This window comes from Vanellus vanellus (genome assembly GCF_965231255.1).
Source record: "Vanellus vanellus genome assembly, chromosome: 1".
Taxonomy (NCBI): Eukaryota; Metazoa; Chordata; class Aves; order Charadriiformes; family Charadriidae; genus Vanellus; species Vanellus vanellus.
The window spans coordinates 195,125,560-195,243,566 of record NC_138905.1 but is presented as its reverse complement, the minus strand read 5'-3'; the positions used below and the strand labels follow the sequence as shown (position 1 = coordinate 195,243,566).

The window sequence follows — 118,007 nt, the reverse complement described above, 5'->3', positions numbered from 1 at the left end:
TTTGCTCTCTCCAACAATTAAAAGTCTTTTGGATGAAAATCACAGACTTTTGGACACAGTTTGTGCTGGATGGATCCCGAGTTATTTCTGCTAGGAGTTGCTACATCTGACAAAGTCCAACAGAAAGAGTTTAGTTGTTGCGGGTTTTTTTTCTTTTTTTCTTTTTTTTTTTTTTTAAACGTAGCTGGAGCCGGTCTAATTTTAGCTGAAAATGACATATTTCCACTGACTGGAACTCTAAGGAAACCATCCTTGTATGTCAAGCTATTTACTGCTTTAAATATACTTCATGGACCCCCTGTGCATACCAAGTCCAAAGGACTGAACTATACAGAGGGCACTTAAAACAGGAGATGAGGGCAGCTTTTAAATGGATGCCTCCAGAGAAACAGCTCCATGACTGCTCCACTCCACCCTTGTGGAAGGACTTAGGTCCTTCTTGCTCCCCACCAGTAAAGGCCTGGACATAGTCCTCAGCACTACTTATATGCAGCCACTGAGGAGACAGAGATATATTGCCCAGTGTTGGGAGCAGCAGGGCTTCACAAACCATTTTATTCTGCAGTTTCCTTAAATTGTAAGAGTTCAAAGGGCACTTGGGGACACTGAGTGCAGACAGGAGGCCAATCCCAAAGACAGGTTCCTCAGCATAGTCTCATATGCTCAGCACCACACAGCTTTGGAGCATGCTGCAGGGTAAGCACACATGGCCCAGGGCATCAAAGCCTCTTAGACAACATGCAGTGTTTGCTGAGGACCAATGACCGCCTAGGGCTGTTTTCCTCCTAGCCCTGCTGTTTTGTTCTCATGCCCATTCCTCTGCCCCACTGCGTTACCCTTTAAGACGCCCAGCACCCTGAGAAATGCAGCTACATGTATATATAAGACATTATATATAATAATTCCACAAGAGCAGCATATGATGAGGGCAGGGGCTCAAATTCCCAAAAGGCTTCCACAGAGCTAGGGAGATGGAAGCACTTGGCGCCCCAGAAAAGAAAGCACAAAAGCGACTCTTTGGTATGTCACAAGCCCCAGCAGCGGCTGCTGTTCCCCCAGGACATTCATATTTTGAGGACCAGCAGATAGGAGGCTGCATAAAAATATGAACAGAGGGACTACAAAACTGGAAGGAAGAGCAGGCACAACTTGCTTCAGGCCCCCACCACAGCATTGAGCTCTGCCTTATGCAATTTCTATGTTATTAATCTATGTGTATGTCCAGTTTTCCCCAGCTGTCGAGGGATTCTTGACAGAGCACGGGAGAAATCCCCTCACTCGCGCCATTCAGCAATCAATGATTGATTCCACGGAACAGTCCAAACTTGTCCCACCACGCAAAGAGAAACTTCAGATTCCAGGTTTTTTTCACCGCTCTGTATTAGCAAAAATCCAATGACCTGGAACATTTAACTGGATAGTTACTACTGCGTCTTAGTCAAAACCGAAGTCTACTCCAAACACTTAGAGGGTACATGTGAGAACGAAATAAGTTCAGAATGATTTATCACAGGAAAAAACCCTCAAGCTGCTTGTAAAACATAATGTGGATAACATCTAGGCAGGCGGTCTCCAGCCTTTGCAGGAGCAGGCTCAGCCTGCAGAGCCCAGAGCCAGCCCCATCTAGGCATGCCGTACGGTGGAGGTGTCTGTCCCTCACTGCCCTGGTGAGAACCTGGGGAGGATCCACCACCACGCTGCTGTCATTGCTTGGCAGCACCAAGCCCATCCTCACGCGAGAAAATGAAACAATGCTGGGATCTCTGTGGATCAGCCCTGAAAGCAGCAGCAGGAAGCGAGGAGAGCCTGGGATGAAAGCCCACAGGAGCAGTAGTGGTGTAGAAGTCTGCTCCAGGCTGAGAGGGGAAAAGGCTCACACTTCTTATCTGAGAGGGTCTCCCAGGCGTTAGCGTGTGTAAACAACTGCCTCTGATAAGTTAATGCAACATTACAATCATCAGATATGAAAACATACATGTTCACGTAAAAGTATTGTCCCGAGATTTTCTTTTCCATTTTGACCAAGGTTTTAAATAAACACATTAATCTCGTTCAGTCAAATTAAATAACTCAACAGTGACATCAGTATGAGTCTGAGCACTATTGTTGCTAGTGGGAGAGTCGCCAAGACTATGTGTATAAAAGCAAAAGCCGTGCTTTGCAGACCATGTGATGTAGTCTCAGATAAATACATAGCACAATTTCCTACCGCGCTCCCCCCAGTTTCTTCTAAAATCTTTTTTCCCCTGAATCCAACTGACATACAACATATAAATGGTATTCAATAAATGAAACAGCTTTCAAATAATATTATTATCACAACATCCTAGTTTTACGTTATTAAATTACATAATACTGCATATTATTCAGCATCCTAAGCCATGTGTTGCTAGGCTTAGATACTCCATTATGAAATACCTAGGCAGACACTCTGCTCCGGGGCTGTAATGATAAAGATGTCAATTCACAATTTAATTTTAACAGTTCTCCAGGACAGTGGTTGCTTAAGCTGTATGCCTTTTCTAACAGGCAACTTGCCTACCCAACTGGAAACTTCCAGCACTGAAACGTTTCAAAACCACATTTGATGTATTTTCTGTGCTGATGATCCATCATGTTTCTCAATGCTCATCGGTTGAGAGTGGCATGGGGGGAGGGAAGTGTTACAGTTTTGATCATAACCCCACCACATGTATGAAGCCCTCGGACATACCATGATGGAAGTCCGTGTCTGGTCACCTCTATCTCCCTCAGTGACAATATGATGTACTACCATCAGTATGAGTCAGGCATCATTCAGGGCACATCCCTAACACGATTCCCTCCTCTGGGACTACAAGGAAGGCTTTGTCTATCTGTCAGGTAAATGACTGGTCAAGACCAAACACAGTCAATCTTCCGTGCTGTAAATCTTCATTCCATTTCCGAGTTTAGCCTAAGACCTGAAGCTTGCTTTAGGGGAGAGATAGAAAACATATTGCATGTGAGGATGGACCCACCCTTTCCTTTCTATGGTCAGCAGGAGAAGGTGGGAATGGAAATGCTTCAGCCAAATTCACTTTCTCGATTCTCCCTAAACATGGGGTGCCTACCTTAGCTATGGCTACACTAGTGCTGGGGAACATTTCTGAGCATGGGAACTTGATTATCTATAGCATAAATTATTACCACAGTATCTGGAATGGCTTTGGTTCTGTGCCAGTAGCACTCTCCCAAGTAACTCTTGTGCATGGTTCAGGAGTTAGCAGGGACCAGGGGTCACTCCTAATAAGAAGTCTGCATAGAGCCACCCTGTTTTGGAGGGTGAGACAGCCGTTGCATGGAAGCAAGCTTCTCCATCCCAGTTGGCCTCAAGGCTAAGAACAGTATCAGGCACATTTCATTTATTAGTATGGAAACAGCCTTTCAGTAGAATTTACTCAGCCACATAAACATGTTCAAATTGTTGACACTCATATCTGACCCAGTCACCCCCAAGTCCCTAAATATGTACTTAACAAAAACATGCGTGTACATGGTATGAACCATTCCACCCTAAAGTAAACACCTAGAAAAAGATCAGCAAAACCAGGCACCACATACAGCTGATGCTGGGTGAGATGAGTCTCACCTCAAGTCTGAATGATTGCCAGGCTAAGATCCAGCAACGGGGACACAGAGTGAAGCAGACTGGCATACCTTCTCCTACTCCTAAGACCATTTTTCATCCTCCAGGGTAGAATGAGCCTGTAGGTCCTCAAGTTAGGAGGACAAACATGTTCCTCCAGAAATTCCACTACAGTAACTTATACTGTGCTACTGAAGAACCCAACACACCAAGAGCAAAGAAAACAGATGAAACACCATCATCATGGGCTTGTCGATTACTGACTTGAGCCAGGTCCTGCTGAAGTCAGTAAGAGGGGTTACAGAGCTCATGGAAATTAAGCTTGTCTTCATCTGTGTCTCATGTGGCAGCATGCTGAAACCTCCGCTATGGAAAGATTTTTGGAAATATAAATTTCACTCAGGGTAAAAAGGATCCACTGTGTTGGGGAAGATTCATATCACCCCTCAGCAGAATGTCTGTGCAGGCCAACACACTGATGAAGTTCCTCTTTAATTCAATTCCCCTGGGCGTAGCAGGGGAATTGTACCAGTCCTCATTACATTTCATTCTAAGTTTTATGCAGACTTCAAAAAGGAAAACTGCATGGATGCTAGTAGAAACAGGCTTAAAACACAACTGTGTAAAAGCACAGTGCCTAACCTCCCTCCAAAGCCTATCTGTGCACGTGTGTCTAAGTGTACGTGTATGCAGATGTGTCTATGCGCCTGGTCTTGGAAGCAAGCTCCAAGATGCTGCCTCTACTCGGAGCGCCTGCCTCGGCTAACCGAGCCGTGAGAGGCATGGCTATCAGTCTCGAAAATGGCTGACATCATCAGTCTCGGTGTCACTGCAACAGCTAAGTAAGGCCACAGAGGGAGATTTCTCAGAGGGTCGTCTAGACATAAGCTGTGCAGTTCTTGGAGATGCACGCGGCTGGAAAATGGAGTAGTGAGACAATTATAGCTGGAAGTCTGCCGCTCAGTGACTAAATCACAACAGAATTGGAAAGGGAGAAAATTATTTTGGTCAAACAACGTAAAGAGGAATGCTGTGAACATGCACTTGGTGAGTTATTTTTACCTGTCACTGATTCAGTTACTTCTATCTCCTACAAAAGAGAGAAGCATGTGAGTTTTCTCACTATAATCGAGTCTTGATTTGATTACAAACCTGCCCAGCTGGCAGCTGGGCACCCAGGGCTGGCAAAGAACTTCTCGGGTCACATCGTCCCTGCCACTCGCTATGGGGATCTTTCACACCAGGGGAAAGGGTTTTAAAATAAATAAATAAGAGCGTGTTTACAAATATCTGGGCCTCAGATGAGCAAGGAAACTCACCAGCCTTGCCCTGGGCCTGCTCCTGCACCCCGATCCTGAAGCACCAATCCTGGAACAAGGTTATTGCAGGCACAGCAGATCAGAGCTGGGCAGGAGAGGTTTCACACGTGCATTCACTCCAGAAGAGTGCCTGAGCTGCACGGCCACCATTGCTGCCACTCTGGTGATCGGCTCACGGCTTGGGAACGGTGGCCACATGTCACCCTTGATGCACGTAAATTACTTGAAAAGACTTGGAGCTCCTTGTTGTGCTTGGGATCAGGCAGACAAGGGTGCTGTTATGAACCTATCTGAAACCACTGTCTTTTGCACCCAACAAAATACAGTGAATGAATTATTCATTACAATGTTACCGAGTTCTTCCACAACCACAGAACCTGACACCCAGGGTTTTAATTAAATGGGATGTAAAGAAGGTTGTTCTTTTTTTTTTTTTTTTTAATTAAGAAACTAAATTTCTTCCTGGTTTGACCCTGGACTGTTCCAATTGAAAACAGCTGCAATGATAGGAGGTAAAGCACTTGAGACTCAAATTTATCCATGTTTCACACAGCCCTAGCAACATGTCATTGTTTATTCTTATAAGCTTAAATGAATAATGCAAACTTCTGAAACTCATTTTCTTGATTTTCTTCAAGTTTGTTCTGAAAGCCCTTCTACATTGAACTTTATGTGAAGCTATCAATATTAAAGAGCAAATCCCGCAGCACTTCATGACTCTCCGGCCACCTGTCCACTCTGTAGAATCCTCACTGAATTCACTACCTCAGGACAAAATAAGGACAAAATTTGATGCTAGTGTCTAAAAATCTATGACTTCCAAATAATTTCTCTGAGCTTGTGGAACCACTCAAATATTAACTCATCCGCTCAGCATTGTCCAGCTTCTTTTGACAGGATTAACACATTCTCATTCGATATAGAGAAGGAAAGATATAACCTGCATAACTTAACACAGCTACACAGTGCAAATTATACAGCTTTCTTCAAGAATAACTGTGCCGGCCTTGGGGAGGAAGAAGAGACTCGAAAATCCCTTGAGTTGAACCCTTCCGATCCTATGTCCCCTACTATGACCAAGAGCCCCCCTCTTCAGGTGCAGCACTAGGTTAACATGGCCACACTGGCTTTGGCCCCTGGGCTACCGGTATCCTGCTGCTCAGGGTAAACCCAAACCAGAGGGCTGGACATTCTCACCGATTTGTGTCTTTGGAAATCGCCCACAATATTTGAAGGTACCCCGCAAAATTACCACAACCAAAGTTTGTGCGAAAATATGAAACTGGACCGATTTATCACTATGATCTTTCTTTGACTGCACTTCCTTCCTCGGTATTAATTTTTAAAGGAAACCAGCGACCGCGATGTTTACACGGAGTGAACCGCGCTGTGTTCCTTGGCTGGGCCACACCGAAGTTTCTGAGATGCAATCCCACAGGGACACATCCTCTTCTCTGCCCCACACCCTGCTCCCCGCAGGCAGGAGGAAGACCCATTCACCCAGTCTCTGCCTTATCCCTTCCTGTGACTGCCTTGCTCGGCCTCAGACCAGCAGCTCTGAGGAAGAGCCCCTCTCTCAGCTGCCTTCCTCCTGCAGAGCCAGACACCAAGGAGCACACATGCCATGTGGGAGCCCCGAGGATGTATCTGTGGGAGATGGCAGGAGGCAATGGAGTATGATGGGGAGGTGCATCAACCTGCCCTGGGGAGCCAAAATGTCTTCTCATGGCTCTGTTTATCCCCATTTTATAGACAGTCGGTCCTGCATTCCTCACATACCCACCATTCCCAGAGAAACTGTAGCAAAGCCCATCGGTGCTTCTAAAAATGGAACAGTTGGAAATACGCAAAAAATAGAGTTCCTGCTTTTAAAATAAACGCTGACTGGTCTCTAATACAAAGCATGCAGCCAAGTGCCTCCAGAACAAACACTTCACAAGGGAAGAAGGGGACTAGAAAAGAATTTCAGCTTCAGTGCTGGCCTAAAGTTTATATCCACACTAATCGGATCCTGTAATCCTTGTTATCAATCACTGGCATTCTTGGAGCCATTCCCAAATACCCATTTTAGGAAAAGGATTTGCTTAGAGTTAGACATTAAGAATGCTGTGAATAAGGATACATCTAAAGAACAATTACTTCACCAGGGATATGGCGCTCAAGTCTGATGGGAACCTATCCTGAAAGTTTAGTGTCTTAAGTTGTTAGAAAGGAATGCACTTTCAGACCTCTGGTTGTACATTCACAGCGCACACAGGGGAAAATGGATAAAGCAAATGTTCTTGTCTTGTACAGTAGCAAATCCCATCTACCTAACAGGAGACCTGAGGGCCAGCTGGCTGAGGTCCAGCATGGTGCCAAATACCTTCATTTCTTGGGGGAATACGGAGAACTGACGAGAGGCTGGCTCCCGCTGGCAGATCCGCTAGCCCTGACCCTGGCGATGGAAACTCTGGCGCCTGGGTCTCCCCACGCAAGGGCCGCATCTCATGCTTCCAAGATCTGCTTCCTAGTTGTGCCAGGTATCTATGCCTAAGTCAGAGATAACCTGTGACACCAGGAGTTATCTGGGGATTCTGCTGCCTCTAAGCACCCCACGTTGGCAGGGCACCCCCAGCCATGGTCATGGCTGTAGCCTGGCAGAGCGGCTCCCTGCCCAACACCCAAGGTCCCAGAGAGAGAGAAACATCTGGGAGGTGTGCCTGAAGGATTACTTACTCAGTTACAGTGTTAACACAGCAGACACCTTTTACAGAAGATTCAGCATCACACAGTAATGCGAGTGAAATACAGATCAATAGATCATACAGATCATCAATACTCAAAAGGAAGAACTTCCAGAAGTGCTTCCTTTCTGGCTGACAGCAGCCCTGGAGAGGGAGCAGCAGGACTGCTGGCCACCTCTCCTTCCTCCCAGGTGAGAAAGCCTGGCCAAGTGCGTATGGGGGAATATGCTTCACACACAAAAGGCTTTCCATATACACCATGTTAGCAGTTTTCCATGGAATCACATTAGCATTTCATTGTGTTCAAACCATATCACATTCAAATCTGTTTTTCCTAAAAGGCTTTCATTGTGCATCACTGTGGGAAATTGCTAATGCAATAAGATTGACATATAGGTCCTCCTGCATGAACATCCGCAGTAATCTGTGCTAATTGATCCCTCAGTGGCTTGTGAAACCCTGCAGGGGGGAGGAAGGGTGGAGCATCCACAGGGCCTACATCTTGGAGAACTGCAAAAAGTAAGAGCGTGGAGGACAGGTAAACACTAATATTAGTGTGTTTTACCCATGTAAAGATCTGATTCAGTGGCACAGATTGCCTGGGACAAGTGGCCAATGCTCCCAAGCAACAGCACTGAGGCATTTTCTATGAAAAGTATCTGAATATGCTTGGACTCTCCATGGAAGTTAGTTCACAACAGGACTATGAACAAAAGGAGCAGGAACTGGTCTATCTAGTTCACTCCTGTGGGGGGAAGGAGGAGGCAGCTGGCCATTCCCAGTGACTTCAGCTGAAGATGTGGGTGCTCAGCTTCTCTGCAAACCAGAACACTTGCTTATGAGATTAAACAGGCTTTATATTCTACATTTGAGCCTGGGAGCACAAAATGAGGGCTAGGTTCTCTTTAGCATGTAAGATGACATGCCATGCTAACAACCACCTTCAGAAAACACAGAATATCGAGCAAAAGGCACAAATAGGGCCCTGGACCTTTAAAAGAAATGTATCTGTCTTCTGCAGGCCCACACCAAGAGTCTGAGGAATACCACGTCTCTCCAGGGCTGCTTGTCCCCTCCTAGGACTCAGCTCTGCCCCACGGAGCCCCTCCAGCCAAAGAGTCCCAAGCAGGTTCCCACCAAGAAGCCTTGGTCCCAGCATCAGTCCTGTAGGACATGCAGCAGGGCAGGCATGGGAGCCACTGGCTGCTGCCTCGCACAGGAATGAATTTTGGTTTCTCTACTCTAGATGTCCCTGTGGAGGCCTCATGCCCTGCATGAAGTAATTCAAGATCTGTTGATGAGAGAGAAATAAATTAGCTACCTCATATGTGCTGCAGGGTAAGAAACTGCACGTTGGCAGCTGGAACAGAGTAATTTGACAGAGACAAGTAGGTTTGGATAGGCCAGGCCAGCAAGTAACCATAAGGGAGTTTTGAAAAGCCACGTGAACTGCTTGTGCCTCCGGTCAGTTCTGCACCTACTGGGCAGCGTACGGGATCACATCCTGCCACAGGCCTTTGGGTAAATGGCTTTCCCTCAGGTGCCTCGATTTCTGCATCTGTCATACAGGTACCCTGATGGGGACAGCTTTGTAAAGCACTAAGAGCTCTCCTGATGAGGAACGCTGCACAGGAATGCTTAAAAAAAAAAAAAAAAAAAAAAAAAAAAGGGTGGGTTTTTTTTTGTTAAGAAAGGCATGGCAAGAAAACACACACACAAAAAGATTAAGCATTGTTGAAATGTACTGACCTCAGCAACAGGGTAATTTGCGTTAGCAAGGATTCTTCATTACATGGAGCTTTGCTATTAGCAGACACTACTTTCTGGAAAGGGTACCACCACCGCCAGCTCCCTGCCTGCTGTTCTTCACTGCACTGCTGCATGACCGAGTACACCAGCAGACCGAAAAACACAGAATAACTGTTATCAAGAAATGGCCAATCTGGCTCCTATTGAAGCCAGGTAATGAGGGTGAAAGGAAGCCTGAAGCAGAACAAACTGTAATGACCCAAGGGTCTGCTAATTTTCTTTCCTCCTCATTTCTCTCTTTCAGTGGACAGTGAGTTTGAGGCCAATAGTTCTGGGGAACTCTGGAAGCGGGGAACATTTTCAAAGCCTAAACAAAGACCAGGCGTATAGAGAGACTCCAAAACAGGAGTCTGCATGGAGATGTTTGAGAAAGAAAAGCAAAAGAGGCAGGATTTTGGCAGGGGTCATGCTGACTAGGAGCAGAACGTAGGTGGGAGAAAAGAGCTTGTTGGGAAACGGGAGGTTGCAGTATCAACCTGGAAGGTTGCCACAGTGTGGACTAATGCTTTGGCAGCTGCAAACAAAAGAAAGGAGGGACATAAGAAGTAACATGAAGAAAAAGTGTCAAGAGATATCTGGGAGCACCAAGACCTGTGAGGAAACAGAAGAGGCAAAGATGATGCTAAGTTTGGCAGAGGGGAGGTGATGCTTCTGACAAGGAAAGAGTGGGAAGGAAACAAGTTCTGGAGAGAAGGATGTGGGAAAGATAAGACATTTCTCCTCCCAGTCAGAAACACACCTCAATCTTAATGCTCAGAAAAACATATATCAATTATCAGATGCTGTTCTTCTGTTTTGGTTTGTGTTTTTATGTAGGGGCAAATGCGTAAGCTGGGAAACTGACTCTACTCCGCGCCCCCCTCCACCATGTCCTTGCTGTGCCCTTGTCCAGAGGAGCTGAACCTCAAAGCAAACTGCTCAACCTCACATCTGTCTAAGATGTTGCAACAGTTCTTGCAGAAACCTGCAAGTGGTCCTTTAGAACGATCTGTCTAAAAATCACAGGTATCTGCGCAAAACTTGGGCAGATAATGTTTCACCTGCTTTGATTTAAATGCATGCACGTATTAGTCAGGATCTCGATCTGGGCTCTGATCCTGCAGTCTATTAGATCCACTCATCTGCAAAAGCACAGCGAGGTTTTCAGCTGCTATAATAAATACACAGGGCCCTAGACTCTGTAATTCACCTCTTCATCTGTAAAATTCCCACCGTATTAACCATTCAAATATTATAGACAAAATATAAGATGTGCAATATAAGATGGGAAATAATTTGGGATATTTTAGAAAAATTAATATTATTATACTGTATTCAGAGTCTAATGCTTCCTTACAACAAATGTTCTCAAAGACAGTAATAGGACAGCAATGATTCTCTGAAATTGTCATTGTTATTACTATCTTTTGCTGTTAATATACAATAACACTAATGATTCTTTATACCTCGCTGCAGCAGGAAACCAGGCAGTCTACCAGAAAAGCTTTTCCTATGTATACTTTTGCTGTGCTGTTTTCAGTTAAAATATTTATGATTTTTTTTTTCTTTCTTTCCCATCCCTGTAATTATTATTTGTAGGGGGTGTAGTGCACAGCAAATGGAATCTCTGTACATTTTCACTATGTTTTTTTCAGCAGACAAATTACTTGGAGCATATATCTATTTTCCCTTTTGGCTCCCCTTATTCTGTTAAGTTTCTTTGAAAGCTTTGAAATGGAGCACCTAGTACTGCTGATGCTGGAATTACTGTTAGCGAGTATCAGCACCGATGATAAACTATAGCTAGTGTTTTGGTTAGAGGTCACTTGTAATTAGTAGTCATTGTCCTTTGAATTTCACAATGGAAAAATAAAACTTTATTGAGACAGATTAGCCTGGCCATCAAAATTACAGCACTTTAGCATTCAGGAGAGAGGATTACATGACACACTATCTCCCGGGCTGATAACAGCAGATAGCTAAGGATTCAAATGCGAGATGCAGAAAGTCTGTAAAAGAATAAAAGGAAAGAAATGAGGATTAACTGTCCAGATGTTATGTGATACATTATACTGACACTTTTACACCCCTGTGTTAGAGAGTTAGGCCTCATCTTGCACCCACTGAAGACAACACGGGGCACTACTACCAGTTTCCATGAGAGCAGCTTCCAAACCCGAGATGCTACCCAGTTTCCTCTACACACATCCCCACCTTCTGTAGATATCTGGCACGTGTGTGCGTGCCTCTTAGCCTTGGGCAAGTGTGTTAATAAAATATTGATACGCAACGTCTTCACAAAGTTGTGCAGTTGACAGCTCTGTACCTATTCATTTCAGTTGCTGGACACATATAAAAGCTTCTATCTCCAACTCGCATCAATTTACAAATCCTGATTATCATAAGGATTCATGATAAAATACACTTGACCCTTATTTTGGGAGAATTAGTTTATCATCTTATGTGCAAGTCAACAAAGTGAAGAAGAAAATATTTTTAACTCCAACACAAAGGACAGACAAGAATGGGAACTACTGTCAAACTCAGTGACTATAATACAAGACATCCTTCTTGATACAACTCACTTTAAATATATTTTTGGGCACGCTTATTTTAGCTACTATGTCAAATTAACTCAATATTTAAAAAAACAAAACAAAACAAAAATAACAACAACAAATAAGCCACATACATCCTCAGCCTCTGCTTTAAAATCTAACAGGAAGCAACCATGAACCAGCCAGACACTGGTACTTATCAAATCTGAAAGAAGGGAGTTGTCTGGCTGGATTAAAACGGATGAGGTTTGTTTGAGTGATGATATTTGTCCTACCATTGCTGAGGGGAAGAATCTTGCAGCACTTTCTTCAGCTTATACTCCTGAAGAAGATGAGAAGATTATTCCTACTCTACAAATACAAGCACGTATAAAGATGCACATTTCCACACATTGGAGATCCAAAGTACTGAAACTCGCCTTATCTGCAGTGTCCTTCCCAAACCACCGCAAACTTGAACACATTCCCAAGCCGTGCACATCATTTCCCACTTTTGCCAAGGGAGAGCTCATTCACTGAGAAGTTGACCATTCCGGGCTGAAAATTTTTTTCACTGATGTATACAAAGCAAGTAATTAACAGTGTGTGTGTGTGTGTGTGTGTGCGCGCGCGTCCATGAGTGTGTCATTTATTTTTGTTCCCATTAATGCCCCTTTTAAAGCAGAACTGGCTAGCATCAAATAGATTTACCCATAAAATCAAAGTAGGAAAACACATAGTTACCGCACAATATCCGAATCGTTACAAATAAGCCGAACTTAGAATTCCCTCCACTTAGAGCTGCCCCGGCACAGAGATAAAATTACAATAATTCATCATGTGCCGTATCGAGGGCTATTGTTTTTGGAAATGTTGGCCACTTGCTAACAAGTAACATTATAAGTTCGGAGTCAAAAAAAAAAAAAAAAGAGAGAGAAAGTTCCCTTTCCTAGCTGGAATACGAACCCAAATCCCTGCCATTCTGCTCCGTTTTGCTTGGGAGCGTGTCCAGGAGCGGGATTTCTTGAACAGAAAATAACCTCCGAAAAGGAAAAGTATTTCCAAACGTGTCCGGGGGGGGTGGGGGGGTTGGGGGTATTGGTTAGGGGCGGGGGTTGTTTGTTTGTTTGTTTGTTTTTTCTCCATCTTAAACGAGAAGGAAAGAAATCCTAACAGCGGGAAGACTTGTCAGCGTTTAGCCATCCATAAAAATGCTTTTTTTTTTTTTCCCTTCTCTCTCCCCCCCCCCCCCCCCCCCCTCCAACCCCCCCGCGCTCCTCCTTTTCGCTCCCAGTCCTGGCGTCGGTTTGTCTCATCCAGCCGCTGCCCCGGCCCCAGCCCCCGCCCGCAACACCGCCCCAGCACAGCAGCGGGGACGGGGACGATAGACTTGGGGGGGGGGGGGGGAGGAACACGACACACACGACACGACACACCACGACACCGGCCCGGGGCGCCGCCGGGGCTGCCCCGCGGGGCGCACGGAGCGGGGGGGGGGGGGTGTTTGGGGAAGCGGGGGGGGGGGATGCTGCGGCCCGCCGCCACCCCGGCAGACGGCACGGGGAAGGATGCGGAGCAGCCCCGGAGGGAAGTTCGGGGCGGCGGTGGGACCGTCCCCCCCCCCCCCGTCTGTGTCCCGTGTCCCCCCACCACCACCTCACCCTTCCCGGGAGGGAGCCCCGGCTCCTTACCTGCCACCGGCCGCGGGTTAGGGGGGGTGTCTCGGAGCGGGGCTGCAGCTGCGCGGCGGCGGTGGCGGTGTGGCGGGGCCAGGGCGCAGCGGCAGCGGCGGCAAAGGCAGAGGCAGAGGCAGCAGCGGCAGCAGCAGCAGCAGCAGCAGCCCCGGCCGGCGTCAGTCAGGCGGGAGCCGCCAGCCTGTATTAGTGCGCCGGGCTGGACCGCGGCCAGCAGCGCCGCTGCCGCTGGCCCGCCCCTGCGCCCCCCCCCCCCCCCCCGCCCCACACACCCCCGGGCCGCGCCGCCCCGCGCTCACACACACGGACAGACATACGGACAGGCACCCACGCATGCCGTGCACCCCACCACGCGCTTCACCCACCCCCGCCTCCCCGAGCTCACCCCCGCCACAGACGTTGAGTTCGCCCCCTCAGACCCACGGGCACTCCCCCCACCCCCTTCACGGAGTTCACCCCACGGCACAGGGACACGGACACACACACGCGAAGAATCCGCCCTTCGCGCACCCCCGTTACACGCACACACACACGCTCACACTCGCCCCCAGCCCGGCGCCCCGCGGGAGGGCAGCCGCCTCAGGCGCCGCCATTTCCCCGCCCCGCCGTTTCCCGCTGAGGGGGGCGACCCCGAGCCCGGCCCGGCCCGGCCCGGCCCGGGGCCCAACGCGGGGCTGGCGGCAGAGGCCGGGCCCGGGGCCGTGTGGGGTCGGCGAGGCTATTGTGTGTGACCGCCGGGACCCCCCGGGGCAGGATCTCAGCCCGGTGCCTCCACAGGCAGCCCTTCCCCTATGGCCCCTCACACAAGCCTCCGAGCACCCGAGGGTGGCCACAGTGGGGCAACTTCACCTCCCTTCTGCAGCACCCCGGGTGATGCTGACCCGGCTTTTTGACATGGGGTGCAAACTCCAGCTGCAGGGAGAGATTGGGAAGATGCTTCTCTGGGGAGGCCAGACAACAGCAGAGGCATTTAGGGGCCAGGCTGTGCCTTCGGGCTGCGTGGAGGCCACCAGCCATCCCCAGGCCTGCCCTCGGCTTCTCCCACCCAGACCCCACACCGGGGCTGTCACGGCCTGGGGTGTCCTACAGAAATCCCCTCCGGACGGTATTGGCACCGGTGTTTGGGGCCACGGCAGCCGGCTGCTGGGCTCCCACCCACCGCGGGGTCCAACCTCTTGAATTTGCCATCCTGAAAACCTTCCCAGTGATTTCGTGAGCCGGGCTCGTAGGACCACTATTTAGCCTTTAATGGCAATGCCAAAAAAAAAAAAAAAAAAGTTTTGAATGGCCCCATCAGTTCATGGGACTGGTCAGAGAACAGCAAACTGCAGCCATTACGGCTGGGCAGATGTATTTTCTGCTCTACATATTCCCTATTAAACCCTCATATTACCTGTGAGTAACCGTTTCTAACTGGGCAGAACATTGCATTAGCTGTAATAAGGAGGGGCTGAAAGAGATATATCAGGGAAGTCAAGCGGCTTCAGGAACACTAGAAATATAAGGTGCTTGTGAAACGGGGGCTGTAGGCAGTGCTAGGAATAGGTACCGGCTGAACCTGACCCTGGTCGCATTGAGGGGTTCCAGTTAAATTGCACTGAGCCTTTTGAGGTCAATCAATAAATATGATTAAAGATACCATCCTGCTGACATTTTCGCCAAAATTTTTTACATTGTAAAAGATGACAGAAAGGCTAATGTTGTTTGAGTAGACATCAGAAAGCCGCAATGGAATTACAGCTGCACAGCGCAAATTTATCCAGACGTGTGTGTGAGGGTTGTGGGGGAACAGGGAGATACAGAGTAACGCCCCAAATACCTTTGTTTCCCACTTCAGCCTGAAACATCTTAAAATACCATCAGCTTCCCCACTGCTGTCTCGCTTCTCCTACAGGAGACTTCTCGACAGACAGATGAGTGGCACAAGAGATGCTGTTATTTATAAATCACTGTAAACATTTATAAAGTGCCAATCACACATTCTAATTCAGCACGACTTGAGATGTTGTATCCATAACGCTGTTTATTTTTAACTTACGCGCTTCAGGCACTGCACTGCAAATGCTCTGCGGGCGGACAGTTAGGGTGGCTCGGCTGAGGTGTGGTGTGTAAGTCACGGAGGCACGGCTTTTCATTGGGAACCCAAGGACTCTCCTACCCAGGGTCTGCTGGGTCTTGCTGCATCTCTTTCAGGTGTTGAAACCTCCGGTTTCTCATGCCTCTGCTCCCAGTTGCTGCTCCCAGTGAAGAGGTGGCAGGACAAGGTGGGTCTATACTCTTGCCTCTCTGGTGCACAGCCTGCTGTGGTAGCTCCATCCCATCTGCCTTAGTAGGGCGAATAAAAACGCCAGTCCTGCTACTGGAGCGATCCCAACCAGTGGGGGATAGCAGCAGAGCCACTGCCTAGATTTATCAGTCAGATCCTAAATCTTTACTTTGATAGTAGCTTTGAGTTAAGCAGCCGTAAACTATTTGTGAAATGACTGAATGGGATTTGTGTTTGTGTCGTGCCAATTTTAACTGCACCAGTTTGAAGAATTCTAGCTAAAGGAGATCCCACGGATATACATATTGCTGGAGTTTGACATACTACAGATTGTACAGCAGGGAACACTTTTTTTTTGCACAGACCTGTGTTTCAGATCATGTGGCATGTGTGCGTAGCTGTTTTATTACAACGGCTGAATATGTGCTGGTGTTACCTGTGATCTGATAAACCCATTGAACCACGTACCTTCTCAGGACCAGGGCTCATATATCCCACCTCTCCTTTCCCTCTCTCCGCACACTTTCAGACCCATCTCTGAGTCCAAACCCTCGTCTGCCTGGCTTTCAAAGCCCTTGCCCTCCTTGTAAGGCTCCGCTCTCCCCTCCTCCTGCCTGCGTGACTCATCACCTGTCACTCCTCTGCACCGCCTGGGCTCTGCTAATTCCATTTCTCATTTGCCATTATCCCTCTCGAGTGCCTCATTTCCCATCCTGCCCCTTGGAAGTGCAAACGCCCTCCCCTGTGCCTGCACACGGTGTAACTTTCCTTCTCAAATCCCATCCTCTAAAACACAGACCAACCTTCTTTACTCATAAACCAAAACCTGATCTGAGGGTATTCTCCTTTTTTTGGTCTGTATTTTGTGTTTTTATGCTGGATAGCTCTGTAAAGAAAATCATCAGTAAAAGGATATGCAGAAAATAGTAAAGACTGGATGTAGCTATAGAAGGGAAGGAAGGGTTCTAATTTCTTTTAGCACCGAAACTGTGTAAAACACATAGAATAACATGAATTTTCCACTTGGAAAGGGACTGCAAGTTCCTAAGAGCTGTAAATATATCGACTCTGTATGTACTGCTCCAGGGCGCCAGTGAAGTACTGGCACTGTCCACCACTGAACAAGAAATAGCTGTTGCAACATCAGTGTCGTACGCTGCGCGATGGGAGATACCTCACACGGCTCCAAGTGTGCTGATGTGGGAACTAGAATACTTCCAGCCACAGTATCACAAATTTACTGTGTGAGTTACGTTTTCCTCGGGGGCTTTCTCTAGGCAAAGACACTGCAGGCACTTGCCTCTGGCAGCAGATTCTTGGGAACAGCAACATAACTGCAGTTCTGCTGCCCACTTCGCCTGTGCCAGACCCCTGGAAAGCGCGGGCTGTTCCTGTATCACAGGGTGGAGTCAGACGTGCAGGGCAGCGTCTCCGAGAAGGAGAAGCTGGCTATTCAAGCAGTGGCAATCACCAGCCCGTTCCCTCAGTGGGTGCATGAATAACGAGCCCAAACCCTGCCAGGATGGCTAGCTCCACACCCTTCCCAGGGTAGGACTGGGCCAGCCCCAGACCCTCACCTTCAGGTTTGGCTGTTTGATGTTTCTTGTGCTGTCTAGAAGCTTGGAGCTTGCTCAGTTCACCCTGCTTCTTATTCACAGGCAGTTTGGGTATCTCGGTATCCTACCTAAGGTCTGAACAGTTTGGACACATCTGTATCAGGTTTAAGAATAAACACTGGAACCATCCGGGAGTCTTCTGTCACACATCTTTTCCAGCACAAGCAGGATAAAACATTTGCTCCGTACAAACATGTTTCATGCTTCTCACATCAATTTTCTGCATGTTTGTGTCTTAAGATGCTAGTTCTCAGAAGAAAAACAGGTGGAAAAAATAGCTGCAGTCTTGTGCAACGTATTGGTGAATGCGGCATCGCAGAGACTGCTGGGCAGCTGGGTTCTCTGTTCCCTCATGGCAAAGGCATTAGAATTGCTCATCTCGCTACTCTTTGCTTCAGACTCTAAAAGTGAAGCTATAAATTCAGAGAGGCAGAAGAAGGAGGTAGGCAGGCAGGTCAGGAGATGCATGCCTAAAGGGAGAGAAGGAAAAATGGGAATGAGCAGTAGTGTGGTCACGTAACGAGCACCTGAGAAGACTGTAAAGCAATAGTTCAGAAATACTGGGAGATCCAGAGGTGTGGAGGCTGAGTGGCTTCATGTACTGCCACCAGAATGTGGATTCTGTCTCTTTTGGGTCAGATGACCAGTAAGATCTAAAATTTATCGTTCAGCTTCATGGCATTTTTCATCCAGAGTCGAAAGAGGTGTCAAGAAGTGAATGAGCACACTGTGATACATGGATAAATGAACTTGAAACGTTCTTGGTAACTTTCAATGACCAACCAAAAAAGACTCAGGAAAACATTTGAACTAACCAGTTTACCACAGTTTTTAGAATTGGAAAAGATAATTTTCTACCCAGCACTGTAATTGAGCTAAAGGTTTTTGTTATTGTGTGTATGTAAGTACCTGCTGAAGCAGCTGCACAAGAATGAAGTCATACTATTTGTGATTAAAGTTTTTGGGGGCAAATTCTGCTCTGAGCTACAAGAACATAAATTTTACATAATTCCACTGAAATTTATCATCATCTTATTATACCAAACATCCATAGGCTGCCTTGTGTTTTTTCCTTTAGTTTGATCCACATACAAAGACCTGACTTTAATCCACCGAAGTTTTTAATGTCTTGAGATCCAGCTACCTGTCCTGTTATTCGTGCTGAGTTTGTTCTCTGCTGCAGAGAATAAGACTCAGATGCGCAGAACACCATGACCATTGGGATGTCTTTTTCTTCCAAGAGATGTGGATTGAGCCCAGACTAGCTGAGATTAGTTTGAAGTACAAGATCTTGCCATTGACCAAGTCTATTGCTTTTTCCTCAAAATTAAGAGGGCAGAGACAACTTTTGCATTTGTTGTTCCTTTTGCATAACAATGTTGATGACCTAGTAAACCTTAGAAGGTAAACTCTAAAAGGATTCTGTTTCTGTTCTTTTTAGCCAGCACTGGCTGAAATGTGCAATAAGAAATCACTTCCTTGCTGTTTGCTTGACCCGGCTGAAATATTTATGTGCCTCAGTCTCAGCTGGCATTGGTTCAAGAACCGCTGTAATCCCCTGCCTTCACTTCACCTTCTGAACTTCACACCTAACGTTGGGAAGAATCAGATGAACTGTCAGCCATTTCATCTGAGTCCACTCTTTATCTTACTAGCCTGAACTGTTTCCTTGTTGTTGAGGATTTGCTTGGACAAAAAGAAACAGTATGGAAAAGAAACAGTATGTAAAGACTCACAAACAGTAAGAATGAACCACTGTCCTCTGACTTCACGTGTACCCAGAGGTCCCAGGATTTCCCTGAACTTTGGCATCAAAGCCAATATCTCTGGTTGAGCTAGAGCAAGTTTTCTGGAAAAACACAGATTTTGAAATCTTTAGTGACGGAAAATCCATTACAAGTCTTGGTAAGTTGTTCCGTGGTTAAGCTTATCCTTGCTGTAAAGAAAATGGCTTTCTCTGCTCTGAATATTTCTAGCTTCAGCTTCTAGCAATTTGATCTTGTATGTTTACACACAAGGCTAAAAGCTCATTATTACTACATATCTGTTCCTTTACAGCCTGTGCTTATGCTACCTTTTCCTTCATGCACTTACGAATGGCCCTTAAGTATCAGGTGATTAAATCATCTTCAGAGGTGCTGGGCTCTCCTTTAAGCCCTTTCCAAATTCTCAGCATCTTTTTGAATTGTGGACATCAAGAACCCAGGGTTTTCCAGCTCAACCAGACACCAGGGGACATACATGGGGCTCAGCCAACTTTGTTAGCGTTGTTTATTACGTCTGTATTTCAACCTATAAAGATCACATTTTAATAATTTTGGTTCTTGCTGAGATGGTGCCCAAGATCTTTTTCGGGTCCAGGTTCGACTCCCCATCTTCTCATACCTCTGCCTGCAAATGTTCTTCACTCCTGCATGTCACCTTATGCAGCACATGCAGAAACAGGCGCTTTCTTCTTGCCCCAGGCTCACAAGCAAGTACTGGAATAATTTCCCTATGGATGGGGGGCAATGTCTCCCCCTGAAGAGCAGATTAGGCAAAAATCTGTCAGAACAGTGGTCCTTCCTTGGAAATGGGGAGGGACGGAGTGACCTTGAGGTCCTCACCTGCCCGATTGACAATCTACCTTCATTACCCCCTTGATTTTTTTCTCTCCCCTTTTCAACAATGCCATAATTTGTGTTATTGGCAAAGGTCTCAGTCACAACTTCATAGTCTGTTCTGCATCATTGTTAAAAACATAGTTAAATGCTCTGAGGTCAAGAAATTATCTCTTTGAGCCCTCGTTAAAAACTCATCAAGTTGATAAAATTTTCCCCATTTATGGTGACATTTTCAGACCTAGGAACTAGTCAGTTTTTAATTGGTTTAGAATAATACAAATTCAATACAGCTTATATTAATTTCTTCATTAAAATGTCAGATAGCGTGAAGCTGAATACCTCTGAAAAGCCTGTAATATCAAACCCATTTCCTTTACCAGCTAAACTTTTAATTCAGTTTTAATTTCACCAGATATTTTTGGTGACTGGTGGTACTTACATTGTCCTCCTTGAATTCTTTAGTGACTATGACCCGTGTAAACTGTTCGACTGTTTTACCTTGAATTTGTTTTAGCTCTGAAAGACCTCTAATTACACCCCCTATTCCATGTATCTCTCAAAATGCTGGCATAATATTAGCTGTATTCCACTTTAATGTTTCTAGCCTTCCAAAATTTGTCAAAGCAGCGTGCATTGGTCAGAGCTTCTCAGCGCTCACATTTAAAATTCTTGAGAGAAAGGTGTCCAGACTTGGTGATTTCAAAATGTCTTAAGTTAGGATTTGCTTTCTAACATCATCTTCAGTTATTGTTAAAATAGAAAATACGTTATTACCTTGCAGTATAAGTAATGTGTCGTTTAAGATACATTTTGAAGTCTTTCCTTTATTATTCACAGTTCTATCACTTCCACCCAGTACTGCTACAAATAATTGTTTGAATTACTTTAATTTCTGGGATGCTTAACTCCTGGGATGCTTAACTCCTTTCTTACCATTAATTCTGCTAGCTGTGTATTTCTCCTCCTTTTTCTTTTCCATTATTATTTTTTTTTCTAAAATCTCTATTTCTTTTTTGTCTCCCATGTTCTATAGTATGTATTTGCATTCATACCCCTTCGGAGTCCGTCTGTTCTCTGTTAACCAGAATAGCCTCCGTTCTCAGTTGGATTGTGGTTTTTAAAGCATCTCCTAGAATGTTTTAAGCAGTTCCTAATTATTATTCCCTTTTCTATTTATTTTCTTTTTTTGCAGCTGATTTAGCTTTTAACTGTTTTCAGCTTTGTGAGACTCGGTTGCTTTGGTTTGTTTTTTTTTTTTTTCAAATTACCAAGAACATGTATAGCTGTCTTTTGGTCACCCATCACAAATGCAATTGAGTCATGATACCTTGCACTTAAGCAATCTCTTTGATTTAGTGATAGACTTATCTACCAGTAAAGACTGAGTCTAATACATATTCCTTTTGTATTAGATGCTGAATTTTTGGGGCTAGGGAAGCCATCCTTAGTGAGCAGAACTTTTCACAATATATTATTGACTTGATAGGATATCTTTCCCGACCCTTCCTGAAAGCACTTTTAAAAGCGAGTCTGTAGAGTTTTTTCACTTGGCCATGTTATCGACAAAGAAGAGTTATGAAGATCAGCATGTTTTGGAAATATTGACCGTGGGGTCACCTTAATATGCTAATTTCAGTTCTTGTGGGCCTTTTCCCATTTGAAACTCAGCTTAAACAGTTCCACCTACAAAATAGAAACCAAATACTTTTGTCTTTATAATGTTAAGGGATGGGCATATGGAACCATTACCTTAGTCACCTGTGAACTTCTTAATAGTTCTCACCATGTTTTATCTTCATAAACCAGCCATAGTGCAGCAGTGATCCCTAAAAAAGCCCTTGTGTGTTGTGTGTATTTAGAAGGTATGGTTATTTGGATCCTCACATGCTTATGTGGTTTCTTCATATTCTTGCTGTAGAAAGGGGGAAATAACAGTCACAACAACAGGCCAGTTAAAAGGTTTTGGGTTTTTTCCCCCCTTTTTTCATGGACTTACTACCTCATTAACAAATATCTCAAAACAGATACTGTAAAGATGTGTTTCACTTTCTAAGAAAGCTCATCTCGGAATGTCATTTGAAACTGTCTTCACTAAACAGTGTCCTCGGACTTCCCTCTCCAGATGAAAACATGAAAAGATGTTCACAATTAATGTTGATGGCAAACATCTTCTTAATAATGTTTTATTTTAAAACACTCCCGTGGTTTAAACAAAGACAGTATATATGTCTTCTGGGGGAAAAAAAAAAGACATCTTTATAAACTAGACTATTTAAAACTCAAAATATAATGAGAGAAAAAAACCCTCAGTGATATTTGACAGACAAGAACATTGTACTGATAAGCACAGCTTATTTGTTCGGTGTTGGCATTAAAGCAGGATGCAGCGAGTAGAAGGGAAAATGCCATTTGTATTAGAAAACCTACTGTATTTTAATTAAAAACTTGATTTATATAGATCAGATTTATCTGTATTTTCACTATCTGGCAGAAGTAAAAAGAGCCTCATAAACTTATAGTTGCTTCAAGCAATAGGGGTCAAGCAATGCATCATTTTACCATGTGTTTGCTTTAAAACAAGTTGGGGACTGACCGAATATTTTGCCTAGGGGTTCCAACAAGAAAACTGTTGCACTCCAATCCACTCCTTGCAAATACATTAATAGCAGTTGTCTTGGAGATCATGAAGTTATTACTACTCCGTAGGACCAGTAGCAATGGCCTCTTTGGAGGTCTGTGCCTTTTGAAAGGAGATGTGTTTTGTAATTTATGCTCTGATTTAAAGTTGACGGCAGTTCATGGGAAATACTACCATTTTCAATAAGTTATAGATCAAGCAGTTATTGAGTTAGAATTGCAAGACTAAGCATGTGATAAATTCACTCCCCTGGGAATCACCTGGCACCAACTACCAGGCCTCACATTTAATCAAGTTATCAGAGAAGCTGAGTTACATGAAAATCTCTTTTACTGAGTATCAGTTCAGTGACTATTTGTTAGACATCCAAAATGTACAAATCTTAAAGAATATTTTTATACCTACAAAGCTTTTTAACCCACTCAATGCCTAAGTTGAAATATTTTGAGATTGCACATCTTACAGCTGTCACAAATCTTACAGCTTCTAGTCTCACCAGAAAAAAACCAAAAAGAAATAGGGGAGAAGAAGCAACATTTACAGATGTGCCAGTAAAATATACCTCTAGGCACATCACTTTTGACAAAAAAGTATTTATTCCTTAAGTCATAAAGCAGCTACTTATTTTCTAGACTCTTACACATTTGCATTACAGGGATGTACATAAACTGTTGCCTTTTTACGATGTCTCTTCATCTTTTTCCACCTTCCAGTCTATAGTCCAGAAAAGTTTCCTCATTCCTTCCACAGCGACATCTGCCCAACTGAGTGTAAAATTAACCTTTTTATTTGTTGTTTTGTGGCTTCTGAAGTTTTACTTCCCTCCATCACAAGACTTAAAGGCACCATATTCTACAAACTAACACATTTAGATTCAGTGAAACCCTATGTTACTGCACACTAATGTAATAATGAGAAATGTAATTAAAGTCACTACTATAATAACATCTTATCGGAATGCACAATGAAGATAAACTTGCTTATTCCAGAGACAGAGGGCTTATTGCATAGGAAGCAGTTTGTTCTGATGGATTCTTTGATCTACAACCGGTATCTTTGTTAACTGGAGGGGTGGGGAAGGGCTTGGTACATATTGCCACATTTTCCTTCAGCTGCCAAGGGAAGAATAATTAAAAATAAGGGGGGCTTCAGGATCAAAGAAATGGAAAAACTATGCTGCCTAGTGAACAGGCTGAGGGAAAAAGTTTTTCGAAAGATCTTCATTAGTAAATATTTAGAAGGCACAGATGCTGAATAAACACCTCATTTAGCTACAGACTACAGCAGAACAATTACTGTATGAAAAAAATCAAAAGGCTCAAAAGAAAAATAAAACTAGGTTGGTGGCAAGTATGTAGACTGTGTATAGAAATACCACAACTATGCACAAGGTATCAGGTTTTCTTCATAAAGGGCAAGAAATGACTCTGACTCATCTCTCAGTATTTTGTACACAAATGAGACTGGATGGCAACTGAAAGCCTCAGAGACATTTCAGAAGTCAGTCCCTGGGAGCTGGCGAGATAGTTTCAGCGTACTGGCCCTTGGCACTGTGTATCTCAAACTGGGACGTTCAAGTAGCTCCAGTCTCTTCCAAAGGAGGCATTAACAAGCGCAGGGAAATAAAGAAGAAAAGGAGTGATTTCTTTTTTTTTTTTTTTTTTTTTCTGCTTAAGGCTTGCCAAAGCTAGAGTACAGCATTAATAGTTTATTCCAAATACTTAAACACTCAGTGCATGGGTCCATGTTTGCAGAGTCCAAGTGGAAATGACTCAGCATGCAAAAAAGAAAAAGAGCAGGCTGCCCTGTTGTAATTCACATAATTAAAATATTCTGCCTAAATGCATTACATCTCCCCACACACATCAAAGGCTTGTGTTTCCTCAAACTCTCCATTTACATTTAGGGAAGCCAGAGTTCTTAAGCTCTTACGAGAGAGAAAATATCATGTGGCCTGGGCATCTCTGCCTTGGTGTGGATAACAAATCACAGCACTGTGTAAAATACCAGGTCCCAGGCAAAGATGCCATACATTTAATATACGCTGTGGCAGTGCCACAGCTCAGTTCCCCTCTGCTGTACTAAAGGCTCAGTTTGCATGTTAGCCTGTATTGACATGTGCCTGCAATAGGGCATCTAGGTCCTTTAACAATCTGGACCACCGGCAGCCCACCTGTGTAAGACAACTGGGTTGCATGCATTAAGGAACTGGCAGGGGAGTTTATGTCCGAGCTGGTAAATTTTAAAGGCTTCCTAGGGGTGAGTGATTTTTGGTTTACTTGGTTCTTGAAGGTTGTGTAGGGCAGTCCTGGAAAATGGAGGGCTTCCTGGAAAGGTGGCGCTTCTGATGCGAATGGGGCAAGGGACTGCTGTGCTGCTTATTGGTATTTGGATAGGGCTACCCTCTTCTCCTGTGGGGTTAGATAAAATCGATGAAGAATCTCTTCACCAGCACGTGTCAGGTATTTGCTGTCTTGCCTAGCAGTCTCCAGGTGGTGGAGAATGCAGGTTGAGAGGTTGCAGTTTAGGGAAATGAGGACTCAGAAGTCCTGACGTGGGAAGAGCCGCGGCAACAGCAGCTGTGGGTTTTGATCCAGTAATGAGAGTTACAGTCATTGCAGAGGTCCACTGAAAGCAACGAGGAACCAGCAGTAATTCTTGTCTGGGATACTTGTACTACGACTAACAGGTAGTGGGGAGGGTGCAGCCTTGTGGGGCTTTGCTGGGAAGAGACAAGGGTGGGGAAGATGAGGGGCAGGCACTTAATGCTTGTTTTACCCTCTTGTATCAGGTCCAGGAGGCCAATTGATGTGAGCAAGGAGAATGATCAAAAGCCTTAGAAGAAAAGTTGGATGCTGCTTTCCCCTTTACAGCCCAGTTAGCTGGGCCTGGACTAGAGTGGTATCAGGTCAAGGATGCCAAGAACATGAAAACAGTGAGGGTAGGGGCCGGTGTGTGGTGGTGATGTGACCCATCTTTAGATGTCAGGTCACATCTTTGCCTGGGCTTAGGGGACTGTGTTCTGGCTGACTATGTGATGGACAGGGTCAGGAGTCTTTTGTTGCAGGCAGCCACTCCATGAGCTGGAGTCTGTCAGCTGGCCCATATTTGCCTCCGCTGAAGCAATTTCTCCCTTCAGGTTTCTTTAATTTATTTGGTACCTCCAGTGGGCTGGTGGCATTTACTGGGGTACTGTACCATGTATCTTGTGAAAACAAACTTATGACTGGCTACTATAAACAGCTACTACACAGTGGTTCTTCAGGAGAGAAGAAATGAGACCATGGACTGAGCAAAATTTTAGAAAATTTCCTTGCTCGGCTTGTTTTCCCATGATACTCCCAATCTAGTTTCCTCTAGCAGAAGTAACTGATCATTCTGTTGCTTTTAGTCTTACGCTACAAAACGATGGTTGCCCAATTAATTAAGCCTTTATGATGAGCTGGGGAACGGATCTCATTTCTACGACATGGCTGTATAATCTCCTTCTGGTAGAGTTCTGATGGCAGTTATAACAGCTCTCCCTGCCTGCCTCAGCCCCTCAGTTGAAAGCTGTTGAGCATAAGAGCAGGCGCTTGGTCGCAGCAGGTGATTCTTACGGTGTAAGGTCAGCAGCTGGGCTCTTCGTAATGGGCAAGACTGGGTGCTCCCACAGTGGGGTCAGTGCAGTGTGTGTGCAGCTCCATGATGGTCTTCAGCTGATAAAGATAGGGATGCTATCAGCAGGGACCATCCCACCTTCCCTGGCTGTGCCATCTTGTCACTTCCCTTGTCCAGGCATTTATAATTGGGGATCCATGTGGGGAGTCTGACGGGTAACAGGTCCAGCTGGGAATGAAGCACGCTTCAAATATGTTACCATTCAGCTGGACAACATGCTGGTGTAGATGTGGTTGTGCAGCAGTGACATGAAAGAAGAGATTGGGATGACAAGACACGAAGATCAAGACCACACCTTACAGCAGCAGCGGAACCTTATGTAGGCTCAGTGACGTGGTGCTCCCTCAATGGTGTGGGGGCTCCATATGCCTCTGCATGGCAATTTCTGGTTTTGTTCTTCTGTGTGTGGGAGCAAAGCTATTTGGAGTCAGCTGCTAGAAAGCACATGATACATTTGAAATGTGTGCTTCAAGAGGCACTTGACTCGGGGCTTCACGAGGGACTTGCACCTCTGTGTAGGAGAGTGAGCACCAGACCATCTTCTGAGGAAGGTAGGAAGTAGGGACTATGTTACCCCAGCAAGATAATGGTTACAGCAAAATGCACTGTGTCCTCCTTAGCTTAAAGGAATTTGATCCATGGTACCTCCTTTCTGAAATAGCCACCGAGCTATGGAAAGGTCTAGCGTGGGGTCACTGAACTCCTGTTGAAATTGGGCTGCTGTTCAGCATAGAGTGCAGGACTTCTGAGGACACAGACTAAGTGGAGAGGTACACAGCCTCCTTTCTTACAGAGGAATGTGTCTGTCCATGTGCCGGGAACGGCTTCACAACGCTTGCCTGACAAGCTATTGAATAAAATGCCTCCACAGCACTGGAAACAAGACTGAGGACTCCTTTCCCAAGGGGATATTTAAACTTTTCATTGGAAAAGATTTAAACTTTTCATTGGACATATTTTGTCAGCAATGATTTTATTACTCACTGGCTATTAATCATGTGCCTCACTGTGGCATTCATATTTCAAGTCATTAGCCTTTTATTTTCTGGCAAAAATGTAGTAGATCTGTAAGAGTGACTGTTCCCTGCTGTTGAGAAAGCCATGGCATCATAAAACTTGAGAAGCCTTGCACTAATGTAATCAATTTCCTAAATGACATCTATATTTGAAATACCGTGTGCGTGTATAATGCCTCACAATAGAAACCAAAATACTGGTAGCATTACCATGTTCGGGTTCTGTTCTGGCACCTCCTGAGTTTCTTGTGTGAAACTCCTCTGCTGCAAACCCTCCTTCTACGTGAAGGTCTGTTCCCTCTGACTTAGTGGCGCTTGTCAAACATAAACGGTGTGTCGCCACATAATGTTTTGCTGTCAGGTTTGCATCTTCTTTTTTTTTATTTTTTTTTAATTACATTATCTGTTTGATAAGAAAGATAATGTTTGCCACTGACTTTATATCCCGTGAATGTTTCCTATGAGCTTTTTTGCTGCAGTAAGCAAAGCCCTGGGAAATGGGAGCCAAGTTATTTTGAAGTTCTTTAGTGTCTTACTGCCTACAAAGGCAACAGCCATCTTAGGTGCATTGCTCACTTTGATCTGTCCTCTTCTTCAAGAAAGAAGAATTAATCTATACAGGACACAGTTCTGTGTAGAAGGACTGTATGGCATTCAACTGTGAGGGACTATAAATGCAGATTAAATTAGGGGCAAAATGTTGACAAGTCTGCAGAGGAAACACGGAAAGAATGAACCTTTTGCAGAGCTAGGAATGTACGTTTCCCAAGAAGCTTTTAAGGTCCTTGTAAATTATTATCTAGGCACAGATGAGAACAGCAGTCTACATGCTTGCTGATTTTTCCTAATTCTTAAATATCTGGCTGAGCGCAGTAGTGCTTTTATGAATGACCAGTCTGCAAATGTTTTCCCCCAAATTCTTGCTTGATGGAAAAATAAAAGCTCTTGCACATTGCTCAAACTTGTGCAACTACATTATGCACTAGATTTGCACTTAGTAGCAAAGATGGTATTCTCCCCAAAGTAATCACTGCGCATAATAAAACGTCTTTAAAGCGGGGAATGTAATTGCTTGGTGTTGACTGCACACCTACAGAGCCATATGCATAATGCTTATGGTAATAGAGAACACCTTAGGAGGAAAGGAGCTAAAACCCCGGGATTCTTAGTGCAGCCTGCAGGCAGGGTAATTGGGGTCCCAGATAATCAAGAAAATCACTTCATACCCCCCTGTGAATGTTTGCTGTTCTAACATATTAAAATCTTTTGCCCTATCACTGGAAAATTCAGTAGGGGTTTTTTGAGGCTAAATAAATTATCATGCCCATCTTTGAGATTAGGGCTAGACTGATGTACTGTATAATCTTAGGTAAATCAGAAGTAGCCAGGAATAGAAAGAATGCTTCATTATTTTACAACCCAGAGAAATCAGTACATGTAAAATTAGATTCCCTTAAACATGCAGGTCTGTTCAAGCCACTGCTGAAATTCCTTTGGGATGGGGGAGGGTGAATGCAGAAAGATCAACCTCCCCTCACTACTTTCTCCGAAACTGTTTCCGTATCAGAGGCAGAGTATCCATGATTTTAGGGAATGGAGTGGGCCTTGCATCGAATTTTTCTTCCTCCAGTTTTCTCGGTGTAAGATGTGACCGCATTCTCCCTCCTTTGAATGATTGCTCAGGTGCAATTAATTTCCAGGGAACCCGAGCAGTGACCCTGCATTTGGGATTTTACCACGATCCTCTTCTATTGTCTGGAGAAGGCAATGTCCAGGATATGAAGTTAGCTCTTCCTTGGTTAGCATGAGGCTTAGGAAGGCACTGCCAAGTATGTGAAAGACAAACATCACACACGTAGACAAAATGGTGAGTAACATCTCCGCTCTGCAGTATTTCTGCAGGGTCTGACAAAACACAGCATTCCTCACTCCCTGTTTACCACTTAAAGATGAATGGCTCTAGTAAGTTGTCTAGCTCTATTTATTCATTTTGGTAAACAGTTTTTCCCAATAATTAATTCATTTGATAAGTGAACTGAAAAAGGTCCAGATTTATTTTTTTTTTCCACAGGATCATTTGCACTCTATGCAGATATGGGTGTGGGTGTAAGAAGTATCATGGAACTTGAGGCCATACACGAAAGCATGAACAGTGCACACAGAAGTTGCTTAAATCTAATATATTCTTGTGCAGTCAACCATTCTTTTTTTTTTTTTTCTAGCTTTCTAGCAAATACTGGAAGGAAATTGCTTGCTGTCTCCTTTATGAGAATAATTGGTCCTTTTTGTAGTCCCACTGCAGTACTCCTGCAGAAAACTGGTTATTTTTTTTCTGTTCCTGTTCTTATGAAGCAATTTACTGAGAAAATAAATTGTCAAGAATAGTAAAATTAGACATAACATCAGAAAACATTTTTGTGTGAGACCAGAATTTTATTGTTCAATTAAAAAAAAGTCAAGGTTGTTCTAACCTCATCTGTGCTTAAGCTCTCATTATCACGAAACCTTCTACCAGGCAGAATCTAGTCAGACTTGTAAAACTACCAAAGAGCTGACACAGTTGACGGTTGAGCTGACACCATTTCCAAAACTTACGACTTGGCTTAAAGCCTGGAAGATGGCCATGGATATGGTTTTGGTTTTTTGCTTTTTTGGCAACGAGATGCGAAAGTTATCGGCAGTTCTGCTGCTGAGTCCTTAAATGGCATCAGGCCCAGTGAGCCAAAAAGAGTTAGAAATTCCTTGTGGTTTTGACCTAGTTCCTGGTTTGACAGCAGATGATTGAGAGCATGCAGCGGGGTAGTTTATGGCAGCCTGTGCAACTGAGGTTGTAATGTGGCTACAGGATGAAGCCTGTCCTTGACATAATTAGCTAAACCTTTCTCTACTTTACAAAGATAGGAAGATAAAGATTTGTCCCACATGTGGAAGGCTGCTTTCCAAAGACCATGCTAAGTGAATTTGCCAAAACTGTTTGCAGAATTCAATGAATCTTTATCATCCTGTGGTTCAAACAGCTCTTCTGATCTCCAGTCCAAAATGACACTCAATATTTCCCTTTGTTTTGTAATGGGATCTTTATACAGCTTCAGAATAACCCCAGATGAAACATTAGAACATGGCAAAAAACAGATGGGAATTCCAGAGTTAATGTCACCTCATTCTTAAAGAATATTGTATAGAACATGCCAGCAACAAAGGCTTGGATTCAGTCTAGATATTGAAGTTCACTCTGCTAAAACAACAAATTGTTGAAAGTTCAAAGGAGAAAAGTGGTCTTGACAGCAGAACACGAAGACGCAAGGAAGGCAGAGCCTGACTGATGCAAAGGCAGAGACCCAAGAAGGAGTTAAGATCATGTAGGTAAGAAGGATCACCTGTGGCTACGCCATTTGGGGAGGACGTTTGTCTGGTCTGCAGCTGTTCCTGGAATACTAAGTGGACATGTAGAAAGAGACTGTGAGTATGAGTAAGTTATTTATATAATTTGCTGCTTGCACAGGGGTGCCGGGAAGTGTGGTAGGGTAAATGTAGACACAGGCTAACCGCCCACAGCCTGCTAGAGAGCTTATGACTGAACACCGCTCACCCATGGTAGACTGTGTCCTTAGAAAAGGTATGAGAATTAGGAGGCCGTAATGCAATACCTGGGAGCTGCAGGAAGTTGGGAGAGGAGTCCTCCCTGCAAGCGTGGCTTTCCTTCAAGAGAAGTTGGAAGCATTTTCCCCCGGGGCCTGGAGAACTGCTGTAATAACGCTTACTTTGCAGCTGACCCACACCCTGCGCTGCTGCAGCTTGCTGCCTGCTGTTTGCCTCAAGTAAATCAGATTATTTCTAATAACTGCAGTCATGCATTTACAGTGCATTGGAGAGCTACTGCTGACCCGGCTGCTGGTCTGAAATGGGCTAGACAGTTTAATTTATTTCTTTTAAAACGAGTGTCCTACATTTGTCAGGTATGAAGTGCTATTACCAGTGGGTTCGCATCCAGCAAGAGTTCATCTCCTTCTACAGAAAAGGAGACATGGAGAACATTGCTTTAGCAAAAAAAAATATCTACCCTTTCCACCAACGTGCATTTATAAAGGCTCTGTGTGTGTGTATGTATGTAGTATAAGAATCTGGCAGACAAACAGACAACTTACAGACTGATACACTGTTACCTGCAAAAGTGTATTGCTACTTGAAAGACTGCACCCAGCAAGCAGGACTGGAAAAGTTTGGTGTTTTTTTTTTTTTTTTTTACACCAGGGAAATAGCCAATTATGTGGTTAGGGCAGTTGAACAGATCAATGTACAGTATAAAGAAAAATGGATTTAAAAATATCCAGGAAAATGGAGCTAGTTAGCTCTTCCTTTTCTGATGGATCTATTAAATTAAATCATATTCTAGCACACCCCTCTCAGCTATGATCTCACAACTATTACTTAAGCTAGGTCATATAAAAATACCATCTCTTCTTCCAGTAAGAAACAAAGGTTTGTCTGTAGCTTCTCCCCTGAGCCTAGATGACCCCTTGGGGTAGTGTGCTCGAGACTCCCTTATGTGCTGTTGGCTAACGCAATATGCACGACATAGCAGCATCCAATTCTTAACCTCTGAATCCCTATCCCAAAGAGGTAGATAACTTATGGTTCAGCTGCCAGGGTGCAGCCTTCAACAATGCTGGAACACTACTTTAATTCATGCCCCTTGAGCTATAACAGACATGCCACTGCATCCCCAAGAAACATACACAGATCATAAATAAGGTTAGATGTTATTTTAAGTAATAAACACTGAGATACAGAAACTTCATTGCAGCCTTCTGTCTTTGCCTGTCTCTTCATTTCGACTATTTTTAGTTTGCAGTCAGCATTATGACTGTGAACTCAAGGAACACTTGGACAATAGGTACATAAATAATTATGGATAGGTCTCCAGAGTCTTAAACGTTAGCAGAGGATTCAAGTTAAATACTGGCTGGGACTATTCAATGGCTTGGAGATATTGTTGTGCTTATATATATTAATACAATTTCATTTCCCATGGTGAAAAACTAACTTGGACTCTTCTGCATTGGTGGTGGTGGAAGGGTCTGCACAGAAGCTTTGAGTTGTAAATTGATGTATTACAGAACACAATTCTGCAGAATGAACTGGAACTGTCTTCTACGATTGGCTGCTTATACTTCATAGTAATGATCTCTGCGTACTTTGTATCGATTAAAACTGATTAAAGCTGTGTTATTACTCATTTCAGAGTTACCCTCCTTTCTGACTATGCTGCAGCGTCACTGAAACCAGTTAGGGATACTGAGTTAACTGCTAGAGTTGTCACAGAAAACACACCACGCATCAGCAAGACATGTCTGAGAGTAAAAAGAGAGAAAATTTACCATCTTTTCCTGTCCATATTTCAAACATGAGTAAAAAAACGGCTTGTAAGGGTAAAAGCTAAGTATATCAGGATTTTGCATTGCTATTGCTTCGGGTTGTGATAAAAAACGGTAAAGTGAAGAGAACTGGTGTAAACTACTAAACCTTTTTCAGTAACGTGTTTTTTTGCATGTGTTTTTCAAAGAGAACTCTTTGATATTAAGTAGCCTATTGAAAGAGTCTCTTCTGAAGTGTTAGTAAAGTGGTACCAAAAAGTAAGTTTTTTATGCAGTGATATCAAAATATTTTTTTTTAATCGAAATCTATGAAAGCACTAGCTACGCAGGCACTGGTGTTGGTAACAGTGATGCAGAATTACCATGCAGATTTTCTCTGCTTATTTCCTTTTCAAAGTCTGTGAAATTATTATTTTTTTTTAATATATATATGTCTTTGGAGGGCTGGGCCACGCAGGACAGTGAGTAACCTAGAAGACTTTTATCTGCAGGAGTCACCCCAGCAAATGCAAGGGTAGGAGGAAGTCGTAAAGGTTAAGATTCCACTGAAATACGAATGAGGAGACCTTTTGTATCTCTGCAAGTCGAGGAAGAGCAAGGACAGGTTAGGCAGAACACTAGGTGACCAGGGAAGTAGCCTACTTATGCCCAGAGAAACTTGGTTTCCTACACAGTCTCTGTAGTTAAGTAGGACTGCATCAAATGTGAATCAATCAGCCTTTCTCCTAGTAGGAACGACCGCAAAATGTTCCACCTGAGCTTCCCATTCCATGTTGTGGCACTCCATAAAATCAAGTGGTGGCTCTGGAATACATCAAGAGACAGAACCAGGATTTTCTTGCTGGAGCTCCATAACTAAAGGTCTCATTTTCAGAAGGTAACAACACCTCAGGTCTTGTCTGGGCTTAAAAAAGGAGGAATTTAAATTCCCATTTCCTACCTTAGAAAACTCCAAGTGACAAGTCATTCTTCAAGCTTGTGGAGAGTTCACAGCTGTCAAAAGGGGAAGTCCTGCTTTTGCTGCTGCACCCTGTGCCTGCTGGACCACTCAGTGAGTCATTTGCAATCACTGAAATGGCAGAAAACTATCTCAGAAGAAAAGAAAGGAAAAAACCCAAACAAATGGAAGATGACATTCTGCCATTCTAGTGAGCTGAACTGGCTTGAAGGAGACTCCGAGCAGCCCCAGAATGGGTGTAGAAGGAGCAGAAATGCTCCTTTTTATGGCTTTTTGCAATTAAACCAGCACGGCCGCTTCTGAAATGGTACCTGGAAGAATCTTCCACCGATTCCGGGATCGCTGTGCAGCAGTTGAGATGTTGGGCCTGAAGGCGCACAGAGGAGAGCAGTGCTCTCAAGAAATCTATCACCTGATATCTTAACTAAGTATAGTAAATATATAGTAAACAGACAGTAAATATCCCAAAGAGAAGGGCTGGAACCTAGGTCTTCCTTACCCTCAGATAAGTGTCATGATAAACGAGGTGGAGTTATGTTTCACTGTTGGGCTTTATACACGTCAGTGCACAGTGGAACAACTTAAACAGAAAGCAGTTAGAGAGAACACACCATGGGCCATATGGGTTTGATCTCCCTCCAGTGTGGGAATCTGCTCATGGTCTCCCATTTTGTAGATACAGATTTGAGTCAGTAGACTACTAAGCAGGCTCCTGCTCTGCTAAGGGAACGCTTAGACCTGTTTTCTAAAAGGCTTCTACTCCTTCCTACCCTAAGAAAAGGGTTTGGGGCTGTGCAATGAGCAGAGAGAAATCTCCCTGCAGATCCAGCAGGTTGGCCTGGGTTGTCTAGTATTTCACGCAGGTAAAAGGTGCCTCATTCAGGATTCTGGATTCCAATAACCTTTAACGTAGGCACCCAGGAACCTGATGCTTAACTTCTGAAGTCACATATTGGGTCTGATCCAAAACCTCTGTCACCTGATGTGATCTTCATGGGAAAATCAAGATACATGATTCCAAACTCCCCATTGGTTCAGACAGCTACACAAAAAAATAATGGTAATAAATTAAATAGACTTGGAAATAAACTAAACTGAGTAACTAGTAAGTATCAACGAATTTATGGATTTAACAAGAACAGCTAACTCTTCTTTTTAAGGTAAAGCTTGGGGCAGATCAGGACGTGAATGACAGGATAATAATTTCACACAAAGACAGGGCATCTCTGATCTCTGACAGCTACAGATTTCTATTAGATGCGTTCTTAACTTTTAAAGGATTTGATTTCTGGCAATTCTAAATGTTTCCCATCACTCTCCCTCTGACATTTCTATAAAACTTTTAGATTAGTTTAAAATGTTTTGGTGTCAGAGAATGCTGCTAGTGAAATTAATACTGTAATTTGGGGTCTCCCATACGGTCACCTCTTATTTAAGTATTTCATAGCCATTACATAGCTGCTTTTCAAAATATCTGATTATCCTTCATGTTTACTTAATAGTTTTCAGTGCATACTTGTCATTGTGCTTCCTTTTCTCTGCATTCAGTAAACATTTGGATTAAGTTAATGTTGACCTATGTGTTGATATAGGGCTCAAGACACAAGTGGACTTAAGACCTCTGACCCAAAACTGAAATTTGTCAGTGTTCAAAATCTTTGCTCTGCTGTGGCCTGACCTGAGGACACATAAAAGCCATGGACTTTAAAATCTTTTGAAGTTTCTGAAGCATACTAAATTTCATTCGGGACTGGCTCTTATGCATTTTAGTTTTGACAGTGAAAAGCCACTTTTTGATAATCTTTTATTTGTTCCTTGTTGGGATCCACATAGCAGGTGCACCTTTGCTTCAAGAGTGTGGTGTTTACAGGTACCTGTCCAACACACATTTAGAGGAGTGCTGATAACTGACTGTGAGTAAAAACCTAAAACCAAGCATGAGTCTAACCTTCTGTTAGAGTATGTGCCTGGTGGAGTCCTGGTCTCCTGTGACAGCCTGTGTGTCTTGCAGTTCATAACCTGCAAATACAAGGAGCTGAGTATGCTACCCAGAAGACTTCTGATCACTACATGAGTGACAAAAGGCAAAGCCAACCATCCTTCTCAGCTAAAGTAAATCTCCTTTGCTGCCTCTGCTTCAGAGAAAGCTTGAAGCAGTTGGTTCAACAAGTGCAGATAATTGTTCCAGACAGGAGATCATTCCACACAAAGAAAACCAGTTCTCAGAAAAGCAATCGATAACGCTTCAACCCCAGAACACACTATGGCAGACTTGGAACTCAATTTTTTTTAACTCTGATCTGCTGAGAGATAGGGATAGTGCCATATCTGCATCACTGAACTGTCCAAATGTCCCTCTGAAGTGATTTGCAGAAGGGTTTGGGAATTCTTTCACCATTTCTTAAGATGTGGGCTTGGATGTGGGCTTAAACAATAGAGCAACTGAATTTGTACCTCTAACAACCTCTTGGAGCGTGCTGATGATTTGGACAAAAGTCCAAGAACCATATGCCTATTTTATTTTAACTTTATCTGATAAAGTAGAATATACTGCCTCTCTTTAATCATTTGTCTCATTTACACACTATCCAAACTTCCATTTTCTAAATAGAAGGCCAATCAATCATGTTGCCTTTGCCATAAAACTCACTGATTCCTGAATCAGTCCCACACACTAAAAATAGGCCTTTTAGGTAAAGTAGTCCTTATGTAAGCAAATATCTCCTCTAATAGTACATACAAAAAATGTGCGAATGAGTCAGAAAGGCTACTTTTGTTTCATATGTTCTTATACTTGGCTTTCCAACTCTGAAAAGTGAGCTTTCATTGAAACTCGGTATGTATCATCTCCCACTTCTTTGTGAAAGATTCCATTGCTCCTTCACGCGGTTCAGAATTGGAGCTTGCAGATCTACTGCAGATTTCAGTGACCAGGGCTGGAAGAATATCTGATACCAGTACCCAGTTATTCTCTTTATGGACCGGAACAGAAAGAAGATGAGATATGATTTGCCAAAGGATTTTGTGGAGGTAATTAACAACTACGAAACACTGAAAAAGGGACCTGGGCTCCAGCCTAGACTCTGAATATCACTCTATGTCTATAACAGTCCCAACTTGTTTGAGACAATTTTTGTCCTAACCTTATTCTTGTGGAAGGCTTGGCTTAATGAGTGCCTTCAGCTTTCCCTTCCCTCATTAGCAGCACTTCCTTTTCTCCATCCTTAACTGATCTGTCTCCTTCCCCATTTCCTTGTTCCAGTCTCTTTGCTGAGTCCATTGCTGTTCCACCCCCATTCCTCATGCAGTCTCAGTACTCCCCATCTTCCATTTCATCCTCTGGCTCTCAATTTCAGCCCCATATCAGTCTCCTTTTCTGTTTCTCCCCATTCTCCATCTGTCCCAGCTTATTCCTTTAGGTTTTTTCATCCCAGTTCAGCTTTTATCCCCACTGCAACAGAATGTGTCAAGCTACACCTATACAAGTAAACTACACTGTGCTGGGTGCCCCACAGCTTTCTATCCTTGCTCTCAAAATATTTTTGGGCACAATGGGGCAGTCAGTGCAGGTCAAGGACTATCTCCACCAGACAGGTTGGATGTAGCAAGCCTGCTTTGAAAGGCAGCTGAGAAGGAAGACATAAGCATACAGATGTGACCAGTGCCATGTCTATCAACCTCAGAGCCAGAGAGCAGACTCTGGACTAAGAAGATGTGTATTGACCTTTATCCATGGCTCAAATCCTCTGAAAGCATAAGAGAATTCCCTGCCAAAAAGTTCTAGCATCCAACCCCACAAAGCTCAAAGATGGTAAATCTAGTCTTACTTCTGCATCTCCAAGGTGGAAGATATCAAGTATTTTGTTGGACTGACATATGCAAAGTTGCTAAAGGAGACTGCTCAATAAGGAGAGAGTTACTGGAGAGTTTATCTGCAAAGTTTGGAAAAAACTTTGTAGAAAATGCACAGATTAATTAAAAAAAAATTCATAAATTTAGCACGCCCCTTCCAAACTGGCATCCAATTCAAAAGTGGAATTTTTGTAAAGAAGACATCATCAGATGTTTACTCATCATGCAGAAAATAATGCATGACCTCATAATTTGAAAAAGGTGAACTGTTTTGGTTAAAATTTCAAATAAGCTCAACTTTAAGGTAGGACAGGAGGAAAATTTTAGGAATCTGCTTTTGAGAACTGGTTTAATTATAGGCAGAGCTATCATTGTCTAGGTTTGATCAGGGAAATTCACTTTACAAAAACTGAGACGCTGGTGTTTTATTGGAGCAATGGAAAGGAGGAGTCATGTGATTAATTCTGCCGAAGTGACAGAGGTGTACGTGGACTAGGCAAGAGAATAAAGCCTGAGAAATCAAACTGAAGATACTTTTTGAGAATTTATTGCAAAACTTCAATTTATAGAAAACCGAGGTAACCCTAACAGGAGCAAAACTCAACTCAATATTGCAGAAGGAATAAGAAAAATCACCAGTGAAATCATATGTGAAAGTACAACCATATACCATTCATTCTTTAAATCTGTTCAAATTTGTACATGTTTCCAAAAGAAAGACTGGCTTAGTTTGTTGGCAATCCACAACTGTTTTGAAAGCACTATTGAAACCTGTGTACTGTAACAGAGTATGGCATTCCTAAGAAAGACGCAAGACCCCTCCCTCCCTCTTTGATCTCATTTGAAGCGTGACAACGTCAAATTGCCATTGCTAATGCGCAGGCCCCCAGTGTACATTGAATCTCATTTTTGTAAGCTCTGAATTAGCTTTCCATACCATTTCACTACAGATTTGTCGATGCCAAGGACTCCTAGCCTTGAGCATGCAGTATTAAATAATACATATGAACAAAACAGTTATAAGACAACATTTTAAAATGAAATGTGCTTGCTCTTGGACCTTCTATAGCCTGGAGATGATCTGCAGTTTGATCTCAGACAAACTATTTCAGCTTCAGACAAAAACATTTGGAATGTCAAGAGACTACTGAAAGTTCTCAGAACAGCCTTATGAACATTAGTGTTATAACTCGGTAAAACCCATTAATAATTTCCATAACACTGAATATAAACATGCATCAGCGTGAACCATGATTCATAATTTCAAGTTGCGATATGGCCATGTATCTCCAGCTGCTACAGAAACAAATGGTTGTGATCATTCACAACACAATATTGCACAATGTAGAAGAGTGCCTCTTTTTAATATGCATAAGGAAATTCCAAATGTACGATGAGACAAAAGCAGATATATTTATTTGTTAAAGTTACTTTTTAATAAAATAAAAACCTGATTACCAGATAAGAAAATCTTTTGGAAATGCTTTCTCTTTTCAAAACATTGTACAAATTCCCTGCTGACAATCTTATAAAACACATACATGCTGCAAAAATGAAACATACAACAGGAGCAATGAAGGATTACCTCAGCTTTCACCACCACTTCACTTGATTGAAACTGTTCTCATGTTCCATTAAGTATAATAATATATTTGGAAAATGTAAATAACCTAATTACATTTTCTTGTTTCAAGCTGCCAGGCACCAGTCATATATCGCAGTCGTATAAAAAGAAGATCCCTGCCCATCTGCAGCCAGCTCCAAAAGGGAACTAACTTAGAACCTGTGATTAATGAAGAAGAAAATCAGAAGGATGCTGTTAGAAAAAATGAGCATTGGCAAGACACACATTTAAGCAGTCACGAACCTCTGCATTCTCAGCACATTCAGCCCCACAACCTACACCTTAACGTTAATAAAAATATTATATTGTGAAAGTTATTGCTTTATAGTAATTACATTATTAAGTGGGAGATGGTAGTCTGCAAGCAGCACAGTGATTCCATGTATGTCACAAGACGCGTAGTCTTCTCTGTGACAAGGCTTTGTTCAAGTAAATAGGAACCTGAACACCTCTAGTTAAGCAAATGATTTCTTAGCAGCTTTGGAGAAGAGGACCACCATGCTGTCTTACAGCAATAATAATCTGAATGTGCCAATCTTCAGGCAAGGTAAGAAACCCACACTATGAAATAGAGCCCTCTTCCATCTCTGCTAACGTTTGTGTTAAGTGCAATATACATGTGGAACTGCATTGAAAGAAAACATTTCCAGTAAAGTTGGCTTAGGATGTTCTCTACTTGCACCCTTCATCACCATTATAGCTCATTACACTTTCTGTTGTTCAGGGGTTGTGTTGAGGAGAAGAAATTCAGATTAAAAAAAGAATAGGTGGGCTGAGAATTTTGAAAGGCAAGACACAGTGAAATGGAGCTAAATCAATAAACAATGACGGTCAGACTTCCTGCACAGTGTTTTACAAGTGCGATATTTTTATTAACACATTACAGCAAGAGGACGTGCCAAAGTAGTGCTTTTTCCTAGCAATGTAACTACCTACTTTTGTCTCCAGTGGGAGTGCAGTATTTCTCTCCCTTGCTACCCCTTCACCCACTTTTCCTGCACCATGCCATGGCAGAAGGCTGGCAAGGACATGAAATTCAAAATTTGCATGGAAAGAAGGCAGTGTGTTATCAAAACTGGGTAAAATATGGGAAGACCCTTGGATATTTTATTCTGGATTGACATGTAAGGAATCTTGCAAGAATATAAACAATTTTCCTACCTTCAATTTCAGTCCAGTTGACAGCAACTTCTGCTATAGGTATTCTCAAGTGCTGAGCTATATAAAGAAGTTCCACATCAAACGCCCTGAAGAAGAACAGGAAATAGTAAATACAGTCACACTTATTTCCAGAAGAAAGATGGTGGCACTGTTAATTAAATTCCTAGCCTGATTTAAGGAGGTTAGTGTTCAGTTATGAAGTTGATACCAATGCTCTACAGGTCAGATGCACATGAAAGGGAAATTAATTTCCCTGACGAACAGCTCAGAACACAGCCAATATGCAGACAACAATACTTCACTGCGTCCTGGTTTTGAAGGTATAGGTCACTCTGTGTTCAGACCACTGCTCACTTTTCATTGTGCCATAATCATGATTTAAACATTTTTAAAGACCAAGCAAACAAACATGCAGTGTCAATCTACATCTCTAGTAGTTTCATCAAAGGGGACAGACAACTACCTGCTGTGGCTTTACGCTGATCTGATGGTTTCTCTTGTACTTTCTAAATCAAGAATAAAGGCAGCAGCACATTAGTGAGAAATGATTTACGTTACTGGGCATAACAGAGCCTGAACAACAGCTGTACTTTACCTGGTGACCATTTAATATATAACACAAAAACCCTCTTGAGAGACCCGTCTTTTTTGCTGACACAATTGTTTGCAGGTTGTGCAGCAAAATGAAGTGGGGAAGTGATCCTACTCTAAGTTAGCTGACCCCTCCTGCCCAGTTTGTCCAAAATACACTTTAATCCTCTCAGTTCTCTGCACAGAGAATTGTTTGCATGTTTCATTCTTGCAACTGCATGCTCAAGTGGGCCTTCGGATCTGAGACACTGAGGCTTTTGATATTAGAAAAGTGTTTTGGCAACTACAGCTTGTGATGCTCATATAGATATCAGTATATGAAGCTACCAGTAGCTACTCACTCACAAGAGTGAATGCAAATCAAAATTATGAAGACTCTGGTGATTTTGGTTAGATTTCTTAGATTTACTGATTGCTGGGTCTCCCCCCCCCCTTTAATCTTCAAATGCTCTTGCTCCTTAAATGAGTTCTAAAAATTGGAATTTAAGCTAAACAGCCCCCCACTCCTCCCAGTAAAAAGTTTTTTAAAAATACTAGTCTGTATGGGAAAAAACTGTCAATGGTCATCCACATCTGATTTCTACTAGATGCAATACATATTCAAACGCAGAGTTTTTTTTTTTCCACAGAACTAAACCTTGAAGTTTAAGGTTTAGCCAAGCTGTTGGTAAGGTTTCCAGTTTGAAGTCAATGGAACAGATGTTCCAAACCAGCTTACATAGGTCTTGCGAATGTGGCTGCAAGGCAGTTAAGTACAATTTAAGACTAGCCTACATTTTCTCTCAATAACTTCCTAAGTTCAGAATCTCCTTTAATTGTCATTGCTAAGTCCAAGACAATTTTTAATTTTAATGAAAGAAATCTTTTGTCACTGGAGAAAATGTATGCAATAAAAAAATAACATTATTCGTTAATGCTTCAAGGGTTGCTTGAGTTCAGGTCATTGATAATCCCATTTATCATTACAGAAAGTGTAGAAAAGGACAGACAGGTGATCAAGAGCAGGCAAAAAGACATAATTTAGCAGGTTGCTAGCCAAGTTCCTTCTACTTCAAGCCATCCTCTCCTTTTGCATTTCTGCAAAACTATTTATGAATGCAACAACAGAAGTCCACTTTGAAATGCGCACTTAGGTATGACACATACATGTAGGTTCCCACTGAAGTACAGACCACAGCGTGCTGGCTGGCTAGTGAAACCATTACCTAACATGCATCAACCTGAACTCGCACTGTACGCGTATGTTACAGCAGAGCTATTGATACCACTCTGGACAGAATTGAAACATGCAAAGGCAGCATGAACAGAGGTTATCTACAGAGACTACAGTTATTGTGTATAGAGAATTTAGAACCACTTTGTAAAAATTATTTCGATCAGGACACAGGCCTTTTAATTGTCACAAAAAAAGTTACAGGAACAAATGTTTGGGTTTTTTTACCTCAAAGAACTGAATCTGCTCCAAGCAGCCTTGCCATTTCACTGTTTTCTTTAAATGAGGGTTGAATATTATTTTATTAATTATGCCATGGTCTCTTCTACTGACATTGTGTTATGTAATTTTTTTGCTGACATTTTACATTTGTAAGCCAAAAAACCCATGTATTCACCTTTGAATGTTTATGAGTCATACGTATTAAGACTAAATCTAATTCTGTAATACTTACTACTTAACTGACTAAAAATCTTAAGAGACACAGAATAATTGTCTGATGAATTATACTATATGAGCTGCTCTAAAAATATTACTACATAAAGTATTAGCCTAGTGAACTAATAGTTATTTGCAACAATTCCTATGGACAAACGACTACTGGAATGTCAGCATATACATCACAGTACAACAATATTAAGTAGTCTGATGAGCTACAGTGCTCAAAGTAAAAGATTAAAAGCACAAGAATTAATCAGGTGGAACACTAATATTGTTACATGTAGTTGCCATTTGTGTAACAGTGAACATATCCTGAAATTAAAAAAAAACCCTATTCAAAGCTTCAAGGAGAATGACTTTTGTAGTATACTGCTGGGATACCATTTTTCCTCCCCTGTTCCCCACCACCTTTCACACCTCATACACATACTAGAATAGTTAATCAGGGAATACAGATCCCAGTGTATTCAATGCATTGATAGCACCCATACTACACATCACCAGACCCAGACGGTACAGAAGAATCATAGAATGGTTTAGGTTGGAAAGGACCTTGAAGATCATCGAGTTCCAACCCCCCTGCCATAGGCAGGGACACCTCCCACTAGACCAGGTTGCCCTTTTAGGCCACTTCTAGCCTGGCCTTGAACACCTCCAGGGATGGGGCCTCAACAACCTCTCTGGGCAACCTGTTCCAGTGCCTTACCACCCTCACAGTGAAAACCTTCATCCTAATGTTTAATCTGAACCTGCCCTCTTCTAGTTTGAAGCCATTCCCCCTCGTCCTATCACCACATGCCCTAGTAAAAAGTCCTTCCCCAGCTCTCCTGTAGGTCCCCTTTAGGTACTGGAAGGCTGCAATAAGATCTCCCCGGAGCCTTCTCTTCTCCAGGCTGAACAGCCCCAACTCTTTCAGCCTCTCCTCATAGGAAAGGTGCTCCAGCCCTCAGATCATCCTCGTGGCTCTGCTCTGGACAAGCTCCAGCAGGTCCATGTCCTTCTTATGTTGGGGACAGAACCGTACAGAAGTTTCCACAGTCAGGATTTAAGCGTGGCTACGTTAGCTGGAGCCTACCCTAGAGGAGATCAAAGCAACACCAAGGGATGAGTTGGTGAGTGCAGTACATGTGTTTTGACATGAAGCCATTTGTGACTAGTTAATGTCTGACAGAACTGCTCTTCGAAAAAGCACGGAATTATTCACACCATGTACTTCACTGGAACCTGCTGCAGAGAGTGAAAGTAGGTGCCTCTGGGGAGGGGGGACACAGCTCAGAATACCTAAGTTTGGCTCCAGCCTGGATGAATTTGGGCTCCAATCTAAGTACCCAAAGTTAGACACACAAAAATATATGGCGCAAACAATTTCCCCATCTATTTCTAACCGTGGGTCCATTATGCGTTAATTAACGCAAATATGAAGTGTAAAATACAGAAAAACTTCACCATGTGGCTGTGTTTACGCTAAGCAGCACGTTTGGTTAAGTTACAATTTAAGACATGCTGGCTAAAATTCAGTTGAACATCAAGTTGGTAGGTGTTTAATTGAACTCAACACTTTTAAACTGAACCCTTAAAATGCTTCAGCTTACAAAATATCTATCTTGAAAAATTATCCTGTATTTTAAAATTGCACAAGGACTCTTTTTTGCTGCTCCAATATTAAGTGTTTCAAATATCAAAATTAGGCCTTCAGTTGTACTGTTGTAATTGGAATTTAGGACTTTTATACACCCATGATATGTTGTTCCAGCAAACTCTTAATGGGCAGAGAAAACTTATAATGGCCAAAGAGGTCTAAGAATGAAATAGGATGTCAAGAGGGTCAGACTGCCAGTACTGCTCTAGCTGTACTGGGGCTTTTGAAAGCCCACCTATGTCTGCCAGAAGCAGGATTTTTTACTATACAAAACAGGCACAGTTACAACAGCAAAATATTTTTGTGTTGATTAGACGTTTGTAAACAATTCTACTTGTGCACAAAACCAGGAAAAAACAATTAATTCCACCGCTGGTGTTGGTTTACAATGCCAAAAGACTGGAAAAAAAAAATCCCTGTGGCAATATGAATGCTTATTTTTATGTGATTTTTATAGAGACTCACATTTAGAGATTAGTAACAAACTGGAGAAACAAACATTAATTTTTTATATTGAGCTTTCAAGTTTTAAATGTGAAACACTTGTTCAGTGCACAGGGCAATTTTTATAGACAAAAGTAATAGCAACAATTTGATCTAATCAGTGATCTGCTGAGTTGTGTAATATCATTATAAACTGCCACTTTACAAAAGTATGTCAATCAAACCAGGACTAGAATTATGTTTTGAATTTCCCCTCATTTTATCAATATTGCAGGTAGGACAGTAACCACTGCTATGCCTAGTTCTCCTAGGTAAGGAAAGACATTTTCTGGCTGGAAGAAAATTTATGATTTTTTTTTTGTAGTCAGAAGAAATCAATGACTAAATTTAGGATAGGTAAATTCTGCCAGTGGGACCGTTTAATTTTCTGGTTCTCCTCCTGTGCATTAAAATTTAGCAGAAACAGCTACATTTCCCAGGTCAAGACTGGAGATGCAAAACTAGAGCTTATTTTGGAGTCTGAAAGTGAGTAATTCCAACTGTCCTTATTATGTTTTTAAAATATCCCTTTTAATTTTCTTTTAAGTTTTAATTTAAAAAATGTGCTCCATCCATTTCTGAAAAATAGATTAGTGGTGTAATCAGATTCAGAACCTAAAACGCAAAGCATATGCTCTGTGTTCAAAACGTTGCTCTCATTTCAAACTGATGTCAAAACTTTGCTATTCAGAAAATAAATTTCAAGAATGTTTGGTTTGTACTCATACATACACAGCCAGATCTCCAAAGGACAGTTAAAAAAGTCAATGAGAATACTCACAAAAACCCCCTAGTTTAGGACATAAGCAGGTTTCTTAGTATCAAATATATAAACAGTTTCCAGTACCTACTAATTTCCAAATGCTTTCTAAACTTTAGTGTTAGATCAACAAAATATTCTAGTATATTTTACATTTGTTTTTGGTGTATCTGAAACACCACATGCATTTACTTTTGGTGTATCTGATAGTTATTTAAGTACGGAAACTTAGAAATCTTTCAACCTGTTCAACCTAGCGGCAGGATAGATATGTTGCTTACATTGACGTATCTATTACTAGAGTGTAAAATGTTCGGCTTTCAAGAAGAGACTGTGCTCCTAACACTTGCTCTGAGTGACACGTATTATCAGCCTGCCGAGAGACACATAAATAAAGCCTGTATTATTTCTTGAATACATATTGCTCCACCTTTTGGAGCAGTATTTACAATATTCGGCATTTCAGGGCTGTCTCCTACTGCCCAGTGCTAACTCAGCACTGGTGCTTTCTTGTATGCAAAGACATTACTGGATTGCTTTATCCAAAGGGAAGAACTCTTGGGGCTTTTTTCTACAGAAACAACGAGTGCTGCCTACACATCCCAGAAAGTGAGCTGCCTTTGGTGCAAAATTGCTTCAGTAGTTTTTCTTCTAACCCACTACTTTTAGGATTTACCAAACAGTTTACCTTTTTGATGCAGTTGAGGCACCAGCAACCTGACGCGTTTTTTCCTACACATTACTACTCCATGAGTGGACTTCACCCTGCTGAACTTCAGTCATCTACAGCAGAGATACCTTCTTCTGTACAAATTGTTTAGAAACCCTTTAGAGTCAAGGGCAGGAAACAGGCATGTCAGCTGCAATTCATCTGGCATATTTTAGAGGCCTATATTAAGATGAAATTAATTATACCCTAAAACTGTCCCTTCTATTGTCTAAGAAGGGAGGCTAGATGACAAGTAGATGCACTCTAGATGCGATGTAGCAAAACCTGTCCATTGTGTGTGCGTATTTATATTCCAACTGAGCAGTAAGCTTAACAGTTCAGGGCAGGAATTATTAGATAGCCAATTTAATAGTCATTTTATATTAACATAATGAATAAATAAGCTATGTATTGATGTTTAGTCTAAATATTTATTATGTCCTCACATAAGAATTCACTTCACACTCTAGTACCTCAAAAAACCTAAGCCTGAAAAAACTTCAGCAGACAGGACAGATGAGGCTTCTTCAAAAACCGAATCGTGTTCATTCTTTTCAACAGCTCACCATACGCTTTGGTTCAGCAGCGAGGGAGCCCTTGACAGACTCAATCACTAGGGTGCTGGCTCAGACAACTTTTATCCTATTAAATGCTGCTTGTTTGTCGAATATTCTCCAACGCTCTCCTCCATTATTACCGGAATTTCTGAGCACTGACCATACTGAACTGAATGGAATTCTTCTTTCAATACCTAACAGAGCTGCAATTCACTAGTGGGATTTTAAGATTCAAAAAGAATCAAATAATTTCTTCAGATGACAAATAGCCCTAATGCAGTGACACAGAGGTGGTAATAAACCCAGATCTCAGAGCCTCTTGTCCAATATCAAGATAGTGGTTTCTCTGCAACCCCTTGCTGATGGTCTCAGTATGCATGAATTGTTCTGTGATCCAGTTAGGGACTCCCCATTGTCCTAGCTCAGCACAAATGAGGAGACAGAGTGTATCCTCAGCAAGTTTGCTGATGATACCAAACTGGGTAGGGTGGCTTACACCCCAGAGGGCCGCACTGCCATCCAGCGTGACCTGGACAGGCTGGAGAGCTGGGCAGAGAACTTAATGAGGTTCAACAAGAGCAAGTGCAGGGCTCTGCACTGGGGAAGGAAGAGTGCTAGGCACCAGTATAGGTTAGGGGTGGAACTGCTGGGAAGTAGCTCTGAGGAGAAGGATCTGGGGGTTGTGGTAGACAGTAAATTATCCATGGCCCAGCAATGTGCCCTTGTTGCCAAAAAGGCCAATGGAATCCTGGGCTGCATAGGGAAGAGTGTGGTCAGTAGGTCAAAGGAGGTCATTCTCCCCCTCTACTCTGCACTGGTGAGGCCACAAGTGGAATACTGTGTCCAGTTTTGGGCTCCCCAGTTCAAGAGGGACAGGGAACTGCTGGAGCGAGTCCAGCGAAGGGCAACTAAGATGATTAAGGGCTTGGAGCATCTCCCTTATGAGGAAAGGCTGAGAGAGCTGGGACTCTTTAGCCTGGAGAAGAGAAGGCTGAGGGGAGACCTTATTATGGCGTACAAGTCTCTAAAGGGTGGGTTGAAGGAGGATGGAGCCAGACTCTTTTCAGTGGTTCCCAGTGGCAGGACAAGGGGCAACGGGCACAAGTTGGAACACAGGAAGTTCCGTTCAAATAAATGGAAAATCTTCTTTACGGTGAGGGTGACAGAGCACTGGCCCAGGCTGCCCAGGGAGGTTGTGGAGTCCCCTTCTCTGGAGATTTTCAAGACCCGCCTGGATGCAGTTCTGAGTAATGTGCTCTAGGCAATCCTGCTTTGGCAGGAGAGTTGGACTAGATGATCAACTAAGGCCAACACCATCCTGGCCTGCATCAGGAATAGTGTGGTGAGCCGGACTAGGGAAGTAATCATCCCCCTGTACTCAGCACTGGTGAGGCCTCACCTCAAGTACTGTGTTCAGTTTTGGGCCCCTCACTACAAGAAGGACATTGAGGTGTTGGAGCGTGTCCAGAGAAGGGCTACAAAGCTGGTGAAGGGTCTGGAGGACAAACCTTATGAGGAACGACTGAGGGATCTGGGGTTGTTTAGCCTGGAGAAGAGGAGGCTGAGGGGAGACCTTATCACCCTCTACAACTACCTGAAAGGAGGTTTTAAGAGAGATGGGAGCTGACCTCTTCTCCCTGGCGACAAGTGATAGGACAAGAGGAAATGGGTTCAAGTTATGTCAGGGCAGGTTTAGATTAGATATTAGGAAGCATTTTTTCACTGAAAGGGTTATTAAACATTGGAATAAGCTGCCCAGAGAGGTGGTGGATTCACCATCCCTGGAGGTGTTTAAGAAAAGGGTAGATGAGGTGCTTAGGGACATGGTTTAGGAGTGGTGGTGTTTTTATCAGGGTAGGTTAATGGTTGGACTTGATGATCTTAAAGGTCCCTTCCAACCTCACTGATTCTATGATTCTATGATTCTATCTCTAGAGGTCCCTTCCAACTCTGAAAATTCCGTGATTCTGTGAAATATAATACTAGCTACTATTTCTTCTTATGTCTTCATACTCATGATACGTACAGAACCTCCGTGGCACAAGATCTAACCAGTTTTTATATTCCTTTTTACACACATGCTATGCAATGGAAAGGTATCAGGGGCTCGTTTTGTTTCAAATAAGAAGTTTGCATTAGTGGGCTACTTCAGATTCTTACGTTGTTACAGACAAAGGAATCCAATGTATGTTTCTTTGGGATGAATGTTTGATATCCCTATATAATTTCCAACTGCAACTATCCCAATTGTCTGTACAACACAGACATTTCACTTATGACTAACATTTCCTTGAATATACTGACTTTGCCCACATACTTATACCTGCTCATCTCCCAGTTTATTTCCAAATCGTATAAATATTAACTTGGAAAGGGACAGTACTCTGTTTTGTGCACTGACATGTTATCTTCCAGTTACACATACTAAATGGCTAGCCGTGAAGCCGATAAGTAACTTTTGAGTCCTTATTGTAGTTTTTTCTTCAGCAGTGGCAATAATCTCAGTTTCTCTCCTCTACAAGGGTTTCAGTTCCCACAAAATTCACCAAAACTTTCCATCTTGAGATCTCTACTGTTCCGTCAGATTTGGTTTAAATTAGTCAGTAAGTATGAAAATGAAAGCAGGGAAACACAGAGACTGCTGAAGGACAGATGAGGATAAAAACAGACAATATATTGCCTGTTTTGGCAGAAAATTAAACCAAATAAAAAAAAACCCTTATTGTTGTTTTAGGCAAATTTGTGACTTGGAAGTATCTGAAGAGCTGTTTATTGGAAGAATTTGAGTTATTCTTTTCTTGACAAACAAAACAAACATTCTTCTTCACTAACCAGTACATTTCAGATAAATAAGAAAACACTCAGGGGATCAGTTTATGGATTACTGTAAATAAAAGAGCAAGAATAGAAGACTAATTTTATAGCAGCACACACAAGCACAATGAATTAACACACCAAGACATGAAGATCTGGTGTGTTCCACACCAGCAATATAATTACTAGAACATATTCATTGCCTCTATTCCTGGATAATGGGGTACAACACAATCATTTTTACTCTTTCATTCCTTTGTTGCTAGAGAATCTGAGTGGCAGAAGAAAACTTGTTAAGATATTTTAATAAAAAACTGAATACTTTATATGTCTGACCAATAAGTGCAATTATATTCCAAATCTTCAGTTTAAAACAGAATAAGATTGAAGATTGCATTTTTACAGATTAAACTGATTATCTTCATTCATTTCTTTCAGTACTCCTTCTTGAAGCACTTAACTTATACAGTGAAGTTAAACAGGGTAAGTTTGAGATGTGCACTTCTGTGCCTCACATATGTGTTTAACCATGTATTTAAAAAACTCCTGTATATGAAACTTACAGAATTTTATAGATCAAGTTTGGTTTTGGAGGCAGCAGCACAAATCATACTTCTGGCTCAGTTATAGTTTTCTTTGGGGCAATAAGCAAACCACTCAGCTAAGAAAGCGATTTTGCGAACACCGCCTATTCACAATTCCAGATTTAATTCAACAGAAGCTCTACGTTCCACAACACTGCCTTTGCAGCCTCATTCTGGAGGAGCAATATAGCTCAACTACCATTGCCAAAGCTCAACCTGAAACTAGATGAGCTGGAACTGACTGGGACTGTAGGATTACACACATTTTTGTATGGGAACATTGTTCAGTAATTCTGTTCCCTGTCAGCAAGCAGTAGCACATGAGATATTTTCTTGGATGAAGACAATAGTTTCAAAAGATTTGATTATACTTAATTAAGCCATCCTTTTCAGCAACAGTTGTGGTGTAGGAAATTTACAGAAATTACAGTATCTGTGTGGAAACAGTGTTTCAGTCCCACAGTCTTTTAGTCATGTCTGTATCACTCTCATGAGGGAACTGTTCTAGCTAAATTGTAACAAAAGAGAGCTCTAAAGTAATTCAAAGACTATGCATCATTTTCTCCTTTCTTAAATTAATGAGATCTATCAGTAGTCCTCTCATGAAATACTTGAGCAAGAAAGTAAGCAAAGAGTAGGCATTTCCTTTCACTTTGAGCCTTCAGCAATTACAAATATCAGACATGGATTTTAGGTAAAATGCTTTGGTTAAGCAGCACTGAATAGCGAGGTTGTAATGCATAAACATAGGTTGATAAAAATTTTGAATAGGATTAATAACTCTTAACTTTCCTTATCATAATAAAAGCTTCTCTCCATTCCTTACTCTGCTTGCACGGCTCATATCTGTGAAAGGAGAGAGGACTCTCAGAGATAGTGAGTGGATTACAACGCAATCAAAAAATGTTTGCTTGGAATTTCTTTTAGAGGTGAAGAGAGAAGAGCTATTGGGATTTTCTTTTTGTTTGCTCCCCTCTCCTAATCAATTACCAGATGCTCCGACAAGGCAAAACCAAAATGTCCTACTTAGCATTACGTAACTCTTTCTATACCACATGCTAAAGCAAATGGATTTGCAAGGAGTCAATTGTTGCCACCCAAAATCTCAGCAATATAGCCTTAAAATCCTTCTGGCAGTTTACACTGGATGCTATTTTAAAAGCAAAACTTAGTAAGCCCATTCTCCCTATCATCACAAGATGAATAAAATTAAATACCCAACTATTTTCTAAAATATATCTTAATAATAAAATACAATTCTTAGGAATTACCACGATATTTTAGCATAACAAGAAACCTAAATTGCCATGCAAGTAGTACTATAATTGGTTAAACTGAGCAGATAGGATTTATACACAGACATCACATGCTTCATAGTAGCTACAATACTGAAACTACTTTTTAAACCCATGTTCAATTAGGAAAAAAAACAACAACAAAAAAGAAAGAATTTACCAGCGTTCTATATGAAGAGTTGAGAAAGTCCGCAAGGCAGCTTCTCTGGTTAAAAGTTTAAATCCGCACTGCGTGTCCCTGATCTCTTTGACACAGAGAAACCATACAAGGAAGTGGAACCCATACATAAGAAGAGTTCGAAAGTAAGAGCGCTGTGAACAAAAGGCAAGAAGTTAGATGGTTTCATTTAAGTGATGAGTGAAGTGTTTGTACAGAGCTGGCTTACAGGACAATAATCCTGTTTCATGATAGCTTTCAAAGTTTGTAAACTGTTTTTGTTTTGTACTGGAATGAAACCAGAACTTTTCCACTGTCACAATGAAACAAAACTACAGCTGAAGAGGAAAGACTTGCTAGTCAAGTGCATGGTTACTACACTGGCCTAGGATATTAGAAGTCCAAGTTCTTTTTTCTGCTTTCCCTAATTCAGAGCAGCTTTTCATTCTAGATAATGCCTTATTAAGTGGAGCAGGAACCTGCACCTGGGTTTCAATTAAGGAGTGAGACAGCTATAGTATCTTCTGCGTGATTCTCTGGGAATCGCCCCAGGAAAAGAAGAGTGAATGAGGAAGGGGATGGCATGCCACATGCTTTACTCCACTGCACATTTACAAGCTATCTTTCCCTCTGTCTGGTCCTCTTGTTTTCCTAAAAATTAGTTGAACAGGTCCAAGAAATTCAAAAGTTACCAGGACAAACAATGGAGAATCAGCCAGAAGGACTGCATAAAGACTGCTACTTCTAACAATACACATTAAAAACTAAACAGATTCCAGCTTTTACTCTGACACATTTTTTTTTAAAAAAAAGTCTTATGTTATTAAGAAAAAACTCAAATGGGAGCATATCTTGTTGTTTGCCACTCACTTGCTTCATTCAAGACTGAATGGTCTCCAGAGCTTGCACGTACCATGTTAAGACACTCAAGGGAATGCAATTAGAGAATACACTTTTCTGCAGCATATGATGGATCAAGTGAAAACAAGACTAAAGCTGTGCAAGACAATATTTCATTTTATATTTCCAACAATGTTACACAGTCACCTCTCTTATTCTTTTGCTTTCATAAATATATTCTATGTTCCTGGTAAACGTTCTCCCAGCCTACTCTTTGGTTATGCTTTTGTTCTTGACATAATAATCATGCAGATAAGTCTGTTCATGGAATCCAGAGGCTGGGCTTTGGGTTTGCAGAAGTCCCTCTTAGTCTTTATTCAAGACAGCTCCTAAGCAACTAGAACTCTGATTCACAAATTGCTTCTGAACTCACTGCTAGTCTTAAGCTCAATTTAAGTGATTGTATCTAAGACTGCAAGCCAAACACCATGCAAAATGTTTAGGAGCCAACAATTTAACTGGTAAGCATCTCTGAGTGATAAGAGACTCCTTTAAAGCTAATAATTTCAAACCTCACTTGAAAAATGGAGAGAAACTCAGCTTATTATGGCATAGCCTTTGGCTTAAGGAAATTCAAATTCATAGAACCATAGAATGGTTTAGGTTGGAAGGGACCTTGATGATCTTCAAGTTTCAACCCCCATGCCATGGGCAGGGACACCTCCCACTAGACCAGGCTGCCCAAGGCCACATCCAACCTGGCCTTAAACACCTCCAGGGACGGGGCCTCAACAACTTCTCTGGGAAACCTGTTCCAGCACCTCACAGCCCTTAGAGTGAAAAATTTCTTCCTAATGTTTAATCTAAACCTGCCCTCTTCCAGTTTGAAGCCATTCCCCCTTGTCCTATCACTACATGACCTTGTAAAAAGTCCCTCCCCGGCTCTCCTGTAGGCCCCCATCAGGTACTGGAAGACTGCAATAAGGTCTCCCTGGAGCCTTCTCTTCTCCAGACTCTCTCAGCCTGTTCTCATAGGAGAGGTGCTCCAGCCCTTGGATCATCCTCCTGGCTCTCCTCTGGACCCATTCCAACAGGTCCATGTCCTTCTTATGCTGGGGGCTCCAGAGTTGGATGCAGTACTCCAGGTGAGGTCTCACGACAGTGGAGTAGAGGAGCAGAATCACCCCCCTTGATGTGCCGGCCACACTTCTGATGCAGCCAAAGATACGGTTAGCCTTCTGGGCAGCAGTCTCACAGTGTGCATAGCTTGTGCCTCTCAGAGAAGTGCTCTAGCCCTAGGTTAATGGTGGATCTGGTGCGGATCCTTTGGCTGTTTTGGTGAAGGTGAACCACTGTGTGACCAAGAACACAAGTCCCAAAAGGGAAGCTCTAAGAGGCTGCCTGACTGTCAGCCAGTGAAACTGTGCACTTACTTCACAAAGAGGAGTTCCTGAGTTATGTTCATCATTTTCAAGACTATTTATGCATGTCATACTATGGATTCATTAAAGTATATTAACAATTCTGGAGGCAGAACAGAATTTTTGATGTCTTGAGACTGAATTTAAAGGTGAAATTCTGGTCTTAATAAATCCCGTACAGCTGTTTATTACAGCTTTGTTCTACTGTTTTAGATGCCACTAAGCCCAGAGAGAAATCCCAACTTCTCAAAGATTATTCTGCTTTTTTTATACCTATTGCACTACACAACAGTCTCTTCCCAATGTGGTAAAGGCAATGTTTCCTTTCCAGTCTAGGGACAGCTGGGTGATGAAACGTGCTGCATATTTCAAAGAGCAGTACTACCTAACCAGTTGGCGATTCCTTTATCAAAAAGTCAGAAATATAGGAAGAAACAGGAAGCAAAGGATGGAGGCACCCTAAAAATTTTTCTTTTGCATTAAAAGATAAAGTCCTGCTCCTATTCCTCTACCTCATGTAGCAAGACCTTCAAAGATGAAAAGAAATATGAATGCACTGAAGAAAGTTTATCTGTATTCAGTACAGAACAAAGCATTTTTTCTGGGCTCAAATTTATCAGCTACATGGTCTCCCTGTAGTAGAAACATTTTTTCTGGGCTCAAATTTATCAGCTACATGGTCTCCCTGTAGTAGAAACATTTCCAGGATACACTGGCTGCACAGCTAACAAATAACTGCAAATGGTATATTCTGTGCCACAAGCATGCAAGTACCACGTCAAAGATTTATCCTAATTTATGATAATGATGAAAGCTGTGTAATTTTTTGTTTGTTTGGGTTTTTTTGGTTTTTGTGAGGATGCTAATACACAAGCAGCAGTATTTACAAGAACTCTTTCCAGTGAACCACTCCAATACTACCTGAAAAACCAGAAGAAAAAATTAAAGATCTACCAGGGGCTGAATATTACCAGTGTAACTTCTTTTGAACTTCCGTAACTATTTTAGTAGTTGTGTATACATTTTAGAATCATTTCAAGTATTAAACATCAGTATAAACAAAGCTTACTCTTGAGAACATTCAACATGATGAGCACATCCACTGATGCTGAAAAAATTAGTCCAGCAATGCGTCTGTTGCAATACAAGTTCCATGCCTGTGCTTTGTCAACTACCGTCTGCCAAGACATCAGAAAACCAGATGCAAGATAAGACTGTGAGCCTATGCATCACTGTTTATTCCACAAGAGCCACACACAGAACAGTACTGCGTGTTCAAAACTCAAAAATTTTACTATGAGTAATATAGAAAAATTACAGTACTTTCCCACGAATTGAGATAGTCTTCAAACAGTTTTCCTGCTAATTATCCCTAACTCATTTTAAACAGGTTTCAATATCTGCAGATCAAGCTCTTGCACCGGAAAGGAATCAATAACAATGAACTCATCAGTTGCCTTCCACTCCAGCCCCAGTACCAGGTACTAGCTACCAATTCTACTAAGGATCAAAAGCTCTGCTTGTAAGATGTTCTCAACTAGGAAAATTAAATCCATAAATTGGAACACTAACTGACATCCGTTCAAAGTGCCTGAAATCTAGAATACATTATTTGCATATGGTGGAGCATACGCTGCACTTCTGACAAGCTTTTCCTATTTTTCAGCTTCCATTCTTTTACAAATATTGATTATTTAATTGTAAAATCTGTAGAGCAGAATCAAATAGTGGAAGTATTTGAGCATCAGTAAACAGCAGGAAATGGAAACAAACCTTTGCTATTGAGTCCTTCTCCAGATGAGCTCTAGAACCACAGGAAATAGCCATCTGGTTCTGCACAGGAATACAAATTAAAGAGTTATTACTTAAACTAACATTTTTTGAATCAGTGGCATCTTGTGTTGAGAGCTGTATAATAAAAACCTTCAAAGCAGTATACTTTCTGCTTCCTGTAGCTGCACTTTTTCTACTGCTAGATTCTGAGGCTAAAATCAATCTTTTCTACAATTAACAGATCATCTAAAGTTTATCTATCTAAAGTTTATTACATTTTGCATAGAAATTGCTGCAGTTTATTCAGGTCTGGTTTAGCTTACAGTGTTCCTCTGAGGTATGCGTAAAGTAACTCTGTTAAACAGCACAGATAAGCATTCAGCAGTCCTACGCACTTAATGTTATAATGTATGTTTTCCCTAAATATTGCACTGTGGAAGCAATAACAGAATAAAGTACTTGTTGCACTGATGTACCTTCAAACAAATAAAATGCTGTGGTATCAGCCAAAAATACAATCTCAAATCAAAAGAAGTGATTAAAAAAAAAATTTTAAAATTATTCTCATGCTACTACTTCTCACACGAAATCTTTCACATCCCCTATATTTGAGAGTGTGAGACTGACGCTGGAGAACCAGCAGCTGCTGCTGCCTTGGTAGCGGAGAGCGTCAGGGAAACACCGCCGCCCGGTGGCTCCTGCTCTTGTGGTCCTGCACTCACAGACCAAGAAACTTCACACAGGCGCATCCCTCGCAGCTCCCGCTGGAAGGCCGCACACCCCTTCTGGCACTTCAGGAAACTAGTTACAAATACCTCGCTGTTCTGCATTTCAGCAGAAAATAAACCTCAGTTCTTTCAAGTCAAGCACGCAAAAGAGAATGACTATCCAGGGAGGAGCTCTTGTTCCACAGGTTTTTGAATTTGTATTTACAATAAAAGCTCTTGCAAATACTGTCATTAAACTAACAACTCTGAGAAAAGAGAACCTCTATAAAATAGGGTAAAATTAAGATGCATCCTTAAAGGTATACAGGATGACATCAGATAAAAAGAAAATACAAAGCAGTTAACAAAGAAAAAATTGTTTTTTAACTGAGTAGGCAACATACGGTATTTATACAGAGTAGAACAACTTCAAAGGAATAATGGTAAATAGAACATTATGTACTGCACTGAAATAGGCACAGTGAATGCAAAGGAGGCAAGAACTCAGTGGAAGCTACCTCCTGACAGCCCATTCTTGCAGCTTCTAAGCTTACACCCAGGTCTCCAGACTTTCACCTCGATCTTCAACTGGATCTTGAAGAACTCAAGTTGAAGAGAATTATAGAAATCAATCTGTATGCATGTGTATGAAACTAAAAACATGAGAATTTATACTCACAGGCCATGGCTGAAGACTTTTTAGACCTTCTTCTACTTTTTCAATGTCTGCAAATTTTGTAGCTCCATCGGCATCAGCCATAAGAATTTTTTTCCCCCGAGAACTAAATACACCCTGCAATCAAAATAGTCAATAAAAATCAAGACCTTTGAAATCAGTATTTGTCACAAGCTAGCTGCAAGACACTGCAAAAACCTAACGTAGTAACTAGAACAGTGACATCTCAAGATTCAACAACAGGTGAGTCTTAATGTTCTGCTACTAACAACAATTTATCAATTGATATTGTGTTAACATCTAGTGACTTCACACACTGAGCAGTGTACCATAGTGACAGACAATGCATGAATGCGAAAGGCTAACACACCTTCTCCAGAGAAGCTTGCAAACTAAAAGCTTTTCAAACCAAAATCGTGAGAGAGAAAAAGTTGCTACGGTCAGCTATACAGGGGAGCACAAAGAAGCAGTGATTAGCTGCTGCCACTGCACTGGATAGCTTTTCTTTCTCATTTGAGCTATGGAAAGGAGGATGCAGTACTATTTTTTCCTAACGCTGTTTCAAGAGAATTCAAGAGAAAATCTTAAATTAGTTTTGAGAAATAAGTCTTAAGTCACAGTATCATTGCAAAACATTTGTGATGCACCAGATGTCACAGCCTGTTTTGCCATATTCTTGGTCAGAGATGTTTGACAATTTTTGAAGGCGTGTAGACAGCAAAACAATTAGCAGTGGGTTTGACAAACATACTGTCATAACCAAGCACGTGTGACTTTGGAAAAACCTGTCAAGGAAGTAGTAGTATACACACCCACTCTACACTCTGCAGTGCACAACTATATTATACAAAGAATCATTCTCCTTCTCTTGGAATAACATAAAAATTATATCCCTCCACGCTTTCTAATTTCATGTTCTCTCCATTTGCTACAGTTATTTGTGTATCATACAAAAATTAAATTGACATATTAAAGATAGAGCTTAACATACAGACACAGACAGTCACTGATAACCCATAAATGATACCACTCTTCTACATAAAAGGTGTAAAAATCTTAGGAAAAAAATGTTCCTTCTGAATGTGCAACAGCTATTTTATTTTTAGAACATGATGATTTTATGGCAATATCTCTGTGCAAATTAATATTTGAAAGCATAAATTGTGCTAGTTTTACTATTGAACACGGGTGATAGCAGTGGGCTTCAGTAAACACAAATTTTCCTGGATGAGAGCGTTTGTTCATTAGCCATTTATAAAACCACAACTATGACCTGGAAAACAATGTTTGCAAATTTAGATGTATTTTGTCTACGAAAGCTTTACTTTCTGTAAATCCGTAAAGGTCTCTTTTTGTGTGGTTGTTTTTTTTAAATGCAAGCCTATTTCTAAGTGGAACTCACAGGAAATTGAAGTGCAAGTCTAACTTTTTCATTTTTCCTTTTAAATTCTCATATAAAAAAAATCTTTGTTATTGATCTTCCTGGCAAGAAAATACTGCTTCCAAGATCTAAAAGAAGCTTATTTTGAAAAGAGCTTTTGCCTTTATTTATAGAACCTGTACTCAGTTTTCTGTAATCATTTTGTTAATGTATTGAATTAAAAATGTCAGTCAGCACAGCTCTATCTTCTGCATATTTGGGCACAGGTAGTTCAGACAGAGAAGGAGATGAAAGTATCAATTACCATCCTGACTGCTCCTCCTTTCCCTCGATTTTTTACCAGAGAAAGCACTCGCACTTTGTCGCTTCCATATTTCTTGCAGTACTTCATTGCAACCTGATAGACATACAAAAAACCAGCAGAAAACAAAACAGGAATCAACATAGAAGTTTACATTTGCTCACCCTTTTTTAAAAAACATTTAATAGCACAGAGCTATAACCACTTCAGTCAGCACAAATACATTGCCAGTGTCTGCTGGAGTCTGTTTGGGAAAATAAAAACCAGTTCACAGTCAACACACAAAGACTGAAGAAGCTAGTCATGTTCAATAAGAACAGGATACTCCCCCGAGCAATTCTAAACCCCATTCACCCAAGTCAAAAAACTCATTCTAATGTAATATATATCATACTATTACAGATCTTTTATACCAACACCAATAGTTAATCAAAGAAAAATAATTTTCTACTACTGCTACCTATTTCTCACTTGTCTTGCTGGGATCTGTGGGTTTAAACCAAAAATCACAGTGATCTAAAAATCCCATTCACACTGCAGAGATGTGCACATTTTGTTCCACGTTGTGAGGAAAAGAAAGTATTAATTTTCTCCTCTAATTTTTTTCTAAATGTTGTCTCAAGTCCTTGTAAGTCCAGAGGCCCATGGCCGTAGTGTGCTCAGTTAGAAATGACACTGGAAGGAATGCAAAGCAGTCAAAAAAATATATACAAGCAATCCTTAACGGACTAACTTAAGGGAAGTAAATGAAAAAGCAGCATTCAATTTAGCAGTTGATTCAAACTGCTACTTCCAGGCAGTAGTAAAAAATCCCTCAAGTTGGCCAACCTTCCTTTCCTGTAACATACATCAAAGTTGAAGCAGAAGAATGCAGAATTATTTTGAAAATACTACGACCGGCATGGGAATTTTTAAATGAACAATGCTGTGAAAGGTATGGGAAAGAGCTATACTATGTATCTGTTGTTCTGTCAATCACAGTACGAATCAACTATTTGAAAAGGCTTTTTAGCTTCCTCAAGTTCATATTCACTACATGTGCACAGCACTATGCACATGTAGAGTATTTCATAAGAAATTTGTTGAAGTTAAGATCGGAATTTGTAGAATCTCAACTGCAGGAAAATGGCTGTCACAGCCTCTCATCAAGAATACTAGTATTTGCAAAAGAATCATATGTGTATGCATGTGCGTATGTGACATCCACAATGCATATAGGACAATGACAGAAAGTATTTAGAAACATGAATTTCAATTGTCAACTACTTCAAGTACAAAAATGTAATGGCAAACATTGTTATATTTCACAAATGCAGGACAAAAATCCATACCTCTGATTACCTGGTAAGACACCTCTTTTCCTTACCTTTGTGGTTTGATCTTTGCTACCATCATCAACCACTATTACTTCATAAGTGAAGGAAGGATCTCGTTTCTTGAAAATAAAACCAGAAATAATGGATTTCATCCAATTTCTTAAGTAGGCAGTAGGTCTTTCAAACATCAGCATTCTTTTCTCCCTAGTAGATTTTAACCCATTTGTGTTTGCTGACAGGCACCAATGTGATGTAGTAAATTTGTTAAAAGGGCAATTATAATTAAAGAATTTTGCCATATTTGATGCCTTGTCATAGTTTTCTTCAGCTACCATCTAGAACTGAAAAATCAAGTCAGTTGTAAAAGATGAAAGCTCAGAACAACATCACTGTTAAGAAAACCCAAACAAAACAAAACCCACAAACCTTCACAATGGGCTTCTTACCAAGTGAACAAATCTTAATGAAGAAGAAATGCTTAAAAAACTTGTTGGAACAAACCAGATTTAGTTTAGAGAGTTAAATGTATGGTTAATCCTTAATCTCTGTCTTGGAGAGATACCACGCATACAAAGATTTTTCATCATATAGTAGTCTATTAAATTTTTACTTAATTTGAAAATACCTCCTGGCATTCAAAATAACTGATAAAAGACAGAAGCATTACTTCTAGGTGGCTAAGGAATACTGTTTTAACACATGCTAAAACAACAAAGCGAATAGATCACTTACTTACTATACATAATACAAAGATAATGAATTTTGAACGCAAAATGAAAATACCTGTCTTTTTTCTAGATAATCCAAAGCTTCATCCATCATAAGAGGTACTAGAGAAAAAGTGGAGAAAGTCAGGTTAGTAGATTATAACAGGCAAAGCATCAATGTACTTATATATATATATGGCCAATTCAAAAGTCAAACAGAAACCAATGAGATCATCCTTTTTTTCTGCTTACCTGAAGCTGCTGCTATTGTTTACACAGTGGGAAGCCCTCAAATCAACTTTAAAAGTCCTTTTCTACTTCTTGCCTTACAGCGTTTACAGGGCCAATGATCAGCCATGCTGCTGGACTTCATTAAAATAAAGAGGATTCTTACAAGTGTCCCACGCTATTTTTAGCAGCAGAAATCAAGTTACCCAGTGTCTTAATTTTGAAATTCAATGTACTTGGACTGTATTCTGGAAACTGTGTCCAAAATCAGATACATAATCTGGCCTGCCAGAATCTACTGCTAACATAAACTGACCTCTGCATTTTTAGACTAACAACAGATAGATTTTCTTCTTTTACTCAAAACAAGAAAAATCTTACACCGTTCTTCCTCATTGTATGAAGGCACAACAACAGAGAGTTCCTTTGTAGGGGGATCATGTATACTTGGTACAGATTCTTTCCTGCCTTCAGCATTTATGAAGAATTTCTCTTCTTCATGCCTGTGAAGGGTTGGCATTTTTACGGCAGTTATATAAGCAATCATACAAATCTGTAATGATAAAGAAATGAGAAAAATCATTGAGCATTCTATAAAAGGTTTATGTAGCTGTTGAATGTGCTACAAGGGGCTACCAAGTATTTTTCAGTAACGAGGTGGGTCAGCGGTGCAGTACTTCATCCACTAACCAAATCACACAGGACCAAAACCATCTCATGCCGTTTGATTGCTCCATTCCACCTACTCTGACCACTGTCAGCATCATTGTCTTGTTGCTGTTTTCGACTGCAAAGCACGCAGATGCCTCCAAAGTTGTGGTCCAAGCCCCACTGCCCCCTCCCCAAGCAATCTCTACCATGCAAGCTGGCACTGCCTCTGATCCTGCAGAGCCACTGAAATCAATGGTACTGCTCATGACCAGTCAGCCATACATACTTGCAAAACCATGGCCCTGATCGTTTTTGTGCATGTCTAAAGTGAATCTATAGAACTGGACGTTTGGAGTACTTTTACTCAAGAATCATAGAATGGTTTCGGTTGGAAGGGACCTTAAAGATCATCTAGTTCCAACCCCCCTGACATGGGCAGGGACACCTCCCACTAGACCAGGCTGCCTCATCCAACCTGGCCTTGAACACTTCCAGGGATGGGGCATCCACAACTTCTCTGGGCACCCTGTTCCAGTGCCTCACAATCCTCAGAGTGAAAAATTTCTTCCTAATATCTATTCTAAATCTACTCTCTTCCAGTTTGAAGGCATTCCCCCTCGTCCTATCACTGCGTGCCCTTGTAAAAAGTCCCTCTCCAGCTTTCTTGTAGGCCCCCTTCAGGTACTGGACGGCCGCAATAAGGTCTCCTTGGAGCCTTCTCCAGGCTGAACAACCCCAACTCTCGCAGCCTCGAAAACCATATATATATGCGCCACTGCTGATGGGCAGCACAATATTCACTGTCCAGCTGCCAAACCTCTCCCACTCACACGGTATTCCGGTCGGTCAGAAACACACAGTGCCTCCCCCACACCCATCCCAAGCTGGTTACCGTACCCCACTCCTTGCGAAAACACATTCCCCACAGAAAACCACCTACAAGCACAGCCGGGAGGCGGGCGCGGGGGGCTCCGAGGGCCCGCTGCAGGCCGGAGGCCTGCAGCGGGCCCTCGGAGCCCCCCGCGCCCGCGGAGCTCGGCGTCCCCTCAGCAGGCCCGGGGCCGCTCAGCGCCCCCGCCCCACAGAGCAGCGACAGGGCCAGGGCGAGCCGGCGGTGACCGCGGCGCGGCTCTCACCAGGAGAAGGAGGAAGGCGGCCAGGGCGACCAGCAGCGCCGCGGCTTCGGGTATGGACAGCGGCAGCGCCATAGCCCGCCGTGGGCAGCGGTGCCCTATGGCGGAGCGACAGCGACGCGGAAGCGGCCACCTCAGCCGCCCTGCCCGCCAAGACGGGCTCCGGCTGAGCGGAGCTGGAAGCCGCCGGCGCCTCCCGGCGGTAGGGGCCCGTCAGCTCCGCCGCCACCGGCGGCAAAGGCTTCCGGGCCGGCCGGGTCACAAGGCGGCAGCACATCCGGGACCATCAGCGGCGCCGCCATGGCGACGGCTTTCAAGTAAGTAACGGGCCTGGCGGTTGTTGCTCCACGGTTTGCGCGGCGCTGGGGTGTCCCTCCCGTTCCTCGTCCCTTGTGGCGGGCGGGCGATCACCCCTCTCCCCGCTCCTGAGGGCCGCGGGGGCCCTTGGGGCCTTTACCCCGTTATCGCCGCGGCCCTGCGCCGTCCGCGGCAGCGTGGGCTTGGCGGGGGGGAGGCCTCCGGTGTGTTCTTTTTAACTGTTATCATTTTCCTTACGGTGCTGTTTCCCACTTCCTTGGGATCTGCTGTTTTGGTGCATCCCGGTGCGGGAAAGGTGTGGGTGCAGTCCAGGGGGCAGCTTCCAGGGTGCTGAGGGGGCCAGAGCCCCAGAAACCTGCGAGGAGGGGCCGAGTGACGTGGGTTTGTTCGGGCTTAAAAAGGCACAACCAAGCGCAGAGGTCAGGGAGGCCTTGGGGTACCTGATGAGCAGGACTGGGAGGTGATCGTCCCCCTGTACTCGGCACTGGTGAGGCCCCACTTCAAGTACTGTGTTCGGTTTTGGGCCCCTCACTACAAAAAAGACACTGAAGTGCTGGAGCATGTCCAGAGAAGGGCAACGAAGCTCGTGAAGGGTCTGGAGAACAAGTCTTACGAGGAGCAGCGGAGGGAATTGGGGTTGTTTAGCCTGGAGCAGGCTGAGGGGATACTTTATCGCTCTCTACAACTACCTGAAAAGAGGTTGCAGTGAGGTGGAGGTTGGTCTCTTCTCCACAGTAACAAGCAATAGGACAAGAAGAAATGGCCTCAAGTTACTCCAGGGTAGGTTTAGATTGGATATTAGGAAAAAGTTCTTCACAAAAAGGGTTGTTAAACATTGGAACAGGCTGCCCAGGCAAGTGGTGGAGTCGCCATCCCTGGAGGTATTTAAAAGACGTGTAGACATGGTGCTTAGGGACATGGTTTAGTGGTGGTTCTGGCAGCGTTAGGTTGATGGTTGGACTTGATGATCTTAAAGGTTCCTTCCAACATAGACAATTCTATGATTATATAATAGAGTGGGGTGTGGAGGAGACAGAAGAGATAGACTGTGGATGCAGGTTGAACCGTGATTCTGAATAAATACTGAAGGTGGGGAGTCACAGTGAAGGGTGGTCAGCCAGGGAGGCTGTGGTATCTCCATCCTCAGAGACAGTCAGTGCAGTTGGACAAGGCCCTGAGCAATCTGTCTGCTCTGTGTGGACCTGGTTTGGCTGAAGGGTTGGATCTAACACACTCCAGAGGCCCTGCAAGCCTGAAGTGTCCCATGGTTCCTGGGGCATTAGAAGTGGAGGAAAGCAGCCTTCTCTGCTGAAGGGAAGAGGTACAGGCACAATGAGTGTAGCGAAGCAATATAAGGAGCTTAAAACAATAGGGAATTCAGTGGCTTCCCATTTATATTTGCTCCTTTTAGAATAATAGAATGGTTTGGGTTGAAGGGGACCTTCAAAGATAGCCTAGTCCAACTCCCCCTGCCATGGGCAGGGACATCTTTTGCTCGATCAGGTTGCACAGAGCCCTGTCTAGCTTGACCTGCAACGCTTCCAATGGTGGGGTATCCATAGCTTCTCTGGGCAACCTGTTCCAATGTCCTTCCTTCCTCCAGATTTACAGCTTAAATCAAGGTTTAGCAAGTGCTCTTACATGAATTGGAAGAGAACAGGCCACATGTGGGGCATGTGGGGGACCAACAGGGGTTAATTCATGCTTGCCATCATGAATTGTGATACCTCTATATGTAAGTTTGCATTTGGGAAAAATTGCCTTTTGCGGTTATCCTTTCCCCCACCCCCCACCCAAGTGCTTATTGTAACAAAATTGAGAAGGCTTTGTTCAAATGCTAGTGACACTTTTATGAGTTTTTTTTTTTTTTACTTTAACTTTCTCTGCTTAAAATACTTATACACAAATGCTGTTATTAGTATATAATTAATAACAAGTATTAATTATTTCTCAACTGAAGCACTGCATGAAGCATATTTCTTAATTTTATATTCTTAAAGATTCTAAGAAAAACTAACATTTCAAGTCTATAAAACTGTTTTGAACCATTTTGTACATCTGAATGCAGTCCTTGAACTAATAGATATTTCAGACACTAATAAAATTAACCTTTCTATATTTCTTCAGAAACATTCTACACCCTTGTCTCAATAAACACTCCTTTTGAATTAAAACTAATAGTCAAGATTATTGAGGTGAAAGCTAGTAGTTTTTGTTAGGTGTGTGTTACAGCACGTTCCTTGTAAGGAAGAAGCATTTTGGAAGTGAACGAGAAAAACACCTTTTTCTTAGATCAGTTTAGAGTTTCCTCATAACCATATTGCTAAGCCACTTTGCTGGTCATCCTGATTCTCAAATTATTTCTTGTTGTAGGTTTGTGCTTGCTTATCTTTTTTGCTATCTTTTACCTGCTTGGGAGCCTGCATGTCAACTTCTATTTCTATTTGTTTTAGAACGGTGGAACCATTGGAATATTACAGAAGATTTTTGGTGAGCAAAACACGATACGCATATATAAATTGCTTGTAATAAATGTTTTTCTTGCTTGCCTCTGCTTTTCTAATTCATCTGTGTGGAAAGCTGAAACTATAAGGGAAAAACAAAATACTCACTGAGCAGGGGAAAAGTGGTCATGCTCTTCAGAACATGTTTTTCTATCTGTCTGTGGCATTGATGCTGCAGCAGGTTGTGTCCCTGTTCAACTTGATGGGTAAATAAAGGCTTCTGTTGGCTTTGAAAAGAATGCGAGTTAAATTTGACCAAGGTGGTGATGCAGGTTTGTGTCTAGTACAAAGTTATGTGAGAACAGGCTTTTAGATGCTACTAAATATAAATAATAGAGAATATTGCTGCTAACCATGCTCACTGTAACTGTGATGGAAAACTGCTGACTTTGTGGTATATTAAATTAGTCTATCCATTACTAAGGTACTGTCGACTTAGAAGTGGGTCCAGTCTTATTGCAGTCAGTTTTGGTTCTCATAATTGAATCAAAAGTATTTGCTTTTGAGAAGCTTGAAATTGTGATGAATACTAATTCACATTAGTATTGAATTGGTGCAATTTCTAACGTAAGGTTCAGGTGTTATACAGCTTCTGACTGACAGTATTTGAATGTTGAGGTTTTTTTTGGGGGGGGTGTTTTGTGGGTTTTTTTTTTTTTTTTCCCCTTGTTCTTTAGTTCACTCTAACATTAATTTTAAGAGCTCCATTAAGTGGGGATAGGGGAGGGGAGTTGCTTACAAGATCTAAACAATGTAAGCAGGTAGAAACTCTCATTTTAAGGTATCAGTGAGTACTCATTCTTGTATGATATTCTGAATCTAGCCTGTATTACTTACTCTTGAGACAATCAATCCGTTGTTATATTTATTTTCTAAATAAATGATCATAAATTAAAAAAATAGTTTTTTTTTTGTGGGCCTACAACTGCAAACTACATATCAGTTGATGGAAAACTGGCTAGAATGTGATTGAGTTTTCCCTAGCATTTTTTTAGCTGCATATTTCTGCTAAAAAGAAGAGAACACTATTTTATATGAACTCCTATGGCATAAATGTTGGTGTGTTATTTAATAAAATATGTTTTCTAATTGGAATTTTGTAATTTTTGTTTAGAAAGAGAACTGTCGACCCGATGGAAGGGAGTTAGGTGAATTCCGGGCAACCACTGTCAACATAGGCAAGTGCTTATTTGGAATAATAATAATAATGGGGGAGGTGTTATTAATCTCAGATTATAATAGTGACCTTAATGACTTGCTAATCTGTTTTCTTGGTTCTTACATTTTGAAACAAGAAAGAGGAAGGATTTTTATTTATAGTTTTCAACAAGCATTAAAAAGAATGAATGGTACAGTAATATATTTGAGCATTGTTATTCGGTTCTGTTTGTGGACTGGTATGCACAGCACAATTGAGGTGGTCATGGAAGCTTGTCGCTTTCTAAGATCAGCAGCGTGTGTTATAGATGCTGAAGGCAGTGTCTAGGCATATCCTATAGAGATGCCCTAGCATTGAAAGAGGCAGTGACTGCTGACTTCTGCTTTGTTCTAAGCTTGATGAGCAACTGTCTCGAGCAGAGGCAAAATACCTCTTCTGCAGTGAGAAGCAGCACCTTACCTGCTTTTCTTACACCTCGTAACTTCTAAAAGTAAAATACTGGTTAGCATACCAGCATGGAATCGTTGCTGATTATTGCTCAAACTTGACACTGCAGGCTTCTTCCATCAGGTCTTGCTTAAGTCAGCCAGAACGTGGGTTTACAGTAACCATCTATGATTTCTGGTTTAAAAAATTATGACAGGGATCAGTACTGGATCCAATTCTGTTCCACATCTTCATTAATGATCTGGATGATGGGGCAAAGTGTACTTTCACCAAGTTTGCAGACAACACCAAACTGGGAGGAGTTGGATGTGCCAGAGGGTTGTGCTGCCATACAGAGGGGCCAAAAAAAAATGGAAAAATGGGCCAACAGGAACCTCATCAAGTTCAACAAAGAGAAGCCGAAGTCTTGCATCTGGGGAGGAACAACTGCAGACACCAATATATGCTGTGAGCCACCCAGCTGGAAAACAGCTTGACAGAAAAGGACCAGGGAGTCCTGGTGGACACAAGGTTGAACATGAGCCAGTAATGTGCCCTTGTTGCAAAGAAGGCCAATGTTATCCTGGGCTGCATTAGGCAAAGTATTGCCAGCAGGTTGAGGGAGGTGGTCCTTCTCCTTTATTCAGTACTGGTGAGGCCACACCTGGAGTGCTGTGTCCAGTGCTGGGCTCCCCAGTACAAGAGAGACATGGACATACTGGAGAGAGTCCAACAAAGGGCTGTGAAGATGATGCAGGGACTGGAGCATCTCTCCTATGAGGAAAGGCTGAGATAGCTGGGACTGTTCAGTCTAGAGAAGAAAAGCCTGAGGGGCGATCTTATCAATGCATATAAATACCTCAAGAGAGAGTGTAAAGAAGACAGAACCAGGCTGTATTCAGTGGTGCCCAGTGACAGGACACGAGGCAGTGGGCACAAACTAAAGCACAGGAGGTTGCCTGTGGACATAAGGAAACACATTTTACAGTGAGGGTGACCAAGTACTGGCATAGGTTTCCCAGAGAAGTTGTGGAATCTCCATCCTGGGAGGTATTCAAAATCTGTCTGGAGATGGTCCTGGGCAACTGGCTCTAGGTGGCCCGGCTTGAGCAGGGTGTGGGACCAGATGACTTACTTCCAGTGGCCCCTTCCAGCCTCAACCATTCTGCGTGATTCTGTGTGATTGACTGTTTAATAGAGATATTTAATAGATTCTGTTCCCACCCTGGATTCATCGAGACTTTGCTTATCCTGTGTTTAGTATAAAATGATGGAAAGTAAACACTTTGTGAAGGTGGATGTTAAGTAAGACCCTTTGAATGGAAAAATAGATTTTATTGAACAGCACTTTCTCTCTTCAGGTTCAATTACAACTGCAGATGGTTCTGCCCTGGTGAAGTTAGGAAATACTACAGTGATTTGTGGAGTTAAAGCGGTATGGTTGGTTTTTATTTTAATTTAGCTGTTAGCTGAACTTGTACATTTGTATTTAGAATGAATGAATCCCTGGCAGAATTACAATAATATGCCAGTCAGACACAATAACAGTCTTTTACCTGAGTTACTTTCAGACATGGAAGTTAATGTATAATTTAATTTGTTTATCCTACCTGTATAGTCTGAGAACATGTATTTCTGTGGTGTGTATTGTGTATGGGAAAGGATATATACAAAAATAAAGTCTTTGTTATTTCTAGATAAAAGCTCTGTAATTGAAGAGTTCGGAATATTGATCAATAAGTGCATTGGTAATTAGTTGGCTGGATTATTAAGTGCCTTGTAGCCTCAACTTTACCGCTGGCCTGTCAAGAACTGTGAGACAAACCACTTCACATCCCTGTGTCGTTTTCCCATAGGAAAAAAACAGAGAAGGACTGATTAAAAATGGCTTTTGTAAATCTCATTGTAATGGTAACTGGCAAGAAAATGACCATTCATATGTGGAACAGCTGGAAAATCTTTTTGTACAAAAGTCAACTCTTCATTTTTGTCTTTTTGTTCTTTAGGAACTTGCTGCACCTGCAGTAGATTCTGCTAATAAGGGATATATTGGTAAGTTTTTCAGTGTGGATCTTGGTCAGATCTTTTATTGCTTCAGCTAAAAGGCTGTAATGATGGGACAGGTTGAGTGTGTTGTGAAGACTTCTTAAAAGAATGAATTTGGGTAAAATTGTATTACTTTCCTTAAAATCAGTTTCCAAATTGACATATAGGCAGTGGTGCTTCAGAAACTTCAGAATTCCTCCTGCTCTGCTTGTGACTTTTCCATGTAAAGCTACATTCTTATTGCTGATTCCAGGCCAGGCTGAAAGCAAACCTGCAGCAGGGGGAAGTATGTATGTTATGAGGGGAAAGGCAGTTCATCCATAAAAGCCTGTGGAATGCAAGTTTGTGTAAAGGCATGTAAACTTTTGTCTTGAAGTCCCAGTAGGCTAAAAGTTGAACTCTTAAAACCAGTGAAATAAACTGTTTATTTTTTGGAGAATTGTTGAAGGCCCAGGGGTACATCCTCACTCCTGTTTAGTTTCTTTTGAAACAAAATAATTCTGTGGAGCTGAGAGCTTAGACTAAATCCCCTTTTTATAAGGCATCTCCAAAGTACGTTGTTTTCAGTGAACTTGATTATGCTTATTTTTTAATTTTTTTTTTCACAAATGTTTTTGCATGTTTTTGCTTCAAGTCTAAAACATCAGATTTTAATGGCTGATGGAAAGCATACCTGTAAAGTCAGGCAGTGGGATGAAAATTCTGTTGTTTCTTGATCTATTTAAGAATGCTTAATGCTTAAAGAAGAGTTCATGTGGGGTCAGGATATTCATAGCAGGATAACAAACAGAAAATGGTAGTTAGGAGTATGTGTTTCTCCATGGAATATATAGTTTCTGAGTAGAGTACTACAAGTTCTTTGATACAAACTCATGCATAACTTTATTTTTGAGGGGAGAAGTAGTAAGGTTTGACTGAAAAAATTCTTCGCCTTGCCTTTCATTTGAAGAACATAAAATAGTATTAAGGGTGTGTATTGTGTTATCTCTATTTTTGATATCCCATTGCCTGCTTTCTTTAGTTTATGACTAATGATACTTGCTACTTAGTTCCAAATGTAGAATTGCCATCCCTCTGTTCAACGAAGTTTCGCTCTGGACCACCTGGTGAAGAGGCCCAAGCAGCCAGCCAGTTCATTGCAGATGTGATTGAAAAGTAAGAATCACCTTAATGAATTTAAAACACAAACAACTCTGCAAGGCAATTTTCTATTTCCTGCTTTACTCTCTTGTTTTATTTTTAGTTCACAGATAATAGCGAAAGAAGATCTATGTATTGCCGACGGCAAGGTAAGTTGTATCTCAAAATGAAGATGGACGTACTAACAAGGTCACAGTGTTGAGGTGTTAAAAAAGGTATTTGGGGTTATAAGTTGTTTCGTTGTTTTTGTTTTTTAGTCTTCATAGCTTGGTTTACATGGTTGTAAAAATCGTATGATAGAAGTAAATATCTTTGTTCATATGCCCAGCATTTTCTTAGGTATCGCACTTAGCTGCTGTAATATCTTATATGTGCAAACCTTTTTTTCATAGCTTGCTTGGGTGTTATACTGTGATATCATATGTCTGGACTATGATGGAAACATTTTGGATGCCAGTGCCTTTGCTTTGTTAGCAGCATTAAAAAACGGTGAGTCTTCCCTAGAGCAAGAGATGCACTCTGGTTAGTGGTGCTTGGAGAAATTTGTTAGTTTCGAATCATGATGAATAGGTGACTGGTTCCCAGTTCCTTAAGACTGGTTTTATCCTGTCATTTGAATGCTACGTTACTAAAATGAAAATACAAAGTGGAAATGATGGTATGGATGCCATAGATGTGTAACACCTAGGAGTAGCATCTTTTGTATGCATATTATTGCTCTCTTATAATACCCATATCTATTCTGCCATGTGTTCTGCTATGTCAGAGATCTGAATCTTTCAGCAGTGGTTATAAACAACTTCAATGTCTGGATCAGGATTTTACCTTGTTAATGTAGTTTTTGTAGGCAGAATAAGTTGTTGGGGGCTTTGCTTATTTGTCACAACAGAATATTCCTAACTTAATGCATTGTAGTTTGAAAAAAACCCGGTTTTAATGCATGCAACATATGGATTGATGATTCACAGGGTTATAAATGCATGTAGGAGGCAGTATAAAGGGAAGCTTAAAGGAAGGCCTCCTCTTCTGACTTGCTTGCCTTTGAATTCCTATAGCTCCCTTGCTCTTGATTTTCTTATCTCCAACATGGTATGGGTTGTCAGACCCAAGAGTTATCTGAAGATGAGATTGCACTGCTTTTTGTATGTCCAGTAGGCTTTTTGGGGAAAGAGTACTTTTTGTTAAATATGAATGATTTTAAAGGTATTGTAATTGTATGGCATTTTGGAAGCAGAAAATGCTTCTGTGTAAGGAAGAATGTTAGCTTGAGGAGAATACTTTCTCAAATGCATAGTTTTAAGCTGAATACTTTCCTCAAATTCAAGAATTTTTTTGTACAGCACACCAGTAGTGTAGCCAGAAAGCTATTCTGATCTGTTTTCAGTGGCTTATCAATATGGTAAAAGAACAGCTTAAATATTTCAGTAGTCTTGGACATGTCTGGGCCTACTTAAACCAGCAATGTTTAATATTATACCATTGTCATTTTTTTATCTCTTCAGTACAGTTGCCATCAGTTACTATAAATGAAGAAACTGGTTTACCAGATGTTAATTTAAAGCAGAAGAATCCTTTGATTATCAGAAAGCATCCGGTTGCCACATCCTTTGCTGTATTTGATGAGTAAGTTCGTAACTGTTTTGTACTTATGAAAATAACTGTGAATGTAAAAGAAGTGAACGACAGAGGATGCCACCAGTGATGTTCCTGCCCTTCTTATGCACTTGCGCTAGTTGAGAGTGTGTGGTCTCAAGCAGTGCTGTTTCACGGGATCTTAAGTCTGTGGCCTCTCTTGTTGAACAGAGCTGTAGTTCTGTGATATGAATGAGTGTGCAGAACAAAACAAAGTCTGTCCAACTTCTTCCTGTGACTTAAAGCAGAAATGGTTCCCAATCTAAAAGATATGCGTAAAATTACGGGAATAGGTATTGTTTTATGTTTTTCCAGGATCTTTGAGATGAAAGAATGTTACCAGTGTAATTGATGTTTTAGAAGCCTGTGTAAATAACTGATATGGAAGATAGTAGTTTTTGAACAGCTTATACCAAGGATTTAGTCAACAGGGGAAGTAAGAAGTAATGGTCCAGTTAGAACTATAGAACCTCTGGATAACTGAAAACATCATTACCCAAGATGAAGTATGACCAGCACTCTTACATCATTGTTCATGTAGGTAAAGAATCTTACTATGAGAACTCAAAGTAATCGCATCTGATAACTTCATTCCTCACCTGAAATTTTTTACTGGCTCTTCATTAGTCCAAGTATGTTAAGTACGTGTTCTGCTGCTGTTCATAGGAAATGCCATTATTTATGGTGGTATCCATTTGAAAAGTAGAAGATGACAACTGAGCTGATGCTCATTGTGCTATGAATCTGATGTAAGATTAGGTATATTTAGAGATGTCGGGGGTTTATGGCACATTAGTCTGTATTCGCAGAAATGATTAACAGGCTCTTTCATTCAAATATGAGATGGGGTGGGGGGAGCGCTAAACTCAAATGTTGACCAAGTGATTACCAAAATGAATCAAAGCAGAAAGTTATCAGTACTTGAGAGTGCTTCTTTTAATTGCTTTAGTACCAATTCTTGTGGGTCTGAAGTTTGATGTAGACTGAAGGTGAGAGAGTTTGGATAGCATGATAGGCAGACAGTTGTCAGTAGGGTATTATTTGCACACAAATCACACATACTTACCAATAGACAAAACAAGTTGCCTTTGGAAGAAAGCTTTCAGTGACAGTCTGTTGGTCTTTGTTCCCTTCACTGAAGCCAAATGTTTCAGCAAACAAGTTACTGATGTCTCTCTTTACCTCCTATAATTTAATATTTGAGGGAGTGTGAGCCTGTCTGTGCCTATGTTGGGTGATTTGGATTTTTTTTTAATTACGGTTTATTAGATTTTCCACAGCTGTTGACACAGCCCTCTAAATAATATCCTTTACCTGCTCTGGCTTCCAGAGACATTTTTCTTCTGTGTAAAAGCCCTCCTTGAATAAATGAAACTTCTGGGTTGCTGAATAGCATGACCATGGGTGAGGAACGCTGGTGCAGAGTGTTGTGCAGCTCCACAGCTGGCTCCTCTGGAGCCAAACTGTTCGTAAATGATAAGTTTGATGCGTCGAACTCTCGGTGCATGCCAGGTCCCTGTGTCATGCAAAGGGCTGATGCTGCACAGGGCACATGGGTAGAATTAATATAGCAGTTATTTTTGAGTAGTGTGGCTGTGGACTGATGTTTTGGTTATACTATTGCTGTTAAATGGCAATATGAAATTATTGGTGAAGTTTTAAATTACCAAGAAAACCGTTAATTATGCATTGCATATGAGTTGAAATTGAAAAATTCTGTTACCCTTCCATGTATGTTGTGTAATCAGCTCCTGTAGCCCTGCTACCACCTTCCCTGCTGCAAACTTGTCACAGACAGCAATTAGCATAGGTGTCCTGCAGCTGCTCAATTTAACTTGATTACATCAATATTAAATTTTAGTTTAACAATGTAAACTGAGACTTCATGAAAACTTCAGCTAAAGCCTTTCCTGTCATGATACGTACACTTCAGCCAAATGTTTGTAGTGGTAGTGATCTTTATTATTATTAGTGCAGGCCTACACCTAAAACCGATGCTGTTGTCATAACTATGAAATAAGTGACTGCATGTTGCAAATGGCAGTTCAGCGGCATTTTCCTGCAATACAGGGGCGTCGCAAATCTAGGAAACTTAGACATAATGATGTATTTTCAACAGCGCGTATTTTAACAGACATATGCACTTGAATATGTGGAATCTCCCTCTTCATTTTATGGTGTTTTTTTTTGTTTTAAATTGGTGCATTTTGGTAAGAAAACAGGTAAGCCTGAGCACTAAATCCACCTACAAGTATTTTGTAAGACTACAGTAAAAATGAATGTTAGGAGAACTTTGCAATAACATTATGGAGCAACAGATACTAACTTGTCTGCGTATGTTTTCTTTCACAAGCACATTACTCATTGTTGATCCAACTGCCGAAGAAGAAGACTTAGCAACTGGAACAGTAACTATTGTAACTGATGATGAAGGCAGACTGTGTTCTGTCCATAAACCAGGTACTTCCAAGTTTATGATACAGGAAACTATGGAGATGATAATCTTTTCTTGACGTAGATGTTACGTACCTGCTTTTCTTTGTAAAACGTGGGTGCTTTACGGTAACAGGCTGTCTGCTAGAGTGACTTGCTTTTGAAATTCATTTTGAAAAAGGTGGCACGACTGAGGTTGTAGGTCCCCATGATCGTTGTAGGTCCCTTCCAGCTGAAATAGTCTATTCTATTCCATGTTCAAAAAGAAGTCACAGCTTGACCTACATACAGCAAAGGACAGATCTTGAGCACCTCTCCTGTTACTCCTGTTTGTTTCTATTTTCTTTGCCTGAGGCTAGAGTTGGGGAAGCTGTATGCTCCCCAGGTGAAAGTTGTTGGTCATGAGAATTACTGTATTACTTAATACTCTCACTTGGAAAACACATTTAGAGATGTGTATACATAGAAAATCAAGTAGTTCCCTTTAATTTTTAGGTGGAAGTCCTCTTACAGGAGCCAAGCTTCAGGACTGTGTCACCAGAGCAATTACAAGACACAAAGAAGTAAAGAAGCTGATTGACAGAGTAATAAAAAGTATAAAGCCCAAGTGAACAAAAGGAGAGATCTTTTCAAAAATGGATTTGTAAAAATTGTATTTGTTACAGTGTTCACAAACCTTTTATACTAAATAAACAAATACCAATACTACATTTACAAAGTTCATTTTTTTTCTAAAATGTTTTTCATCCATATACTATGTACAATGCTGCCAAGTGGTAAAAAATACAAGATAAAATGTTCTGTTAAAAAATTAGGTGACTTAAGGAAATCAGACCCTAGCTCCTTTATAGATGAAATCTCTTAAGTTCTGTAGGGCTGGCTTCTAAAACCAGTTAATTTATTTCAGTGTAGCATCAAAAGTTCATTTTCCCACCAGTAATGTAAAACACTGATTTGTTTTTAAGCTTTCTCCTCTTTAATCTGAAAAAAAAAAAAAATCCCCTCTGAATCAGTTTTTTATTTGGGGTGGAGGGGGAGGGGGAAAGAGTCTCAGGATTTTGGAGGGGCCGGTGTGCCTCTTTTCCTTTTACTTTTTGAGTGGCTGCCTGAATGCTGTTGATGATGCAGGCGAGCTGCCTGTGCTGCTGCTGCTGCCGCTGCCGCCATAGCCATTTGATGCTGCAAGAATCGCAACTGAGAAGGGGGGAGAAAAAGCTTGTTAGTGTTGACTATAAAGCTAGGTTTTACGCCAGGAAGAATGAGGGGTTGGGGAGGGGGAATGAACATGAAAAAAGAAAAAAAAAAAACGAGGAAGCAACAGGTTGACAAAAGGAATACACCATGTACTGGCGCAATGAGTACAGTCAAGCAGCACCAGTGGCACAGAAGCCTGCTGAGGGCAGATCTAATGTTTTACACATGTACTTGGACAGCTTTGTTTCTTTGCCCCTTTCTCCATTGCAGTAACTGCAGTAACTCAGCAACTTCAGTGAATGTTTGGGTTACATAGTACATTTTTAATATGATACCTTTTCAGTGTATGTACTGGGTGTGTTTTCTATACGCAACACAAAGAGGAGACTGTGTGCTAAAAAAATATTAAAATATTTTCATAAAGTATCTGAATGACAGAATGCTAAAGGAGTGCTTTGCCAGAGCTGTTGCTTCCATGTACTGACTATAGCAGTGCTATGTTTGAACTTACAGGTGTTTACATTCACACTGTTTTGAAATCTACTGGCACCTGGCAGAGCTTATTTAGATATGTGCCACAAGCAGTCCTTGAATGTTAGCAAATCAGGAAGGTGAATGGCTTAAATGAATAAAAATAAATTCAGTGCTCCAAGCTGAAAGAACCACAGATTTCAAATCTTTCATGATAGTTTGCCAAAATTCGGTGGTTTTTTTTATTATTATTTGTGAGACCATAAAGACAATTTAAGAAAAAAAGAAAAGTCAAAGGGGCAAAATTTTTGTTTTCAGAGCTGAGAATTGTATTTTTTAAATCGTATTTATTTATTTATTTTTAAACAGTCAGAGTGAAGTTGCTGGATTACTTGTATCTGTTGCTGCTGCTGCTGCAAGGCTTGTTGCTGCTGTTGTTGTAAGGCAGAAGAGAGCTGGAGTCTCTGCTGAGGAAGGCTTTGCCCAGGTCTGTTCGCGGCAGAGCCAAGCTGAGACAACACTAAGAAAGGAGAAGGGGAAAGCAGGCAGGTCAAAGAGGGCAGGTGGAATTTGTCGGGGTCAGGCAAGGAAGACATAGGAATAGAGTGTAACAGAAAAGGGGGATCAATAGAATTAGTTTCAGAGTCAAATTGGAAACAGTGCAGAATAAAGTATACATGATATACATAATCTGTTAGTTAGAACATAATTAGATTATGAAGTGCTTGTGGAGACACAAAGAGGTTTCTCGTACTGGATGTTAAGCACACAGTTAAAGAAACATTCCTCAATGAAGTCTGGCATGGAAGTTCCTGTATTTTCTTTTTGCATCAAGTGTGACTTATTTTCATGTGATATTATCAATTTACTAAACTGCCAAACAAAGCAGTATTTCTTGTATAATTCACGTGCTGATAATAAATAGTAAATTGTTCTGAGCTAACATAAGACTTCTTTAAGACCAAACTTCATTTCAGTGTGACGTTATCAAGATACACACTTCACTACAAAAGGAGGCTCAGCAAGCACATACCTGTGGCTTGAGGTTGCATAAAATTCCCTACTCCAGTCAGGTTAATTACAGCAGCTTGTTGGGCAGATAATGCCTGATCTTGATTGGATGGACCTTGGTCAGACCCCTAGCAAAAATGAAAAGCTTGATCCTTATTACCAAACGTCGGCATCAATGAATAAGTAAATAAAGCCAGTATGAAGGCAAACTTTTGAAGTGCCATTAAAAACATTTGATTCTACGTCTTCCAGTGTGCGTAGGCCGAGGCTATAATGCAGTCACCATTAAAGTAGAACGAACAGATGTCAAATGCCCCAAAATAGGGCTGTTTATGGCAGAAATGGTATTGTGCCTGTTATCTAGCAGAAGTCCTATGTCATTGTCAACTTCCATGCAGTCAGCAGAGACTACAGTTTATGGTTGTAATCTTATGACATTTCCTGTCCCAACCCCAAAGTCTTCAGGTGACACCTGAAAGCATCCATGTGCAAAGGTCCTAATCAATCAAAGCGTGAAAAGTCTGAAACTTGCATTCACATGTTCATATTGTGCCCCACACTCCCTAATTTCATAAAAAAATACAAACCCTGCTTTTAAAATTTTATTTCCAGAACAGAGTAGTTCTCACAGTAATCACTCAAATGGAATTAGTGGAGTCTGATCTAGTGTCTACTGAAGTCAAAGGGTACTGAATTATGACCTTTTCCAGAACTTAAATTATGCACTGATTCATAAAGTGGGCAAATAAAATATTATGTATGCAATTCAAGCAAAATGTATGGCTTATCAGTCAGAAGAAAAAAAAAAAGCTTTTGAGCTGGTGCATTTCCAGGAGTTGCAATGCTTCTTTAGAACAACCATATGAAATAACGCCACTAAGATCTAGGTAAACATGACTAAAAAATTGCACATTAAGAAGACATCAGGATCTCAATGGAGACGACTAAGACAGACTTACAAAGTCATAGAACCAACACTTGGGGCAAACCCCCCAAGTATATTCTGTTGGCAGCACAGAAAATTGTTGGTCTTTTTGGGCTTAGTTTTTTTCCACCAAGCACTTGGATTACAGCACTGTGAACACATACGTTCCTGTCCTTACTGAAAGCTGAGGAATCTGCTTTTCACAATAGCTCATTTTAGCGAATGACCCTAGTCTTACTCCACAATGTGTGGTAAGAGAGAAGTTCCTTCAGGCAAGTTAGGCAATGCAGAGAGATTGATTTCCTCCAGAAGAACTTTCTGCTGCAAGAAGGGCTAGATTTAACATCAGCCTTTTTGTAAATGCCCTTAAAGGTCAATGTCTAGAAAAATAAAACCCAATAGCACAAGCTTGCTCAAATTATTTTAGTAATTCAACTAGTAACTGACATTTGGATTCTGAGAATAAATCTGCAAGTCTCCCACTAAACTGTCCCACATTCCAGAACAGGGTCTGTGACATGGGAGACTATACACCATAAAAACATTTTAAAGAGGCATCTTATTTATGAGCAGTCTACAGCAGCACAAGCAAAATTATTATGACAAACCTGAGTATCCAGTAGAGACTATTTGGTAAGCACAAGTCTTGGATGTCCAGGGAGACAAAAGATAAAGAATACAAAAGCAGAGCAGCTAGTTTTCCCAAATTGCTGCATTAGTGCTGGTAAGATTTTTAGGCACAGGCAGCACAAACCAACCATCAAAATTTGTCATTTTGAGAACACACAGATTGGGCTCTATCACGACTTCTTCAGTGATTAAAGCCTTTAACACTAATTACAGGCAGCAGCAGAGCTAGTGTCTTAAGATTACAGCTTTCAGGCCAACTGATACTTTCTCTGGTGCAAAGAGAACAATTCTGTCAGCCAACTCACAGCAGTGTAAGTAAGAAGTTTTAGTTACTCCAGTAATCGTGATTGTGTTTCTTCTCTGTTCATCTGATATATCTGCTAGTTATGATAAACAGGACAACACTGAACTGATTTTACACCACTTGTACATGGGCTGGCTCTCTTCATGCTACAGTGAGGCAATGCTTAAGCCAGTTGTTTTGCTACAGTTCTTCTACTCAGGACATAAATAAAAAGAGTATAACCCAGCTCCAGCCATGGCAACAAAGCCACTGCACTCTTCGCAGTTTGAGGAGGTTTTGGAGGAAGGCTTTCCTTCCCCTCTGCTTCAGATCTGTTGTGTAAAGGCTCATTTACTTGTGGAGGTGGGGAGAATAGGAGAAACTGGTTCATCCGTGCACCCCAGACTGAGGGCTGTTAGCACACGCCTGCTCTCCCTGTTGCTGAGGGCTACAGGTTGTAGGCTGCTGAGATTGCTGCTGTGGAGAAAACCATGACAGCTGCTGCTGCTGGAGTGGGTTAAAAATAAGTGAACCACCTGGAAACTGTTGAAGATTAAAAACAAAAGGCATAATTCGATCAAGCTCCTGAGTTTCCCACTGTCCTACGATGAACATGACATGGATAATGATGGATAATGATAAAACCTTGGAGGTTTCTTTTTGGGGTTGCTTTTCTTTTTTTAGAAAAAAACAAACCCTTTAAAATTAATCACTCTACAATTGATGTTGTTTGTGAAAAAGCTCGGAAAACAAACCTGCACTAAATTATAGCGAGATATTTCCACAGGAAAATACATTATTATTCTAACTAAAATAGTAGAGATTGTACTGATAGTGGAAATGAAAAGGCTAGTCTTCAAAAGCACTGTATACTATTTTCACTTTCAGAATATTCCACTGAATTTTAATAGATGCTTCCAATCAACAAGCTGCAAGGTCTAATGAAAAAAAAATAATGTTGAAGTGAAACAGTCTTGATTCCTCTCCCTTACCCTAGGTTTAATTGCACCGATTTCAGCCAAATTATTCTTGACTTACACAAGCGGCAGGGGTAGCTTGAAAGGATGTACTTCAACATGGAATCAGATAAATACAAGCATTAAATTTTATAGAAGAGCTCTACTCTGGCGTAACTGCCTCCTGTGTCTGCCCTTTTCCATGTTTCTGGAGTGGGATGAAGAAGTAGCAGAGCTACAGCTCATCTGTTACTGGTATTAATTTTTGAAGCATGCAAAATTCATGGAACACTGAAGCTGCACGTTTTCACCTGAAACTTGCAGCTCACTCACTTCAAGATCCAGAACTACATCCACTTCTGCATACACTCCCTGCTCTGCTTTTAAATGAAGCTCTGACATAATTAGCAACTTTTGCTCATGTGTATATTTGTATGTATACTTAGTGGAAAGAAAATATTTCCAGACCTTCTAAACTCCTTATCTTACATGAACTTCTATTCCCATTACCACAAGCTCTTTCAAGCTATTACTGCACCTACCTGTGCACGTTCAGCTCAGCTTTTAGGCCTTGTATGTGTAACCCCTGAGCGATACTACTGTACTGTTTTGTACTTTTAAAATAATCATAACTTCAGTTTAAAGAATGATGTGCAATAAAAGCTTAGGCAAATTCTGAAAGTAGAAGATTGTATTTTAGGATTAATCTCTTGAATTCAAACATCATCATTTTTAGATTGTTACTGAGAACTAGCTGCTTTGTTGTGAGCTAAGAATATAATTTCCACCTGGTATCTTTATGGAAGTAGCTTTTTCTCTTGTTCTAAGTGTTTTAAATAAGCAATTTAAGTTTGCAGTATATGTTTTGTCTAATCAACTGGCTTCAAAGATCTGTGGGGGGCAATGCAGTAAGCAGCACTAAACACGTCTCTAAAGATAATTAAGAAATTATCATTATTATTGTGTCCAAGTGTATCAATTACCTGTAGAAGATTTAAGGGCCGAAGATTTGATGCATTTTTCAAACCAAAGGGGCTGCCTGTTAAAGAAAACATCTTTTTATTAGTAGAAAGTCTTTACTTAATTATATATGTGTATTGCAATTAATACACCTTTCCACTGGGATCATTTCTAACCATTTGGTAGTTGGAAAACTGGCAAGTTTAAACTTAATACAATGCTGCATTTTCCATAATGTTGATAAATTCATAATTATCCAGATTCAAACTTAGAGAGAGCTGACTAAATGAAAGAAAACTGTATTGCTACTAAACATTGTACCCTGTAACCTATAACCTGATAATGCATTTACACAAAGGTGAATGCAGAGAATATCACAGCAGTTATTCTTCAGTGATTCTTCTTCTGGCTTTAAAAAGTTTTACTGTTTTACTGTTTGTACAGTAAACCCAGAAATGTCCAAGGACCCAATGAACTAACAGGCTCTTAATTTCTCAGTCATTAACAGAAAACAATCCCACCCAAAATCTTAGCAACCTTAGCACCCCTGAGGGCTTCTGCAAGACGTATCTGACTTGTAGAGCTTTTGGCATTATTACACATGGTAGTCTTTAAAGCTACGCTAAAAGAAAAAAAAAAGATGTATATGTAGTAAACTATGAGTTGGGTATAGAACTGATACAAATGCTCCAGTAAAACAGTGGCTGTCAAACAGAATCCACAGAGGTCTGCCACCAACCTAGCTCAGCCCGCTACTCCCATCTGTTACGTGGGAAACAGCGTAGCATGTAAAAATCCATGACACTACACTGGTAAAGGTTGCTAGTGCTCAACAGGACAGAATTAGAATTAAAAGTGATCGTAGGGAACTGAAGAAAGGATCCAAAAATCAGTAACATTGAATTAAAAAAAGACAAATGAACAAGTACAAAATTGTGAGTAACCAGCTTTGTGTCTATGCAGCAGGAAAAGACGTGAGAAGTTACAGCAAGTCACAAACATATCCAAATCACCCATATCACAAACTATAGAACACACAAAAAAAAGAACCTGTTCACACAGTTTACATTTATAAAACTCACTGTCACAAGATGCCGTAGGTGCCAAAAATACACATGGATTCAAAAACCAATTAGATAAATCCACAGACTAGAAGTCTAGCACAGGATATTAAGCACAAAGATCCACGTGGATAGTCTTCAGCTGAGAAAGTCTCAAAGCTGTAGATTGCCAGAAGAGGTACAGTTGTATACAGGGGATGTTTCACTTCATGCTTTTGCCTCATCTTAAAGTCTCTCCTAAGTATCCTCTAATGGCGACTGTCAGAGACAGAATACAAACTGGACAGATTTTTGGCCTAAACCAGTAAAGCCATTCTTATGTTAACGTAACGCTGTTGTGAAAAATACAAATAAAAAATAGGCAGACCTCATTTGAGGAAATGTTAACAGGAATGTTGTGAAAGAGATGAGATGCATTTATTCTGCTGTGCTCCACAGTGGTAAATCAGCCAAGCTCAGGCTTGTGTCCAGTTTTGGTTATCACATTTTAAGAAGGATGTAAGCAAATTGGACAGTCTAGAAGAGAGTGACAGGATTATGAAAGGTTTGAAAAATACGACCTATCAGAAAGAGAAGACAAATGTGGGACATGACAGCATGTTTGATACTTAGAAGGTAAAGAGAAAGGGTGAACAACTATTTTTCATGTCTGCAAGGAACAGGAGAAAAAAACAATTTAATTCACAATTTAGGAGATGCACTGCAACTAGAAGGAAACATTCTGTACGGATAATGAATTACTCTAAACAGCTACTTGAGGGAAGACTGGAATATTTTTTAGTGAAGGTATTTAAAGCCAGTTTAGATAACCGTTGGTTCAGTACAGTTTAGACACATTTGTCTCTGCTTCAGTGTAAGGGATGGCTATCTTGAAGTCTCTTCTATACTTCTGATTCCATAATCACACATTAGGGTTTCTTCAGTCTTTATTATTTTTTCAGAAAAAATAAATTAAGAATTTAAATGCTGCTCTAATGAATATTGAGGCATACAGATTTATACAGTCATATTTGAGATTTATATAGTCATGTTTAAAGCCAATAAGGAACTAATTAATTGTCCTACTAGAATAAAGCACTACCAGTGATAGAATAAAATGATTTAAAAAGTGACGCCTCTTTCTAAGTCCAGTAATGCCTTTTTTCTGGCAGTCATCATTATCAACGTTGCATTTGAATCTGGGATTTTCTCCCAAACTTCCTACTCAGTATACCAAATAATCCAGATTTAGAGTATGTTTCCCCAGTCTAGCTCCTCAAAATCATTTTCAAACAATCACAAACATAACCTACACTTTAAATGCCAAAATACTTATGTTGTTCCTGAGCTCCAGCCATTAAATACTCAATCTATTCTTGCTACTTTTGTCCACTGTTTTCACAGCATGTTCTCACACTGTCCCTATCTGAAGGGTGGCTTTTCAACTTATTCACACTAACCTGCTTGAGAGGCAGACTGCATTGCAGCGGGCAGCGCACTTGGTACCAGACCTCCTGATGGTAAAATGCCACTCAGATTTATACCTGCAGGGGCTATGGCACCAGTGTTGCACCCCAACATAGGGTTTGAACCACTCATCAGTGTCTGTGCTCCACTGTAGAAGAGGAAAGACAACACATCAAACCCAAGTGGTATAAGCAAATCTAAGTAACCAAATTTTTGCCCTGTGTCTCATGGCAAGGAAACCAATTGTTTGCTATAAATGGGATTATGGATAAAGCATACAGGCAGCATAAAAAAATCGTTACGCCTAGGGTACTACAAATATGAAAACCCATAGTCTCAGTATATACGATTCTTTTTTTCTTTGGTATAACCTATGGAAAATAAAACACAAGTGGTTCTTTTATTCTAGAAATACTGAAGGATCAACCGTTTTCAAAACGGACATACCATCATAACAAAAAGTTAAGGAACAGGTCTGTGTTTTCTTTTTGCACTATAAAAAAAAGATCTCTAATTAATCAACAGTGATCAACTGCTGAACTTGGATGGGTAATTTAAGTGTCCAATGCTTGTGTCTTACACTGACCATCTTATATTGATCACAGAATTTCATTTAATCTAAAAAGCAGTTTTTGTTATACCACACAACCTATTCTTGACAGCAGCATTTATTATTTTTTTAAACCACAAAATGAGTTTTAAGGATCAAAGAATGTTTAACCTCAATGTTTGATTAAGTTATTAGAAAACCAATTTGTTATTTTCTTGTATTTTAGATACAACCTTTCATTCATTGGCACTATAATATCAAATCTCTTTCCATTTTTCATTTAGAGTGGTCTGCATACAATATTCCACTTCCTCTCTGATTACTAAAAAAAGTTTTCAAACTTAAAGAGCAAAACCTTGGAAAACACTTAAATCGAGGTTAAACCTTATGAAATTCAACTGTACGCATCCAAAAAGCCAAAAGTACAATTTTCTTAATAGACCTTTTCAATATTCTGATAGTAGGTGCCTTAAATTTGAGAAATGCAAATAGTTTCTAGTAGCACTTCATTTTATAATTACTAAGTGAATGATCTTTTTGTATTGCAGATCCTGAAAAGTATCTATCCTAACAGATGCTGGACAGTCTTGTACCACCCCCACCCCCCACCCCACTGCCCCAACAACCAACCCACCCAGAGCAAATTAAGAAACCATCATAACAAAAGACTTACCACACAGAGCCCACTACATTGATGAAGTTAAGTCCTGCAGGGTTTGCCATGACCTGGGTGGAGGTTGTTCCTGTAGTAATGGATGTTACCATGGTGGAAAGAGGAATGGTCATTACAGGCAATGCCTGGCTCAGAGACATTTGCTGCTGAGCAAATGGGGTTAACAAAGTGGGTTGAGGGGTGAAGCCTGAATCTTGGGGAGTAGGGGTGGCAGAAGGGGTAATAGGAGTTGAGCTCTGAGCATCAGGAGGGTGTGGGGTCGATGAAGGGGTGTTGGTTGGAGTAGGAGTAGATGGTTTAGGAGTTCCAGACCCTGCTCATTGAGAAAAATAAAAAGTGCTAGTTTGTTATAAAAGGCCAGTCCTTTTTGTATAATAAGGTTAATGGAAACTTATTTAGCACTGATAATTTGTTCCGGTTTTTAGACTGCAAGTGTTAATTTCTACACGACACGAGTGTTGCAGCACGCACTCATTGTTAAGGATGCAGTATAATCACACAGAAAACCCATTCTCCATGCTTAATTCCTTAAGCCATACAGACTTGTATCCTTCATTAAGTCCTTCCATAATTTATCGTACATTAAGTTGTAACTCCATTCAGAAATACTTAAGCCAAAATAAAACCATTTCTTAGTGACCATTTTAACCTAATTGATGTTTTTGTCCTAAAATGTTAAACGTACAGTCTATATGCACTGGCCTGCACAATAGCCTTGTGTTAAAAACGTATCATGGAAAACAACAGATCCAACAAAGAACATACACTCTTTCAGTAATCATGGGGTTGATTTAAATTTCATCTGATAGCTAAACTCTCATTTGCCAAATTTGGATCAAATATATTTTTTTAATATTTAAGAACCAGAGGATAATACTGCATCTTTAAGAGTTACTGTGTAATTCCTTCTGCTTTAATGTAGCATGTATAGCTATATTTGTTGTGGATGCAGTAAGCACAGTTTATCAATAGAAAAACAAAACAAAAACCCCCAAAAGAAGCTTGAGGTCTTTTTTTGTTTTTCTTTTTTTTTTTTTTAGCTTTCATGTCCTGCAGAAAGAAAGGAAATAAATGTGAATGTCCAGCTGTTCTGACCAGAGCATTAAAGTAACAACTGCATGCAGCAGATTTACACAATTCATAGCACTAACATAAAGAAAGAGTAAATATGTTAGAAGAAAGCTTTTATAAGTTTTCTTTTTTTCTTTGTGCAAAACAAGAAGGCAGAAAAGTTACACCTCTTGAGCTATCCAGATTTTAAATTATTTAATGCAAAAAGAGTATTATAATACTGTGCAAGATACTGGAATGTGCAGTATACAATTCATAAAAAAATTGAAAAATTGAAGCTATGATTTCTCTTTGTACAAATCTGTTCATGAAATGGCTCAAGATGCATACATATTTTAAAAATGTTTGTGATCTATAGCTATGATTACAATGATCCTGTCAGTGTTAATGAAAATACTTAAACTAGGATGTCACTTATTACTGAAATTTATATTTTAACACCTGAGAATATGGTGCTATCATCATCAGCATCACCACCACACTTGCAATCAGCAATGATTTGTAAAACAGTGTAGAAGTGTTTTAAAAAATCATCTTATCGTTTATTGTATCACCACCTTGGGACTGATCAGATTATATACATACACAGAGATACAACTGCACCAGCTCCTATAACATTTAAAAAACGAGATGCTTAAATTATGTAAAGGCAAACTGATCTAACATACTGTTTTTACACTGGAGGAAAAAAATCTACACTTTGGAATTTTATCTCATCACATCATCTACCAGCCTTTCATAAATGAGGAGATCATACTAATTGCATAAAATGTATTAAAACGTATACACAGAGGGTGCATACATATATACAGAAAAAACGAACACAGTTACAATAAACATAAAATACATACAGTGAACAAGAGACCTGCCTAAAGCTGCACGACTTATACAATTTAGGGTACACTGTACACTTGTTTCATCATTCCACAGGTTAAGAAGTTTATCTCAGGAAGCATTTATGCAAAAGCCTAAGATTTAATGGAGAATTTAGGTCGTGACTCACTTTGTGAAGAGCTCGCAGGAGACATGGCAGCTGGAGAGAGCATGCTAACTTGATTAAGATCCATAGATTGTTTCCGAGAAAGACCAGGAGGCTTAGAAGGAGGAGGAGGAGGAGTTGGGGATTTTAGATGGCCACTTGACTGTTGTGGACTAAAAATATTACCTGAAAAAGCATAATTAAAATACATTATTGTTCTCTGAGTACATGTTAAGTCAAGTATTTGTTAGGATCCAATTTTGTGAACAGTTTAATTAGAAATCAACAAAATGATGTTCTATCCACAGATTTTTTTCTTTAAATTAAATCTTTACTAAAGATATCATGTCACTTTACAACAGGCAGAACACATAAAAAGGAGACGCCCAAGTCAATAAATAATTACCTGAAGAGCTACTTCCTGAACTTGAGGGTAATTTGATGGGAGGAGGTCGGTGTTTTACACCTTTCCCCAATACTGAAGACTGAACAGAGCCTGATATACTTTCTGGCTGCTAGGAGGAAAGAGAAATTAACACTACCACAGCAATAATGTGAGCTTCCACATATTTGACAGAAAAGACAATTCATTAATTTGTATTAGACTTCTCAAAACCATGACAAAATTCCCTTCAAACATATCAGATTTTTATTTGTTTTATAAACACAGCCTATGACCAACTCTCTTCAGATAAAATGCTTACCATCAAGAAGCAGCTTGAAAGTTCTGCTAAAATTTAAATCAAGCAAAAAAAAAAAGATTCTCTGTAATTCTGAAATCCTTCTTAGTAACTTTTTACAAATGCAAGAGTGACTGATGCATTTTAAATAAAAGGACAATTTGCTCTTACTTGAAAAAAGACATCATTGCATTCATTCACCATCTGTATACATCTGCCATTTCCAACCAATAAGGATTTAGAGAGCAGGATCAGATCTCCTGATTCTGGGAGTAGGAATTTAAATACATTCAGGAAAATCCCATTGACTTTAGTGGGATCAGAACCTCACTAATAATTTTAAAGGAAAGGTGCTCCCTTGCTGTTTGTTCTTACAGCCTGCTTATCAGGCTGTTTGAATATAAATTAACTTCAGCTAACCAAGTCTGTAGTTCTCAGTCACTCACAGCAGACCCTAAATCCATAATTCCAATAGCTGACACTGTCAAAAAACTCCACAGTGAAACACATTTACAGTTATAGTCTATATATTTTAACCTATAAAGCAGGTATCCTATAAGTGGAAGTAGTGTCTAAAAAACCACAGAGTTCAAAAACTGCTGAAACTAGCAAATGAGGCTCTCAATATACTGAATGGAATATTTCAGTGCTGGAGACTAAATGAGATGTGCTTAGGCTAACAAATTGGAGCATCCACCATTGTGCAGAATCAACCTTTTTGGATAGCTTAGCTTCCACTGATTCTCAGAAAGAAGAGACAGTCCGTCTACATATTTCTAAGTGCTTGCTTATAAAAAAGAATCTTTTGAGGAAAATTCTGAGGATTACCTTTCTCTTCTACTATTAAAAACTGTTTTATTAATTTTGAAAATAAAGACTACTACCCCATTCAAAAGAGGACTAGATCATTAACTAGAATGACCTGAGTAACTTCGGTCCAGCATTTGGTGAGGGCTTGGACAGCTGGAGAAGATGACTTCAAGAAGTATCCTCCCACCCTAATTTATACTATGATTTTAATATAGATATAAACAGACAGAAAATAGATATTAAATAGATATAAAATAGCTATAAACCAGATGATAGATGATAGAAAACAGATGGAAAACACATAAAGGAACTAGAGAAGAGACGATAGATGATAAAAAACAGATACAAAGGGACAATAGATGATATAAAATAAAGTAGATGAAAACTAGATATAAAGTCAATGATATAAAATAGATATAATAGAGTATATAAAGTTGATATAAAGTAGATGATGTGATATAAAGTTGATAGATAATATACAATAGACATAAAGTCGATATAAATTCGATATGAAACAGATGACAGATGATATAAAGTCAATATAAAGTAGACTATATATGATATGACTGTGGGAGGTGTCTGTGCCCATGGCAGGGCTGTTGGAATTAGATGATCTTTAAGGTCCTTTCCAACATAAATCATTCTCTGATTCTATGATATAAATTTGATATAAAGGACATATAAAGTAAACAATATGATATAAAGTAGACACAAAATACATAAAGTCAGTGGTAGATATCAAGTTCATATCAAATAGATGACATAAAAGATATGAAACAGATATAAAACAGACGATAGATGAGATAAAGTTGAGATAAAGTTGATATAAAATAGATAGATTATATAAAAAGATATGAAATAGATATAAAATTGATGATAGATGATATAAAGTCAATATAAATTAGTTGACAGATGAGACAAAGTTGATATAAGGTTGATGTAAGGTAGACGACAGGTCATATAAAGTCGATATAAAAGACAAAGTTGATATAAAAGATATAAAGTCGACAGTCAAATTGACATGAAATAGGTAAAGTCGATATAAAGTCAACAACAGCTGATATAAGGTCAATATGAAATAGATATAAAGTTGACATGACAAAGTGAACATGAAGTCGACGTATAGTTGACAACGAATGACTAAGTTGATATGAAATAGATATAAAGTCGATATGAAATAGTTATAAAGTCAACGTGAAGTTGAGATGAAATAGATATGAAGTCGATATAAAATAGATGACAGATGATATAAAGTTGGTATAAAGTAGAAATATAGTAGATGAGAGATTATATAGAATAGAAATAAATTCGACATATAGTCAACAATAGATTTGACATACACATGAAATAGATATAAAGTTGATATAAAATAGATGACAGACTATTTAGTTGATATGAAAAAAAGTTGATATAGATGACAGATGACATAAAGTTGACAAAGTCAATGACAGACAATATAAGGTCGACATATAGTCAATGACAGATGACAGAAAGTTGACACAGCCGAGGACACACGATAGAAAATTGACATATAGTTGAGGACATACGGTATGAAATAGATGTGAAGTGGATACAAAGTCAATACGAAATAGATGACAAGACATAAAAGTTGACATAAGGTAGATGATAGACGATATAAGAGGCACAGAGTCGCTGACAGACAACAGAGTTGATATAGAGTTGCTGATATAAAGGCAATATAGAGTCACTGACAGAGTCGACATATACAGACACATGCATGCATATGTCTGTATGTGTATACACACATACAGAAACACTCATACTCCTTTCTGCAATTGCTGGCCTCTACATGCCATTCTTCTGGCTGCCACCAAGAACTATGCTTTTCAGAACAATGCTGTTGCAGTTTTAAAGTAGGCATTTAGGGAAAAAATGCAGCAAAGAAATAGACCAACAGATAAACCATTAAGTTACTGGTTGGAGCCTAAATACAGTTCACCGCTAGAGTACTGAATCTGACCAAGAAAGCCCAAAACAGCAAGTAAAACACAAGGCAATGCTAACAGGCATGAGAATTTGGGAATACAGGAATTTCTACTGGATTTGTGCATACGAACATATGCACTTTAAAGGTTCTGGTGTTGGCTTTGGTTTTTTTTGTTGTTGTTGGTTTTGTCTGCTTAAGTTTTCATCTTCAAACTAAAGAGAAAATAATTTTAATCATTTCTAAAGGTAAAAGAAAAGTTCAGCTACTATATCTGCTTCTGTGTTTACTGACCTGTAAAATGCATAGCTGCATTTTACTATGCTACGCTGTGAAAGGTTCATCTGAACAGGGGAAAATGCTACAAAACCCTGGAGCTAACTATACTATATACAGCTGCTAAAAAATAAAAGACATGGCTAAAAGACACAACATTTGAACAGTGAAAACAAAAGTGCTTTCCTCTAACTATTTCAATATACCCACTCTGAATGGTTATGACAATAAAGCATTTAAAAATTCATTGAGAATGAAATTTTTCGGTTATTTTACTTTTAAATGTGGATAGCAAAAATTATTCTAATAATACAATAACCAAGTGCAAATAAAAACAATGTATGGCTCAATAAACTCACTTCCATTTCCTTCCCTGGAGAAAGATGACTAAGATTGACTGATCCACCTGAATTATGAAACATTTTCACAGGACATTTAGCTTCATTTTGTACTAACTCCTGATACTGGTTCACCACTCTGAAACAAACAATGAGGGCATAAAGAGATTAACAACTTTGTAGATCCATATATTTAAACACTTAATTGTTTATGTTACATAGGCATATATTGTTTATTTTGTATGTAAGTATATATCTATATAAAATAAGAGATGCAGATATATAAAACACATCTCTATATTACTTTATGTTCCTGGGCTCTTTTCTCAAATTTATTCCTTTTTAACTTTTCTTTTAATCCCTGTCTTTTTTCAAATGCAAAATACAGCTTAAGAAACATTCTTTTGGAGCGAGCACTCTTCTTCGAGCACCAGGACAGACAGGTCTTATGAGACTAACGAGCAGTGATGTATCCAGGATCTTAAAGCATCAATAGCATCAGGCAAACAAGTTTAAAATACTGTTGTACCAAAGCAAATACTACAACTCTACTAATTTGAGAGAACTAAGTGAAGGGAATACTGTTTCACAAACATGAGTGGAGTATACAAGTGACCTTGCAGACTTGAAAATGAAGCTGAAGACCTGTTGTTGCTGATACTCTGGCAGCCTGAACCTCAATGAAAAACTGCTGGAATATTTCCATTAGCTTACACCTAAATACAATAAACTACACTTTATTTTAGTATAGCACTGATTCAATATGATGCTACGTTACAAATGCAGACACAAGCAAGCCCCCCCAGACAAACGGCAGACAAAAGGGTGTAGTGTACTTTTTCTTCAGCAATTAGGTTTTAGACTGCCTTAAAATAACAGTGGCATCGGAGTAATAAAATGCTGAGTACTCAAAAAGGTGGTCCTTCATCCTCTACTGCTTCTTCTTGTCCTAGTTCCTGAAACCCAACTGCTTATTCTGATTGAAGGGTTTGTGCAATCCAGTGGCAAACATGATCAGGAAAGCAATCCCAGTTTAAACCAGCTCATATGCACAAAGAAACACAGGTATCTAATGTGACGCACACTACAAAATTATTGAAGAAATACTTATTTTGGTGCCTCAGTTATCCCAGAATTGCTACACATAATCATTCTACAACTAATATATACTGGAAAACTGCTTTTGTTACTTGCTTCTCTATGAAAGCTGAATCAAATAATGCACAATACACAAATATAAGTTGTATATACACAAGTCCTAGATTACACTTGAAGTTCAAATGAACAATTTTCATGACTGCTAAGTTTACTATACAAAATGTCAAGATTAAATTCCTGCTAAGGGCTCTCAGAATTTTATTATTGTCTGTATAATCAAGAATAATTGTGCAAGTAACTGTAACAACATGCTTGAAATTTAGGTAGTGGGACAAGCTGTATTCACATATTTACTTTCCTCTATTCTTCCCTGCTTGTTAAATATAGAAACCACAAACTGTATCCTACTTCTTGTTATGAAGATTAATTCCTGTTATTTTCCTCATCTGTTCTGCATCTGTTTCCATAACCACAACATTGGCAGTCATAATGGCTAAAAGGAACAAAATTCATTATTTGGCACCAAGCCAAATGGTTGTATGTACTGTATTCATTTACCTTTCAGCATCAGTCTTCGAACCAATAAGGAACCTGAAATGTAAAATGTGTAATACGCTTTCAGTCATGAATTGGACTAAAAGAACATGTTTTTATAATCACAAAACTTTCAACAAATGTCAATGCTGTTCTTTTTTCAGACCTGCTGAAAACACAAGAGATACTGTATCCATTTACCGGACTGGGTATTATTTGGTACTTGAAATACAAACTTGGCTTCATAACAGTATATACAATATAAACACATGGTATAATATGGTCTCTTTTAAGAGTAAATTGCCTACAAAGCAAAAGACAGAATATGGAAGTTTTATAATTTCAAAAATTAGAAGTGAATAACTGCTACAGAATCGCTACTGTAAAAAGTACCAGAGAAAAGTTATGTATAAATCAACATATCAATACGCTCACATTGAAATATAAACCTAAGTGTCCTGTGGGTATGTCAAAAGCAGCCCTACCTGTAATGTTTTAACAAACATTTTGTTTCCATTGTTTGATTTCACTTACGTAAATTCTGATTCCTCAAGATTTTCCAGAACTCCTAAAGAAGCATTTCTCTTTTGCGTAATACTTATGGCTTGCACACTTACTAATTCAGTGTTTTGTGTTTTTTTTTTTTTTTTTTAAAACACTACAGACCTTTTCTCTGTTTCTCTAGCTCAAAACCAACAAAAAAGAGCATGGTTTTATTTTACAGCAGAACAACAGAAACATCTTCTGCACCTTTACTTCACATGACATAGTTTCCTATTAAGGAAAAATCCAGGTTTTTATGAACTTCAACTGGTAATGTCTTAAAAATAATGGACTAGAGCAGTGATTTCCAAAAAAACCCCTCCTAACACCTATAGATCCTTTTAATTCCCAGCCTTACTACGCAACTGGCAACACAGCCAGGCACGCACAGTCCAGAAGGTTCCTGCAGAAGCTTGATGATAACTTTTTGACACAGGTGGTGGAGGAACCAATGAGGAGAGGTGCGCTGCTGGACCTTGTGCTGAGAAACAAGGAAGTTAGGGATGTGAAGGCTGGGGGTAGCCTTGGCTGCAGTGAACATGAGACAGTGGAGTTCAGGATCCCGTGTGGAAGAAGCGGGGCAAGAAGCAGAATTACAACCCTGGACATCAGGAGGGCTAACTTTGGCCTCTTCAAAGACCTACTTAGAGGAATCCCATGGGTTAAGGCTCTAGAATGAAGGGAAGTGCAAGAGAGTTGGTTAACATTCAAGCACCACTTCCTCCAAGCTCAAGATCTGTGCATCCCTAGGAGCAATAAATCAGGTAAAGGAGGCAGGAAACCTGCATGGATAAGCAAGGAGCTTCTGAAAAAACTCAGATGGAAGAACAAAGTTTACAGAATGTGGAAAAAGGGACTGGCCACTTGGGAGAAATATAGGAACGTTGTCAGATTATGTAGGGATGCAACGAGGAAGGCTAAAGCCCACTTGGAATTAAACCCAGCAAGGGATGTCAAGGACAATAAGAAGGAATTCTTCAAGTACATCAGTAGTAAAAGGAAGACTAGGGAAAATGTGAGCCCACTGCTGAACGAGGTGGGTGCCCTGGTGAAGGAGGATGCAGAGAAGGCAGAGTTACTTAATGCCTTCTTTGCTTCAGTCTTTACTGCTAAGGCTGGCCCCCAGGAATCTCAGACCCTGGAGGTAAGAGAGCAAGCCCGGAGAAAGGAAGACTCTCCCTTGATCGAGGAGGATTGGGTTACAGATCATTTAGGCAAACAAATCCATGGGCCCTGACAGGATGCACCCACAAGTGTTAAGGGAGCTGAGAGATGTTATTGTGAAGCTGCTCTCTGTCATCTTTGACAGGCCATGGAAAACAGGAGAGGTGCCTGAGGACTGGAAGAAAGCTAATGTTATCCCAGTCTTCAAAAAGGGCAAGAAGGAGGACCCGAGAAACTACAGGGCAGTCAGCCTCACCTCCATCCCTGAAAAGGTGATAGAACAGCTCATCCTGGATGTCATGTCTAAGCATGAAGAGGAAAAGAAGGTTATTGGGAGTAGTCAGCATGGATTCACCAAGGGAAAACAGTGCTTGACCAATCTGATAGCCTTCTATGATGGCATGACTGGCTGGGCAGATGAGGGGAGAGTAGTGGATGTTGTCTACCTCCACTTCAGCAAGGCTTCTGATACAGTCTCCTGTAACAACCTCATAGGTAAGCTTAGGAAGTGTGCGTTAGATGAGTGGACAGTGAGGTGGACTAAGAACTGGCCTAATGGCAGAGATCAGAGGGTTGTGATCAGTTGCACGGAGTCCAGTTGGAGGCCTGTAATTATTGTAGTTCCCCAAGGGTCAGTACTGGGTCCAGTCTTGTTCAACATAATCATCAACAACCTGGATAAGGGGACAGAGTGCACCCTCAGCAAGATTGCTGATGAAACAAAACTGGGAGGGGTGGCTGAAAGACAAGAAGGCTGTGCTGCCATTCAGCAAGACTTAGGGAGGCTAGAGAGTTGGGTGGAGAAGAACCTAATGGAGTTCAACAAGGGCAAGTCTAGGGTGCTGCACCTAGGGAGGAATAACCCCATGCATCAGTACAGTATATGGGCCAACCTGCTGGAAGGCAACTCTGCAGAGAGGGACCTGGTAGTCCTGGTGGACAAGCTGACCATGAGCCAGCAAAGTGCCCTTAGGGACATGAAGGCCAATGGTCTCCTGGGGTGCATTAAAAAAAGCATGGCCAGCAGGTTGAAGGAGGTTATCCTCCCCCTCTACTCTGCCCTGTTGAGGCCACATCTGGCATACTGTGTCCAGTTCTGGGCTCCCCAGTTCAAGAAAGATAAAGAACTACTGGAGAGAGTCCACCAGATCAAAGATGATCAGAGGAACAGAACACCTCTCTTATGAGGAAAGGCTGAGAAACCTGGGTCTGTTTAGCCTGAAGAAGGACAAGAGGCAACAGGCACAAACTGGAACACAGGAAATTTCATTTCAACATGAGGAAAAATTTCTTTACCTTGAAAGCAACAGAGCACTGCAACAGGCTGCCCAGAGAGGTTGTGGAGTCTCCTTCTCTAGAGATACTCAAAACCCACCTGGATGTGATCCTGCCCACCCTGTTCTAGCTGAACCTGCTTTGGCAGGGGGGGTTGGACTAGACGATGTCTCAAGGTCCCTTCCAACCCCTACCATTCTGCAATTCTGTGAACTGTAAGGTAGCACTGCTGTTCCAGGAAGATCAGCACTAAGTATGTGTGCTGGTTATGACTAGAATAAATTTCTTCATAGTAGCTAGTATGGGGCTATGTTTTGGATTTGTGATGAAAACAATGTTGGTAATACAGGGATGTTTTCATTACTGCTGAGCAGTGCTTACAGAGTCAAGGCCTTTTCTGCTTCTCACATCACCCCACCAATGAGCATGCTGGGGGTGCACAAGAAGTTATGAGGGGACACAGCTGGGACAGCTGACCCCAACTGACTAAAGGGATATTCCATACCATGTGATGTCATGCTGAGCCATAAAAAGCTGGGGGAAGAAGGAGGAAGGGGGATCTTCTGAGTTACGGCATTTGCCTTCTCAAGTAACCGTTACATGTGATGGAGCCCTGCTTTCCCGAAGATGGTTGAACTCCTGCCTGCTGATGGGAAGTAGCGAACGAATTTCTTGTTTTGCTTCCTATGCGTGCGCAGCTTTTGCTTTACCTATTAAACTGTTTTTATTTCAACCCATGATTTTTCTCCCTTTTACCCTTCCAATTCTCTTCCCCATCCCACTGGGGGTGGGAAAAGGGGGATGGGGAATGAGTGAGAGGCTGTGTGGTGCTTAGCTGCTGACTGGGGTTAAACCACGACAGTATGGAATCAAACAGTAAATAGCTCAGTCTAGGGATAAAACATCCTGAGTATTAGGAAGATTATAAGAAAAATAAGATAGGAGTTACATACTACACAATAAAAATAACTTTCATTAACAGAACTAAAGTTTGATCAGGCTCACTGCTTCTTGCCTTACTGAAATTTATAGTCTATTCTGTAGCACAGGTTCCTCCATACAAAGAATCTGATACACAACAAAAAGAGCCAAGAGGAGAGATTATTTGTAGAACCACAGCCAACAACAGCAGATTCAAAATGGCAAAGCCTTTTCTCACGTTTTTCTTCATTTATTTAGCCTAAATTTTTTTGAGTAAGAGTAAAGATAATATAATGAAGTCTCATTTTTCACAGCATCAGGCAAATTTTGACAACAATCAAAATTACACGTAACACTGAAAAAGAGTGCTAAAAATGTCTCCTGGTGTCTCCACAATTTGAGTTGTTGGTTTTTTTTTTTTGTTTGCTTGGGGTTTTTTGTTTGTTTTGGTTTTATACAATATATGTGTCTCCCAATGAAACCTAATGAAATTCAACAAGGGCAAGTGTAGGGTACTGCATCTGGGAAGGAATAACCTCATGCATCAGTACAGGTTGGGGGCTGACCTCCTGGAGAGCAGCTCTGTGGAAAGGGACCTGGGAGTCCTGGTGGACAACAGGATGACCATGAGCCAGCAATGTGCCCTGGTGGCCAACAAGGCCAATGGCATCCTGGGGTGCATCAAGAAAAGTGTGGCCAGCAGGTTGAGGGAAGTCATACTCTCATCCTCCCCCTCTACTCTGCCATGTTGAGGCCGCATCTGGCATACTGTGTCCAGTTCTGGGCTCCCCGGTTCAAGAAGGACAGGGAACTGCTGGAGAGGGTCCAGCAAAGGGCTAGAAAGATGATTAGGGGACTGGAGCATCTTTCTTATAAGGAAAGGCTGAGGGACTTGGGTCTTTTCAGTCTAGAAAAAAGACTGAGGGGGGATCTTATCAATACTTATAAATACTTGAAGGGAGGGTGCCAGGTAGATTGGACTGGCTTTTTTCAGCGGTGCCCAGTGATAGGACAAGAGGTAACAGGCACAAACTTGAACATAGGAAGTTCCATCTAAACATGAGGAGGGACTTCTTTCCTTTGAGGGTGGCAGAGCACTGGCACAGGCTGCCCAGAGACGTTGTGGAGTCTCCCACTCTGGAGACATTCAAAACCCGCCTGGATGCCATCCTGTACAACCTGCTGAGGGTGAACCTGCTCTGGCAGGGGGGTTGGACTAGGTGATCTCCAGAGGTCCCTTCCAACCCTGACCACTCTGTGATCCTTAATGTAAAAGAACATGCAAATTTAACATAAAAGTATATTTAATACATGATGGTTGCTTGAACATGTTTTGTTTTGGTTTTTTTTTGGTTAAAAAAATTTTAGGTACATTAGCTGAATTTTTCAAACAAAACTCAAGTCAGATTTATAGCTCTGGAGTACTTTTATAACTGAAAGTCATAAGCAGGGTTTGTCTTCCTTCATCTATCAGATCATAGCACAGTTTAAATGAACATGTAACTTACTGTGATGGAGTTAATAGGTTGTCATTTTCCTCATCACCTTTGAGTGTCTGAATTTTACCATAGTACAAGGGATTGCCAAGAGACTGAAAAATGGTCAGTTTTGTTTTTTGAAGCTGATTACCAACTTCACATTCAAACACATAATCATCTTTTATTTCCTAAAAACACAAAAGAAAATAACCAAATAAGTCTTAAACAAGTGATAACAGAAACAGCTAGTAAAATATGCCAGTTCTATACTATACAGCAAGAAACACTCTATAAGAACGGGTGCGTTATCTAAAATGAAAATTATTTGAGAAGAAATTATACAAAGGGATGAGAAGAAAAAGTTTACCATCTCTTAAAAATAGAGAAGTATTGCAAACCTTAAACAATCATGTTAGCTATGAAAAGGCAGACTGGGTAAACTTATAATTTATATAAAACTTTCTACATGACAATGAATAAAAATGTTCCGAGTAAAACACGAGATGAAAATTAATTTGTATGGGAAAAGTATTACCTTTTGCTAATGAAACTACAAAGACACTGTAATAGAGACTGTTAATAAAGATTAATTCATAATTTCAGAGGAAAGATAATTAGCTGTAAATCAATTCATAATATATTAAATGACTACTTCTTATCAAATCATGTAATTTGTGCCAAAAATCTTAAGGTTTAACTTAAACATTGCAGAAAGAGCTTTTTGTAAGAGGTATTTAACATTACCTAATCTCTTTCCAATTTTAACAGAAGCTCTTTTTGGTCAGTCTTTGAGTATTTGAGTGAAGAAAGCAATTTGTTGAGCAGAGTACTACTCTCTAACTGATTATACTTTCTTTACTATACAGCAACAGTACATGTTCCTTGGGAGTTTAGAGTTGCTTTTCCTTGTGTTTCTGGAAAACCTGAGGAAATTACCAGACTGATCACATGCATGCTGCACTGCGTGAAATTACAAGTATCTGTGGTAATCTTTTTTGTGTTATATAACACATGGAAGATTAATTAAATTGGGGGAGGGAAGACATTACTTAGGTTTTGTTGAAATAAGAGGCATTTTAACCAGAGACACCAAATTTTGGCTAAAGATCTAAACTACTCACATGGGCTGGCCAGACAGTTGGTTGTGAGTCATCAGGCTTGATAGACTTTTCCACTTTGGCATATTTTTCCACCTTAAAGAAAATGGAGATATCAGAAAAGAAAGAACAGTAAGTCATATTGGGCCAGAGTTAAAGCCAATCTAGCACAGTTTCTTGGTGGCTAACATGATAGTTTTAAAAAGTGAGTGCAAGAAACAGACAAGAATAGCTTGATACTTTATACAGTGTTCCCCCTTTGTGTTATGCATTCAGAAAAAAGTGAACCTTCTGAATTTTAATAATTTTATTCTGTTATGCCATATTTGCTATGTTAAACTTAAAAAAAAAAAAAGTGTGAAACATGGCTTAAGACTACTGACTGAAATCACTGCCTGCAATGCGGAACAGTTAAGAAATTTCACAATACCAGTAACTCTTAAAAGACTGATTAGGTCGGGTACAACACTGCTGAAGTGCAAAGGGAGAGGAGGTTTGTACGAACTCACAGCATCATTTCATCCGTAATGCGCACTCCTACCAGCCCTATTAAGTCCAAAGCTACAATGTCGTCTAATCTACTGAGTCCCTTCTGTATGCTAGTAGTATGTGTTTTGGCAGTGCCAGAAACTGAGACTGTGAAGAGAAAAGTCTCTGAGAGAAGAATCCACACAGAGTAATCAGGAGAATTCCCAACTTGAACTCTCATATAATATTTTCAATAGTTTAATTTTTTATGTTCCATAGTATCATAACGTCAAATAAGAGGAATTGCTACAAAGCTGAGAAGTGACTCAATTTTGTTATCTCATCTCTTTTTCTATTTTCTGTATTATCATACAAGTTCAAACAGACACGTGTGTTGAACCCACAGATGAACAATACTAAAAGTCTGTTTGCACTGTTTATCTCATCCAAACTATCACGTTACAATTGCAATGTATTCCAATGTGGTTTAGCTTGTGTTTATACCTTTCAGTACAGAAAAAAAAAATTAAACATTAAAGCAATTCCCACTTTTAAAGGTCATTCTTTGATATGGGATACTCTTTAGTGACAACTTCATACAATACAATGTTCAACACAAGTGCTAGTAATTGCTAATGGTAACAACTGGACTTACATCCACTTCAGAAGGTGCAGTCAAATAGCAAGGGTTCTGTTTCCACATGTCTACGCACTGGAAGATGAAAAAGCAGTATTAATGTATTAAATGCTTTAAATAAATAATTAGAAGTATACCCACCTATGTCTCAGAACACTTACATTTCCAGCTTTAGAAATTTTGAGGTCATACTGCTGTGCTCCTTTCCTCTCTTTTCTTTTCTGTAAGTAGTCAAGTAGTCTGAGCTGAGGTGGAGTTGAATAGTGAGCTACTTCCTGCTGTCTGTTCAGAGACGACCTTGAGTACCTTTTGAAGCACCTATGGTAAAATGACAAATAAGGTTGCATAACCATCAAAATTAAATTCCCCACTGCCTCCGTACAAACACAAAAACATGCAGGGAAATGCTACTTACACTGAGACTAAAAGACATGTTTTGAAATAATAATTCAAAATTACTATTCTGGATTACACTGTGTATAACGCAAACTCTTGATTTCGTATTTTTAAAAAATACTAGTATTCTGTTCATGTGTTTCAGCACTATGAATGGCGTTATTTTTGAAATGCATAATTGAAGTACATTGTCAAAATGAATAACCAAGAAGTTGCCAAGCTTAAAATATTTGTGTATCATCATACACTTCAGTTCTGTCAAAAGATCTGTGTACTGCTTATGTAACTACAGAGTTATAAACACAGTAACTACTCTCCATTCTTTGTCTCATGCCAAACCCATTGGTATATTAATGATGTTCTGGACATTCATTTAACACCTTTCCCCGTTTTTCTAGTGGAAAGTTTGTTGACCACCAAGCTCTAATTTTAAGGACAGGTTGATCAATTTCACTGTTTTTACTTTTTTTAAGACATTACCACTGGTTGTACATTAGCATAGTATTTCAATGCAAATCTAGTTTTAAATATTTCAGTAATTCTGACAGGCCATTAGTACATTTTCATTCTACAGAGTGAATGCAACTCTTTTAGTAGAACAAAAATGAACCATTTCAAGCTTTTGTGGAAAAAATTGAAGAATCATGCCCAAGAGTGAAACAAATTCAACGTTTTGTATACAGTGCATTCCACATTAGTTTTAAGTTTTCTAAGATTCTAATAGGCCTACAATTCTATTTAGCCTAAACCTCAAGCATACATATAGCTCCCTTAATGTCCTCATTCAGGGTTAAACTTGTACATAGCTTTTAACAAATCAGAGACCAATATGCAAGATACCCATTTATATATTTTACATTGCTGAGTTGCCATCTGACTTGGCTTACATGTGAATTATGCAAAAAAGGACAAAATCAAAACTGCAATAAAGTATTATGTTAAGAAAAGAATATATATACATTCTTTTGATATACAAAAATAAGCGTATTACAGTATCTACTACTAATTGAAATACAGTACGATATTGAGCACTTAAAAAAATCATTTCTTCACTGTTCCTCATATTCCTAATATGTAAGTAGATATTACTTTGAGCACTGCATACAAGAAGCAAAATTTCAAAGAAAGTCTCAACAAGCTTCACACTGAAAACTACCGTTTCATGGGGCGGGTATTCATCTTCTGCTTGTTGTACAGGAGTCTGTTTGTAGTACAGGTCACTGCTATTGAAGGATCAAGACACAAAGGCTCTGCTGTAGCCAAAATAAGTTGGCTTTCAAGTAAGAGTTTGTCCTCCTGTAATATACACAGCTATTAATAAATGTAAAAATATGAAAACTTTTACACTAATTAAGTTGATATATACCTATGCATATGTGGACATTATCTTAAAGAAAACTGAAAAAATTGTGTGTGGGTAGTCAACAAAAGAAAATATTCAACAGCTAAGTATCGCTAGCCATTACTGTAAGTTACAGAGCTTTGGGTGGGGTTTCCAATAGGAAAATAAATCCTTCTGAAAACTAGAGAGCATGTTCTGGTTTTTTGCTTTTGTTTTCTTTGTTTGTTTGTTTTAAACACAGTACTAGCAGCAATGAAATCCATTTTCTGTCAATGATTTATATTGATGGACTGGCAATCAGTGCCATGAAGATAATCTACCTGGGACTTTAGATTACAATTTGAAAAGGATTTGAGCATGATTGTGTCTCTGAAATACAAACAAAAATATTGAGTACGCCATGCTATTCAGCATTTAACTAACTATACCTGTACAACTGTAGTTACTTAGGATTCTCTTTATTGTAACAGTATCAAGAGCAAAATGATGCTAGGGGAGCAATTGTGTCATTAGGATCCAACTGCTGTTCTGGGGATGTAGGTTGAAGATGAATGAAGTAAGATAAACTAGTTGGAGTAACTCCAATTCTGCATTACCAAAAGGTAAGGTCTGATTCTACAAAACTTTAAGAAAAACCTATTGTTTTCTATGGCACCTTGTGGGTAGATGCTGTTAACAAGTTACTTTGGCAGCTCTCTGGAGGGTGTCCCGTGCAGCACTATGCACATCACTGACAGTTTAAATTAATCAAAAACATAATCAGTTTTGTTTATCAGATTTTATGACACAAATAAATAAATTATTTAAATAAATTTTATTGTATTGTGTATTTACCACATCACTGTAAAGTTTTCAAATAGCTGCTAACCAACCTGTGTCCATTTGTGGTTGTCACTTGTTATAGAATGCACATCACAAATTAAAGTCTGAGGAAGAAGACATAATGGTAATTAGCTTTCAAATAAATAATAAGTTTTCTTAATATATGGTCAGTAACAGCTCGTTTCCAGTCTAGGAACTACCGTAACAGGGAGGAATGACTTAAAACACTTCTTACCTGCATTGTAGGACGCAAAAGAATGTGCTTGCTTTGGTACGTTGGAGATTTCATGTTACCAGACTGCCTGTAGTCACGTATTTCTGCTATGACACATCCACAATGAAAAATATTAACCTAGTTGAAACAAGAAACCAACTTGTAAATAAACAAATATTTACTAGTCTGCCTCAGCCCCTGCCTCCAAAAAGAAGTCTGTTATATAATATTCAGTGTACTACAGTTAAAACTAATCACTAATTTTATCAGACCAGGGGTCTTTACTACATATGTAGAAATACCTAAAATACAATCTCCAAATGTAGCATTTTCATATGCCAGCACTGTAGTTTTAAGAAATTCCCATGTCAAGTATTTCATAATGACAAACAGGATATTTTGCTAGAGCTCAGAGTTGAAGTTGTTTGGCAGCCTTAACCGTAGCAATCTCTTTTCTATACCTTCCTCCCCAACATTTTTTCCCTATATATCAATAAAATATTTATTTGGGGTATTAAATATTACAGTTCCAAATGCACACGTTTTACATCTTGTGGTTAGAATCACCTATGTGAAGCATTCAAAAAAATCAAGGTTTATCTGAGTACAAAACAAGTTTTTTGAAAACAAAACTTTCAAACCTGAGATTTTTCCAAAAGATCAACCAAAATAGGTGGTAGCTCCTCTGCATCCAAGTATTCAAGCAGCTCTCCTTCCTCATAAGGCAGCCGAATGGTCTCAGAATCTAAATTTAAACAAAAATTGCTTTTATTTTGCCTATCAAATTAAAACTTTAACAATGTGAAATATAAAACAAGCTTGCCACAGGAAAAAGCAGGGTCAGTGGAAACCTATCTAAACAGGCAAATTTTTTGCATAGTATTATTTTTTTTTACATCCATTTCTGTTCCCAGAGCTTGATTTTGCTCTTATTGTTGCAACATGCCTTTATAGCTCAATGGGATGACATTTTGGTCACAGCTGATACACTGTATGCTCCAATTGCACGTCATGGTACCAGTGGCATGAAGATGCAACTTAACTGGAACACAGATGCGTTTATCATAGACTAGATTGGGTTGGAAAGGACCTTTAAAGGTCATTTAGTCGAACCCCCTGCAATGAATACAGACATCTTCAACCAGAATTTAGTCAGACCTAGATTAGGAAGCAGTGAAAGAAACAATTTGGCAGAAGCAGCCTGAAGCGAGAGAAACTCAGACAAGCAACTCAGGAAGCTAAGGGGAAATAAAGGAATGGAAGGCTATCGAAAAGACTCATATCTACTGATTTACGCTGCACCATTGTGCTGCTGTTCCTGAGCACCTCACAGCTTTATGCAAATTTTTAGTTCAAGTACAGTTGTGTTTGGTTGTTTTTTTTTCCAAAAGGGATTATGTTAGAAGTGAAACAGTTACACGTAAGCAACAACACATTCTAACTATTTATAGAGCATTCAGAATATTTTTAAAAATAAATAGCAAAAATATTACCTGAGCCATTTTTTCCCCTGAGCATAAGTGAATAACCCTCATTTCCCGGATAGAGGTTTACTACCAGACATGACAACGTCTCCTGCATAACCAGCTTCTCAAGTAAATTCACATTTCGCCTCAGCTTCTGCTTTAAAAGTAAATATTGCTTATGAACATGATACTATCAAGTAATTAGTAGCAATAAAAAACAATTGCTAGAATACGAGTACTATTTAGATTAATGTTGAAGTATATCGCTAAACAAGCCCGGTAAATTTAATTGGGCTGTATTCAGCAAAGTATATTCATTATGTATTATTATACGTATTTATATAGATTTAAAAAAAAAGACACTCATTTAAATTAAAAAACCCCTTGAATTATAAATCTACAGACAACAAGAATGACCCTATGCTACAATGTTGTAAATCTACAGTGCACTATTATTTGTATCATTTCTATAAGCACCATTTATACCATCAGTTATACACACACATTGTTTGATAACAACAACAAAATACTTAGCACTTTCAAATACTCCCAACAGAAGCAGGTATTGCTTTCCAGGATTAAAATATTAAATGATAGCATTTGTAAGCTTTCTTAACTGCATTGCCTTGTCTGTATTTGCTGAAATTTGATCCAGCAACTGCAAAGACTATTCCCTTTTTTAATTGTAAGAATGATCTTTTCCACAATAACAGATTTTTAAAATTAGTCAGCATGTTACAAAGACTCCATGTATATCCTACAAATTTAAACATTTTAAAAGCCCCCTGAGAACTTAAAACAATGAATTCTAAACCTGAGACAATTTTACAGCTTCTAGTTGGAGGGTACATTTCATAGCTGAATAACAGGTCTGGGTGAAGCCATTCACTGGAAGTTAATCCTAGCACTCAGACTGTCCAACTACTCATTTCACATACACCTAACTAAGTAGTAGTGGGCTATCTTTTTTTGAATAAATTTATCATTCCAGAGGTACTGGGAAGACAGAAAGCAGAATCATTACTTGCAAGGGAACTGCTCCTAAGAAACAAGTACCGAAAACAAAACCCCAAACCCCACAGCGATATAATCCAACAGATCTTTTTAACAGGTATGCAGAAAAAAAGGAGCAAAATCTTTTTCATCTCCTGCTACATCGTTTTGGAACCATTGCCTAAAGTTAACTCTTCCCCATGCGTCATGAACAATGGTGACTACAACCTACTGCCTTTTACAGTTTAGAAATTGTGGAAACCAACACAAAGAAAAGGACAAAGTAGCACATAAACCTAGAGAACTAATGGGGAAATAGCTGGAGGAGTACAGGAGAATGAGGAAAACATGTCATGGCAACAGTAAAGGTAGAGACTACCCAGGAGAGTCAATTGCTCATATAGGACTATGGTGATGCAGCCCTTATGCTATGTTTATTACTCCTCCGTCCTTGGCCATGAGAGAAATTTAATACCGACTCCTCCAATGGTGCACCACTGTTACACAAAATTATGATTTTATGTTTATCATGACTGCTTTTTGCTGTCCATCACTGTAGCACCTTAAATTGATTTTCCCACTTACCTTTATGACTGAAAAGTTGGTCAAAAAACAAATGGAAATCTAAACCAACCACCCCAGGTTCTTCCCTTGACTTTGGAAACATTTCATTAATGCCAGTACCACTTCACGAATGTATAGAAGATGCACCTCGGAAGGTACAATTGTCTCAACTTCACCAGAACTATTAACTATTTGCAAACTAACTTGATGATCAATGCTAAGCACTGTTCTTTCAGGAAGCAGAAAAGCAAAGTGAAGACTGAAAAATAAAACCGAACTCTGTAAAACAACTTGAGGAAGCATCGTTTTTTGGTTACAAAATACAAGGAACTCAAGCCTAAAGGTGTCTGTGACCTAGCTGAACCAAAATCAGAGCCTGAGAGAAGACTGCAACTCATAATTAAGTATACTTCCACTAGGATGTAACTGGCTGCATCAATCTTTAGGTTGCCATTTTAATAGAGACTAGTACTAATGCTGTTCATAAAGACAAAGGACATGCAGCCTCTGTAGTGGAGGCAAGAAAACATTTGTTTCTTGAGTAACACCTAAGGTAAGCTTTTCCAGATCAAACTTGCGGTTTGAACAAAGTCTGTATATTTCACCCTAATGAGGTTAGCTTTACTTTAAAGTGCATTCTTACAGTCAATTGTTTCCTTACCTTACACATTCAAGAACTGAAAGATGCATGGAAGATGATGTTTTATACAATTTACCAAAGTCGCCCAACACTCCATATCACTCATCACCATTAGAGATTAATCAAGGACAAAAAAAAACCCACCAAAACAAACAAACAAAAATCCCACTATTATCTGTCTTTATTTGCTTTATTCATGTATCGTAATTACTCATTCCCCACAGCTACCACTGTAACTCTTCAAAGCACTTCTACAGCAAAGTAGCAGACACGTGCTTTACTATTTTTGCACTAGTCCAACATGGAGCTCGAGTGACTTTCACTAATAGTTTTCTGAAACTTTCATTAGTCTGAGACGCTTTCGTGCTTGCACGCTGATGCTCCCATGTGCAGCTGTCACAAGGCACTGAGTGAGAATAGGTGACTGATCAGCAATTTTTTTTTTATTATTATTTTTTAGTGCAGCCCCTCAGATTTACCTGCCTAGCATAGATCCTTCCAGCCCACAGACCAGGTCTGTTTCTACATTCATGATATTGAAGACTGCTTCCAAACTTATTGTTTTGATTTTTATTTCCTTCAACTTTTAGGTACAGGAATGCTGCACACGAGTCCAAACGCAACAAATTGCTCTAGATAATCACCTCAACGTAGTTAGTTCTCTCTCTAGTGTGCATATGCACAAATAGAGGAGACACTGAGAAGCGATGAAGCTGGGCAGACTGCATTAATAGAGGATGAATAATGAATTAGTCCTTTGTGAATTATTGTGGAAAATGTGGTCTTCCCCGCGAACACCAAGAACAAGGATGTAAGTGACCAAGTAAACTGCAAGGTCGAAAATAGTAACATAGGAGAAATGTGGTATTACAAGAACCAAGATAAAGGGAGAAAGTTAAGACTGAAAAACAAAATTCAATGTCAATTTACAAATTGCTTCTGAGTGGACAACATAATTACAACTTGTACCATCAAAATGGTACAACACTGGAATCGAAATTTTGACAGTTATGTACAATAAAACCTTTAAGCCACATTCAAGTAATTGGCCAAACTCTAGTCAGAAACCCATTTCCTTCTTCAGTTTTATTGTGCAAATTAAAAGACAAATAAGCAGCCCTATGCTCACAGACGAAGTTTCACAATAGCATTATCTTCTAACCTTTGCACCTTGATCTTTGAGCTTCTCATTTTCCATAATTATAATCCATAACATAAGACCAAGATATCTATAAACTATCCACATCTCAGCTCAGTGAATAAGGGCTCTAAACACAAATTTTTCTATCATAATAAGCTTCCAATTCTTCAATAAAGAACTTAAATTTTTACTCAAATCTAGACCAGCAATAATCCACTTAATCTACTGTGATGTTATAACTCTCTTCTCTACTTTAATTTTATTATAGTTGGGTAAGTTTGCCAAGCGCCTTCTAATTTAGCAACAACTATCGTATTGAAATCCTACTTTTTTTTTTCCAGATTTCAGTCTAGCAAGGCCAATCTTCTCTCTGCTGCTCAAATATCATTACTCAAATCACCACTGTTGTTTTAATCTTGTCAAGTCTGTAAACACCTTACTCATGTTTGTGATTTGAATCAGCATCATATGCTAAGTAAAACCAACTACATCAGAATGACCAAAAAGAATTACAGATGACCAGTAACTAATATCTCATTTACATTTGTCTTCTCGTAGGTTTTTACTTCTTTGGGAAGCAGCAATACAGCAGATTCCACACTTCTTGATCTCATTCCATTTGATATTCACAGTTTAGCAACGTAGCTTGTGCCTTTTACGCCTTAGATTTATTGTTGCTAAGCCTGTTTGAGCTTAGTTATCCAAGAAACAAATCTGAATTTAAAACAAAGCACAGATTCTGAAAAATTCTCCACATTTTTCCCATGGCAGTCATGCTAGGCAATTGATTCTGAAACACTGATACTGACAGCACACGTGGCATTGACACTGGCCCTGAACTTCACCACAACTGACTGCAGCGACAGATCATTCAGTCAGAATGAACAGCTCGCTCAAGCCAGTCTAGGCCTTACTATTCATATTATATCACCCAGCTATTTTAATAGTAGTTATATAATAAACTTGCTAGATACACCTCCGTATTCTAGACAATTCTTTTGAAATTCTCTCTTTTCATATACAGAAAAGCAGCTCAAGAGCACAATCTTTACAATCCTCTGCCAGCATTCTACCTTAATACCTTCAAAAACAGATTTAAGGTTACCAGATAGCCATTGGTCCTCCCATCACCTTGTTTTTATTTCAAGCTGAATTAAGATGATTCTATTAAATTACACCGTTTAGTCCATAAAAGTCATAACAATCGTTTCTCCTGTAGTGTTAGCCTTAAATAACTACTACATTAACCAGAATTTAATTCTTTTTTTAATGAAGAAATTAAGTGAAGTAAAATAAATATTTTCTGAACTTGCCTGTTCAGACAGCAATGAAAAGCTTCTCAGCAGTTTCCACTTACCTTTATCTCAGGCTCTTTTTCACATTCTTCTATATATAAATCATAGAGTTTTTGAAATACAGATTTTCTGAAATTAAAAAATGCTTAAAATGTAACCAAAATTAAATCAAAGAAATGCTATTTAAAAGCTAAATACTGAAACTCCTACTACCTTCCACTGGATAAATATTTTCTTTTGGGAGGTCTCTGACGGGCACTTTCAATGATATACTACAAGAGAAAAGTAAACCAAAAAATAACATATATATTACAAAGAAATTTAATTCTAGCTACCACGCAATTTTGTATCATTAACAGACAGTGTTATATAAATACAGAAAGTAATTAACAGTTATGGTACATGACTGTTTCAAAAGTGTACTGAACATGATCTGGTGTATGTTATAGTCATCAACAAGGACACATCTCAATTTAGCTGTGAAACACAGCATTTCATGGCTATGGCGTGAGTTGCAAGCAAAGTCTTGATTTTTACATTCATGTTTTGTAATTACAGTAGTAAATACTACTGTAGTAGTTACTAACTACTGCATTTAGTTAACTACTGTAGCAGTTAACACTACTGAAGTTCCCGTGCTAAGATACAATCAAATTCACGCATACTGGCTCGACACTATTTACAAATCAAGTACTCCTCAGCATAACCAACTTCATCAAGTTTAATTTTTCCCTTTTTTCTTGCATTTACACTAGTTTCCTCTAGAGAGCTGTGCATTAAAAATACAATTCAAGTACATTAAGTATATGAATTAAAAAAGAATAAAGATATAATCCTACTTTAAATGTATCTTGTATTCTAAGGAGGTGTTTCCAAATCTCTCTTGCTTGGCTAAAGTATTTTGATTAACAGCTTAATTCAAAATTTCAATGAAGAGACGTTCTCCCACAGAAACATATATTTCCCATAATAGGGTTCAAGGTAACCATTATATCAGATGTCAGCATGAAAGAACATGAACGTGAAAGCACTTGCCTCTTCGTTCTAACTAAGCTACCCTTAAAACAACAATCAGGATTTTGCCATGTATTTCTGCCAGCTGTCTCTGGATCACCACTGTACAGCTCTGATTGTGCCATGTACAGCTGAGTGCTGTGTACCAGCACACAGATTTGCTGGTTTAAAAGGGGAAAAACTTAACTCCTGCATCAGTGCACCTGATGATGTTCTCAGTACAACACGTTAAGAGACAAATACATGACAGCGATTTTAGTGAGAATTTTGCAAAACCAGTGTTACATGTATGGGTGATTATTTATATACACATCCATACATACTGACATAACATACTCCTCCACTGCTTTTCAGAAGAAATATAAAAATACAAGTTATTTTTTAACTGTGAGACCAATATATTATGTACAAGCAAATAACGTAGCTACTTCTTACCTCTGCACGATCTAATGCCAGTTCTAAAGCTTGTTGCTGAAAGAATTACAAAGATTTTTTTTAGAAAGTACATTAACTGTTTAAACATCCCCATACATAAAAACCACTACAAAAACTCTATTACTACTGATAAGAATTTATAGTTAGAAGATAGGCTCAAACATTCTTTGGCACATACTAAACTTAACAGCTGAAACCTCATGTAACTGCATCAAGTAATTAACCCACTACGAAGTGTCTACAGTTGCAAGGTTTTGACTAAATTATGAAGTCTTAGAACAATAAAAGACAATTATAATTAAAAGTAGGAACAGAAATTACACCTAGAAAAAGTAATAACAAATAGTAACCAAAACCATTAGACATGACAAGTAGAAAATCTAGTCTACGCTATTCAAAAAAGAGAAGCGTTTTGGAAAATCTTCCACTTTTCAATAAAGCTTAGAAACACTAGTAACAGGTACTCCTTCCCATATATCTATATATATCTATATATATCTATATCTATATATATATATATATATATGTATATAAATATTTGTGTTGTTTCCTCAGTTTAACCCATCCCAATCAGCTGTTCATGAAAGCAAATAACTTTACTCAAACATCAAGGAACAGTTATTTCATACATTAGAATAGAATTCAGCGGAGAAAAGCATACTACAGTAACAACAAAGAAATATACAGGAAAAATACTCAGGCTTTTTACCATTCACCTACAGTGTCTCTAATACAAGATTTCTTACCTGTCCTTGAAAAAAAAAAAGCACCTGATATGCTATTAGTCATTAGAATCTGCCACTGCAGAACATTAAAATTTTAAAGTGTTTATACAAATATGTCAAATACTTGTGTTTTCTGTATAGGTCTAATGGATAGCAGCATGATTTCAGACATCCAGTTCATTGACTGCTTGACAATAGGTAAAAATCCATGGCAATATTGTCATCTGTGATTAGAAGAATACTATGTGGAGGCAGGATTTATACTTTGTACTCAACTGTCTAACACCAGTCATGACTGAGAACGCACCACTAGCTTTATATGATAATTCATATGATGTACTGGACAGTGAATAAAGTGTTTATAAGTATTTACAAGCTAGGAATGAAGTCATACCAGAAAAAAAAATAATATCAGAACTCAGGAGTGACAAGCAAAATACGGTAATTTTTTTTTTTTTTTTTTTTTTTTTTTTAAGAAAATGAGGAACATTAATGGCATTCTCCTCATCAGCCAGACAGCTATCAGACTAGAGTGAAAAGATCTGAAAATATATTACCTGAATCATAACTTACCATTGTAGTTGAAGCCAGGTGACCAAATGGCAAAAGAAGTACTTATGAAGTTTGGTGCAGTAGGCAAAGAATCATATTTTATGGTCACACGTGGGGTACTGAAAAAAAATCAAGGAGAAAAAGTACCACGAAGAAACTAAATAAACATTTTATTTAAATGCAGTATCTTTAGTGGTTAATTGTACTTAAATTTCATTTGCATAGTATCCTTTCCTCCAAAAGTAGAAACAAAAAAGTTCCATTCAGTTTAAGTGCAGAGGTTCCTATTCTAATGACTATTACTGCTTTGCAGAATCATTTTACATCAGTTACATTAAATAGTAAAGTAACAATAAGCATATAATTAAAATTATATAGCGAAATACTCCTCTCTATTGCAGCAGTCTACCTAGACACCCCAAACATCACATCCACAGATGCAGAGAAGACTAGAATATTTAATGACAAGCAGCCAGAACATTTAGTATACCCTATAAGGTTTTTTGTTCTGCTTTTACGAAGGTATTATTCCATAGACAACAATTCCATTAGCAGTGCCTTCTAGCACTATTTTGAGATGTTAGTTTAATACTGACTCACAGTAGGCTGTCAATTATGAAGTGAATAAAATTTGCACAGCACTACCATGTTCCTTAGATGTCCTTGATCTCAGATACTATGTCCTTATGCCATTTTGTTTTAAATTCAGCTAGACAGTTGTATGAAAAAAAAAAACACACCACCATTAGCTCAACCCCCCGATCTTTAAATCCTTAGTCTCATTCCCAATGAAATGTGAAAATTCAAGTCAATTTTGCTTTCACATTTGAACACTACAGTGCCTCACTATACTTGAAATATTCACTTACGAAATTCCACCGCACGTAATTTTAATTTGTGGAAATATTTCTGCTGCAGCTACATTGCACATCAGCCATGGCTTTAGCAAATGCCTTCCTAGATCTCAGATGACATACGCCTACTACCTCACACCTCCTTAAACCTTACTCAGCTGTGTCAATAGTAAAAAAACCCACAGACAATGACTCAACAAACCCCCGCAAGGCTGAAACCTGCTGGGTTCTGGCAGATGGCGAGGTGGTGGGCAAAAAGGAGCCTGCACAGGATGGCCCAGGGGAGCGTCCATCCGTGCCACCCTACAGGCCAGCTACTTGCCAAGCACGCTACCCGCCCACGCTGAAGCCAGGTCCTAGAAGTGGGAGACCGAGAGAGCACCCAGCCCGGCTGCGAGCGAGGGGCAGGTGCAATACCGGTGAGGGACAGGGAGCCCAATCCGCCCAGACCCTGCTGTAACCGCCCCGCCGAGCACCGCCAGGCGGGGAGCCGGGCCAACCGCACCTCCGCGCCTGAGGGGCTGCCGCCCTTTCCGTGGACAGGGGCCTACCTGCGAGGGCGGAGAGCGACCGGACGGAGCCACCGACCGCAGCGGCCAGCCGGAAAGGGCAGGGCCGGGCCATGCCAAACCGCAAGGCCGCGCTGCGGCAGGGCCGAAGGGCGCAGGCCCAGGCCCCCACCTCCCGCGGCCCACCCGGCCCGGCCAAGCACAGGGGGCCGCCGCCACCCGACCAACCGTCCCCTCCCCAGCGCCGGCGGGGGAACCCCGTGACGCCGAGCGCCGTTACCTGCCGACCTCCCGCGGGGCCCTGCGCCCCGCACAGCGGCCCCCGCCGCCCGCTCATCCGCCCCCGCCTCAGCCCACCGCGGCGCCCCCGGCCGCTTCCGCCCCGCCGCTTCCGAGTCGCTCCCGGAAGGGGCGGGGGCACGTCGCCATGGCGACGAGGTGGGTTAGGTTGAGTGCGGGGAGTGACTCTTGGCGTCGCCATAGAGACGGGAGGGCGGGCTCCTAAGCCCCGCCCCCTCACAGGCGTCCCGCGGGCCCCGCTCGCGCCGGGAGCAGCCGTTGGGCGCTGAGGCGGTTGAGGCGGTGGGAGGGCCGTGATCCAAGGTCGGGGTGTCCGTAGGGTTTAGCGGTAGTAAAGTGCCTGGATACTTCTACAAGGCCAAAGGTTTAACGCCGTTGTGAAGATCTGAATAGGTTTCCTTGTGTGTCAGGGATGCTGTAAAGATATTTGATGATTTTTGATGTGTGACTCCCGTGCAGCCGCGCATTGTGGGAACTGGTTTATCTGAGGGCAGAGAGGAAAGGTTGGGTGATGAGTGGTGTGGCAGCAATTCAAGGATAGAGAAGGATTACTTGGGAAGTGTATGGTGGACACATGGCTGGGGAAGCTTTGCTTAGCGTAAGCTCAGTGCCAGGATTTTCATCATTCCCATTTGAAATATGCAGGAATTATTCTAAACAATGATACCAGGAACTTTTAAGCTTCTTTTCTCTGTAATAGATTATTTTGAGTGTTTTAGCAGCTGCTTCTGGGTAACTTGCTACAGCTGCTAGGTGATTCATCAGATCGTTATGCAAAGAAGCATCAGTTTGAGGTGATAAAAGCTGCTTTTAAAATTACATTGAAAACCTGCGGTTTGTAAAGTGAATAAATGCCTGGTTTGGGGAGTTTCTTTGTTTTTTTTTTTCTGGAATGTTCAATTTTATGTAAAATCAGACAAAATAAGCAGAACTGTACAGCAGATTTGGTATATATATATGTTCATGTACATATTGTAAATGTCTTTTAATTACATAGTCAACAACAAAGTGATTGGAAGCAGTTTGAGAAGAAATTTACTATGACCTCTTTCTCCAGAGAGGTTAAATAGTGCCTGTATTGCTTTTGGCAGATACTTGTCTAACAAGGATCAGATCTGTCTGCAAGCAAAGTTAAATAATATGTAGTTACAGATTAACAAATATCAGGATTGCTTGATAAAAATGTCTTTTTGATAAAGGATTGAAACATCATCACGTTAGGAAAAAAGTTTAAAGTAGGATTTGAATCCCTGAAAGAATAAAAACTGGGAATAAATATTTTAAATTCACGCTCTCTCGGCATGGGTAGGAGAGTCAAAGGATGTGGCTAAAATAAACAACTGCTGGGTTCACATGAGATGCCTACAGTGCTGTGTTGGGTTGCTTCTATTGGCATCCTGGCAGGAGGGTTCCTGGTTGGGATGTGCTTCCAGTATCCATACTCTGAGCATTTCCAATCTTTCCCAGGCACATGTACACTATACATTGCACATACTGTCCCTGGGCACAGCGCTTACCCAATCTGTTGCCTGTTGTTCCCAGGCCTTTCTAGCACTTCTGGCTGAGTCACAATTTAATTTGTTCATAGCAATGAGCGAGTGTGTTACCACGTGATTCAGCAGCCAGTCCTATATGAAAGACCACACCTACCACTACCCTTCAATGCCTTTGTTAACCTTGCAGTGCTGACATGTCCTAACAAGGGGTGACTTGAAAACTCAAAGAAATTTAATCCCAGGTAGCTCTGGGCAAAGAGCGATGCTGGCGTGCTTCCTGTAGGACCAGCCAGGTGCTCTATCTTGTTGGTGCTGACACTGTTTAGGTTTCAGCACTGGATTCTTCTTAGCCCTTCTGTGTTTCACACTTAGCATAGCCAAAATGTTGGAATTCATAATTGCTGATGATGCTTAGTCTCTCAGAGGTTCCCGGTACGTACAATAAAAACCTCTGATGGGAGCAGTGTTCTTCAGATGTGGGAATAAACAAGATGGGCACCTAATTTCAGCATGTGAAAAGCTACTATAACGGTTTGTCAGCAACCCACATTGTTCCTGAGCACCAGGAAGAGATGACCAGGATCTCATCCTGCTCTAGGATGACCAGGTGGCAGTTCTTCCTGGACTTGTCCAGGCCCCTAATAGATGCAGTTCTGCAGCTGCGTTTGATCCAACTTTGAAGGTAGCCCACCTTTGAGCAGGCAGTTGGACTACATTTCAACCTAAATTTTTCTGTAATTCTGTGCAGTATGTCATCTGCTTCACATTACCCAGTAAATATAAAAGTTATAAGAACTTTCATAGTTGTCATTATAAAAGCCATTTTTGGTCACTTTTTCCTGTGAACTGAAGAACCCTGGGACTGAGAGTGTGCTACATTGTTAGCTAGGCTTTGTTTCAAAAGGATTACTTACTTTTTTTTTTTTATTATTTCTGCTTAAGTCTGTAACTTTCTGTACTTTAATATGGTTAGTCAGAGTTGAACATGGCAAAATACAGGCATAAATTGTCTGATTTCATCTCAGCTTAATCTGATGCCTAGAGCAACGTTGTGGAGCATTGGCTCACCACCAACCAGAGTGGCAATGTGCAGAAAGTTCCTGTGTTTTTGGACTCTGTTGTGTTTTATTTGGGATAATAAGGCAGCTTCTTTCTGCCCAGCAACATCATCATCCCCTTTGAGGGACCCACACACTGACATGTTCTTGTTGCCATGGGCTAGCTTGGTAGCCACAATGCCAACCCTTAGTTGACTGCACATTGTGTCACTGCTCAGTGCCCATCTGAGCAGGCCTTTGGTGGCTCGTGTGGTGCTGCATTTGAGAGCAGCTCTGCGCCAGTGTGCTGAATGCCATAAAGTCCCATACAGATTCATAGTGGTGAAATGGCGACGTGAGTAGCTGCAGGACAGCTACACATTTCATAAGACCTCCTACCCAAAGGCTTAGTTAATATAGCTAACTGTCCTGTTCTGTCCATTTTCCTGTCTATTCTTGTAAAAAGATTATCATTATGTGAAAAAGATTATTGCTTTACTCTCAACTGTTCACTGTCTGGCTATAGAAAATGAAAGATCGACAAATGAGCTGTATTCTTAGCTTGTACCTCCTTGACTCGAGTTTTGAGTGCCTTTTATTCCCATTTCATTTCACGCTGGAATGTGGAGATCCAACCTCTCAAGAGTGATGTAATGCATAGTCATGATCTGCCTGAAGACTCCCCAAAATACCTTAGTATCCAAGGCAGAAATGTCGTCTCAGTCCTAGACAATAACCTGTGCTATGCTCGGTCTTCCAGAGGGCCTACAACCTTCCTCCAGAGCTGCCTCCAGGTTAGGTTGTGTCTGGGCTGGAGAATCTGGCCACAATCTACCTATTTGTGTGTGGGTTTCACCTTGCCTAACATAACACTTCAGTGTGTGAGAAACAGCATATTGCTATTACTTCAGTGTGAACCTTTGTTTACAAAGGCATCTCAGTGTTGGATTCGGAAATGTGCTTTCTTCTCAAAAGAGGAACTAGATGTCTTGGGATCACAGATGGTTTGCATATTCTCTAAACATATTGTCTCTTTAAGCCCTCTTTGTCCCTTTACCAGAAACAAATTATTATGTATTCCTTATTATACACAGATGGAATAAATGATAACATATGGCCAACTTTTACACAATTATTATAATGGTAAAAAGTATTGTAATTATGGTGTTTTGAGCACTTGCTGTTGTCTTTTCTAAGTCTGTTATGGTCATTCTACCCTCTTCTGTTTGACTTGGCATTTATTAGTCATATTTTACTGAAAATTAGTCTTTTCACTGCAGATAGTTTGTCACTGGAAATAACTAGCTAAAAATCTGGTATAAGAAAATAATACATCTGACATCATTGAAACTAGAGTTTATAAAGCATCTGTGTAAATAAAACCTATTCATTTATTCATATTCTACCCATGTTCTTATCCTCCTAGAAAGATTGCAGGATTTGTGATGATGGTTTTGGGGTAGGGAAGAGTGGTGATGGAGATGTAAATCCTGCAGTACATTTCTGGCTTTTGTTATACTTACTCAGAACAGGGGGCTTTAAATTTACAGGTGTTTTTTTATTTTTCTGAGTTCACTGATTAACTCTGGAGCAGTGGACATGTTTTCCTGGTCATTCAGCCATTCATCGTGCCAGGTGAACATCCTCACCACTCTCTTCCATTCTGTGGAATTCTGAGCATCAGTTGAAATATGAACTCCTATATAGTCTTTTCCCACTTGATTTACCCCAGTGGGCTTCATGATGAAGCCTGCCCTCCCCAATTATTCATACTTTTGGAAATCTTAGACTCAGATTTCATATATAAGTACTTGGTTTCAGTTAACTTAATCCAGTTGTCTTTGTGTTCTCTGCTCTCTCTACAGTCCATGTGGAAAAGCCTGAAGATTTTGAACCCAGATTTTCAAAGCAAGCTGGAGGTACAGAACTGATTTGGGAACCTACTGAGTTTTCCAGTGAGAAAACTGGAAAATCAGTCCTCAGAGTTGGTTGGTATATACTTACAATTTGTTCCATCTATTTTTCAATTTCTTCATCTTCTCATTTTCTTCTTTGTTCAGCATGTGTCCTTTAAAAACCCATCTTTTAAAACTCACTGGTTACCATTCCTCCTACACATGCAGAGCATTTGAAGATAGACGCTGTCCAAGAAATTATGCTATGAATCATCTTGCAGTTTACTGACTAAATTTAATTAAAAGTTCTTGCTACCAAACTATGAGTGTGCTTTCTCCTTCAGAACAGGGAATGCTGACAATAAATA

At 40.4% G+C, this 118,007-nt stretch overlaps 3 protein-coding genes across 15 annotated transcripts; 1 reads left to right on the top strand and 2 right to left on the bottom strand.

Moving 5' to 3' along the window:
- Nucleotides 1-39,054: 39,054 nt before the first annotated feature.
- ALG5 (ALG5 dolichyl-phosphate beta-glucosyltransferase) lies at nt 39,055-63,036 on the bottom strand. Its single transcript, XM_082498155.1, has 9 exons — nt 62,821-63,036; nt 61,415-61,586; nt 60,882-60,928; nt 58,786-58,857; nt 57,104-57,217; nt 55,718-55,777; nt 51,687-51,838; nt 40,441-40,526; nt 39,055-39,438 (listed from the first exon to the last, which is right to left on the bottom strand). Exons 1-9 carry the CDS (start codon nt 62,890-62,892, stop codon nt 39,326-39,328), a joined length of 888 nt encoding a protein of 295 aa, XP_082354281.1. The 5' UTR covers nt 62,893-63,036; the 3' UTR covers nt 39,055-39,325.
- Nucleotides 63,037-63,077: 41 nt separating this feature from the next.
- On the top strand, nt 63,078-75,187 carry EXOSC8 (exosome component 8). Its single transcript, XM_082498156.1, has 11 exons — nt 63,078-63,134; nt 65,589-65,625; nt 66,754-66,817; nt 68,586-68,659; nt 69,231-69,276; nt 70,320-70,425; nt 70,514-70,559; nt 70,803-70,899; nt 71,913-72,033; nt 74,396-74,502; nt 74,971-75,187. Exons 1-11 carry the CDS (start codon nt 63,118-63,120, stop codon nt 75,084-75,086), a joined length of 831 nt encoding a protein of 276 aa, XP_082354282.1. The 5' UTR covers nt 63,078-63,117; the 3' UTR covers nt 75,087-75,187.
- Nucleotides 75,188-75,518: 331 nt separating this feature from the next.
- On the bottom strand, nt 75,519-113,215 carry SUPT20H (SPT20 homolog, SAGA complex component). 13 transcript variants are annotated; one of them, XM_082498149.1, is made up of 23 exons: nt 113,192-113,215; nt 111,570-111,667; nt 110,272-110,307; nt 109,036-109,094; nt 108,885-108,951; nt 104,217-104,346; nt 103,365-103,468; nt 102,745-102,861; nt 102,560-102,613; nt 101,502-101,641; nt 100,111-100,267; nt 99,968-100,024; nt 98,869-98,940; nt 97,778-97,935; nt 92,391-92,423; nt 90,756-90,873; nt 87,092-87,200; nt 86,710-86,871; nt 84,636-84,948; nt 83,406-83,560; nt 80,929-80,984; nt 77,174-77,279; nt 75,519-75,669 (listed from the first exon to the last, which is right to left on the bottom strand). In XM_082498149.1, exons 2-23 carry the CDS (start codon nt 111,570-111,572, stop codon nt 75,563-75,565), a joined length of 2,313 nt encoding a protein of 770 aa, XP_082354275.1. In that variant the 5' UTR covers nt 111,573-111,667; nt 113,192-113,215; the 3' UTR covers nt 75,519-75,562. The 13 variants fall into 13 exon arrangements, 12 of the variants coding, with proteins under 12 accessions (XP_082354275.1, XP_082354271.1, XP_082354269.1 ...); XM_082498145.1 differs by having other exon boundaries at nt 84,636-84,705; XM_082498143.1 differs by having other exon boundaries at nt 104,217-104,343.
- Nucleotides 113,216-118,007: the final 4,792 nt, after the last annotated feature.

Bases quoted from the DNA above. Each gene is read 5' to 3' on its own strand.
- SUPT20H (XM_082498142.1), bottom strand. The intron at 86,872-87,091 runs GTAATTATTTAT...ATGCTTTTTCAG, and splicing joins TTCAGGAAGTAGCTCTTCAG to GTAATATTTTTAGTCCACAA. The intron at 80,985-83,405 runs GTTAGTGTGAAT...TTTCTTTAACAG, and splicing joins GCAGTCTGCCTCTCAAGCAG to GCAGCCCCTTTGGTTTGAAA.
- EXOSC8 (XM_082498156.1), top strand. The intron at 66,818-68,585 runs GCAAGTGCTTAT...TTCTCTCTTCAG, and splicing joins GGCAACCACTGTCAACATAG to GTTCAATTACAACTGCAGAT. The intron at 70,900-71,912 runs GTGAGTCTTCCC...TTATCTCTTCAG, and splicing joins GTTAGCAGCATTAAAAAACG to TACAGTTGCCATCAGTTACT.
- ALG5 (XM_082498155.1), bottom strand. From the start codon at position 62,892: ATGGCGCTGCCGCTGTCCATACCCGAAGCCGCGGCGCTGCTGGTCGCC. The intron at 60,929-61,414 runs GTAAGATTTTTC...CTTTTTCTCTAG, and splicing joins ATACAATGAGGAAGAACGGT to TACCTCTTATGATGGATGAA. The intron at 51,839-55,717 runs GTTTGTTTCCAT...TTTTGTTCACAG, and splicing joins AGAAGGACTCAATAGCAAAG to CGCTCTTACTTTCGAACTCT.